Source organism: Vanellus vanellus, assembly GCF_965231255.1.
Source record: "Vanellus vanellus genome assembly, chromosome: 1".
Taxonomy (NCBI): domain Eukaryota; kingdom Metazoa; phylum Chordata; class Aves; order Charadriiformes; family Charadriidae; genus Vanellus; species Vanellus vanellus.
Window position 1 is genome coordinate 126,101,193 of NC_138905.1, and position 144,179 is coordinate 126,245,371.

The 144,179-nt window shown below is 38.9% G+C and overlaps 2 protein-coding genes across 2 annotated transcripts; one reads left to right on the top strand and one right to left on the bottom strand.

Annotated features, from left to right (window-relative positions):
* The first annotated feature begins 8,553 nt into the window (after window positions 1-8,553).
* On the top strand, window positions 8,554-13,241 carry RPL8 (ribosomal protein L8). The gene is made up of 6 exons (XM_082490886.1): window positions 8,554-8,607; window positions 8,884-9,027; window positions 10,809-10,950; window positions 11,388-11,606; window positions 12,632-12,747; window positions 13,042-13,241. The coding sequence occupies exons 2-6, from the start codon at window positions 8,890-8,892 to the stop codon at window positions 13,198-13,200; spliced, it is 774 nt and encodes a 257-aa protein (XP_082347012.1). The 5' UTR covers window positions 8,554-8,607; window positions 8,884-8,889; the 3' UTR covers window positions 13,201-13,241.
* A 10,959-nt stretch (window positions 13,242-24,200) lies between these two features.
* On the bottom strand, window positions 24,201-108,085 carry USP9X (ubiquitin specific peptidase 9 X-linked). The gene is made up of 44 exons (XM_082494525.1): window positions 107,986-108,085; window positions 105,965-106,110; window positions 105,585-105,664; window positions 99,477-99,589; window positions 98,491-98,709; window positions 96,724-96,839; window positions 96,222-96,473; window positions 96,005-96,143; window positions 94,262-94,414; window positions 90,259-90,363; window positions 88,540-88,746; window positions 87,462-87,598; window positions 82,111-82,244; window positions 77,399-77,486; window positions 75,448-75,790; window positions 73,955-74,050; window positions 72,126-72,337; window positions 70,179-70,419; window positions 69,829-69,978; window positions 69,601-69,721; window positions 69,003-69,133; window positions 68,460-68,738; window positions 65,710-65,835; window positions 58,919-59,044; window positions 55,355-55,521; window positions 49,593-49,701; window positions 48,856-49,002; window positions 48,589-48,735; window positions 47,664-47,886; window positions 45,123-45,343; window positions 44,536-44,726; window positions 43,924-44,097; window positions 41,967-42,108; window positions 41,040-41,790; window positions 40,391-40,514; window positions 38,867-39,092; window positions 37,649-37,778; window positions 34,245-34,430; window positions 32,341-32,561; window positions 31,187-31,275; window positions 28,436-28,592; window positions 27,786-27,998; window positions 27,253-27,348; window positions 24,201-25,784 (listed from the first exon to the last, which is right to left on the bottom strand). Exons 1-44 carry the CDS (start codon window positions 108,079-108,081, stop codon window positions 25,650-25,652), a joined length of 7,659 nt encoding a protein of 2,552 aa, XP_082350651.1. The 5' UTR covers window positions 108,082-108,085; the 3' UTR covers window positions 24,201-25,649.
* Between the last annotated feature and the right edge of the window lie 36,094 nt (window positions 108,086-144,179).

Consider the following 144,179-nt stretch of genomic DNA (forward strand, 5'->3'; position numbering starts at 1 on the left):
AGGAAAATACATGCCTACAGTACCTGAATCAAGATCTCAGTATACAATGTTACAGGCAGAGAGGCTGTACAAAATCTTTAGATATATAACCACTTGTGTGTGTTCCTGTGAGGAGGGAAATGACAGATTCGTTTTCCTGTGGAGGATTCATTAGTATTCTGTCCTTGGCAAGTCAGTATTTTTAGCTTAGTGAGCTCAAGATGTATTGTGGTTTAGGCCCCAGAAGTTACTAACTCTGGTTAATGAATGAAAAGAAAAAAAATGAGTGCATTAGTAACTGCAGACTGATTTTCCAAGATCTTTTACGAACTACCCTCCTTTGCTGTTTAGCATTAAGTGCCTGTTAACTCCTTTTCAGGAAGGTGGTGATTAAACTGGGTCAAATGGAAGTGATTAGGCTGGATTATCCCTGTCATGGAAAAATTCACCGGAAGATCTAAGAGGGAGGAAATCATCACACAGATCCCATCAAGTTCTGCTGGAAGGTATATGAATTTGCTTTTCTCCCTGCAAAAGAGCTTTGGCCCACCCAGGATCCTTCTAGATGCCTCAGACTCACTTTGAATTGAATTGTCTTCATCTTGGAAGTTCCTCTGGACTGGTTGCCTCAGCATCGTTCCCACTGGTGCGGCCTACTCCAGGTCTACATGTACTGGATTTTGGAAGTGTCCCTGAAGATACTGGAGTAAGCTGCCTGTCCTCAGGGGTCTTTAATGGAAGAACTTCTGTGTTCATTTCTGGTGCTAAAAATTACTAAGGAGCTGTTCAGTGGACAAGGAAGAATAATACCATGTTTGATGGGAAGGCAAACACTGAAAGGCCACCGAGAGGGCCCAAAGTGGAGAAAACAAATCTTGCGCTTGAGACTGAGCTGAGAACTGGGAGGGCACAGGGTGCTGTGGGTGTGCACAAGCACATCTGGAGCACCTGCAGTGCTTTGGATTTGCCCAAGCCCAGAGAGCAACCTCTCTCCCATAGGCTACGCAATGGGTCTGTCCGTAGCCCGTGCAGCAAGGCCAGATTCAGCAGCATGACCCTCAAACTGGCTGTGTGCTCGCAATGGGCTCCTGAGAACCCGGGTCAGGGGGAAGGGTCTGGGGAGCCAGATACTGTGCTTTAAATCAGCCCCATACAAGCATCTAAACCTACACAGGCAACCTATGCATGAGTTGCGCAGTGGTCCTGAGTTCTGGAGTTAAACTTGGAGGAGACACATAACCCTCTCTCTCAGCACAGCCCCAATTTAAGACCACCCTCCATTGTGTGATCCTGCTGCAGAGAAGCAAATATTTTGGAACTGTCACAATTACTAAGAAATAAGTAGCATTTTATTGTGGGGACTGGTACACAGACTTTCCCGTTGGCCAGCAGCCAAGGGGTTGCTTCCTCCGGGTGACATCTCTGAGTGCTCTCTGCAAGCTCAGCTCCGCTACTCTATTTTACTGAGATTTTCCGCAGACACCATGTCACCAACCCCTCTGTCACAACCCTTCACCTCTCATGCCGTCAGAGAACTGTCCTGGGGAAACAGGGCCAAGATGTGTGTGGGTGTACGAGCATGTGTATGTGCGTGCGACTGTGCACACAGCTGTGTTTATTTTGTGTTGCATATAGAAGAAAAGAGGATTATTTATCTTCTAATCATGATGTGTTCCCCAAGCAAAATATTTTCTGCTCTGATTTATTGCTCTCTTTAGGCCTGCCCTCAAGCATTGTTCTTATATTTGGACCTGGTCACATTTTTTCCATTTGGAAATGGAAATCTTAAATGCATATTTAATGAAAAAAACCCCAACAGTTACTTGGAGGGAGTTTCACTTCTCTGTTTCCCCATTTTATCATTGTTTCCTTTCTCCTGTCTTTCCTTTCACTCTTTCTCCTATTTTATCTCTGAAAAAGGAAGGAAAAACAGTACCTGGAGAAACAAACAGGACCAATATTTTTTCTCATTTTTGGTTAAGAAATTAGAAAAGTTCAAAAGGTTTTAACCAGGAAAAGTCCACATGAAAATTACCTGTCATTTTCTGATTAGCACTGTTGTACTGTTGATCAAAAGTATCCAGCCAACAAACCTGTGTAAATTAAAAATGCTTGTGGACTATAGGGAGCCTGCATTTCTTGGTAACTACAAAAGAAATGTGTTCTGTGTTCGTGGGTTTGGTGGTTTTTTTTTTCTTACTTCATAGTGCTTTACAAAGCTTATACAAGTGGCGTTAGAGCTTGGTTTTCTTTTTATCTCACAAATGTCAAAAAAGAGAGAAGAGCCTCAGCCTTCTTTTCCAAGAGGACTTCTCAGAGGACACATGAAATCAAATTAGTTTTGTAGGTTGCACTTAGAAGATACAGGACAATGCAGATCTTTAACAAATTGAGCTTTTCTTCCATGTGTTTCTCAGGAGTTTTGATGCAAACATTCTCAGAAGAGTTTTTACGCAGTCCAAACAAAAATTCTTTTAAAATCCTTTTTTTAAATCTTTCCCCTTTACTCCATTTTTAATTCCCCTCAATAGCTCAGGATTCCTTTCTGTTTTGAGGCATGAAATCCCTTCAGCTCTATTGCCTACATGGCAAAAAGAGCAAGAACAAAGCAAGAGATTATGAAAAAAAACCAACCAAGAAAATAATGACATTTTGTTTTTTAAAAAAGCTCATCCATCATCATGCCATAAGAAAACAAAAAATACCAAAACATACATTTTTTTCCTCTCTTATGGGTCACATCTATCAAGCAAGAGAAAATCCTGTGCTATTGTATTTGGTTTCCAAGCAGGATGCACAAACTGCCCTGGCTGTAGCCTCCAGGGATGTTGCCACCAAACAAATGCTGCCATTAAAGTGTTGGTAGGAGGTCCATTAGGAAATGCAAGGAGAAAAACAATTTATTGGGGGGTTGGGTAGGAAAAGCAACTAAGAACTAAATCTGGAAGTACAGCTGGGTGCGCTTAAATTAGAAACCTTTAGGAGGTCTCCCACACACCACTGTAGGATTGCAAGTTTGCTGAAGAGTTTTTTGAGCTGTGCATTGCTGCAGATAGGCTTCACCTCCTCCAGCTATCCTTTTCTTGCTAAGCTTCTCTATGGCTGTAAGCCTCTCTCAGTTAACTCCCCAACATCTCTCTGGGCAGTGTCTCACTGCTCTTCAGTCTTTCCTTCCAGTTATCTGAATTCCTCGATACAGTTTCAATCCTATAGCTCAGCTGCTCAAGAGGAAAGAAAATTAGCTCAGTGGATTTCTCTCCTTCTCCATCAGCTGCCCCTATTATTTATCTCATTAAGAAAAAAAACTTATCCAGATGTATAACTAAAACAACACATTTTTTCTTAGACATTTTCTTGCATCACTCTTCTCTGCGGGTAATTTTATTGTTGTTTTACAATACAGGTAGCATGTAATTTTCCCACATACAGTGTTGCTTGACCTTGAATCTGGTGGGCTGTCAATTTTTCACTGTTGCCAGCTGAAAATAATTTTTCAGAACACATGGTCACACTGCAAACTGAGAGGACTAGCACAGTATTTGAGCACTCCCTTGCAAGGACTTGTCCATGAAGGCTGTGTCCTGCAGAGACATGTATCTTAATGCATGTGTAATGCCTGTGTGTTAAGTACACATAACTTACGTGCATGTAAGCAACCAGATTGCATCACCAGGTAGGTGGGCAGTTTTTCCAGGATATTAGTTGAATATATAGCTAGAGGTAATGAAGGAAGAGAAGTAGCTCCTCTCTTACTTGACAATGCACAAAGCAAATATATTGCAGAATGGGAATCTCCAGAACACACAGTTACTGTGCAGACATTGAGGGTGCTGTACATTGGGAATTATTATTTACCATGTTTAGTGGGAGGAAAAGAATAACCATCAATTATTATTCCCCAATATCTTCCCCGTTAAGACTAAAATTAGTCTTGGTTTGAAACGAAAATAAAGCAGAACTCTTGTGCTCACTGTTCCAGAACAGGAGATCCTCAGAAACCAGGTGCTTTGGAGTAAAGGCCTCTAGAGGTCACCAGAACCTAATTAATAAGGCATTGCTAAACCTGTCTGTGAAGGGTAAACTGCTTTGTTTTGATTGGGACTTTCCACCTCTGCAGCTCTGGGTCTCCCCTCTCCAAGGAATCCAGACTGCCTCTAGATGGCAAATAATAGAAAATGCTACAAGCCCATACCCTCCTGGAGAGGCTTGGCTGTGCAGAAGTCAGCTCCCTTTTAAGTAAGAAAGCAGAGTTACCCAATTGACATTTTTTCCTCTGTGCACAGTTCCAATCTTACCTGTGTGCTTTTGTGATAAAACCTGCCTTGGCACAGCTGGAGTCTCTTGTGTCCCATGGGCGATGTCTCTGCCACACCTTTGTAAGCCCATGAATGCCGTGAGTGTTACCAAAGTGAGAGGGCTGCCAGTTCTTTCTTTTGTGCTGATGCATGAAAACAATAACTTAAAAGGGAGCACAAGCTGAGCATGCAGATTAGGTAATTGGCAAGGATTTTTCTATGTATTTGTTTGCCTCGCAAATTAGGATCCCCCAAAACAGGAAACCCTGTAAAGAGTAAGGTTTCCTTCCAGGTCACCCAGTGCTATAACTACAGGGAAGGTTTAGAGAAGAGCTGCAATTTAATTATGATTAAGTGGTTGTCAAGAGGCCAGAGACTTCATCTGTGTCATGCAAGAGCAGAAGGGAAAGCTCAAGTAATTTTCCTGGAGCTCCCTCCAAGGTTTAGGAATAAGACAGGATGGGGAGGAGAGAGCTGGGTACAGTTGAGGGAGAATATTTATTTCAAGACAGCAAACAGAATCTGGTCCTTTCAGGAGAAATTCCTCTGAAGAGAGCCAAGGTATTTATTTTGGGAGCAGTCACTGGAATGGAGGCCTGTGGTGCCTCAGCAGAGGCGTTTTTGTCTCCTCTGAAAAGCCAGAAGAGTTGAATACAGACGAGCAGCCTGTGTCTTGCTGAGGGTGGTATGGGGGGGCCGCTGGGATGGAATTCTCACAAAGTGCTCCTTCACTTTTAGATACAAGATGCTGCAGGCCCAGGATGTTTCCTCAGAGTCCCGGGAGTTTTTCTGGATGCACAGCAGGAGGTGAGGCTTTACCCCTTCACCAGTCTGTGCAGTAGTTCCTTTCCGTGGCCCTTTGCCTCAGTGGCAGCAGGTGACTTGCACCCCTTGTGCCCTGCTCTGGGAGCAGCAGCCTGAGGTAATAGGATCGCCCTGAGTGTGTTTGCTGGGGATTAGCAGGTATGTTATTTTTGCAGACTGGAACTGTGACGCTGCAGCCTGGCTGGAGTCCGAGTGTCGGTTCCTAATCCCATGCAAAGCCCCAGAGAGGTCAGCAAGCCTATGAACAGAGGCATGTGCCCACCTGAAGGAGGTCAGGATTATTTTCATTGTAGCACACCACTCCCAGAGAGGAAACGTTCATATGAATTCTATGGCCATCCTTTATTTTCTTCCCCTTCAAAAGATGCACAGATAGATTTAGGGGCTCCCCTTCTTCTCAGTTCCCTTATCAAGGTGGGGTCCTAGAGGAACCTTGCTGTTTCTTCCCCCTCTCCAAACAGCAATCTCTTCAAAATTTCCTCAGTGGCTGCCATCTGTCACAAGCAGAACACCACCCCTTTTGCTATTTACAGTGCAATTAACCTTTAGCAAAATAGCCTGAGACTGTCATGAAAGGATTAATTAAGGCAACACACCCTTGACTTGTTCCCACCATGCAAGTAGTGTGCTGCGTTTGCAGCAGCATACCCATGACTCTGCCAATACCCTTCCATACTCAGGGGGGTAGTTTTTATCCTTTCTGCATTATCCCAGCAAGTTTGCCAGCCCCAGGAAGATGTGTAAGGAAGGGCTCCAACAGACACTGTCCCGTGGACATAGCTATGGTGATATAAGACCTGGCCTTCCCCAGCAGTGTCGGTGTTTCCCCGCTGCTGAATGTTACTGCCCTGGTAGCAAGGATGTGGAGCCGTGTCTCAGCCACCTCCGCTGAGTGTTGTAGTTTAAGCAGCCAAAGAAAGAAGTTGCTGCCAAAATATCAGGCTGTGATGTGCAGCAGCTGTGCTTTTGGAAACATACGCTATTTTGCCTAGCACTGTTGGACTTCCATCCAGATTTCTACGCACATGTCTAGGAGGTATAAGACTTCCCAAGAGCCTTTGACCTCTGGCCCTTGTACAGTGGAGTTGATCTGTGCGGATGTGCAGGGTGTGCCCAGATTATCTGGAGATCCCGGTGCTTGCTGCCAGGCCTCAGAGAACCCTCAGGCACATGATCCAGTTTCCCCAGATCCAGCACAGCCTGAGTTCTGGTGGGAAAAGAGGCCTTGGCCAGGGAAATCCAGCGCACTGGCCCTGCCTCCACATGGCTGTAACTCCTGGCAGAAAGACAGGGTGGCTGGTAAAGGCAGTAACATCTCAAGCCAAAGCAGCTGTAGTCACCACAGTTGATGTCCTGAACGCAAAAATTCCAGGACTCAAAGCTGGACCAGACAACAGCTGCTGTGCAGCAATACTGTTGGTAGGCAGTGCCAGGCGATACCTATATTGGTGGGTGATGCTTTTGTTGTGCTATCAGTAACCCCATGTCTCATGTTGTGTCATCCAGCGTGGGCTTGTCCTGCTGTACTTCTGCCACTTCCTCCTCATGTAGCGAAATCCCCTGTGGATGGGTTCTGGGGAGACAATGTCAGGGAATGAGGGCTTAGAGAGGAGGGAAACAGCCTTGTTTCAAACCACGGCACCTCCTCTGTCTCCCAAAAGTTTAACAGAATAACGATCGTTGGTAGTGCTCAACACGTATTTCTTCAGCACCAAGATTTGAAAGGTATCACACATAGTTCCACTGGTCTTACAAACCCTGGACAGTATTTTTGATTGCAATCAGGTGTAAATACTTCCTTACATTTCTTCAGATCCATGAGAAAGCACAGTTAAACAAAATAGTTAACCTTATTGTGAGTTCACGCTGTGCTTGGCCAGCTCACGTAATACACTGCTGTTATTCCTTAACGATGCAAGAGTTTAGCTAATGTTTTCTCTTACAGCAGGAGAAATCAATTATGAAGTTACATTACCATTGATGCAGTTCTGTTATCTACTTTCATGTCTTCCCTGATTCCCAAACTCGGTCAAGGTTAGAAAACTTGGGAGACTTTAATGAAAGAGGAGTGACCAATGTAATTTGCTGGATATACAGGTGTTATTTGGAAATTCAGATAGTTCCTTAAGGCTCTGTTTCTCATCAGATTTAGTCAAAGTCTCTAGATATTTACAAATGGGTAATCAATGTAAACTAAAGTAAGTGGCAGTTTGTTGTAACAAGTTGAGCAGTAATATGTCACATGGGGCTCAGGCTGAGAAGCTGGCACACCAGCTGTTTGTCAGAGGGACAGTAACCTCCAGCAGATGGGCAGAGTGGACAACTGTCGGCGCTAATCTCTTTACCTGTGGTGGCTGAATCTGACAAGGTCCATGACTTGGAACCCTTAGTATTAGGATTTTTTGCCTGTAATGAGGGATGTGACTTCCATTTGTCCTGGGAAGACTGATTTGTCCTGAGAAAGCTTATCTATCAAGAAATGGTGGATGCTTTGGTTCTTCTCAGTTTAAGGCAAGAAGAACAACTGCACATATGGGCCTACGCTGATGAGCTTTCCCTCATTTCCAGTGAGTCGATGTGCAGACAAATAGTCCACCTCTAGTGAATTAGGTCATCAGCAGTGACCTCTTCAGGAAGAAGGGCCTCAGATGCTGAAAACCCAGTGGGCTGTTAAAGAAGTTAAGGCACTTCTCATTTCCCCTTCTAGGGTGTAGCACAAGTTGATTAGGAACACTAAGACGATTACCTCTACTTTGTGTTATCTCTCAATTATGCCTTAATTAATATTGATAAAAATCTGGCAGAGGCAGCTTAAAGCAGCTTTGGGGTTTTTTATCGTCAGTCGCTCCCTAGCCTGAAATCCGCAGCTCTTGAACTGCGCAGTACAGCAGTCTTAGAAGAAATATCATCAGTCATTGAGCCTCTTCCTGCAAACAGCACCTTCGCTCCGGCTAATTAAGAAAGGTTTTGGCATGGCAGTTGATTTGGGGAACGGCTCTCAGCTGGGGGAACTTAGCTGTTCAGGTGAGGCCTCCAGCCAAGGGCCCGTCAGCCCTCTCAATTTTCAAACCACAATCGCCTCGAGAAAAGCCCAAAGAAGCGGAGTAACAAACTTTCGAGCCCCTTGACAGCACCGCGGCGGCGCATCCTCTACAGACCATCAGAGCTGCGTCAAACGTCGTTACAAACCTACCCAGAAGCTGCCCCCGCCAGCCGGCCCGGGGCCGAGCAATGGCGCCCGGCTCCGTCCGGCTGGGCCCAGGGGGGAAACGAGGACGCCCCGGCCGAGAGGCCCCGCCAGCCCGGGACGGGCGGCGACCTCGACCTCCGCTACCGCCGCCGCCGCCTCCTCCTCCTTCCCCCCTACCGCGCGAGCTCAGTTGCCTGGCAGCGACGCGGCGTGACGTCACGGCGGCGCGACCGCCACCTAGCCCTCTCCGCGCCGGAAGGGCCTTGGCGCGGCGCTGACGTCGCCGCTTCCTTCTTTCCCAGCGAGACCGGAGCGGAGGTAGGAGTGTGGCTGTCGCGTTCCTCATCCGCCGCCATCCCCCCTCCTCGCCCGCCGCTGCCGCCCGCCCCGGCTCTGCCCCGCGTGGGGAGGCCGGGGGCCGCGGCCTGGTGTGGCCGGGGCTGGGGCCTGGGCCTGGGCCTGGGCCTGGTGCGGCCGGGCCGGGCCGGGCCGGGTCGGACCGGACGTTAACGGCTGCGGGGGCTGAGAGGAAGGGGGGAGGGATGCCCTGGCTGGCGGTGGCGCTAACGGCGGGTGTTGGGGCTCTATCCGCAGGGCGCCATGGGCCGAGTGATCCGAGGCCAGAGGAAGGGCGCGGGGTCCGTCTTCCGCGCCCACGTGAAGCACAGGAAGGGCCCGGCCAAGCTCCGCGCCGTCGATTTCGCCGAGAGGCACGGGTACATCAAGGGCATCGTCAAGGTAGGGGCGGACCGTGCGCGGCGGGGCTGCTGGGGCTCCGCGGCGGCAAAAGGGCCCTCAGCGGCCTTGTCCTGGAGTGGCGAGGGCCCTGAGGCACGCGTCCCTGGGCACCTCGCTTGTGTAAGGGGTCTGAGGTCCTGTCAGCTTCACCCACAGCTGTTTGGCTGTTCCTTGTTTAGGTTTCTCGCGTTTTGTTAAATAAGTCGTGTTCCTTAAGTAAGGCACGTTCCAGACTGAGAGAGTTGGGGTTGTTCAGCCTGGAGAAGAGAAGGCTTCAGGGAGACCTTACTGGGGCCTTCCAGTACTTAAAATGGGCCTACAGGAAAGATGGGGATAAACTTTTAGCAGGGCCTGTTGCGATAGGACAACGGGTAATGGCTTAAAACTGAAAGAAGGTAGACTTAGACTAGATATAAAGAACAAATTTTTTACAATGAGGGTGGTGAAACACTGGAACAGGTTCCCCAGAGAGGTGGTAGATGCCCCATCCCTGGAAACATTCAAGGTGAGGTTGGACAGGGCTCTGAGCAACCTGATCTAGTTGAAGATGTTCCTGCTCATTGCAGGGAGCTTGGAGTAGATGACCTTTAGAGGTCCATTCCAACCCAAACTATTCTATGATTCCCTGAAATGTTAAACTACTTTGAGTTTATGACAGCATTTAAATAAAAAAGCCAGCAGCGTGTAGGCCACAGTATGCTTTTCTGTTAGACTTTTGCTAATGTAGGGATATCAATGTGCTATTATATTGCCTAAAAACTCTCTGTACCTCATGAAACATGGGTGGGGAGAGCTGTCCTTATAGTTGATTGTATCTTAAAAAAAAAATAATTCAATTTTTATAAACACTAAGTAGCATCCATCATCTTTGTTGTCCTGAGTGGTGGGGGCAAGGCAGTACTCTTATTTGAGGGCTTAGTAGAATGTTTCAGGTGTGCTGCAGGTATTTTTTGGGTGTCAAGGACTTGGCACCTAGCTGGATGTCCTGAACATCTAGCTGTCTCTTCAGCCTTTTAGAGCAAGGTCATCTTGAGGCTGTAGAGAGAACTTTACGCTCAATAATTGAGTTTGATGATAAAGAGTAAGTAGGTAGCTTTGACTTAAACTTAAGTAATATTGGGGGTGGGGGTTGCCCAACAGGGTTGAAAACAGCAGAAAAAACATTAATACTGGCCACTAACAACATCTGAGTTTTTCTAGAAAACAGACACATCTTAAAGAGCTTTTATTACTTGGCTGTAGTCTAAATAGATGGTTGTGTATTGGAATGTCAGTGTACTTCAGGAACAGAATTGACATATTTTTTTCCAAGAGAAGTCTGTGCTTCCTGATTTAGGGGTTTATATAACTTCAGTGTACTTATTATCAGAAGGTTAGAAAAACTTCTATTCTAAGAAAACACTTGGAGAAATTGCTATTTGTGTCTAACGTTTTCTCTGCCCAAAGGTGATTGGGCAACTAGTGAAAGTGAATTTCTTAGTATGGAGAGATCTGGTATCTGCAGAATGTCAGGAGTAAAACAGTTCAGACACCATTAGTTTCAAGCAGCACACTTAACCAGAGTCATTATTTTGGGATACAGATAACATGAGGTTGTATTCTTACAAATGTGAATCTTCAACTCACTTGTGTCAGGAGAAATCAAGATCCCTCTGAGAAAAGGGGATCTTAGGAAGATATACCTCAATAGTAATCATCTCCGTTTTTTCTAGTTCTTTGATTTCTGCAGAACCCATGGCAAATGCTGTAACCTGTTCTAAAGCACATCTACGTTCCCACAGGATATCATCCATGATCCTGGCCGAGGCGCTCCCCTTGCCAAGATTGCCTTCCGTGACCCATACAGGTTTAAGAAAAGAACTGAGCTGTTCATTGCTGCCGAGGGTATTCATACTGGTCAGTTTGTTTACTGCGGCAAGAAAGGTAAGTTAAGATGGAAAGTGTGTTGCCTGGGCGGTTTCAGAACACTAAAGCAGATGTTGCCTGAATATGGGAAGTTTGGGATGTTTATGTGCAGGTGCAAGCCATCACAAAGCAGTAGCTTCCACTAGCTTCAAACAAATGTGGATTTCCTTCTTGGAGACTGCAGTCTCCTCACGCAGCCTGTTTTGATTAACAAGGCTAACCGCAGTTCTTGGTGAGCATTTGAATTGTTCTGTCTAGATCCCATTTTTGCCTGCCTTTCTGTTACACTGAACATGAAGCTTGTGCTTCAAATCAAACAATAAAAAGAGTCCCTGCCTGTTGCTACAAGTGTTTATGTGGTGCCATTCTGTGCACGGAGGTCCATGTTAGATAGAATTGTAATTCAAGTGCAGGAGCCGGAATGAAGCTGTTGATGCTCTGATTGCTCTTTGCAGCTCAGCTGAACATTGGCAATGTTCTGCCTGTTGGCACCATGCCCGAAGGCACCATCGTGTGCTGCCTCGAGGAGAAACCTGGTGACCGTGGAAAGCTGGCCCGTGCTTCTGGAAACTACGCCACCGTTATCTCTCATAACCCTGAAACAAAGAAAACCAGAGTGAAGCTGCCTTCTGGCTCCAAGAAAGTGATTTCTTCTGCAAACAGAGCTGTTGTGGGTAAGGAGTAACAACTATGAACTTGTCACTGAGTTCATATACTGCTAAGGAAGCTTTCAAACAGGGCCCCAGTTCCCAATATTTTCTAGAAAATAGCATAATTTACAGGTGGGAAACAGGATTATGCACAGGTACAGTCTGTGCACAGGTGTGTAACTTGTGTATTATACCTGCATTACTTTTGGTAATGGGAACTTAAACTGGGAGCTAGTTTGACCTAGTGGGAGGACAGAAAAGTAGATGCTAATTTGTTCCCAATCTATAACGGAATCACTTGGCTTGTAAAATCTGCAGTCCTTGGGGAAGAACTTCTGCAGAAAATGGCATTGATGATTTGATACAGCGACTGAGCCTATAGGGGTAGTGCTGGAGGTCCTTCACTGCTGTAGGTATCCTCAGTTGGGTGAAGTATTCTGGAAGGTCTGACAAAGAATGAAAATACCATTGTGAAGAAGCAGAGGTTTTACCAAGTTTGTTGTACGCTTGACTGACAGCTGAGATGGCTGCTGTACTACTCAGTCAGCAAGTGACATGTGCCTGCCTCTGCATAGAAGACACCAAAGTGAGTAATCTGTGGTCTGTTACTCTAGTAACATTGACTAAATAAATCATGAAACAACTAGGTATTAATCCTCAAAGGACTTGAAAGGCCCCTGAGCTCTTCCACTTCGTACTTTCTTTAGTTGAAAAACTATTGTTAACATTACCCAAGAAAGTTGAGCAATAAAACTGGTAATGCTTTAGACAGTGTTAAACTCAATCCTGTATGTATGGATTGAAAAGTGGTAATTGAAGTCTGCATCCGCTTGCAGGCCACTTAATGTGTGGCTGGTGGCTTGAGTCTAATCTCGCTGTTGGCTGGAAAGGAGTAGTTTGAATACACAGTTGGGATTGTTCGAGATTGGTCTTTAGAAGCTTATTCTTAGAACATTAATATTATTAGGAATTAGTCTTGTTCTTAAACACTTTATTTTGCACTCTTGTCTGTTAGGTTTGCATGTTACCATTCCTGCAATTTTTTTCAGGAATTGTTGCTGGTGGGGGTCGTATTGACAAGCCCATCCTGAAGGCTGGCCGTGCCTACCACAAATACAAGGCAAAGAGGAACTGCTGGCCGCGTGTCCGTGGTGTGGCCATGAATGTGAGTCTATTTTCAATTAGAGTTTTTACTTTCCTTTTTTTAAATTTTAGAAAGGATTTGTTTGATATGGGGAAGAGCCTGGCAAGAAAGCTTCACAGACTGTGTAATTGCACATTTACAGACTCTGTAATTGCACATTTAATTAAGGTAGTTAGCAGCACTTGATAGTTACTGCACTGTATGAAAAATGAAGCAGTTAAACTGATTTAAGGGAACAAAAAATTTATTGGCATTCAACATGATGACTCATTTCTGTTGTTAATTATATTGATGACTTGCTTTCCTTCTCCACAGCCTGTAGAACATCCCTTTGGTGGTGGTAACCATCAGCACATCGGCAAGCCTTCAACCATCAGGAGAGATGCTCCTGCTGGGCGCAAAGTCGGTCTCATCGCTGCCCGTCGTACGGGTAGGCTGCGTGGAACAAAGACTGTGCAGGAAAAGGAGAACTAAAGACCCAGTATGGAGTTTACAGAATAAATTTTTAAAACATAGTGCGTGTGAAATTTGAGTTATCTGTTCCTAAAGCGTGGCTAAAATCGGGATAACATTCACCTTCAGCAGGGGAAGTTGTGAGTGGAGATAAGGTTTTTCCCTCCCCACCTTTAAGAGCAGGAATTCTTCCAGCCAGCACTCCCAGTCTGTAAGCTGGTACTGCAGGCTGGAAAACCCCCCCTTAGTGTAATGCTCTTGTGCCCAGGTGTGATGTTAACACTGGCCTGGTTATGTGGTTGCTTAGGTCTGACAAAGCATTACAGACTGATCAGGTGATCCTGTGGTTACCTGATTTAACCTACGAATCTAGCTGAAATGGTTAAAGGGTGCTTGGTTTTCTAAGCTCATAGACTAACATAATGATTTTACCTGCTGTGTTTCTTTGGAGGAAAAGCTCCTTGAGTAGTAGAACTTACAGAGGAAGTGTTCAGCTACTGTTACTGTCAAGTTTGGGCCTCCTTTTTCAACCATCAACCTTCAAATCACAGATACTGCCCTCTGAGCACGAACTTCTGAGGTGCATGCAACCTGCCACCTTTACTTGTCGGTGTTTGGAAAGGGCAAACAGCTTCAATTCTCTCCTTTGCAGGCCCTTCAGCAGAGTGGGGTCCAGCTTTTTGTGAATGGAGAGTCCTAGGTCCTGTAATAACACAGGTAATAGCAGTAATGCTTCACGCTAGGAAGCTGTATTCTCATAATAACAGCTGTCCTGTGAAAAGCTGCCAACACATTTAATGTAAATATACAGGATGCAATGGTAAATGTCACCTTAAATTCACACAGGAGTATGAGGATTGCGAAGATTTGAGTCCATTCTCCAAACTGAGGAACAATTGCTCTTGTTGCAAATAACTATTATTAAAGTATGGTCTCTTCTTATAAAGCTTGCTACCAATTGGAGGCATATCTTTAATGATTGCATCCTACGGGCCTGAATGCGCACAACACATCCTAACAGCTACCATGGAAGGACTGCCTGGAAATGCAAGCCAGGGGTGTGAAAAATCCCAGCATATGTTCCAAACATTACCCCACAACTGAGTTAATCAGGGAGTTGAAGCCATTCAACCGAGGAACAATTAGGTATGTCCATTTAATTAGGTATGTCCATTTGTTCACAGGTGAAGGCTGTAGGTGCGTGAATAAGTAATGAATTGGTCCCTGGGGCAACGCACATTTCAGAGCAGCAGGAACTGGGACAAACTGGGCCAGAGGAGCTGATGAAGCCAGAGGCGGAGGCGGAATCTTGTGCAAGATGCTTGAAAAGATTGTGGGGAGCCCATGTTTATACGCAGAGCAGAATTTATGATTGCAAGCATCAGGCTGCAGGAACATCCCTGCCCTGGTAGAACCGCACCACGAGTAGGCTGAAGGTGGCACAAAGGCCACTGACACCCACGGGAGTCCTCAGCCTCCATGGCATTGCGCCAAGGCTCTTGGTGCACAATGGGGAGGTGCGAAAGGAGCAGCTGCTTAGGGAAACAACGGGTACCTATGGCCAGGCTGCCAAATGATCCGACGGGACAAAAAATATAGAAGAGCAATATCAGAACGTAATTCTTTCAGAGGGGACATGACTCCAGAGGCTTTAAGTCCAGTGATATGTAATTTGAATTAAAAAAGCCACAATGACATTAGCAAGTGACCACAAAATAAGCCTTCTCCAGGGGCAAAATGTTCCCCCCAGCACTAGCACTGTGGGTGCTAAAAATTTATGAAAAGAAATGGGAGGGAAGAGGGAATTAAAGCGAATGACTAAAAAATCGGAGGCTGTAAAGAAACCAACCTAAAATGAAGAATTTCAATTAACTGAAATATGTCTTCCAAACTGAAGGTCTGACTTAAGACAAAGCTGTAGAATAGAGGGTGAACTCCAGGAGATTACGTGATGGGGGATATTAAGAGGACTATCAACATGACAAGGAAAGAATAAAAAAAAATACCCATAAAAACACACTGTTGAATTACTAACAAGCTTACTTCAGCCTGGGAGGATCTGTGAAAGCACCGAATGGAAAATGAAAATGGGACTGAAGTTACCATCAGTTGCTGGCCTCTGCGTGGGCTGAATGGAGCGAAAGCCACCTGGGGCAGGCAGAAGGTTCAGCTGAACAGGGCAGCGGCTCCTTCTGAATTTACGCTGTAGAAATTGGAAATTAAGCAAGACAGGGACACTTCAAAGAAACAGGGCGTCTTCCTTTACCACCTCGGCTGGCAAGAACCTTGGTATAGGCTTACTGCTTTCAAACAATGAAAATGCCATGCAAACACAGCAGCAGCAGGTGGGACAGTATTCCCATGATTGATAAACTAAGACCACTTTGTGACCGGGATCTGATGTATGTTACCATGATCTATGGCCGGTCCTGGGATTCAGCGGTGAGAGATTTACTATACAGTGAAGTAAACTGATTGGAAATAGCCCCCCTTGTTTCCCGCCTTGGTTGCTGCCCCCTCCATCGCACAGCACACAGATGTCTGCTGCGCTCTGGTGTCACACAGCTCGGGTACCGCTTAAGCCATCAAGTGCCAATAGAAGAAATGAAAGCTCCCGCATCCCCCTTCTGCCGCCTTCTCGGCCCTCTGCACGAGGCACTGGTTCTCCCCCAGCAGCCAGCAGGGTGGTCCCTCCACCCCCGGCAATAAACCCCCCTTTCTGTTGAGAAGTTGTCGACCACAGACAGCAGGAATGAGGACTGTTAAGCTGGTGGTGAAGCAGATGGAGCTCTGAGCTCCTGGAGTTACTGAAGAAGCTTTAATACAAAAACGCTTTTGAATGCTAAGTTAGCAAAATAAATACAAAACATGTTCAACAGAAAATACATGGCAGCCTCGCATGCTCTTGTACTTCTCCTACCCCCATAAATCATCGTATGCTTTTATATTCACTCCTAGTAATTATATTTAAGAAGTATATCATATTCAGCAACCTCTTGCTCAAACCAGCTGTTCTTATCAGCATGACAGACTACACAGTTGATTTGCTTATATAGTTTATATCCAGGATACTTACTTCATGGATGAGTGTCTCAATTCCCAGCCCTAAAGCTGCAGAGAGGACATGAGCTACTATACATATAGTCAAACTTCAAAAACCACAGCCATGCTTATTATTAAAACAAATAAATAAATAAAAATAATAATGATGATGGTATAATCATCATCATCATCTCTGGTAAAGATTAGCACATTTACAAGAACATCAGAAGTCTTGAAGTGAAGCAAACTCTGTTTTAAAGAAAGATGTTGGGTGTTCACACAAGGATTTCAGTGGTTATTTCCAGTATAAGGCTTTGTTTGCTAAAAGAAAAAAAAAAGGAAAAAAAGATACATACCAGTGAAGCACTCAAAAGTCTTCTTTTAGAAGGGCTTCAAATTTCCACCTACAGAAAAAACCAAACAGCATTTTCTTTATACTTTCTTGAGGGTGTATTGAGAAACACCAAGTCCTACCTAACCATCACCATGTATCACAAGTTCTTTCATCGTAATGTAACACCTTCATTAACATTATTATCCCTTCCCAGTCTACTGCTCCGCCGACACCTCGGCAGCCCAAGGGCTGTTGCACAGACAGCACACAACTCTCACTTGCCCCGAGACCCACAGGGCAGAAGCGAGACTTCATCCAGGGATGGGCAAGGCTCACCTCACCAGTGCATTCCACACCACCACTTCCCAGTCCAACCGGGATGGCTGCAAACCGACTGCCCGCCTGCGATAAACCAGACAGGGGTGCGTTTCTGGAGGATCCACAACCTGCTACACACCAGTGCAGGGAGGGGGGAAACATAAAGGGAGGTGCACGGAAACTGTGTAAGGTAGAAGAAGGTCAGAGCAAATCCACCCGGAGAGGTTTTGCAAAAAGAGAGGGAGACAAGCTTCAGCGACAAAATTCTAATGCTGACTTTGTTATATTGGAGTTACCAGGTAAGTGAGTATCAAAACCAGGGGAAATGCTTTGGGGCATATTTTTCAGCTAATGTAAAAACCACAGGAGCCCAAATTCTAAAAGGTTTCCGGGAGTCAGGTGATCAATAAATCATTACATATTTCACAGTCTCCATAGAGGTTAAATTAAAAATTGGCTGGTTTTGTCCTGTGGCATTAATGAATTCTCAGAGAGAAAAGGGAGAACACCACATTTGTGGGAGTCGCTTTACAGTTTTGCTGTCTTCATCAAAAACTTTCTTCTCCCAGTTTATAGCAAACCCCCAACTGGCAGTGAACTATTGGGATACATCCAGAATTTATGTCAAGTTCTTATTTTTGCCAACATGTCAATGTTCAGAGAATCCACACACACATCCACTCAGATGGGTGACATCAACGGAACAGAGCTACAATAAACTCAGGTGTTACCTGCTTCCACGGATGTCTTGTTTAAATTGTTTTTTATTTAGCGTCAGTACTACAAATTCCCAGTAATTTGCCATTGCTTTGTATTTTCATTTACATGTCTTCAAAGCCAGTGCCAAGAGCAAACACAGTAAACCAGAGGTTTCCATTAGCCCTCCGTTACAGTCACTTCAAATCCATTTTCGGCGACGGCCCTTGCTCTGGCAGAGCAAAGCGACTGGGAAATTGGCAGTCAGGGAAACGGAGGGGTAACAGCAGCTATCCAGCAGCCTCCATCGACTTTTAACAACCAGGAATGTGAAAGGACACTCGTCCCTGGAATAACCACTCGATACGGAGGAGAGGAAAGGGCAATCAGTGGGCAGGAAGGTGGAGCGGCCCCCAGGAATGTCCCCCCAAGCAGCCAACTCTTCTCCAGCCACTACAGCACAGTCGAGTCAGTCCTTACGTGCTCATAGATTCAAAGGCAACAGCGAACCTGGCTACCTTCCCCGAGCTGAGGACACCCCAGCTTTTAGTTCCCTGTCTTCATCACCGCCAGTCTCTTCCACCAACAACTCTGTCATATTGTATTTTAATAAATTCAACACAAGAGTCCTCCACTAGCCCATTCTTCAGTTAAGTCCACATTTTATTTACGCTTTGCTGCTGGTACTTCAATCAGATTCATATATACATAATCTAAAACCTACATCAAAATCACGTTGACTGCTCCGAAGACCGAGAGAAATGACACGACTGAAGTTTTCATCCACAGCTATGTGGTAAAGTCTACATTCCCACAGCGGTTTTTTGGTTCAGGTTGCAGAAGCGTTCAGAAAGCCAACGCCACGTCTCTCCGACTCGGAGTGGGAGGGTTACACCGTTCTCTTTCAGCATTTCAGTTTTACACACAGCCACGGTAGCAACCGGTAACGTTCCTTCCTTCTGCTGATCTGCAGAATACAGGCTTTTCCCACCCTGACATTTCTCCCTTTCTAACCCCTCACCGCATCAACACAGCCAGAAAATGATACACCTCCCTGCGGCTGCGTTATTTGGACGGTATTAATTGCGAAAGGACTTTATGCTACTTCACGTGGGTAAGGAGGCAGCACAAGAGACTGAGCAGAAGTGTTTGTCAGTCCACGTGGTGCCCCCTGAAAAATGCCAAGTTCCTTCATCTGGATGCAAACACGCGCACCGACTCCTGGAGCCATCGCTTCCAATGACTCTGTGGGTCCCTGGGGGGAGGCAGGGGCTGCCCCGCGCCTGCCCAGCAGAGCCTCACCAGGGACTGCCTCACTGGAGGCAGGGACTGCCTCACTGCCTCATCACTGGACCGACCCAGAAGAAACCATCACGCTGCTAAAGCCACCGACCGGCATCTCAGCCCGCAGTGGCTTGGCAATGAATGCAAAGAGGTAGAAAGTATTAACAGAACAAGCTCACAAAGCCTCTCGCTCGGCCCACTCCGTCTTTATTTGGTCACAGGATTCAACTTGGTAGACAGATCTTAGAGGAGAAAAAAAATCCCAACCCTCCAAAACCTGCTTTATATGCTACGTAATCACTTTCTTGCTAGAAATCAATTCTTCAGTGCCTGGGGAAGCCTCTGGTTCAGGCAAATTCACGCCGGGAGGGCTCACACGCCGCTGCTGCCAGTGGCATATGTGAGCCCAGGCAAAGCACACTCAGCATTCCCAGCTCCTGAGGGATTTCACACAGCATGACCTCCCTCCCTTCAGCGAGATAAATTTCCAGTTCTATTTCACCTGTTCTTAATCACGCAGCAGGACAGGTAGATAGAATTTGTGAGTATCACCCAAGTCTTCACATTCCTAAGCTTTTGAATTTGCTTCCAGAAGACTTTCTAAGGACTCTAAAGCACCTACCAGATATTTAAATAGAAACAAGCATATTAAGAAGTGTCCAAGTTTTCAATATCAGCCTTCTTTTCCAAAGTATATTCCAGCAAGTCCTACCATTTTTATTCATTCACCGGTAGAAACTAACTGTTCAAGACAGAAAATGAAGCAAAAGAAAAAAAAAAAAAGAATCCAAAGAAACCCAAAGAAATAAGCCACAAGCTATTTGAATTCCAGACTGCCATCAGTGGCATGAAGCTTTTATACCCCACTGAAATTCTGAAATTTAAGAGATGATAAAGCCCACCTGGCCAAGGCTGTGGTTGCTGCTACTGCAGAGTAAAAGGCTCCGGTTGGGAGCACCAGGCAGCCTGGCAAACACGGTTCTTTTGTAGCAGCTAACAGCAGGTGTAGGTAGAAAAGGAGGTCAAAATAACCCCATCGTGGCGAGTGAAGGGAATTGATTCCAAGCAAGAACAAAAATATTAGCTAAAAAATGATCCTGGCAATCCAGAGTGAGGAACTTGGCAAGAAATGATGAACAGAAATTTAGAAGTGACGGACAGGAGCTGCACAGCACTTCAATACATAAAGCTACAAAAGAAAGCCAATACCTTTAAAAGCTGCATCCCCAGAGCTATCATTACAGAAAAGCAACATAACTGCTCGCTTAATGGCTCAGGTGAAACCACACTTGGAAAGCATTCATCCAGTCCTGGTCATCGTAGGAGAACAGAAAGAACACATCACGACACCGAAAAAGGAAACAGGGCTCAGAGAACTGGCTTATATAGGGAAAACAAACATTGGAAGATTTTGCCCTGGTAAGGACCAAAGGGGGACACACAACTGCAAATGCATCAGGAAGCTGCAACCTGTGCAGCTGGCAATGCTCAGGGCAATATACACCACGTTACTGGGATGGCAGTTGTAAAGTAAGAATAAAAACTAACACCATCAGACACTTTAAATAGAGTACAGACAGAGAGGGAGGGAATGATCTTATTTTCCTGCACCAGATGTTTTTCTATGGTTAGATTTGGGATGAATTCATAGAACCTGTTTACTTCCCCCACCCCTTTCATTATTCACACTTAGCTCATTGTTAAAAATGAGATGACATCTGCACGTTATTTTGACCACTGAAGACTCATACCGTCATTTCAGAATTGTGCTGATGTAGTTAAGGCGATAACAAATTCTTCTACAGAAACAGCCCGTAGGTCAGTTTTATTATCAAAAAGTGGCTTTAAGTAATTCTAAAGCTAAAAAATAGAGTTGGGTATTTAAAATCTGATGAAAAGCTAGCCCTTATTCAGGAGTGTTTTTTCTCCTTGGGAAACTGCTTCTCCTGTGCTTGTTTTGATTTCATTGTCTGCAAAGAAGTAAGTAAAGCAAGCAAGATAGCTGTCTTTTGTGCCATCTGCTGACCCAGCTGTGTTGATCCCTGCAACACATCAACTTCAACTCTTATGGTGCAGAAACCAACAGGACTCACACAAGTGCCGTCGAAATCCACGGATCCACCACAGCATGCATTGGAAAAATCAGACTACAGGATGAGGATCTAGGAATTTAAGTGCCGGAATCTATGCCAACACATTTCAGCAAACAGCCTAGCTGTGAACAGACACTACAGGGGCAGAACTGAACACTTCACTCTTGGAAAAAAGGACAGGAGAATGGCTATTTGACATTTTAACACAGTCCAAGAGAAATTTTTATACCTTAGAAATAAAAGGACATTTATAGTACGAACCTTAGGAAGTTACATAGTGTAAAAAGTGACAGTGCTCAGGTTGGGTTAAAGCCCTTCTAGTGCAGTACAGCTGTCTAGTCTGTAATACAGGGCACGCCTCAGCCTAAATGTACGTATTAACATGACAATCCCCAAAGACCAGTAGAAGGAAGGTACAACAAACACCCTGGAACAGTATGGAGGGCATATACAGGGAGTGTTGCTCGTGCTGCTGCTGCGCAGCTGTCTTCACTGCGCTAGTGTAGACCAAGTGTAGCTGCAAGCCAGAAGAAAACACACAGAGCTTTACAGAGCTGTTTGCTGTCATCTTCCTCGTGAGACCACTTGCAAGAGGAACAGAAATCATGCAGGGGGACGTAGCTGGGTTTCTTTCACCTTGTTTCCCACTTATTATGGTGCCACTGTGCAGCATGCAGTATTTACAAGACGGCTCCTACTTCTCCCCCAGAAAGCCTCTTTCGTCTTGCTCTAGACCGAAGGCAGATGTAGACTTTATTCCCCGTAACTCACGGCTGTGAGAAAAGTGGTATCATGAACATGATGGAGAGCACAGGAGGTGAGAAGACAGGGAGCCAAAATTGCCGTTGTCCTGATTACACTGTGCTGGAGCAGGGCCACGGACAGGAAACTCCCATGCCTGTCTTAAGGAATGTGAGGTCAGCGTCAGCATCTCACCCTCCCCAAAATTAAGGTGTGTGTCTTTCACCACAGGGGTGAACTTGCTTTCAATGTGGATTGGCAAGTGTGGACTACCAAGGTTTAACTAAGATATTTAAACACTTAATTGGTTACTCTGCAGATTTCTTAACATGCCACTTCTTCCTCTAATTTATATAGTTAGTCTTTAACTTACGCTTCAAGTTAAACTCATTGCATTGAAAGCCTCACTGCAATGCCCAGTAACGAAAACACATGCCAACAAAAACATTGAGCCATTTTGCCTTGACAGAATTTATCAGCCTCTTCATTTCTGGCAAAAGACTCGGAGGTAGACAAAATTTATTGAAACCAAAAATGAAGTAAATTGCTACAGCAGCCAATTTTTTCCCATTTAGCTTTGGCAGAATGGCTAATCTCATTCTCTCCTGGAACTTAAGAAATATATAGAAGTTTTGGAACCATAAGTGCTTTTTCATGATACATATGGTATAACACACAAGCTAGGCACAACAAAGTGGCTGAGAAGGCATAATAGCAATTACCGTAACACAATTTTCCCACATCGTCTAAAGTAAAGTTTCACTCTGAAAAAAAAAATGAAACGTCATTGTGGAATTTCATTTCTTTCTGGCTCCATTTCAGCAAGATACACTAGCTTTAAAAATAGAGAACTTAAATTTTTAGAGCTGGTAGTTAGCAGGGAATAACCTGAAAAATTCCATGTCAAGCAGAGTCCTTTTCTGCTTGTGCATCACCACAAAATCAGGTTCTGCATGGCAAATTTAGCTTTGCCTGAGCCCTGTGCAATCTCATTGTTGTCAATGGGATAACACAGGTGTAGGTGACCAACTCCGTGACCAAAACACTACATTTACTGATACACAAACAGTAACCGAATTCCTTTTATATATGGCTGTACTGATCTTTTAACACTAACAGTAGCAAGTGTTAAAAGGTTATTTTAGTCACTAAACAACCACAGTCCAAATGTACAAGAGGGAGAAATTCTGCTTAGGGTTATGGATTTCCCCCTAGGTCAAACTATACATTAACCACCATATAACATTGACCTACAAGTGTTCATTTTCTATGTATTTGATGTTACATTGTCAGGAACATGAGTAATTGCTTTACTATTTATTGGCTCATTTTATGGAAGACCAGAAGTTTCCCTAGTAACTGTTCTAAACGGAAAAGAGGACTGAAGTTAGTGATGGGGGAATTAAATCTTTAGGCACTTCGAGGACTACTATTTTAAAGTGTGCCATCAACAATGAGGTACTGTGTATCGCCTGAAAAGGACCACTGCCAAAACGCCGTGACAGTAACATGCATATGAAACTTTTTGCTTGTACAATATTTGTTAAGTACAATTCAAAATTGTTTTGCCCAGAGTGAAAACATTGCACCTTTTACTATAGCTATCTGTTTAAAAAGGAGCAGCTGCAACAAACAATACAGGCTATCCCTCTTCAAAGTCACAAAGATGCACAATATTCTCAATTTGCCGCTTGAAAAACAAGGGTTGCTGCAGTCACTCTCAATTCAGGACAGAGGTGTGTATGACTGAAGAGAGTCACAGGCTTAATGTGTCACAGGTTTGACGTGTCTCTACAATCATTGCACTATTAAAAGCAAACACATTTGGCAAGGCCAAACTATATTTTACCTATATAGTAAAAAATACATAATAATCACCTCTGAAAGAGCTTGTTTAACAATTACTGGTCCAAATAAATAGGAACTCAGGGTAAAACTTTTGAGTTAAAAACTCCAACAAGCACTCCCAAACATTAATGGGAACACTTTATCCAAATTTACTAAGTCCAGGTAAAATGGTATTACTAAAAAACTATGAAAAAATCTGAATTAACTTGAGCACTAGGGAAAACATGGAAGCATAAATGTGATCATCGCTACACAGCATATTCAAAAACCTTCTGTGCCCCTTCCTTGTTACACTAAATGCATAAGAATGCACTTGCGTCCGAATTTTCCTTTGTTCATTTCAAAACTACAGACCTTTAATTTGATAAGCAGCTTTGTCTCTATCAACTCATTTGTAAAAAACACCATCAAGCTTGTGCTCATTAAATATATATATGTATATATAAAAACATACAAAAAGTACAAGATAAATCACATTAAGAAACTTTTACAGTGTAATTGTCCTGATTATTTTATTCTTAAGGGCCAATTTTTTCTTGTGCACAGAATCTCAATGTGACTGTTGTTCCAGAATTCAGCATAGTGCCACTGCACAGAATTCACCTTTCTGTGCAGTCCAATAAAAAAAAAACACCCCAAAACAACACACACCACAGGACAAAACATTCTTCTTAAATCAAATTCTATTTGTGAATTCAGCAAAATAATTTCTATAAAATAAAACAGCAAAATATTTAAATAGTATAGGGTGGGCTGTATCTGTTTTGCAGGGGTATTTGGTTTTTAGACAGGTTCCAAAAAAATTACACACATTCAAGTTACCAATTTTCATTTAAATACAGTATTTACTGATGCGTTTCTTGAAGTCTTTAAACAAATGTTTATTCTGGAATAGAGATACCTCAGAATTGTATTTGACTAACCAGTAGTTTCTTTTATAATTAAACCCTGCTTCTAATGTTAAGATTTCCTGTATAATGGATAAAGAGCTACGACAATTCTCGCTTTCAAGTAGAACTGTGAACGAGCAGAAAACCAGCAAGTTAACTTGGTGCAGTGGCACTCACAAGTACTGTGTGATTTTGTTGACTTCCGCTTCACTGGGATGCAGTAGAAGGAAAGTGTTAGAAGTTTATCTAATAAGCTCTACCAAAGAAACAAAACAAGCACACCAAATACAGTCTATTATGCTCCAGGCATCCTGGCATAGCAAATTTTTGCATATTTGTTTTAAATCTTTTAAATTCCTATTACTGAAAACTAAGTGTTCTTTATCCCACCCAGAGACAGAACTGTCAAACATCAGATGTGAGGAACATATGTGAAACTGAAAACCACTTGTTTGTCACATTTTCCCTCCCCATTTTATAGTCTAGGTGTAAGAAGAAAAAGTTCTGAGCAATACAGTTGTCACATTGGGACAACTGCAGTCACGTTTCCCCCCCCCCCTCGTTGGCTACACTAACTTGGTGTGAAGCCATGCTAAATGTTACAGCATAACTATAGCTTCAAAGTGATTAACCTAATACCAGAATGAAAAAGGCAATGAAAAAAGATCTAGAAACAATGTTACATCACCAATTTTCCACATCAACCAAATAATTAAAAGGTTACCAGCCATTACGTTGCTCATAGTAAAATCGACTCCAGTGGCAAAGAATTAACATGAAACTATTTTTGTGGTTGACATGGATAGGCTTTTCGTAAAGGAGTTGATCCGACTGCCATGAGGCAGGCAACACTGGTTGCAGAGCGCAGCAGGTATATCAAGAAATTATTTTTTTGTTTTTGTAGATCTGTGAGTCTCATCAAGACAAAAAAATGTTTCTTGCTCAAGAATTAACAGTCAAACATTAATATACTATATACACCTTTGCCATTTACACATTAGCATCAGGCCATTTATTACAAAACACTATACACTTTCCACTGCAGGCGGGTTATATATTGACAGCAATTTTCTGCAGATAAGACAGTGAATAGACTCTCCACTCCATGTTGATTAGGAATAGTTTTTCTAGTTTTAAATATTAGCCAGACACAGAGAAAGGTTGGACTGTAAGGCCTGGGTGCACAGTCTTGATGGAGCAAGTTAATTGATTATGTGCATTTCACTAATCTTTTGTCTGAGGCGGGGAAACTTCTTCACTGCCTTCATAATTTTCTTGTGCTCGTTGGCCAGTTCGCTGAGGGTTGTTCATATGATGTGCTGCCGGGCCTGTATATGGCTGTCCATGCACATGGTTATTCTGTAATAAAGCATAAACATTTTAAAGGGACATTAAACTTGTGGACCATTTCCTAACCCGTTACTTGATTCACCCCTTTACATTCAGACTATTGAAAAGTATTGTCAAGAACGTTGAACTTCTTGCGTAGTAATATCTATGTGAACACACATCACAGCTTTTTCATTCCTCCGAATCACATCTTTCACTTACCTTTTTAATCTACACAGAAGGTAAACAAACTTTCAACTTGTAAAGATAAAAGGATTAATTAAAATAGTAATCTCAGCTTCTGAATAACAAACATTTACATGCAAAGCAGAAGCACCAAGAAAGAAAAAAAGGGAGACGAAAAGAGGCTGCCTATGTGCTGCGGACATTAAACTGTGCACATACTTTATCAACAGATTCAGCCAGCTTGAATTTCTTTCTGAAGAAATTGAAAAAAGCATACCTGTATTTATGCAGCATACTTCAATTTTTAAGAGGGAAAAATTTAATGTTACAGAACTGAACGAAATCTAGACCAGTAGTTTTCTCCAGATGCTCTGTCCCAATTTAAACTCATATACACATCTGGCAAATGAAAACATCTCATCTATCTACTGTTTTGCAGAGTTTAACCAACTGTGGAGAAACCAGGAATATGAAAATTGTGTGTGTTAGTGAGAAATGCCATCTCTTGCAAGAAAGTGAACACATCACACGGGTAATGGTGAGGTTACGGTATGTGTCTGAACTCAGGAGCTCAGAAAGGAGTGGGAAAATCTGCATGACTTACCAACTGCTCTGCTGAGAACATCAAGTAAGGAAAGCAAGATGGAGGGAAAATGGGTTTGGGCAGGAAAGGAAATTAAATTAGCAGATTTGGAATATATAAAATGAACTGGAACTAAAAATGGCAACTAAGTGGGGGATCTACTAATTTAGTCAATTCTGTAAAAAGCCTGGTTATGATTTCTTTCAGATCTGGGTTTCCACTAAAAGATATTAACAAAGCAGCCATTTAACATGAAAACAGATTTAGATTTTATATGTACTTAAGATTTAGAGATCAGTGTTCATAGCACAAATTATATTTAACAAAGCCATCTCTATTTTTCTGAGAGCTTTCCAATTACCCAAACTGAAATTCAGGCCTTGAGGCTTGATTTTGTATTTAAGAACAAGAAGGCACCTCACAAAATATTATCAATGTCAACAAATACAACGGAATCAAATTCAGTATGCACTAGACTGTGAGGACATCTGTCCCCCTGTTCTTTCTATGGATGATTAATCCCTGATCTGCTAAATTAACATTCTCACATGAAACTCTGATGGTGAAACTGTTCCTGGCAAAATGGAGGTATATTTTATCATTATTCTTCCAAGTGTGTAATTTGACTATAATATGCTTCTGGCTAAATGCCTATAATTTAAGTCACCATAAATGCTAAAGAAAGCTAACCTGGAGCTGTGAATAAATGGTTCAACTCTGAGCTTTTACCTGTTGATACTGGGAACCAGGTGAATGGGGATACAGTGGGGCATCTTCAGGTGGAGAAGACTCATGTTCATCTGGGGCATCAGGATCATCTGGTTCCTAAAGTTTGAAAAAATATTTAATTTACTTAGGTAAAACTTATTACGATTATTCTATCCAGAACCAATCTTACATGCAAGTGATTGTTTCAGACATGCTTGGAGAAAAATTCCACCCCACAGTGTCACTCATAAGATTGTATTGTACTACATAACAATTCCCACTACAAACATATTATTGGAAAAACAGACCCATTCATAATCTACTTTAAATGGTCAGTTTCAATTCTATACTGCCAATTCTAAGTAACAGATGTCTATAGAAACAGTAATAAAGTGGAAAATTGCACAAGAGTATGTAAACGAAGCAAACAAAACCAAGAATCCATATTTATAAAATGTGTTACCTCTATAATGACCAGAGGCTGTTGCTAAGGTTAATTATCTATAAAAGCACTTTACTCAAATTTTTTACCAGAAGTCAAATTAATTCTTTACCTCCTCTGGGCAGAGTTCACAAGCTTTTGCAAGAGTCATTCTAGCACTGTGTGATCGCTCTAGGAAGTAGCCATTTGATGTTTCATTGCTTTGTATTGGTGGAGACCAATTATTATAGGTGTATTGGGGATTGCCAGTGTATGGTCTACGCTCAAGCTCGTCTCCAAGCCATTCTACTGCCCAGGTCCATTTTCTCTTCAAATCTCCGTTGCTCTGCAGATAGAAAATTAACAACTCAGAATGATCTTCTCTATTCTTCAAAATAAAATATTTTCCCCTTCCTATGTATATCAGCTACCAGAGAACAGACCACAAACACATATACCGCTGTTTAAAAATTCCCTGAAATACCCTTATACCCTTTTGTGCCCAAAGAAAACTTCAAATTTGAAATGAAGTCTGTAGATTTGTAGCTGCATCACAGAATCATGAGTGCAAGTTTAACCAAATTGGTCTCAATCCCATATATATTGACCTTCTGATATAGGAAGGTTCAAATGAATTGTACTTGGAAGTCGTAATTTCATCAAGGCGATGAAAACTGAATGATGGTGGGGATTTTTGGTTTTGGGTTTTTTTTGGTATTTTGTTTGCCCCCTGCCCCCCCAGACTGGGAAAAAAGCAGCAAGAAACAGAATGAAAGGTATCACCTGAAGGATCTGGTAGGCTACAGGACAGTTGCTGAAGAGAGCTACCATGCACTTTATACACTGGTAAGCTCTTTTCTGATAATGATTCTTAGAGCGCTGAATGGTGTCAAATAGTCCATCCCTGTCATCCGGGATTCCCTTAAGTGCATTGTGAATCCTACAAAAAAACAACCAATTCAAAACTTCAAAAGTGTTAAGAGTTTTAGTATTTGAATTAAGGCTTCACTCACAATGTGATTATAAAGGGAATAGCTCATGTTCTGACTTCTGGTCTTAGTAAAGAGTTTTTTTTTAAATCAGAGAACTAATCTGACACATCACATACGTTACTTATAACTTTAGCACATACGGTAATATTTAAAGTCTCTGAATGATATATATTAACAACATGTATGATTAATTCTAATCACAGCAATCAACTTTAACTAGTTAATTTTTGTAACTTATCTTTTAAATCAACTGCATTTACAAAATAGACCTGTTAACCCAATAGGTCCTTACAGAATTGGAATAGTTATATCCTCAACAGAATGGCTGCTTCCATTATAGTTATGCTTCTCAAAGATACATTCTTTCAGATGCAGTTCCTCTGAAGGTGAATGAATGGTACATATTTGTACATGGGGATACGGGATTCGGGTATTCCCTGGAACTAAGCCCCATCTTCTGTGCCTTCTGCTCTCGAGCAAGGAATAGAGGAATTAATTGCCACCCTGAAACTGCAAGAACTGAGAATTCACGTACTTCTGGCTTTGAAAAAAGAGTCAAAGACAGGCTCAGATCCTACACGGACATCTCAAAGAGCTACACTCACTGTAGAAAAACCAAATGCCCTCTTTCCTCACAGCCCTGCCAACAGTCAGCAAATAGATTCCAGGGAGCCAGAAACCTATAGTCCATCTGTAAAGTGATGATGACCTTTACTTCAGCTGATTTAACTTAATGGTACTTGTAACATTATTATCCCATACTTGGCACTTTAACTTGTCAAATCAAGAAAAATTTACAAAAGCAGGTGTGATGCCAAAAAACAGCAGCAGCCATTTGACAGTAAAAGAACAAAAGGAGCACTGAGGGATGCACACTGCTTAAGATCAGATGACGTTTGTTTTCTAAGAGTTAGAACATATTACCATTTACTATGGACAGTTATGCTATTTGGCTTGGTTTTGTTGTTTTGGTTCTTTTTTTTTGGTTGGTTGTTGGTTTTTTTTTGTGTTTTTTTTTTGTGGTTTTTTTTTTTTTATTTTATTTTATTTTAAAGAGAAGACAAAGATCATTAAAATTCTACCATTATCACAGCAAAACCAAGAACAGGACAGAGACCAATACTTCAAGCTACTGCCAGAAGTGGTAGCAAGAAATCAGAGGATGACAGCAGTTGACCACTTAATACCCCTCTGCTGAAGCCTAACACAATTCCAATGAACACTGCTATTCCGAAGGCTGCAATCTTGAATATGAAGTGATGTACGTCTCCAAGTATAGTGAAAGCCATACTGTAACATTCAACCTCCTTTACACCCCATTATTTCAAATATAGTACTATCCCAAACAAGCACTTCCACGATTTATCACCTGTGTTCCCACCCTAAAATATATTATTTTACTTCACATCTACTAACTAAAGTATGCCCATCCTCCAGCATTCTGCGAACTTAAAGACATCCCATGGAAGTATTTGTTTATCAGGAAGAAAATATAAACAAACTATATTATATATGCATTACATATACATATATATACAAGACTGAAAAACCTATGTATAAAGGATATTCTCATTCCCTACCTAAGCTGTAATTCCTACAAAAAAAATGAAGAAATCCCTCCAACTCAGTCTTCATGTTTCAGAGTGTGGCAAGTCAGACCACCATCTCCTCTCAGAGTATCTTCTAAAGTAAGGATTTTATCAGTTGCCTATCCTAAGAGCACAATCTACTTCCACTGTTTTAAGTACATGAGTTCACTCCAACACCGTCACTGCCATATGGCAAGTGTGCTCTTACTCAAAGTATTTTAAATGTCATATGAGACATGGTTGCACATGATTTAGTAAATCTGATAGTACCCATATTCACTTATGAAACAGTGACAGGTAGTTCATTGATTATGTTTATTTTGTGTTACCTCACCTACCACTATATAAAACTTCTGAGGAACTGACTATTGTCTCAGTCAGTATTTGCAATAATTATATTTTTTTAATCTCAATTTTCAAAAGCCTTATTCTGCAGACATATGAAAATTAGGTCTGAAACTGGGTATTTCATATATTGAAGTTAAAATTCTATTGAAATGTGTCCACATAGAGAATAATTAGATCTGAAATATGCTTTTGTCCCAAGTTCACATTTTACCCATGTCTTGGTATCACTACTATGACTGATGTGCTTCTCAGTAATATTGGGCTATAACTGGACCCTCCTGAATGAGACCTTTCAAGAATCAATCTAAGCACCTCACAGTAAATATCGAGTTTAGCCTAAACGGCACATTCTCTTGCATGTGAAAAATCTTGGCTTTATAGGGCTAAATAGCAAATTTCTCAGTAATAAGGAAGGTCAAGGTGAAAAAATGTAATTTGTCTCAAAAACTGAGATAAAAGTAGAAAATCATTGCTTTATTTCTGTATTTTGATTTAATATATATTTAAAGCAAACTTCTTCAAAGGATTAGCAACAGAACCTCTGGGAAAACAAGCTGTACAAAACATAATAATCTTGAATTACAAAAAGACAGGTAAACACTAACCTGTGAGTTTGCCAAGAATCCTCAATTAATAGGATTTGCAGAAGCAGATCCAAGTAAGGTCGAAGCTCGTATGTATATGAATATGCAACCTTAAAAAGTAAAAATGCAGAGAACATAAGAAAGCATTCCTTGAAGCATGCAGATGATATGGTGCAATACAAGAACACAATTAATTTGAAGTGAAATTTAAAGGATATTTCAAGATACAATGAATACATTCTTTAAAAAAAATTGCTGATTGTGTCAGGCTTTTTTGGGGGTTGTGGTTTTGTTGGGTTTTGTTTGTTTGTTTTTTAAATATAGTAGGTTTTGTAAAGGACAATATGTTTCCTCAGGAGTTTCTAACACAATGGATCTGAAGCCCCTAGCATGAAATGCTGAAGATGCTACCTTAAAAAATACCTTTAGAAAAGCAAAATTATGAACAGTGTTTTTCACTGATATTGCTACTTTTAGACAGTACAGTCAAAGGTTATATTCAAAGGTTATTCTAAAATGTGAAATACATGGCTAGCAAAATATCAGTAAATCGATTTTTATTATGATTCTTTCAAGTGCCAAATAAAATGACGTAGAAGAATGTAATGTTTATGTGGAAAAAAAATGGGGGAATATAAAGATGAGCTAACAGAAGTCAGAAATTTCATTTGGAGTGGGAAACTGTGACTAACTATACAGAGGAAAGGAAAAACAGGACAGTCCCAAAGACTCTTTCCTGAATCTGAAGCCAAGTACATTCTACAGACTTGTAAAAAACCACCTTACAAACTTAATCAAAATAAATACAAGGGAGACCTTAGGAAATGATTCTAGCTTTCCATGTAATGTAAGAAGCTCTTTTGCATAATGACAGAAAAGCTGAAGGAAATGCTCCTACAATACATAAAGACCACCTCTGTCTACCTATTTTCCATCCTTAACATAGTGCTCCTAACTCATTAAAGGTAGATTGCTTTCCTAAACTCATAAAAGGACTTAGTACTCCAACACGATGTATAGACCTAAGACTGTAAATATTGACAGAGTATGCTACCTTAAGGAAAGTTTATTTATCAAGCACCTGTTCAGTATTTAATACAACATTCCTATATATAAATATAGAATCTTGCATTATACACATTTATATTGCCATCCTTCTCTGTTTTTATTTTTACCTGCCAAAGTAGTTCACTGAGGACAGTGGAAGAGAACTGAGGATTCTCCCAACAGCAGAAACGAAGCAGCTTGATAGTCTCTTCAGAGTTGCTGCAATCTTCAATAATTTTCTTCACATAACTAGTTCTCACAAACAAAATGTCTGCTACGTTCTGCTGAAGTGCCATTATAGGTTGAGATAAATTAGGATCACCGTAAGGGTTGGCAAGTGGTGGATTACCTAGAACAAACAGTTATTACAGATGAAAAGTTACTGAAATACCTTCATTGTAAACACCACAAAATATAAATTGGTGTAACTCATCAAAAAGTAATAGATAGAGAAGAAAACCCAACCCCTCCCTAACAGTTAATTTTCTTTGAATGCTACTATGTTACGAAATAACTAAGTTTTCTGATTGTGAAGCTTGACACTTGCTGCCTGAGAGAGCTACTTCTTCCTCTCAGCTAAGGTTATGCAGTGACAATCAAAGCTGAACAGCTGGAGACACGTTCATATGCAAGAAGAAGAGAAATTACTGAGAGTTTTCTCAGTGTAATCCTCTTTAACTGCTGAATTTATCTGCTTCACTGCTTGTGTAACACAACCCAAATCTATCATATTTTAGGACACAAGATCTATTTACTTCACTAGGCAATGGGAAAGGGTTCAGAGGAGTATCTGTCAGAAAAGTCCTGTCTGAATCTCTAGAGTGTAGAGAAAAGTAAGAGACTCTTGAAAGACAGAAATTAGTAAGCTTCATTTTGTGCAAGGAAAGACCGTTGATCTGCTCCTGGAGTTTCTAAATTTAGCAGTGTTTTTAGTTGTTGTTTGAAGATGTCCAGAAGACCAAGGGAAAACTTTTCTAGCGTAATATGATGAAGCAAAAAATAACTTTACTCCGCAAATAGTCATTATAATCAGTAGTCAGAGTAATGTACACAAAGTTATTTTTTTTAGTACATTATGAATACAGTGAATATACAATTATTTTTCATAGGTAGATTGTCTTTCAAGTGTCAGCCTCAAATAATGCTCTGGAAACAAAACCAAATCAAAATTGCTAAATGGTTTTGAAGCTTATTATAGCACAGTAAAATTTTCAGTTCATTAATCTTAGTATAGCATATTCTAGCCTACTGACTTTATGCCTAACACATCAAGCCGTAATGAGTTTGCCATTAAATAGCTTCTCTACAGATTCCTAATTAGGTTTTCTAAAATATGCTTAATAGAATGTGTACACATACAGCCTATAAAGTCCACGTAGCCCAATATTCTGTCACCATTTCTCAAAAATAACCGTAAGCTATTCAACTACTGGATATATTAATGATTTATACTGTGGTTGACCAACTTCTAGCTGATTCTTTATCTTTTATAAATTGAAGTGCTGGCTTCCGTTTGTCTTCTTGACTGCGAACAAGCGCCAAATCATTTTCAAGAGCTATCTACAACAATGCAAGACCTCTCTACTGATAAGCAGTATTAGATATTTCAGAGCCTGTTGTAGTGTTTTTCCTGTACAGATTACTTTTGTACTGGTAACATGAAAGTAATCTACTATTTTATTGCCTACTCAGAATCAAAAGATGTTTATGCAACTCTTTATAATGAGCTTAAACTATTTGAAATTTATTACTACTACTACATTTCTAATCAGTTATTTTCCTGTATCTTTAAGGAATAAGCCAAGAAACATAACATACAGAACAGGTTTCTGTCTTGTCCTTTTTAGTATGTTGGTACAGTAAATCAGTTTTGCTTATGACAAAGAGATTGTCTTTAAACAAAAGGAGTTGCTAAACATTGAAGGCAAACATTTTTCCAGCTAATCCAGTTTACACATATTAGCTAAATATGCACAAAAGACATTTACTGATATATTTAACTAAACAAAGCAAAACTTAAAATTCACTATACCATTGATAGAAGACTGCATCCGCGATGACACATTGCAGCAACGGATCAGTTGTGACACAACAGTGTATAGCTTCCCCAGTTCAGCATACTGGTACTTAATCGGAGGACCTGGACCTTCATCCAGAGCCACAAGCATGAAGGTTGCAGGAACATTTAGTTTCAGAAGTTGTGTCTTCTCTGCGACACCTTTATTGGGGCAGGTGTGGAAGAAACAAAAAAAACATCTTGTTTCTGGCACTGACAATACTGTTTTGTTTTGTTTTGTTTTTAAAGAAAAATAACTATTGATTACAAGACTCATAACTCTTTAGTTGCTGGGGTTTATTATAACCATCCTTTATGCTTTCTGAGGAAAAAAAAAATCAAATCAGTAAAGCTGCACAAGAAAATTATGTTCAGCTGAAAAATCACAATGAAGGAGAGTTGTAAATGACTACTTTTCTTAACAGTGCTCATTAGCACTTAAGTAACTGGCATCTGTGCTAATACCAAAGCTTCAGAGAGGTCTTTTGGACAAAGAATTGATCTTTTTATTGTTATGTCCTAGATACATCTATTACAAATTTAAGACATTCCCAACTGTGCCATACTATGCAGTAAGTGTAAATAAGAGTGACAAAATCAATTTAAGGAAAAAAAAAAAAAAAAAAAAAAGAGAAAACCTCCAAAACCAACCAACAACCCGACCAACCAAAAAGTCCAAACATACAGCTAGTTTCACTGCAAGAATACCTTGCACATATTACACAAGTACTTACCAGTAAATTCAATACATTCCTTCTGATCCTGTATTCTGTTTCTCAATTTGGTTAAAATTAATGATTTTTCACATATTTCCAAGTTTTCTCTTATTCTAAAATACAACTGGACCTTACCTACCATCCTTCTGATAAGAAGGAGGAATCCAGATAGCACCTTATTAGAGCTCTTTTATAGTACCTTTTTGATTATGTCAGTTTTGTAGTTACATCCTTTGTAGAAGTGATCTCTTGCTTGCTTTGCTTTGAACAATATATTATCTGACTTCTCAAAACGTCAGATAATTTAGTCTTTTTCACAGAACTTGGGGTGTTGCAGGAATGATGTATTGTTGCTTTTGCTGAATGAACACTCTACATCCATACAGAAGCCTTTAGTTAACAGTAGTAAGACAAGCACAACTGCTTAATATTTCCATGCTTATCTTTGTGGGGTAGATTGTGATAATGATCAGACCCAGGAATACAATTTAGTTACGCTTTCCTGTCTGGCTTCTGAGTGCTTTCCTAGTGAGGGGCTTCAACTGCATTGACTGACTACAAAAAGCTAGTAAAGAAGAAAAGATGTGTTAGAGCAGAACTGCATCTCTCTCCACTGTAATGACATTAAGTCCACTCTGGGGGTCATGACGGAACAGAGAATGCTTTGGTAGACAAAGTGTGTGAAAGCAACATACGTTATAAGTGAAATTAAATTAACACAATTGCCTAGATTAATATTACAGATAGGAAACCAAATTCCTTTCATGGCGGCAGACAATTTTAAAGAGCTTCCAGAACTCTGTGTGTGTGTGTCAATTCCATCTGGAAACTGAAATAAATCCATTTGGCTTGATACACTTGCTTAACACTTTAGCCACGAAGTAATCTAACAGAAACATTTGTAACTTGCCTGCATGAGCCAATAACCAGCAACAGCTGAGCTGCTCAGTATTAAGGGCACTTTGTAACATTTCCAAGGGAACTAGCTTCATAGTACTTCACATAAAAGGATAAAAATATCTTGTATAAGAATAAGAGGGAGAGAGTATTCTTCCACTATGAAAAAAATATCATATCTTGTTTAGAACTTGCCGTAGAGAAAGATGCTTTGTAAGGCTACCACATGTGAAAGACAAGCGGGCCCCAACAGAAGACCTGAATAACTGGGGAAAGTAAGAACATAGGGCTCTATGACAATTCACTAGATATGAACCTGTGACTACCCTCATCAACCTGAAAGTGGAAAAGCAACCCTTTATTCATTTGACTTGCATTTCATTACTCTTAATTGCTCTTCCTCAGGGCAAATATATAAAGCAGCATCAGATTAACCCACCTGAGAAACAGTTTATCCAATCAATCATTAATGGATTTTCAGCACACTGATAATGCTAAGAGAAAGCATGGTAATCAAAAGAAAGCATGTTCATCTCAACGTGAATAGGACTGATCTCAGTTTAACTGCAAAAATGATTTTTGTTTGGAATAGTTACTTTAGATACTATTAGAATTATTTTATTCTATTCTTAGTATACAGGCTAGTGACTTTCTATGCAAAGAATCTACATAATCCAGAATTTAATACAATGTTTTGTATACTTAAAATCTATACTTATTTCTATTTTCGTAATGCTGGATACAATTAAGATCCTGAAGAAAAATAATGATGCTGGAACCGCCACAGCCAATATATCATCACCACAAAACTGATAACAATCTCATCTCAGTTATATTACAGAATGTGTATAAGTCTTAAGTGTAGCACCTGCAAATACAGGTAGTCCTGCTAGTCTTGCATTCAAAGGTGCTAAAAAGAAGTAAAATTCATTTGCAGTCATGCTCAAGCTCTAATTTAATCTTTCATCAGAAAACGTAGTCTTTATGGAAAGAATCACTGTCTCAAGACTGGGAGAACTTTACTTAAGCCTTCTTATAGTGCAAAACCACTGGCTTTTCTTGCCTGTTCATCTTGGGGGAACTGCAATATCTGATAAATTTATAGTGGAATTCCCTGAATCTTGCATTCTTTTACCTCATATGATGTCTATGGTGAAATTATTCTGGCAAGCAATGATATCTGAGAACATATACAGACTGAGCTATTTCCTCAGCCTCCCAAAGAGCCTTTAAAGGGAAGACAGATACAGAATCAGTGTTTTGCATTCATTGTCATGAATTTCAAAGCTGAACCAAAGACATTAACATTGAAAGGGCACAGTTGGAACATAAAGACAAAGCATGACCATCTGTACTGATGTTTCCATAAGGGAGAATCATGCATCTGTCTCTTTTTTGACTTTTATCTTCCTCATGTCTTTAGGCTTAAACCAGTTGACAGTGCTTCTTGGGATTCATGACCTCTGTCCTGCAAAGGAGCCCGGAACGAAACATTATCTCTCCTGCTACATTTTCACCTCCACACCCTCTCAGAATGACACACGCTTATTGCTCCAAGCTTCTCATGTTCATCTTCCAAGGATGGCAGAAAGACTAAAGCCTCCAAACTGGAGGTACACGGATGTTCTAGAGAGCATTTATATGGCATTTAACGATAACAATCTGCCTGAGGATGAAAAACTGGATTCTCCTTGCTGTTACCTGTGTAACTGGTTCATTAATAAAAAACATTTTACTACAGTGTCATCAGTAAAAGTACATGCTTACCTAGATTGGCATACATCACAAACAGATTGAAATACTGCTGCAAGTGGCGCCCATGTTCAGATACTTCCCTTCTTAGAAGATTTAGTACCGCTCTCAGTAAGTGATCGCTTAAACTTAAGTTATCATAAGCCTATAAAAAAAGTTTTAATATTAGTGGTTGAAACTACCAAAACTTCATGTAGGTCATACCTTCTACTATGGCAGAAAACAGAATTAGTTAAAAGGATTCATGCAAGTTCCAAAATGCTAGCAGCTGGTTAATCTTCTGTATCTCACAGAAAATCAGAGAGACACATAGGGAATAAGACTCCCATCGCTAAATACTATAAAACTCCAAGAAATTATGCAAGTATAGAAGCTTTTAATTGAGCTTTTTCTCCAACAGCAGCTAGGCTCAGAAAAGCACATGCAGCTCCACTGTGAACTTCATAGACTAAGACAGACAACCAAATCATCTCTACAAGTGTATTTCAAATACCTCATGAAACAAAAAAACTATCAAAGCATATGTAGCTTTAACTTAATACAAATTATTTTGCTGGATACAGTAATGATAACATTCTGAGAAGGTGAGAAGGTAAGTGGAACTATACAAATAAGAAGTGCCCTACTGTAGACATTAAAAACATGACAAAGCAAAAGCTCAAAAAGGTTAGAGTGTATTAAAATTTAAAAGGTCAAACAAACAAACAAATCGTTCTGACAAGTATTGCTTTTTTTTGGTCAGTTCTATGTGTCTACTGTCACTGTCTACTTCTACACAAAGTTATAATTTTTGACAATTTCAGTGCTGCAGGATACAGGGGAAGAAAACCCAGGGAAATCCCGCATGGTATTTTTTGTTTGGTTTTGGTTCTTGTGGGTTTTTTTTGTTGTTGTTGCTTTTTTAATTGTAAATGAAAACCAAGGGTTCATTCCCTTACACATTATTATAAGCCACTACTTTAATTTTGCAGATTTCACACTTGCAACTCAATTCAAAATTCTCACTACTTAGTCTTCACAGACTTTTACAAATTAAGGGAAACCAAATCCCTCTGACAGCAACTCTCACACAAATTGGTCGCATTAACATGATGTATGTAGTGCAAAATGGACTGTACAGCTTTCCATCCGTGTCAACACGGATGCATCTACTCCGGAATTTACTTTACATTAAATGTTTATAATGAAGAAGTAAGAATAAGTTTCAAAAGCTTTTCATAGAAAATTAAATACCTGACTGGAAGGTCCAGGAGAGGCAAAAGGTGAAGGACATGGTCCATCTTGCAATGAAAAATGTGCAATAAATACTATAAGTTTTGCAAATGCACCCCTCACTTCAGCACTAGGGCATTCCAAAAGATACTCAGAGAAGCGGTTTGAAACATTAAAAAGGACATTGTGTGCAAACCAAAAGCGTACATTCTTGCTGTGACGAAGAAGGATGCATAATGCATCATACCTGAAACAGAAGAGGACACAATTGAGAGATTATGACCAAATGTAGACATTAATGAATTTTGGTAGACATATTCTTTTGCAGAATTTGAAGAAAATATGTGCTAAAGGTAATCCCTAATCATTTTTGCTCACAAAATGCTTAGTCAGGTAAGCTGTAGTTCCTATAATGATACTCTGTTAGTAGCAATCACAAATTAAAAAGATACTTCAACTAAAAAGTTAACATTTAACTGTAGCATTTTACTTCTATCACCCATAACGGCTAAGACAGGATTACGTCCCCTAACTCCCAAACTACTAGTCAATGCAGGTCCCTAAATTGGCAGCCATTATTCTCTCTGTATTGGAACTAGGGGAGAGGGCTAGCAGTGGAGAACGTGTGGGATGGACTTCATGAATTGCATATAACACAGGTAACCAAATATGTAACCTGTCAGGCATTTATGTTCTCATTTACAGATCTAAAAGACTACAAAACCCCAAAGAGTAAAATATCTGTGCCAGAGAGAGTCTTGCGTGACTGTCCTCCTTGCTGCAGCAATATCTGAACTCTTCTTAAAATAAGAGGAGCAACTTAGCTACTCTGAAAGTTGCTATTGGAGGAAAACTTGAGGTACGTATCTGCGAAGCATTACCCAACTACTTACTAGTAGCTGATAAACTACTGGTCACCAAGAACACTAGACTTTCTCTCCAGGTCTACCAGTAGTAACCCACACTCCTCTCCCCGACACAAAATAACATAGCTTAAAGACTAAAATGCTGTAGTGCTATGAATAAGACTGTACTGTGTTATACTACAGATTTGAATTACAGGTCTTGTAGCAACATATGTAAAGCACTCTGCTAACAGGCTCTAAAAGATTATCCACGTTTCAGAAACAGAATACAAATATAAGCTGCATAAATGGGTTGAAAAGAGCTTTGCTTAAAACTACTCAAACCATGAAGAAACCATCTTGAATTAAATTCAGGATATGTAACCTATTAGTTTTGTGCTAGTGATAGATTCTGCTCCTTTATTCTTTTTAAAAGACCGACAAAAAGTAGATTTAAGCTTTGCTTGAATACAAATTTTGAAGCTGTTCAGCTCAGCAGCTTATTTTAACATTCAGTTTCTTTCCAGTATTTTCTGTTCAAACTTTCCCCCCTTTTCACGTGCACCTTGACCATGTATTTGGGGGACAGTCAAAAATGGGATAGATCACTAACACCCTTAATTGTCGTATGTTTATAACTGGGATCTTTTAACAGACATCGAATTTCCAAAACTGTAATTGTTTTTAAAAGACAAGATACCAATCACTAGCAGGGCCACGGACTATTTTCTTTGTATGAAATCCTGTGGTGAAGAGAAATCTAGCAGCAAGCTGAATACTAATCATAGTTATTTCTTCTGCTTCAGGCAACAGATGATCTTGTCCTAAAGAAAAATCAAAATACTCACATGTAGACAAAGTAAAAGCAATTTACTTCTAATAATTTAACTGACTCCAGATTACTGTTTTGTCTGACATTGTGTTCCAATTTTAACGGGAAACTTGATCAAAACAGCCCCTAGCTTCTGTAATATATCATTTGAAAATGCAAGCTTTAAGACAGTAACAAGTACCTTGAGGCTAATGTATGTCTGGTTTCTAGAAATTCAGCATCTCGCCTTTGAGAACTGTCTTCAGCAGAGCAGTCCACAAACTTAAGTATTTTACCATGACTTAGTACACAAGCTGAATAATAGTTGATAGTTTATCAAAGTATTTTTTGCTAAATATTCTAAGCATGTTATCACCGATGAACAACTCAACAGATGTTCAACTGCAGAAATCCAGAAAGACTGAGTATTCAAAGCAGAATGCACAAAATTTTCACTGGCTAGACAAATTCTTGAAAACACAAATCAAAATTCTTCTTGCAAGAAATTAATCCATAATTACTGCACTAACATACTAACCTGGAGGAGGATTTAAGTAGACACTATTACAAGTAAGCAACTTCTTTATGAACTGGAAATATTCTAGGCTGTACTGCATACGATTATGCATAAACTGCACATTCTGCTTCCGTACACTTCGTTCAATGGCTGATGGCATTTTAATCTGATGGGGTTTAGTGGTGATTGCGAGTTCTGAAATATATTTTATCAGTTCATTGTCTTTGTCTATTGTGTCCATGCGTTCATAAAAAAGAATATAAGCGTTCCACCACCTCTTCTGGCGTCTGTAGGACATACGCTTCATCATATGATCAAACACTTCTCCCATGTATTCTCCACCAAAACACTGGTTTTTCATTTCTTCATCATCATCCATTTTACACTCTGTCACATCTCCATCATCAAATTTATACCACCGATTTTTCTCACCATCTCCACCATTCCTCTGGATAATATAAGAGTAATAGTGTCCACCACTGGCCTGGCCACTGTGTACAAGAACACCAACAAGCCTGTATTTCGTGCTCCCAGAGTGTTCATTTTCTGACTGTTCGTTTTGTATTATCTGATTTTCAGGATTTACATCATCTCCTTCCAATTTAGCTACGCCTGCCACTGTGTAAGGCTCCATGTCCAGCTCTCGTGGAAATTCAAAATAATCATTGAACTTGATTGCACATTCCCTTTCCCAGTCATAATCAAATCGTTTCAACTGGATTGCAAGAACTGGAGGCAACTTCTTAATCAACAAGCGTTTCACTGTATCAACCTAAAAAAGGACATGAACAGTTACCAGGTCTTAAGTTTTCATTCATATACTCTTACCAACAATCAAATTAGGTAATTAAAGAGTAACTTTTTTCCCCTGAACATGAACTAAGACTGAACTTAGCATGGCTACCACACCACAGTTGTACACAAATTTAATACGTAAGGAATCATTACCTTTTTGTTGCATTTTTCACAATGATATGCATTTGCACCTTCCAATAAATCTCCTTTGACGTACTGTTCCAAAGAATCAAGAAGGTTTTGGTGATTTCTTATATCTACATTCAGAGTTGTGAAGGATTCCTCACATTCGTACCTACCAATGAACAGACAGATGTAAGAGCAAGGTAGAAACGTGTTCAACTTTCATGTTTTACAGGTGCTACACAGCACCTTCCTGCAACAGTTTTATTCAGCATTTGATGTCAACTTCTGGCAAAAGGAGTTAAGCAGTAAAAAAAAAAAAGAACTGAACTCTTTACGAAGATCACAGGAATTACTTTTATGTTTCAAGTTCACTGGAAAGATCACAGAAGTTGAATCTTTTAGCACGTCATGTTTTTAAAGCAGCTAAAGTAGCATGACAGACTCTTGGCTAACTTAAGCTAGTAGAGAAGAACAGATAGCACAGTAGAGTACTTTCTCCATTGCTGAACTTTAGTGTCAGGAATTAGACTGATAAACACAAATATTGTCTTTAAATATGATACAACAGATCAAAACAGATTAAAAAAAAAGCTTTTTTATTTTTCTATCTGAAAAAAAACCTGAATAGCTGTCTTCATAAAATCACTCTGCATATTTATGACTGGCTTTGACTTACTGTGTTCTGCTATAACCTCCAAACAAATTCCTAGCAATGAACTAGCAATGCTTTAGAGACAACCAGTTAAGACATCTTGGAAACAATTTTTTTTTTTTTTTTTTTAAAGAGAAAGAAGCAATGAATGAATTTTAAAAAGTTGCATCTATTCCAACATAATCCTGCAGGGCTTGTTTCTCTGATATGCAATCAAGCATACACAGCGCTTTATAACAATGAATAAAATAATATTTAGAAACACTTCAACCAAAACAGTAATATTCATTCATCTATTAAGTAACTTACAAATTTAGAAAGGCTCTTAATCTGTCACACCCATATCCAACAGTTTAGTTTATCATCAATATATTTTTTCCTCCCTAAACTACAATCAGGGTAACATTTTCATTAAGAAGAACAATTATGAAAATCCAGCAGAGTTCCAATTCAGGATACTATATAATATCAGAAATGAATGGTAAATCATGTTGCTTCACATCTGAATCTTCCATTTAATTACCCATTGAATATAAAATAAAATCAGTGCTTTGATTTTATCTTGCAATATTTCAACTTACACCTGGTCATACATTTTAACCCATGAAACTTAAGATGTTCCACTCATAAATTCTTCTAATCCACACATGAGCTCAACTGAAGTTGAAAGATTACCACAATAAAATCAGTTTGTATCAGTGTTTTTTCCTGTGTTTTAATTGCTAATTGAAGAATAAGACTAAATGATCAACTTTCACAATAAGGAGACTTTGCAACGGTAATGAGCAGAGATCTATATAATTTAAGAATCACACACAATTCAAAAGAGGTAGTAAACAGTAAGTTAGTGATACGAAATTTAACACAGTAATAAAAAAGCCAACTGTTGAAAAAGAACAAATCCATCATTAGGCCATCTTGAATTCTAATGATCCACCTAAAAAGGATAGAGAAGAAAAAGTCTAGAAAAGTACTTTACAAAGCCTAGTTCTATTCTTTCGTTAAGCATTTGTCATTGATAACCATCATCAAGACAGCGGGCTATAGACTTAGTCTGATTTGGTATGGGTGTTTTTTTTATATATCCTGTATGAAGCTGAATTTCACATACAATCTGCTAAATAGAAGAAATAATAATCAAGTATTTCAAGGCACTTGAAGACAAACTAGTGTCAAAGCTGTAAAAAAACCCAAGGCAGCAAATTCTATTAGCTTTAAAAAAAAAAAAGCAAAACCACAACCACCACAAAACCCCCACTCTTTTTAGTTGCTTTTGTGCAGACACAAACACAGGTTGTTTTTCTGTAAGAAGGGAGAATCTTAAACACTTACCGATGTGGGCATCCTTGACAAATCTTCTGGTCAGCAAAGGACCCTCCTAAAACTTTACTTAACATTGCTGGATGACCCAAAGCTTTTAAAGCTTCATCTAAACTGTCCACCAAGGAATTAAAAAATTCTAAAGCATCATGTTGTTCACGTAGATTTACAGGTTCACCCCAAAGTCTGAAAACAAAAGCACATTCTTGTCAAATATTTTTTGTTTTGTTCTCCAACAATTTGTTTTCTAAAAAAATACTATTCAAGCTATTAATCTCTCCTTCTTAGCGGACAAACCAATTTATTGCTTTGTGATGTAGTATACAAACTGTTACTCTGTCCCTGACATTTGCTTACTAGTAAATAAAAACAAGCTTGTGTGTATAACTTCATACTTAGTTCAAAGTCTCAATATCAAGGTTAAGAACTGTTAGAATTCAAAATAACCATCTTACTGTAAATTTTGGTTTATTCTTCTACAGAATAGTAAAGAGGTAGGTTAACAGATACAATGCTACACAAGTTCTGCTAATTTACACTTAACATCACTATAATTTCTTCTACTATGGTTAGTTTTGCTACATTTCAGTGGTCCAGTGAATCAATACTAAATTTTCTATTTACCTAAATTGTTTCCAAAACCCTCTTGGTACATAGTACTGTAGCCTGGAAGCTGCTAAATGACCAAAAATTACTTGGAGATGCCTCAGAACTCCAATATTGTACTCTTTTCTATCTTCTGTTTTACTCAGTGCTGGTTTGTCTTCATACTGATGTGGATAACCAAACACATCATCTCGCGGGTCAACGTTGCTCTGAAAAGCAGAAGAAAATTTGTGCAATTAAGTTTGCTATGTAGCTGTCTCATAGCTAGATGTATCCCTTGTTCAATTTAACAACCTAAGGTGTTTCATATTCTCATCTGATGAAACATATAATGTCTCTGTATGCATTAAGGGAGTTCTAGTGGCAGAAGTGGTGTACGGTGCTTTCAAGTACAAATACATGAGGAAGAAGTGCGCAAACCTTGCTACTTGGATCTGCTGAACTGCCTCTCTGGCAGCAAGCCTATTCAAGCAAGAAATATTATGCTACTGTCCCCACTGCTAGCAGTGGAAAGCAAAACAATTAGTAACTTAAATTTGTTACAACCTTTTCATAAAAAGGAATCCTATTTTAAAGATAAGCAAGTTCTACATAATTAAATTTACCTCATTGTCCTGCTTTTCATCCCCAGACATATCATCATCTACATCACTGCCTGTGCCTTCAATTGCAAGAATCCCATTCCTGATGGCTGGAATCATGTACAGCTGCTGAATGACAGAATTCATGTAACAAGTGGCACCAGCATTTTTTAGTCCTACAAATCCCTTTGGTGGTCGAGGCCCAACAGGTGGTAGATATTCCCATTCTGTAAGCGCTTCGCAAGCTAAAAGATAATAGCATAATGTGATTAGGGAACTATTTTGTTATAGAAGAATTAGACCATCAATGCAGTGCAAAGGACAGTTGCATAAAATTAGTATTAGTGTGTGTCATACTGCAGTTTAATAAAACAAATGTTCCACCAGAAAACTTAATTGCTAAAATTAATGCAACTTCTATGAATGGTAGTTCTACCTGTAATCTTAACATTACACCATTTTCTTGTACTGCGTAACTAAAAAGATGGCCAGACAAAAATTCAGTCTATTTATGTATCAAACAGAAGTCTTCCCTCAATACCAGCAAGCCTCTTAGCTGAAGAATTCAGCTGAATATATGTAGTGTATATAACCAATTTATAAGCCTTTCACAAACTTAATCCTTTTAAAATTACAATATTTCATTTATGCTTCACTTTTCCTTGCCAGAATGGGAAACAGTTTCAGATAATGCTATCTATATGACTCGTGATAGATTTTTTTCTCCTGAGTCTTCTCCCTCAGACCTCTCACATGTCTTCAGAGCACATTTACAATCACACATTTCCTATGCTAACATGGTGTTCTGTTAACACAAAAAATTCTGATGTAAAAGTAAGAGAGCATGCATGTTTACAAGCAAGCTTTATGTGGTATATGAAACACACAGCATGCACAGTTCATACATGTGTTCTCTCTTCTGATGTACCATAGAGATCTGGCATTCTATCATGCTTATCAAATATCTGAGTAGAAGGAAATGCCAGAAAATCTTTCTAATTGTGAGGTGATAAGAAATACACTACTTCCCAATAGAAAAGGGTAAAGAAAAATCATGAGGCAAGGGGGAAACTATAAAGCTGCCTTTTTCATTTGTTCATTTCAAATGGAATCAAACAGGAAGAGACTGAAAAACTAACTCAAATGACTCACTGATACCACCAACTGGGCAAGTAGCACTGTCATTTTAAGAGACAGTGGACAATTCCCACTATGGGATACTATTTCTAGTTACTTATAATTTTGCTAAACTATACAAGTTTAAACATTCTGTTAAATCACAGAATGGTTTGGGTTTGAAGGGACCTCTAAAGACCATTTAAGTCCAACCCTCCCTGCCATGGGCAGGGACATTGGCAGGACACTAGGATCAGGTTGATCAAAGCCCTGTCCAACCCAGCCTTGAACACTTCCAACAATGGGGCATCCAGAACTTTTCTGGGCAACCCGTTCTAGTGTCTCACCAGCCTTATCATAAAGATTTTCTTCTTTATGTTCAATTTAAATTTACCCTCTTTCAATTTAAAACCGTTGCCCCTTGTCCTTGTCCAGGCCCTTGTAAAAAGTCCCTCTTCATCTTTCTTATAAGCCCCCTTTATGTATCAAAAGACCACAACCAGGTCTCCCCAGAGCCTTCTCTTCTCCAGGCTGAACAACCCCAACTCTCCCAGCCTTTATTCCTGTATCAGCTTGAGTTTGGTATGTGTCATCCCTCTCCCCCCCGCCATTTTCTTCCCCTGTTAATTCTACAGCCAAAATAATTTAGCTATCCCATTTGGGGCTGCAGAAAATATTCTCCTGTTTGTTTGTTTTTAATGAAGTCTTACATGCTTTTTATTGATAACAAAATCTGTGTTAAGTATGTGCCTTTTGCCATCCTTGTGAAAATTAGCCCAAGTTTCATTTGAGTATTGGCTTTTGAAACACTAACATTTGTAAGTTTTTATACATACAGCAATTTCTATAATCTTTCTTGTTCTTCAAGTGCAGAGCTGTGCTGAGACAAGGCCAAAACTGAGAGAACAAACATTTGAGAAAGGACTACGACAAGCAGAGAATGAGTATAGAGATAAAAAGGGAAACAGGACAGTGGACCTGTGTCTGTGTGCGAACAATAATGACAAACTAGGTGAGCAACCAAACAACTGGCACTGAAACTAAGCTGAAGATACCTTATGAGGTTCTGGGATTGGTTAGGCAGAGCCTGAAGCGATGAGACAAAAGTAGAAGATATAGACTGAATGAGGTTCCTGGGAGCTGGTATGGACAGAGGGGAATAGCCAGAGATCGGGGCAGGAAGGGTCAGACTGTGTAAGTGACTGGGGCTGGAACTTGGATGCAACTATGTAATGCAAGTCAGTACATTAACTGCATAAAGAACAAATAAAGGCTACACTAACAAACTTTTCTAAATTTCTGACAGCTTATTTTGCAACATTAAAAGCAGCCACAAACTAACCACAAACTAAAAACTCCAGCATCTAGTTCAGTTGATAATATAAACAAAACCTATACATAATATATACATAAAAAAGTAGAAAATAGATAATTAAAAATATTACATACTAGTGATTGCTGTACCTATGTAATACATTTCAGTCAAGGTGTCTACTATCTGTTTGAGATTTCGGACACATCCAACTGCTAGTGCAACTAGAAGCTCAAAGCCAGCATTAATAGTAGCTGGTGAACTACAGACGGGTATGGCCTGCTCAGCAGGCAATTCTCCATTTCTCATGTATTGTAGATAAACATTGGATGCCGGAAAGATGAAATCATCTATCAACTCCTGAAAAAAAAAAAAAAAAAAAAAAGGAGAAAATAAATCACCTGTTGCCATAGAAATGCACCCTATTTTGTAACAGAATAAGAGTTATACAAATGATCGTCTGAGACCCAGAGGTGTACTTAAAAACAAGAGTTAAAACTGAGACCAACACCATAATGAGCTTTTAAAATTTAGACTCTATCCTAAAGTGGTTCCCTGCAAAACCACCCCCCCACTGCAAGTTAAAAATAAATCTGTATTATTATTGATTGGTAAAAATTTTCTTTTGCCAAACCAGTATTATTTACAAAGCTCTTTATCAGTTAGCGCTGAAAGAACCAATATTGCTGCTGTATAATATCAGAGACACAAAGAAAACACATCTGATTAAAGAGACACTCAGATGTCATGCATTTGTTCAAACTTGCCATAAACACTAGTAGCACTAATTAAGAACATGTGGAGAAAAGATAATACAGGGGAAATGAGAGAAAGTAGTCCCGTACAGGACTGTCCTGTATCTAGCTCACCGTCCTTGTGTGATGTTTGCCAAGTCTTGGAATAACAGCTCACTAGGTCACAGCAACTCATACACGGTGGTTCCGAAGAATGAGAATGTTAAATACTTTATGAATGAAATGTGTAACTTTTTTTTAAAAAAATATTTTTATAGTTTAAAAAAAGAAGAAAAAAAACTCTGTAGGTGAAAAAACTTGAACTTACTTTAATGAGATTAGCACCTCCTTTTTCACAACCAATATGGTATTTCTTCTCAGGTGTCTGGAATGCTAACAACTCTTTTGTTACTCCAAGGTGACCCTCTAAGATAGTTTCTTCAACACCTGTTTCCCCTGTTCTTTTTACTTCATCCTGCCATTTAAGAAAAAGTTGGGATACTCTAAATAATATGCACTTCTGAGCTTAAAACTGCACTTTACAACAAAGCAGCAAAAAGCTGACTATCAGAAATAAGTTGATCCTCAAACTTACCCTAATCCTCTTAAGCCAGTCAATTTCATTATTGAGAAGAACTTCAGCATTAGGAACATTAATATTACTGTTGTAAGCATAGTTAAGAAGATGTCTTAAGAGAGTAAAGTAGTCTCCAGAATGCTTAGCTCTCTCTCTTGCAGTACTCTATGTAAACAAAAAAAAAAGATAAGTAATTCACACAGACTTCTACTTGCAGCACAACACTAACATATTTTCCCTAAAACTGGCAGTAAATATGAAAGAAAAGAAGTGTAACATAATTTCTAATCTTTTAGAAGTTTACAACTGTATTTAGCTGTTAATGAATGACCTGTGAACTGTTTGAGTAGCGATTGCTATACCTGAATAGGAAACAAACAGTGAAGCGATCAAATGTTCAAGAGAGCCACTAGCATGCAGAATTGAAAAGCCCTGGGAGGCCCAGTAAAAGAAGGCAATAACTGTAGGTATCTATCTAATCTGCTAATGATTTTTACTTGAAGGCGAGCATTAACTGAAGATGAAATGCATATATTAAATCTTATTGTTCATGTTCTTATCAGAAAACTCAAAAAAATCCCTTTCTCCCTCATCTATCTCAAATTGAAATCAACTGTGCTGCTTGCCTATAGGTCAAAAGTAAAGATTTTAGGGACTGTTGTTAATAGCAATTCGACTTTTCTTGTAGATATTTTGTCTCACTATTTTTTACAAAAATTCACATTGTACTGAAGCCTTTACCTCTCAAAACTTACCCCTAGAACAGTAAACAGCAGGGTAATGAAGAAAAGGAGAGGTCTCTGTCCCATGCAACACCTGGTAGCCATTAAAAAGAACTGCTCCTGTGCCATCTGACGAACAGTTCTGGAAATCATTTAATAGAAACATTATATAATCTCCCTATCCAAACAGGACATTAAAAAAAAAATTAAATTTGTGCTTATCTGCTCAATTCCATTTTCTAAAACTGCACATAGTGTAATAAATGGGAATATTTTAATTATTCACTAGCCATCATATTGTTTCTCCTTCTAGTGAAATTTTGGACACATGAATTACTATTACAAAACTTGTTCCACAATTCCAGTATTTAAAGGTAAAAGAAAAAGAAACTTATCAGCACCTAACCACTAAACCTTCACAACTGCCAGCAAATATTAGATAACACAACAAGCAATTTGCAACCCTGAATAAATTTTTCTGCTTTTTCTAATCAAGCACCAGTTGTGTCTGAAAGACAAAACATAACTACCCTAATAAAACTGCTCATATTTATCACTACAGCAGTTTGCGGAGCACCTATGAAGTGATCAAAATTTATCATTAGTAAGAAATGAAAAAAGATGACCTCCTGAAAATTCAAATGGCTAGAATTAAAGGTAAGTTTCCATCTAAGAACTTAATTTAACCACTGGAATAATGTGGGAATGGGTAAGCTTAAGGAAAAAAAAAATATTTAAGGCAAACCCTATTCTTTCAAGTTGTATGGTTAATTGTCTGAAGACTGTATCTTGTAAAAACTGTCAGAAACAACTCTGCTTGGGTGGGGAGAGAATACAAATGAATGCTGTGCTTTATGGAAGTATCTTGACACATAAGAAACTGAATTTTACAGTGTCTTCTTGCTGTGTCTGTCATTGTTTTCTGCCCATGAGGTTACTGTGGAAAGGACACTAAAGAATCCCCCTCTCCTTCAGAGTTATTTCATGCGGGATTAATTGTGCTTCAAAGAATGACCATGAGGTCACAGCAAAGATGCATGTACCTAAGCACCCTGTCTCTGGTATACACTTAGGAAAGTCCACAAGAAGAGGGAAGTACACAGTGACACTTCTCCAGAATGTTCTCTCAGCTTCTAACAATTTGTGGTTCAGGAAGACTACCATCAGCAGTATTTCATAGCCCTCTCTGGACAAATTCATGAAAGAACCCCTAAACCTATTCGAAACCGAAGGTTTACGCTGCTTAAAAGTAACGCTCAAGAAGTTCTTATACAAAGAAACACTGTTCTCTATTTATTCTCTCTTTGTTACTTCTGATTTTAAAGGTCTCTGTGGTATTCTCCTCCCACCATTTCTCTCTTCTCCAATACAAAGTGCCCCAAGCTATTCAGCTGTTCCTCAGATGGAAGCCATTTCAGAGCTTTGATCTCCCTTGTCACCCTTCTCTGATCCTTGCAAGCACTACTATATTGCTTTGAGTTTCAAAAGACCATGGGGTGGAGGGGGTCTGTTTTGTTCTTAATAATAATTGACATTTTATGGGATCTCATTGCTGCGCTGACATTTTCATAAATCTTCTCACAGAAATTTCTTTTAAGATTCAACCCTTCAACTGCTTGGGACACATCACATAGGCACTCCTCAGGTTCGTGCACTTATAGGCAGAATGAAACAGATAAAGGTGTATATACAAGTTATTTTCCAGAAATGAGAAATGTGACCAAGGAAACATACTCCACACTGTCTCTGAGGAGTATGGAGTATTTGAAGACAAGTATTGTGTTTTCGTGAGGCTGCAACAATCTAAGAGCTCTTAAGGAACCATGGGGGATGTGGCTGCCTAAATGCAGGCATCTGCTGCCATGTTAGACACCATGACAACAGCGTAGAGTTGGCAGATAGGACAAGAGTTGCATGACGAACTCACACTCACCCGGTGAAACAGCTGGAGGCCAAATGCCTCCATTAAGGCAGGTAATTTGAATCCCATCCTAGTGACAGCTCCATGATACAGATTTCTGCTCAGTTAACAGAAGTCAGCCTCTTCAATGGGTGTGCCATTGCTTTACACAGGCATTAAGACTTTTTATTTATTTGGGCCACATATGTATGACCACCACACACTTTGCAGCGATCAGTGGAATACTTCTGGGTTCCAGGATCATTTAGGACTAACTGTTCAGCTACCTACTGTTGACTAAGCCAGTCTTGTATTCAGGGGTCACCACTAGAAAATCAATTACCTTGGAGAGTAAGAACTGCTCTAGTATTTCGTATTGAACATTTTGCGTTCTGCTTCTCAATGTATAGGTAGCATGGTTATACTATGAGGAAATAGCACAAGTTCCATACAATCTCAGCCTCTGAAAGAAATAAACAAAACGCAACGACCCATCTGATCTTTTCCAGAATGATCATATTTGTGAGATCTGAACTTGATCATCTTCCTAGTGTTTTATGGTGCACCAAAAGCATTTTCTCAAATTGCTCTCTGATTGAGGACACGAGATTCCAGAACAATAACTGAAAATGGAAGGATATTCAGAATTCTATCTGGTATTTGCTAAACTATCTCTGCACCGCGAACGCTAATTTGTTTCTACATTAATTCAGAAGACAGAACTTTTTTATAGGTTAGTTCAACTTCACTGTCTTAATTTTCAAAGCAGTCTTCTGTTTCTACTCATGTTTATGCTATTCTAACCATCGTGTAATAACGAGTAGTTGCACTTTAAGTGAGATTTATCATATATATCAGAAATTTTACAAGCATAAGAGAAAAGAGCTCAATGGTTAGCTGCTTCTACTGACAGTATGAACCATTTTTCCATACAACAAATTCAGCTCATTTCCCATTCTGGTGGAGAAAGAAAGCAGAGTTAGGGAGCTGAGCAGCAGTCCACTTGGATAAGAGAAGCCCTTAAAAATTTAATCCCCTCTGACAAAAACACCTGAATAAACCCCATCCATTAATGCTACTCTAATTTTTAAAGGGTCAACAGCTAGCACACCTGGGGGATTAAGCCACTGCTGTTCAGACTTGGCCTGACATGCCAACAAAACATGTGGAAAGAGAAGCCCTGGCTTGGGGACACATCTAGTTTCTTCCAGTATTTTACGGAGAAAAGTACAACAGTCAACTATTCACTAGGCATAACAATATGAAATAGTTGGTATACAAATTCAGTTAGAGCTCAAATCAGCAAGAAGGGTAACCATTGGAAAAGACTGGCAGAACCATAACAGATATTCCCATCTGTAAATCAAGACCATAGATTTTGCTAAAAAGACCTTCTACCTCCAGTACAAAATGTGTTAGATAGAACCTGCACAATAAAATTCAGAGACTAAATTGTTTAAGACTTGCAGATTTAGAAGTTTTGAACCAATAGTTCACTTCCTTGATGAAATATGACCAGAACAGAAAAATCCTCACAAAGAACACCTGCAGTTTTCAAAGACTGGGAACGAGTCATTGACACTATTGTTTGTAAAAACAGAATATTGCTATCTTGCTAGTAACTATTTTAATATTTTACATTTTATTGGAAATGTAAAATAAAGCAGACTAATCATTTTTGGTAACCAATTAACAGTAAAATGTACTCATTCTATGGGGGTTTTTTATTTTTTTTTTTTTTTAAGTAAACATTGACACAGCTATTCTGTGATTTTTTGCAGCAGAAAAGGCATTATGAGCACAGTGTTTTTAGAGTGGGAAGGATCACAAAATAGATTCATAGTAACAAAAGAATACCCCAGTATTTTCTACCTTCAGTTATTCTTGATGATAAAATCCTTGCCTATTAACCCAAATAGGTGAAAGTGATAGCAAATAAGAAACTTTTAACCCTGACAACTGATAAATGGTGGCAGAGATGAAAACAAAAGAGAACTACCTAGCTGTGATGACAGCTTTCCGGCCCACGTAAAGTGACAAGAATCTCAGCTGGTGATATTCAAAGCTTAAAGAAAGGTTTTAAGACCATTTCATGAGAGAAATGACACATGAGAAGCAGCCCCAGAAGTTTTAATGTTGTAATACTGCCAATAAATAAGCACGGAGATCACAAAGATTTGGCACACTAGATCTGCTCACTGAATTTAATATGCAAAGAATTACTTATGTCTGCAAAGTGTTGATACCAAACACTAATCGAAATATAAACAAATGCTAGCGAACACTTGAGAAATGTCACTTAAATTCCAAGCACAATGCCAGAAAGTCAGATAACTACAGTGAAATTTATTATAAAAATTATCACCCATTACTTATAGTTGTACAACTAAAAAAGCCACAAATCTGATAAATCTTTGGACTCATATAAAAAAAAATAATCATAGGATGGGGCAGCACTAACACTTTCCCATGCTATTCATTACTCCAAATTTGACATGTGGCCAACATACACTTTTTGTCAAAATAGTAACTTGATATCAACTGTTGACAGTTTTAAAAATAAAATTTAGTGATTTCTTACTCATCAGCCTTGAAAGTTACCAAAAATAGTGAAAAACAGCTTGTTTCATTTAATGTGTAAAATTACAACATACATTTGTCATCATGTTTTGTTAAACTTATCTAACTTAAATGATAACAACACGCTTCAGTGAAGCTGAAAATTCAACATCCTTTACCACAGGTTGCAAATTAATAAAGCTTATGGGATTCTGGAAATAACACTTCAGTTTTACCAACGTGTGCAAATATTCATTGTAAAGAGATACTCTGATGATACTATTGATCCTTTTTTATGGTTAGTATTCCTGAACATGAAACCGAAAACATGGTGCTGAAATTCTGACCCCAGCCATCTCAGAGCACCACAATCTGACTCCTTTTAAAAGGTACTGAAAGGCTCAGACAACTTCACATTTCTGATCTCTGTCATTTCTTAAAGAAAGGTTAAAAATATTCATGGAACAACAGTAGAGGTATCTTAAAAAACTAGAATTAAATCTTTAGTAACAGTTCGAAGCTTTAAGTTCAATAACAACTTACAAAAACTTTCCACCTGGATGGCTTAAAAAAATACACACCCCAATACTTTCCATCACAATTTCACATGGGCTAAAAGTCACAAGACATGCATCATACAGATGCTGTATCGTGCAGATGCCATCTAAGCAGAACTGCAGGAATAGCCCGGAGATAACAAGAGATCCTTGAACTCTATGGCAGGACTGCAGGACAACAGAACCACATCGCTCTTGGCAGCTCCTGCTGGTTTTCCCTGTCCATCTGCCCTCCAACGGTGCTAAGGGTTCCACCAAGATGCTGCTACTGTACCAGGTGACAGCTCTACATAAACATGTGAGTCACATGAAGACTCACAAGCATACCACTCCAATGCAAAAAAAACTGAGGATTAAATCTCACCTTCCTCTCCTTGAACTGCTAGCACTGTATCTTGTCTTATCGGAAAAAGTATAGGGAAGCTCTTCTATACTTAAGTCACTTAAATATTCTTACGTAGCAAGTATTCACATAATTCCCAAAAAACATAAAGTACCTATTATTTTATTCTAAAGTTGTTCTAAAGCCATCAGTAGCACATTATCAGGCATCCATCTGGTTTGACAATATCCTCCTTATGAGTACAAAGATGGGACTGAAACAGTTACCACTTTAGGATAGGTATCCAAATTACAGAATTATATTGCTAAACAATTAATCGAGACAACTGCAGAAAAATCACTTAAATAAGAAGTCACTGCTCTGCATTTACGCTTTATATTAATTTTGAATTGTAAAATAAACAAAACAAAACAAAAACCACACCACCAAAACTTACTTGCTGTGACAGTGCAATAGCAAATCAATGATAAACGTCTGCCATGCCTTTTCTTTACTAAGAGCATCCAGTGCCGTTGGAATCAAAGCAAAACATAAGGTCATCACCTCCAACGCTTCACAGCAAACTTGTTCATCTTCCATGTCTGGTTCATTTCCTGCATTTGTCTGTGAAAATAAACAAGAAAGCACAAAGTGGGTCTAGGAAAAAACCTGGAGGAACCCAGCTGGCTCCAAGGTATATACACTAAATACAAACGCAAACCACAAATTTGTATACTAAGTGATTATCCGTGCCAAGTATTTTATTCACTTCACTCAGACGTGATTCAAAGCACTATGCAGGATGACCTGAACTTCCAGTACTGCGCTTCTCAAAGGAGGATTCCAAGCACAAACTTAAGGAGACAAAGTTAAATAGGAAGCTAGTGGGCAAAAGTTACATCAGTCAGTACTGCTGGATTTTTTTGTTGGTTTGCATTTGGGGTTTTTTTGCCCCCCTCCCCCCCCCCCCCCCTTTTTTTTTTTATTATTTTTAAATAAGATTCTTTTCTTCACTACTCAGAACCTGGAGTTTAAAGCCTTGGAAACAGTTACTATTTAAACAGAGAGAGGCTGTAGTGCTGTATGACTTGTCAAGAAGTCCAGTTTTAAAAAGCTTGGATACTCACAACTTATTTGACCAAATGCTTAATACTGCTAGAATTTTTTCACCACTTCACTATTTTTCATTAACACGAAACAGCTCAAACAAATTTCAATCATAGCTGCTGTGGTGACTTTTGAAATATGAAAGGATGATGTTTCTAATTGGTACACAGGTCACTCTTTCCATTAAACACCTGAATCAAGTGAGTTAATTTTGGTGCATTTTCCCAAAATAAATACTTTGAGGAAAAAAGCAAGCCCTCTCCTCCATTTAAGCCAGAATTATTAGCTGGAGGAAGTTCTGAAGAAACTGAATGTGAGTGGGTTTCAATTTTAATTCATCAGTAATCATGGCTGCAAGTTAGCAACATTAACCAGAGACATAGTATTTGTTTTATATATGGAAAGGTTATCAAGATTAAGTGGGCAGAAAGAAGGGATTATGATGCAGAAGAGATAACCAATTGTAAACAGCAGCAGAAGAGGACAAAGTATGTCTTAGTCTGGCAACAGACACCATTTTGTGCTTGCACAACAGCTACAAATCAGAGACAGTCACTACCGTTGCAGCAGGAGGATGTGGTAATTCTGACACATCTCAAGATATGAAAGTAAAAGCAGAATGGTTTCAACAAGCTCAGGACTGCACCTGCTCTGCACTGAAGCCCTGCTGAGAAAAGAAAGTTCTTCCTGCATGGGTGCAGGGATCTAGTAGAAAGGCAATGTGCGTATTATACTCAACAGAGTACTTCCCTATACTCAGGCACCAATAGCTGATGGGTCTGTACAAGCAGCATACTTGCAGTATTTCAGATGGGTAGAGGCTTTCTCTAAGCTAATAAGGAAATGGCGGTTTGACATCACTGAAAGTCACACACAGCCTTCAACCACTGAAGGACTCCCATACCAGAATTTTTTGAGGCAGGAGGCAGAAGAGATGCCATAAAAAATATGCCCTCAAAATAATTTATTTTGACGTTAAAGTTTAATTGAATTTATCAGGTAAGTTCAGAAGCTTCTTGAAGTGCTCAGAACATTCTTTCAGAAGTCATACTTGATAAGAGTACTCTGAAGTGCCTCTTAAAAAAACATTTACCATAGCTGCCTTTCATGTTTTTAGGAATCCTGACATGTTATTCCCGATCCCACAAAATCAGTCTGCTTTTGTTCTTAAACTAACATTTAATGATAAAACTCTACCCCACAGACTTAGCAAAATGCTCTTATGACCTATGAGTTAAAAGTTTAGTGGTCAACTGGGAAAATTGAAAGCACTTTCCTTAAAATACTTTTTTCTCTAAGCCAGTGTTTACCAGTCATCAATATGTTCAATCTTTATAAAACTGCCATAGGAGTTAACTCCTCTCATCTATAACCAAGCACAATTCTCCTAAATTAAGAACATGTCTTTTATTGCATCCTGCTCCTCTGTTTCTGCGATACTTTCCTCTCTTTTAATGGTTTTTTTTGTTGTTTGTTTGTTTGTTTGTTTGTTTTGTTTTTTTTTTTAAACAAAATGTACTTTATTTCCCCTTCTTATTATTTCTGCAATTTCTTCCTCTTTTTAGTTTCCCCATTTTCCCCTTCAATTTTTAGTTCCCTTTTGCTTAGGATAAACCAAATGCAGCTACCATTTATTACAAATGTCCATATAAATGTCAATAAAAATAAAAAAAAAAAACACAAAAAAACTTTGAAGGTTGATGGATAATGCACAGCTTAAACATCACTTATTTTAAAACTTCAATTGTTTGAAAAAAATCTTTACAGAAATTAACTGTAGATTTTTTACCCCAAAAATGTCAGAAAAAAAAAAAACATTTAGGTACCCTTTCCTTTAGGTGTATTTTCTCTAGTGTACTACTGCTCTTAAAACATCAAATGTATAGATATAAGAGCACATCTTCACGTGCCTGGACGGTCACGCCACTTAAATCACTTTTTACATGCAACTTATATCACCTCCCCCCTCAACCCAAACCAAGCCCAACCAAAAAACCCCAAACTTATTTCATGAAGTCATTCTCACAGCAATAGAAGCAGATGCCATTATACCACTACATAAGCTAAATGCAAAGGTATTGCATTTTGCTGACGTAAATATTCTTTCTCTAATTGATCATTTAAGCATAACAGCTACTACACCAAGAATAACACTTCCCTATATATTCCTTTACCTTTTACTCTCAGGCAAGTATTGATGAGTACTAAACTTGATTTTATAAGGCGAACAAGTGAGGATGATGAGAGAACGCAATTTTGTTTTTGAAAAAATCACCGTCAAAATACAGGTTACTATTTCCTATAACTGTAAGCAACATTTGTTAAACACAAGGTGTGTGATAAGACACTAATACATAACCCCCAACTCTAAACTATTTGCATAAACCACATGTGAAAACATGAAGATGGTCTACATACATATATCTACATAAAAGGAAAAAAGCCATATAGGATTAGCAGTTATTTTATTTTACCAGTGCTTCAGTGCTAATTTCAGATCAGTTAGCTTGTTTCTCATTCTAGACTGCACATAGGCTTTAAATCCACTTCTGTAGAATGGACCTTTTAAATTTGAAGACTAGAAAAATCAGCATTGCAAAGAAGTGCTTATTTCTTATTTATATACAGCATCTAACTGGGCTGAAAACATGTTACAGCAGCTTACAGAACTGGTGCATTTTTGAACTGCCACCAGATCCAAGTTACAATTAAATAGCTACTGAGAAAAGGAATTTGGAAGAGAAAATTAAACTATGGTATGACAACTGACATATCATACCGGACCCAGGAATACATCATCACCAAAATAACTACCTAAAAGCTCAACACACTGTAAGCGTTACCTGGTTGACACTATCTCTTTTGTAAACAAAGGAACAGCTATATAGAGAAGAAGTTGCTTAGGAATTCTTACCTTTTCGTAGATTTTACTGATTTCTTCATTCGAGCTGAAAACCAGCTGAACTGACCCACAACCTGATGCCCAAACAATTTTTTGTACTGCCCTAATAACACAGATATCAGGGATGTATTTTGAAGCCTGAAAAAGAGAGGAATAAACAAAGCAACATTAAAATGCAGTTGCAAATAACATTACAATAGATTCTAAAATTTTCACAAAATTTGAAAAAAATTTGAAATTTAAAAATTTAAAATTTAACAATTATTTTCTCCTTAAAATAGAGAAAACAAGATGTTGCATCTTGGAAAGTATTTGTACTTCACTTATGTAATACTTCCGTTTTTAACAGAAAGTAGCATGTATTTTAAATATATTACAGAATCTTAAATCGTCATGTTACAAGTACCAGGCATTACAAGAAAAGTGAATATTTTTGATAAATAACGAGCATCTCTGATTCTGAGTAAAATCTAGCAGAAACTACCAACTTCAATGCTAAAACATTCTTGTCTTGGGCATAAAAACCCAACAAACCACCAAGCATGCATCTGGAAGGCAGCTTCCCTCTTAAGTAACATAACAAGCTGAATTTATTTTAGGGTTTTTTCCTCCATGATATGTATGTATTGTGCTAACTGATAGCTAGACAAACTAACGCTTACCAAGTATGTGATTAATATAGAAAGGGATTGTTGTATATTCAAGTTATACAGGTTTTAAAGTTAATAAGAACATAGATTATGTATCTTATGAATGCAGACTCACTCTTCAGTATTTTCAGCATGGTCAGAGCTAACATCCAACAATTTCTACTGATACACAAACATTACGAAACATACTACAACTACCATTATTTATAACTGTATCAACTTGCAAAAAAAACCCCAAACCTATCTATATTAAAAGTAGAACTGTCCAAAAAATGGGCAATCTTTAAAAGCAGATAGCAGACAGTTCTCAAAAATTTCAAATCTTTTTTTTTCTAATGCTCAGGCTTAATAAAAAAGCAGACTCGAATAAGCTTAACTAATAAGCTAGCTGCATCAGGAAATCTGAACAATGTACATTCTCACTAGCGATATGGATATTAACAGTAGTTACAAGAAAAGTAATAGGTATTTCACCTTTGCCACAAGCAAAGCAACCTTTCAGTAACAGCATCACAAGAAAAATAACGCTTTCTTTTTTAATCTCATTGTAGTTTTAAAATCTATAAGTATTCCATTTTTTTTTAAAGGTGAAATATGTCTTTCCATGCTGTACTCTTCTGTCTGGCCTACGGAAACCATGCCAGATTTATTTTTTTTAAAATTGTGTAGTCAGTTGGAAAAGAGTCTTTGACCATCAAAACATTAAAAGAAAGAAAAAAAAAGTCTTTCAAAGGCAAACTACAAAACTACAAGTCATATGAAATACAGATCTACAGCAGTTTTCATAATTTCAGAAAACTACAGACAATACTTTAACAGCAATACTGTGTAGACTCTCGTAAAAGAGATTCAGATTTTGTTTGCTTTGACATGCCTGGTGAAAGAAAAAAAATTATTTATTTATTGTTAGAAGTCCTCCAAAAAGGACAAAGGCACAATTAAAAACCTTTCTTCATACCTCACCTCAAAAAGACATTTCTTCTGTAGAAGGAAGTTAATTAAATCAGAGTTCAAAAGACTGATTTTACACGTACAATCATCCATGGATGCAATACCACTACTAATGGAAGGCAGATAGTACAGTCTTGCAGTCTTATGCTTTCTTTAGACATCGCTCTTTGTTCAGAAGAAATCCTGTACTTTTCAACAGGCATCCAAGCCTCAGGCTGCAGGGAGTGCCACAGCCTTGCACAGCTAGCATGTGGTAGTGGTAATAACGGCTGTGTGAGGTGTGAGCAAGTTGATGATCTGCTGAGCCTGGTGGCAGAGCTCAGGGAGGGAGTTGAGCGACTAAGGAGTATCAGGGAGAGTGAGAAAGAAATCGACTGGTGGACCCAGGCCTTGAGCTCCTTGAAAGACAGACCAGGCCAGACATTGGAAATAAAAAAGATCACAGGGATATCATCTCCTTGCCCTGTAGGGCTGAAGGCACGGAAGGCAGTGGCCTACCTGAAAATGGTGAATGGAGGCAAGTCTCTGTTAGGGGCAGCAAGCGAACCCCCTATTTGCCCGCCTGCCCTCCCCATGTACCACTGTACAACAGGTATGAGGCCCTGGGCATGGTAGAACAGCCTAAGGACAATGAGGCTGACAGTTCAAATACATCAGAGGAGCCACCAGGACCAGAAAGGCCTACTCACCACATTAAGACCACCTCTACAAGGAAGAAAAGGAGATTTACAGTCGTGGGCGACTCAGCTCTGAGGGGGACAGAGGGCCCGATATGTAGGGCAGACCCCACTCTCAGGGAAGTCTGCTGCCCCCCTGGGGCACGGGTCAGGGACATCACAAAGAGACTCCCTGGCCTGGTTCAGCCCTCGGACTACTACCCACTGCTGCTGTTCCATGTGGGGGGTGACGAATGTGCAGATCAGAGTGCGAGGATGATTAAAAGAGGTATCAGGGTCTCGGGACAGTACAGGAACCTGGAGCACAAGTTATTTTTTTGTCCCTAATTCCAGTTGCAGGCAACGACATTGAAAGAAAGAGCTCAGTCTGTTAGTACGTGGCTCTGTGGCTGGTCTCACCGCCACAATTTTGGGTTTTTTGACAATGGAAGAGCCTATGTGGCACCAGGCCTGCTGGCAACAGACAGGGGTTGTTTCACTCAAAGGGGGAGAAGGGTTTTCGCCCAAAAATTAGCAGGGCTTCTTAACAGGGCTTTAAACTAAACTTGATGGGGGAAGGGGTTATTATTGGTTTTGCCTGTGACAAGCCAAGGGATGCTGTACCAAGCAAAGATGAAAAGGGTGCTAGTCAGGGCCTGCAGCCATTCGCTCCGAAATGTGCTGGCTACGCTGCAGCATGCTCAAAGCCTTACGTAGTCAAGCCAGGAGCTCCTGGACCAACATGAGCCAACGGAGAGGCACTGTTAATACACAGCATAGGAATGTCACCTGGAGAGCAGCGCAAAATAATTACAGCTGCTCCAGCCAAGTCAGCCTCAATGAAGACACAGCTGAAGTGCCTCTATGCAAATGCACAGAGCATGGGGAACAAACAGGAGGAGCTGGAGATGTCTGTATGCCTCGAAGGCTACGATCTCATTGGCATCATAGAAACATGGTGGGATGACTCCTATGACTGGAGTGTTGGCATGAAAGGCTACAGGCTCTTCAGGAGAGACAGGCAAGGGAAACGAGGAGGCCATGTTGCCTTATATGTCAAGGAGCAGCTGGAATGCATGGAGCTCAGCCTAGGGATGGATAAAGAGCCAACTGAGAGCCTATGGGTCAGGATTAAAGGGAAATCGGGAGCAGGGGATATTACAGTGCGGGTCTGCTACAGGCCACCCAACCAAGAAGACCAAGTGGACGAAGCCCTCTATAGACAGATAGGGGCGGCATCACGTTCACAGACCCTGGTCCTCATGGGCAACTTCAACCACCCCGACATCTGTTGGAAGGGTAACACAGCCAGGCATAGACAATCCAGGAGGTTCTTGGATTGCATTGAGGACAAATTCCTTCTCCAAGTGATTGAGGAGCCAACAAGGAGAGGAGCTATGCTGGACCTTGTTCTTACCAACAAGGAGGGGCTGGTAGACAGGGTCAAACTCAAGGGTAGCCTGGGCTGTAGTGACCATGAAATGGTTGAGTTCGAGATCCTCGAGGCAGCAAGGAAAGTGCACAGCAAACTGATCACCCTGGACTTTGGGAGAGCTGACTTTGGCCTCTTGAAGAATCTGCTTGGCATGGTGCCATGGGATGAAGTGCTGGAGAGAAGAAGGGCCCAAGATGGTTAATATTCAAGGATCACCTCTTCCAAGCTCAGGAGCGATGCATCCCTGCAAAGAGGAAGGCAGGCAGAAAAGCCAGGAGGCCTGCATGGATGAACAAGGAGCTCCTGGACACGATCAAAAGGAAAAAGGAGGCCTATAGGGAGTGGAAACAGGGGCGGGTAGCCTGGGAGGAATACAAAAGAATTGTTCGAGCAGCCAGGGATCAGGTTAGACAAGCTAAAGCCCAGATAGAACTAAATCTGGCCAGGGACATTAAGACAAAAAAAAAATAATAATCCTTCTTTAAGTATGTCAGCGAGAAAAGAAAGGCTAGGGAAGATGTGGGCCCTCTCCAGAAGGAAACGCAAGAACTGGTTACCTGGGACAGAGACAGAGCTGAGGTACTCAATGACATTTTTGCCTCAGTCTTCACTGGCAAGGACTGCAGCCGCACTGCCCATGACTCAGAATGCAAAGGTGAGGATTGGGAAAATGGAGAACCACCCACTGTAGGTGAAGATCAAGTACAAGACCACCTGAGGAATCTGAAGGCGCACAAGTCCATGGGACCTCATGAGATACATCTGCAGGTCCTGAGGGAATTAGCAGATGAAGTCGCTAAGCCACTAGCCATCATATTTGAGAAGTCGTGGTGGTCTGGCGAGGTTCCTGCCGACTGGAAAAGGGGAAATATAACCCCCGTTTTCAAAAAGGGAAATAAGGAAGACCCAGGGAACTACAAGCCAGTCAGTCTCACCTCTGTGCCTGGCAAGATCATGGAGCAGATCCTCCTGGAAACTCTGCTAAGGCACATAGAAAACAAGGAGGTGATTGGTGACAGCCACCATGGCTTCACCAAGGCCAAGTCATGCCTGACAAACTGGGTGGCCTTCTACGAAGGGGTTACAGTGGCAGTGGACAAGGGAAGACCAACCGATGTCATCTACCTGGACTTGTGCAAAGCGTTCAACACCGTCCCACACTATATCCTGGTCTCTAAATTGGAGAGAGATGGAGTCGACTAGTGAACCACTCAGTGGATACAGAACTGGCTGGATAGTCGCACTTGAAGAGTTGCAGTCAATGGCTTGATGATCAAGTGGAGAGCAGTGACGAGTGGCGTTCCTCAGGGGTCAATACTGGGACCTGTACTGCTCAACATCTTTGTCAGCGACATGGACAGTGGGGTTGAGTGCACCCTCAGCAAGTTGGCTAATGATACCAAGCTGTTTGGCGAGGTAGACGTGCTGGAGGGGAGGGATGCCATCCAGAGGGACCTGGACAGGCTGCAGAGGTGGGCCCAAGCCAACCTCATGCAGTTCAACAAGGCCAAGGGCAAGGTCCTATATCTGGGTCGGGGCAATCCCAAGCACAAATACAGGCTCGGCAGGGAATGGCTGGAGAGCAGCCCTGAGAAGGACTTGGGGGTGTCAGTGGATGAGAAACTCAACATAAGCCGACAATGTGCACTCGCAGCCCAGAAGACCAACCATATCCTGGGCTGCATCAAAAGAAGTGTGGCCAGCCAGTCAAGGGAGGTGATTCTGCCCCTCTACTCCACTCTCGTGAGACCCCACCTGCAGTACTGCATCCAGCTCTGGAGACCCCAACACAGGAAAGACATGGACCTGCTGGAGCATGTCCAGAGGAGGGCCACGAGGATGATCCGAAGGCTGGAGCACCTCTCCTATGAGGACAGGCTGAGAGAGTTGGGGCTGTTCAGCCTGGAGAAGAGAAGGCTCTGGAGGGATCTTATTGCAGCCTTCCAGTACCTAAAGGGGACCTACAGGAGAGCTGGGGAAGGACTTTTTACTAGGGCATGTAGCAATAGGACGAGGGGGAATGGCTTTAAACTGGAAGAGGGCAGGTTCAGATTAAACATTAGGAAGAAATTTTTCACTTTGAGGGTGGTAAGGCAATGGAACAGGTTGCCCAGAGAGGTTGTTGAGGCCCCATCCCTGGAGGTGTTTAAGGCCAGGCTGGACGCGGCCTTGGGCAACCGGGTCTAGTGGGAGGTGTCCCTGCCTATGGCAGGGGGGTTGGAACTCGATCTTCAAGGTCCCTTCCAACCGAAACCATTCTATGATTCTATGAAGATGGTAATACAAGACTACTTTCATTTAGATAGCTCAGAACGGTTTTGGAGATAGCTTTGCAGATATTCTATACAGTATAGAAAAACAATATTCACTGCTTTCACACTGAGGGATCCTGATTCACTGTGGTAGAGGAAGTTGCAGCAGTTCCGATTTTAGCTTCTGCTGAGTTCAGCAGAAGTCAATAATGTATTCACTAACACGATTCAAAATTTCAAATCCAAATGGGGTTTGGTCATACCATACAGTACATACAGATAAGACATTTGCAAAGCACATTGTTTAACCTTACTAAGCTCCACAACATCATTTTTCACTGGCATCATTATTGCATTTCAGTACATACATAAGCAACGATTTGAGACTTTTCTTTCAGCATTTAAAAATCATGCTCAGTATTTAAAAACTCCCTCCCATTTTCTGTGTTTCTTTTCAAGAAGAGAATGTTATCAGAAAACAAAACATAACAGACCAAAAAAAGAAGTATCACGAAAATGTTTTCAAAATACCTATTAACTTCTTTAAATCTATTACATCAAGTTTCTGAAGTTCTGACCTAAGCGTAACAATATTCACAATCCTTTAAAAAGCTTGAACAGAACCTGCATAGTTTCACTTAAGCCTCTTTATGCTATTAGACAACTAATTTTGTAATTGCATATGGAAACAATTAATTAAGCTGTTAACTAGTTGAAAATATTTAGGAACCACATGAACATTACCTAAAATGTTTCATAGTATTTTAGAAGGAAAATCCATCTTACAAAGCAATAAATTTAAGGATTAAAAAAACAAAACTACAGGGAAAAAAGGTGACATAGAAAGGAATTCACTAACCTCATCAGATATTTGCTGCGCAAGACGTATTGCTACATTTCTTAGCATGCATTCTGAAGTTGGATTAGGAATGTTTTGTAGAGCATTTTGTAGCACCACTGCCTGGTCATGCGTAGCCTGGTTTATCTGAAAGAAAGTATTTCTTATACTTATTTTTACATGGAAAAAAGAAAGCAAGAAGATACGAAAACACAAAGTTACTTGGAAAGGTTTGGTAGAAGTAGGTAAGATCTTGGAAAGAAAACTAACAGAAACTGCACACACCAAGAAAAACAAATCCCCTAGTTTTCAAATAGATACCATCACATCTGAAGACAACGTATGGTACAGTGGGTGATCAGAGTACAGGTAGTTAAGGAGAGTAGCACTTGCTCAAAACTACTTATGTTTGAGGGGTTGTTTATTATTTCAAGTAAACAGAACATTCAGAATCACTGTCTCCTTCCCTTTTCATTGGTGTAGGAAAGAAAGGGTTTGCTAAAACAATGGGAGTCCCTCTGGATTAGCTGTGTCCAGACAGAACATGGCTGCAATGTTCATTATAATTAAGTATACGTTAAACGTTTGAGTTAGAGCTCTATTGAAGAATTCTGTTCTGGATTATCTCTCCTGTTCTTTATCAGACTTTCACAACACAAACAGCAGCAAGACAAGTTTTTATCTTTTCTGTATTGTTTTGAGCATAGAGCCTCCTTGGGCTGACAGAGCTCCATAGTTTTGACAGTTCCAATCTGAAATGGTTGCTTCCTTCTCATAGATAAACTTGCTTGAAAAGACTCTGTGTGCTGTGGTTAGAAGTTAAAACTTCTTGTACAAAAGAGGTTCTTCATTTTCTAGTACCATTTCATCCAAAAAACCTGTTTCAAATGCTGCTCAAAAGACACATTGTGAAGTTGGTCTGTAACACCTGGTGCTGGTCATGCCCCTTTGCTTTGTCAGTTTCACTAAGACACTTGATTCAGGGAGCAAAATTACAGAACTCCCACTGAAGACTGTAATAGAGCTTACACAGTCAATTAGCTATCAGAAGTGGGCTGTAAAAGGATCAAACAGTATACAGGGGGGCAAACCAGGATCTATGTATCAGAATACTATGTTTAAAAACATTATTGATTCAACTTTCCATGAAAGCAGTGAAGAAAATCAAAATTTAAAAGGTCCTAGTGACAGCAGCAGACTGGTAACTGGAAGACTGCAGACGCATAGTCTTGGTTACCTCATTCTCTTCAGTACTGACAGAAAGCCAATACAGAAAGTTATGTCATGCTACTTATGCTTTAGATATGACAGATGAAAGGTATTTACAAGTCCCACCTCCATCCCAAAGTGTAAGCTTACTGGTGCTGCAGCGATAAAAAGTATCAAGACCAAAGTCCTTCAAACAAGACCACAATGACAGCAAGAATAACTATGTTTTTTCCAACAAATTAAAGTTAGATGTCTGCAGCACTAAACAGTGAACGTCAGTAGCCATGGACAAATGTTACTGCCTCTTAAGCGGTCAGCATAAATCTGTTTCAAACAGTACTTCAAGAGTCAACTGATGTTATCTGAGTTCCAAACTGCCTTTTGAATAATCTTCATTAGAAAATAGGGCAGTAAAATGTACTCATTTTAAATAGACAAAGGACGGGGTGGCAAACCTGTTTGCTGTAAGATGTTTCTATTCTATTCTAACATGAGACATGAAAAGGGATCTTCATCTGTTTGTAACTGTCAAGAGTTTTGATTTCCTTGAAAAAGAATGAGCCTGGTATCTTCCAACAGATGGACCTAACCAGAACAGATAAATATTTTTTGGACTTAAGGGGAACGTACTTCTCTGCTTCAGAGATGGACCTTAGTAAATATGCTGGAAGAAAGTGCTCTGAATTGGGGCCCTCTGTGTATTCTTGAGTATAGGTTGATAGATCAAGCAACTACTCAGGATGGAACTTCACAAAAGGAAAAAAAATAAATAGCTTGAATACCTGGAAGTAAATGCCCAACAAGTACAGCAACAAATTTTAATTTTTGGACTCTGTGCTGTATGCCTACTGTAAGAGGGCAGAAATAAAACCTTGACCCACGATATATTTGTCCAGATGTAGAAAAACTAACTAGCCATATAAAACATGCACAAAATCTACTACTATAGACACGTGAGATCACAGTTCAGAACACGTTACACTTCCCCTTTCCAATTATGATAAATCTTAGGGTGGGACACCTTTCAACTATCAACACTTGACATTGCATGCACCTAATTGTTCTCTGCAAGAATTTTCTACAAGTAATGGACAGAGTTAGGAATCCAGCAAGCCAAGGACTTATTTCTGTGTAGAAAAAGGGCTGACATGACTCAACGTTAGTTATGTTGTTTCATGCGCTAATCATAAATAGGAAGTAAAAGAAATTCAGAAGCACATCTTTCAATCTCAGCAGCTCAGAAAAATCAGAATTAACATTTACAGAATAGATATACTTGAAAATGGAAATTTATCTGTACTGACAATCATGCAAACCACTGAAAATCATGTATAAAGCAGGTGGATATCACACCTAACTTTTCTACATTCAGAAAGAAACAGGATTTGTTTAGTAAGTTGATCTTTTTTAGAATCGTCAGACAACACAATCTGAAAGTACCATGAGTTCTTGACATGCAACTCACTCAAAGAGACTGTCAATGGAAAGCAGACAGATGTTGCTGCAGGCAATATAAAAAAACAGACCACATTGCTATTTGCATTAAGGAAGATTTATATTACCGGTGAAATTGTACTTGTGCCTTCCACAACTGGTTGACATGCTTCTGCCACAGCTCGAACATGGCCATATCCAATTGCTGTTAGCAATAATTTGGCTATTTTTAAAGCATTAAGGTAGGCACCCCTTCGAGTTTCCATATCTGCATTTGGCAGGAAGTTATTTCTGGTCAGCATGCTCAATACAAGAGGCAAACCACCACTTTTTAAGAAGTTGTATTGGAAGTCACTGGCGTCTTCTCCCAGAGGTGCACTGGCAGGCATTAACAAGGCATAAACTACCTGTAGAACAAAATACAGAGTTAACTAACAGAAATCCACTAGCTTGAACATAGATGACTGAATATGAGGCTATGCTGGAATACTGCTTAAGGAATGCTTTGAAAGCATTGGCCATATACCAGTTTATTCCAGTAAATTGTTAAGTACTTTCAATTGTTAATTTCAAACCACAGAATTTGATCACGTGCTTCCACAATGCTACAGAAAAGATTGCCATAGATAGAGTCGAAGATTTTTAAAGAACAGGCTAAAAGCATTACAAACCTCTGTTAGATACAGCACTTGTGAGGCAGAAGGACCAAAGAATAGAGAATCAAGGGATGGACTAAGGCTGCTTTCCCCAAGCTTTGCATGATCTAAACAAATAGCTCTTAGTTTCTCAACTGTAGTGTTATCTGCAATAGAAACACAACTTAGAAACATTTTGTAACACAACTATTCCAGAACAAGCCAGTAGTATTTACAATTATAAATCTGAAAAGTTTTAAGCATATCAGAAAAGTTGCAAAAAATGTAACTGCTAGACAAGATCAGACTATGAATTGTTCTGCAATGATTATTTCTGTCAGTACAAAAGTGATCTATTAAAGTAGTGCTACAAAACACAACACTTCTCCCTATTTTCACTGCACTGCGGCACTGGACCCCAGAACCAACTGCAAACTATGCAACTTTATATGACAGACAAGAAATAACTATTTGGGAAACACATACAATCCTAATTAGGATAACAGTCATGCCTTACAGTATCAATAAATTACCAGAACGTAGAAAATACTCCCCTAGCATAATTTTTATATAGCAGGTGAGACATTATTGTACAGGATATTACAATATAAAACATGTTAAAATGAAGTTTTACCCGGTGGCATGAGCTTCATAAGAACACGTGCTCCATCTCTAAGAGGTGGCATATTTAGGCTACTGCCCAAGTCTGCAACTTGCCAAAGAAAAGAGATGTATCGAGGATGCAGTGACATGATCTTGAAGTAAGCAAATAAAAAACCCCATAAAAATCGTTAGTTAAAGACAAAGTATAGGGAAAAAATGCTTTCAAACTGTTAATTTCAGAATCTATGTATATGCTTACCACTCCAGGCAAACAGCTTTCAACTTCTGGATTCGGACCATCACTGTAGTGATTGCCATGGTTGCCTGGAGAACCAGTTGAAGAGTCTGAAGAACTATCTGGACTTGAGGGCATATTAGAATTTATCTGTGTAAGCTTAGCCGTAATTAGCTGAAAAACACGATCATAGTTTTAATACTATGCAAAAATGAAAATTCTTTACTAAACAAGCATCTGATATGGCATAATACAAGGAGGAGGAATGGAACTATTTCACAAGAAAAAGTGATCCCATGCATGGTATTTTTCAAGCATTTACAAAAGGGAAGCGACATCTGAATTGACATAAACAATCAACGTGCAACACTTACCGTTTTGTCTTTCAGATTCAACTGCCCAATTAATTTTCTATCATCCGCAGGGTCCACCAGCTCACCACCAATGAACAGTTCTACTTTTGTGTGCGCACTATTGGCTTTAATACGATTGAGAATACAACGCCGTACTTGGCCAATTGTGTCGTTTGTATGAGACCAAATATCCAAATCTTCTACCTGTCGGCCTTGGTTTGGAAAACGAACTACCAGTGTGATATGTTTACCACGGAAAGCTCTGAAAAAAAAAACCACAAACAAACCACAAAGTTATTTTTGCCCTCATCAAATAAATTATTTTTCCTGCTGTATTCTCTACTGCAGATATTTCAACGTCAAATCTTGACATATGGCAGTATACTCCAGCATAAGATTATTTTGTAAAGGTACCAGCAATTATGCAAACATAACATACACAAGAACTTCCAAGAAGCCACACTCTGCACAAGTGCATTAAACATACAGTCAACTTTAGAGTCAGGTTAGGAATACTGATAGAATTTGAAAAAATCTCTTTTCTCTTGCTTGTAATTTTCTGATCAAAATGCACAAATAAAGCTCAGATTGGCAACTACGTTTTGCTCTGTTAGCGAAACAACTCAGTTTTAAATATACCAAGATCAGAAAAAGCCATCAGGTCACCAAGTCTTAATACCTTCTGTTAAAAGCTGTTAAAAGTTTTATATTAAAATTCCAATTTTAAAAATCAAAATGCTTTTAAGAAATTCAAAGAGGTCAAAAAAGAAAGAATATTTTTACACCAGCAGTGATCACGCTTAGCGCAATGGCAGGGAACTCATTAGGAAAGATGTGCCCAGACAAACCCAACAAACTAGTCCCATGCAACAAAAGGCAAAAATTCCTCATAAAAGCTCCTTGCTAACAAGACCTGTGAAAAAGTTAGTCTAAACAAATAAGTACCCCATATAAAAAAGATGCGCCTGCAATCAACAAAAGAACTTAGTTAGGACTAATCAATCAATATATACAATAAAAATGCGGTAGGACCACTGCAAATTACTGACACATCATGAAGACACAGCAATCTTCAATTTTCTTGACAAAAAGGGCGCTTAAAATACAGGGACAACAAACCCCCACTGTGTCTAAAAATGTTAGCTACATCATAAATCCATAACAATCTCAGTGTACTCCTTATGTATTTTTGAGACTTTCTTCCCACAGACAGCAGCTACTAACACTGGAACATTTAAACAGTCTTCTTGTCGCGGTTTAGACCTCAAACCAGGACACTTCTGTTCTGCTTTCCTCTCTCAGGAAATAAAGTATTTTGTTTGGGAAAATATCTACACAACACTGGATTTAGGTGTTTCCTTTTTCTTTGTACCAAAGAGAGTTAAAGAAGGAGCAGCTAGGACTTGAGCTAAGTTTCTACTTAAGGACAAGTATAACAAGAGTGGAGGTATATGGAAAATAAATGTACTTCAAAGTGCTGTTCTCCCCCTTTTTATGAGGAAATTACACAGAACAAATCTCTTAGAGGTAATCCTAAATTTAATCTTGCAAAGATTAGCATTTCTATAAAGAGCTCTGGAAGATGAAGATATACATTAACAACAGTTTGTTGTATGACAGGATTACGAAAAACAAAGAAGGTTTGCCCATGTTAACTTAAAGAATGGTACTGCTTTTAAATAAAAAGAAATACATCCAAAACAATCTAGCCACAAGGTATGTTGTGCTAGTTACAGAACAAAATACCAGAAACAAGTTTATTCTAACATATGCCTTTATTTACCTGATCTATCTTTTTTTTTTTACTACAGATCAGAGTTTAGATGTATTAGCAGAGAAAATGGAATGTTGAAACACTATAAATACACACCCCAAACAGAAACCCTTTAAAATGTAAAAATCATAAAGATATTAGTAATATTTTAGTTAACAGAAATCAAAATCACAGTAGTGCATTTTCACACGTACCTTGACATAGGCAGAATAGTTCTCTCTTCATGGTAATCACTGTCACATTCATTTATGTACTCTCTTAAAACAGTCAACACTCTCACCATTCGTATCGCTTCTTGTCTTGCACAATTGATACTGTCTTTATCTCCATCCAACACACACAATGTATCATAGGAGGCTTTTAGACGATCAAAACAGGACTGAATGAAGTCTTCGTGAATCACTACCTAATTAAATTTAAAAATTGGTGCAATTACAAGAAATATTAAAAACCATCTTTTCAGCAGGATAATCCAATGGTAAATGTGAAAAACAAAAACAAAAACAAAGAAAACCCCCAACAAACAAACCCAACCAAAACCAAGTTACTCTATAGAGTTTTTTGATTCCACTTGAGAATAAACTCCCATGATATACAGCTCTAATTTACTGTGGGCTTCAATCTTGCCTATCATCAGTACCTGTAACTGTACAGCGCAAACTCACACTTAAATAGAAAAAGGGAAAGTTTGTACAGAGAACACTAAATCGACTTTCTCTTCTTCACTTCCTCAGACTATGTTAAAGAATCTCTAGCTGACAATCTAATACAGTGTAACTTACTTTACACTAAGAGTGAACACAGAACATTTACAGACCACCAGAACAACTATCCCTCCCTCCTCCCCAGTCACATAACCCAGTTCCAGATATGCTCTTTTAAAACTCAGAAATGGATTTTGAGATAGATTCAGTAGTAGCAGTTGTAGCAAATCTCTTCCTTCTGCCTGATATCTAACATCTCTGTGCTCCTGACCTACGTTGACATATAACCTATAGTATCACAGTAAAAAGTCTGCAGTGCCTCCAGGTAGCAGTCTGCAATAGAAGTATTAACAGTCACAGATATGGCAGCAAACCACAGTCCAGTAGCTAGTTTTCTTAGAGGCAGCTCAGGAGGAGACGAGTTACCAACGCACTGAAACAAAAGACTTGTGTGCATGTTCAGTAAATCCAACACCTCCTGGAAGCGTCAGCTCTAACCACGTGCAGATGGACAGATCTGAGCATTCTTAGTAAGCCCAGACCTATAGCAAGGAAGAAGCATACAGCCCATCTGCCACTACAGTAGGATATAGCTTGAATGGCTGTAAATGCACTACCTAGAGCAGCTGTGCTGTATCTAGCAGACTGGCAGCTCTGAAGACTATAGAAGTGTTTCTGAGGACAAGTATGAAAATTGGAGTTTTAAGAAATACAACTGGCAAGCTACCAACTGGAAACTGTCTGGAGGACAATATTCCCCCCCAAATTTGTGAAATCCCAACAGTTTGCTTCCTCTAACCTTTCAGAAGCTCATTATCTCTTCTCTCTGTCCACTGAAACGCAGCTCCCAGCAAATATTAACATAGGGAGAAAATATCTGATTTGCTAGAGCTCATCTTGACCATTATATGGAAACTCAGTGACCCTTTGTAAGGGACATGACACAAAAAAAGGTTAGATTAGCTTGTGACAACACTCAATGGACACATCCAGTGATCATACTAGCACAAAGAACCACAACTCTATGTTCAACGAAGGGCTTACCTAAGTATATGATATGAAATGTTTTCTGAGTATAAAGAGCAAATACAAATCTATTCCATATAAAAAAATTATCACAGTTCAGTCTGTAAATACCAGAAAACACTCTTAATTCTGCATCTGACCATAACCTGGTGGCTGGACTTGCGAGTATACTCTCCAAAACATTAAAACTAGTCTCTGTTTTCAAGTATAAAAATTTCAACAAATTGAATTTTATCAGTGTTTTTCTATCGTAGTATATTCCAGTTTTCTTGTTGCTTGATTTTTTTTTTTACCTGATTAACTTGTAACCTTGGGCCAAGATTAGTATAGATCTCTTTAAGAAGATCTATTGCTCTGTTTGCGATGTCATCATTTCCCTGAATCACAACCTAGCATAATAATAAAAAAAAAAGCATTAGAACGTCTTAAAAATTTCTGGTATAAAATGTAAAAACAAAACAACTACATAAGTATATTGACACAACAGTATGTCTAATTCTCTTATGAGGTGAAAGTGACTAAAATGCTTAGTTAAAAAATACAATCAATACAACTTACACTAAAGAGTGAAAATTAAGAATTAACTAGTTTAAAGGAGTTCAGAGTTAGCAGAAAAAGCCGATGTTTTATAAAGAGAATGAAAATAACATTTATATAATCATCTTCACATTACATTTCCATGTCCACTAGTTTCAGAGAATAAAACAACTATTTCTTCAAATGCTTGAATAATCTACATCACCAAAGATTTAAAAACAGAATTTTGAAGTATTTAAGTGGCTGGAGTGGGTGGAAGAGGGACAGACAAATGAGTTCTGTTTCTAACCTGATAATCTGTATTTTAATTACTAGCCACCAGGTGTGAAAGCAGCCCTTACAGACAACCCCTGCAGGATACTGAGCTGAAGCTTCATGAGTTCTGTCATGCTGCCAACGGCAAGGCAGATCCAAGTCAGTCTATTCCCACAACTAAAACATGCTAGTATTACGTGGGCATTTTGTACATAAACACTGTGTGCAAACTTATGTGTATAAAAACTGTGCTCTACTTTGGTTTTAATTATTATGACCATGATTAAAATACCTAACCCTTCAAAAAGCCACTAACAAAATTACTGAGACTGCTGCTTTATAGATGGCACGTGTTATAAAACACAGCCACGACAATCATGCCACAGCGTGCAACTGTGGGTTCTAACGCAGGTCTTGAAACTAGAAATACTCTGAAAAAATTAAATATCAAATTAGATACTGATGTTTTTCACCAATAGATTTGTCAAGCTTCAGAAAGCTACAATCTTTCTATTGAAAAGCTATAACCACGTTTAGGCAAAACATGTTGTGGATATAAGAGAAAGAATCAGACCAGTGATCACTTGGTCTAATCAAGAATCACTCCAGTTTACAGTACTAGAATGAGTGACATGAAATAGCTTATGAAGTGCACCAAAGTTCAGTTCTAATGTGCATGTGACAGAGACATAAACCTACAGATAATTCACCTGGAATGAGCCTTTCTTCTTCAACAGTATAGGCAAATTTTTTATCTCATGTGCGTACAAAAATATACTTGATGTTTCAAATAACTTCTCATTAAACATCAGTCTGCAAAGTTACCAGCTTGCATATTTGCTGGGAAAACAGCGAAGTGAATATCCATGCACTTAGTTTGGAAAAAGTAGCTTTTTGCAATTTCAGTCTGTAACTAATAAATTACATATTCCTAAAAATATGATGAGAAAGACTTAGCAGTTAACCTTTCAGACATTTCCTCCAATTAACTTACCCTCCAAAGGTAGTCTAATCCTATTAATTCCAGATCGTCCATCATATAGGCTCGTCTCTTTGCTACTAGCTTTCCTTCTCGACAGTTCACAGCTTTGAAGAAACGTTCAAAACATTTCATTCCATTTTCTGTTAATAGGGAAGGATCCAGCTGAAGCACATTATTTTCAAAGAAGTCCTTATTAATGTCAGGGTCTAAGTCTGGTTCATCCCCCATTAGTTTGGAATACCATTTAAAACAGGCTTCACGATCACAAAGATAAACCGCATTTTCAGCTAAACACTTCCATATTTGCTTCGCCTGAGGGGCACAGAGCCACAGCTGACCATCCTTCAATAAAAATCTTGAGCAAAACAAAGAGACAATTAACAGCACTGTCTAATAGACATCTGGAGTTACAATTCAGTAAAAAGTACAGGCAAAAAGGTGAATATGTATATTTTACATGTATATATCACAAGTATGACCCTGAAAATTCACATCATCAGTTCGCTCATAATTAGCCCCATGATTTCTCAGTAAGTCTGAATGAATCAAGACCTTAAAGTCCAAACAAAAAAGGAATAAAATTTGGTAAAAAATGTTTTACACAAAAATACCAAACACTGTTTACATATTATGAAGAAATAAACGCACATCTCCTAATGTAAACTAGTTTAAAAGTCAGGTCACAATGTAAGAGATTAAATTACTTCTGCAATCGTTCACTAAGTTTTAGCACTTACTTTAGGAAAACCACAAAATAAGGTATCAGTTCTGTGAAATACAGCCAGAAGCAGAAGTCAATGAACTGGAAATTTTTCCTTTTATTTAAATAAGTTTCTCATTTGTGTTAAATTATTATTAAAGAACTATTAAGAACTTCAATTCTGAAAGTTAACACTAAGAATGTTTCAGGTAGAACAAACAATAATCAAAGTTCTTCAGAATCATTTTTCTGATTGAAAATCTTATCTTTGTAAAAGAAATCAGGGACTAAGTTATGGCATCACTTTTCAGAAATTGCTACATTTGCTACATATTTTCAAAAATATTCTACTTTTGACAGACTTTATTAACTCCTTTACATTAACAACTGGTGAACTTAAAGGAAGTTACAATTTTTAACATACAAGAATGCTAAATTAAGACTGCTATCCATATGCTATTGTATAATTTCATTGAACAGTTGTTTAACACTTCAATTTAATTCATAAAAATTCTCAGTAAAATTTTAAAAAGCAAAAAAAATAATTCTCAGTTAGAACTTCAGAACTTTACAGTTTGACAGTTCATGTACTTTTACATGTATAAAAAAGGTTAAAATCGAGTAAGAAAAAGCTGAGAGAGACAGAGCCTAAAAAAGCATCAACATACTGCAGCTCTGTGATGAGCAGAGACCCTTTATTTTGTTATTTTACTCAAACAGCAGCTGGTCAACAGTAATCCAAATATTTTTTTATTCCAACATCTTTCTAAGGCTTAGACAACCTACCATCAGTGTCTGACATAAGTATATGTCAGTTTATGACCATAAATTTAAATCTAGTGTGGTACACCAAATAAGGACACATGGGCATATCCCTACAAGGAATATTTTAAATTTTCAGCTAAGTTACCCCAATACATATGTAACTGTATCTACATGCACGTTCTATTCAAGTCAGTAGGCTTCTGCACACAGACAGAAAAAGTCCATACAAATCTGAGTGCAGAAACAGAGCCTTGGATTGCAACGATCCCAATAAACATTATTTGAGTATTCCAATAGTAGCATTGGGGGATAAAAAAACCAAACCAAACCAAAACAACAAACCAAATCAAACCAAAAACATTTGCATGTATTTTTGTATTTGAGTTTTGAAAGAAGTTAACACAGCAACTTAAAACAAGAAAGCGATACTGAGGTGTTTTTTTTTTCCCTTTAAAGTATTCTTAGAGAAGTTAAACAAATCATTGAGTTAAAACTAACCGTAAGAAGTTAAGTCGCTCCTGTACTTCCTGCACATGACTGTATCTGCTTCCTGGTCTTACAGTTTGAGGATCATATTCACCATGCTCTGCAAATATAAAAAATTTGATTAGATAATACATTCAGAAAAGACATGCTGACTCTAAAAGACAGGACGTGTCTGAAGACTTCTTAGTCTGAACATAATTAAAATCACTCAAAGAGCAATAAATTTTCAGTACGGTGTACAAAAGTGATTTTCAGTAGCCTGCTACCAGTTAGTATTTCATCCTAAATTTAAATAGGTATAGGAGGTCTACAATCAAATCAACAAACACTTATGCACAGGTACAGGTGCTCATCATTCAGTATAATGAAAGTATTACAGAAGAACTAAGAACCTGCATTCTATTTATTTCAGGTAGCCAGTCTGAAGTCAGAAGTCAGTTAAAATAAAAGTATACCAAGCATATAATTAAGATTATTCAGTGTTTTTTCTAAGGATGCTTTAATTTTGTTACAGAGCCTCTTTTCCAAAATTTCAGTTTTCCATTTCTAGCATTTTTCCCCTCCAGAAGAATCACAACTCCAGTTCTTTAATACCTTTATAAGTACCTATGTATGTGACACCACTTAGATGAGGGAAGTATACAACAACTTTACTTACTGCAAGTTTCTAAGTACAAAAAACAAACTCCTGGAATACTGACAAGCTTGAAACAGAATTAGCTGAGTAATTTGAAAGTAAAGCAAGAAGTCAAATTTTTATCTGCATTTTATCAAATCTCAGCATAATATTTTGTTTGTTAAGAAACAACTGTTTGCTTCATAGGAACTTGGTTTTGTTTGGCTTTTTTTTTTTTTAAATTAAAGAGATACAATCTAGATCTGTACTTGCACTACCTTGATCTGTACTAGTAATATTTCATCATGGCGGATGTTCGTTATTAACTGTAAACTACTTAATGCTGTATTTCTTATTTGTAAAGGTATACAGATTGCATTTAACTAAGATGACCCAGCTGTGGGAGACAGCATCATGACAACATCCAGATTCATGGTAAAATATATTTTCAGAACTGAAAATCAGTATCTCCTATTATATCAAGGAGGGGGAAAAAAAACAAACCAAAAGAAGTCTTAACAGCTGTCACTAGTGTTTCAAAATTAAGAGAAAAATAATTGTCATAAATACTGCTATGTACAAGTGCAAAACTTACATTAGCTTAAAAATTAAATAAAAAATAATTAAAAAAAATTAAATTACGTTCACCAGAAACCCCTTAAAAATTTAAATTATAATCCTAATGAAGTGAGCATAAATGGACAATTAACAAAAGAAGAAATGTGAAAAAAATCTGAAGAAATAACACAAAGTAGCAGAACAAAAATTATTTAAGTATTAGAAGTAGAAAACCTGAAAAATACACTGTGGGTCTAGCAAAAGAAACAATTATGGTATATAAGCATACTGCAGAAAAATTAAAACTAATTACTGCAAGCGTTGGGTGGTTTGGGTGGGGTTTTTATTTGATTTAGGTTTTTGAGGGGGAGGTAGTAGTGGCGTTTATTCTAACTATGGGGACTATATGGGCTTTTTTTTTCTGAACAGCGATTAATTCAGAGACATAAGTGACAATAGTGTCAATGACAGAAGAATTCAAATATTAAAGGCCAGTGAGTTGCCTAAAGGCAGTATGTAAGTACTTCAGCATTCTGAAAAACTCTGAAATACAAAAAAAATCAGTGTCCTTAAATTTTCTCCATCTCAGTTTCTTTCTACTTTTTTTATATTTTATTTTCTACACTGTACATCCCACAGTAAGTCTGTGTGATCTCCTTAAAAATTCTTTCTACATACAGAAGCAGAAGAATGAACAGAGCAATTATAGATCAAAAAATACCTGGTTGAAAATTTAAGCATAATCAGTGATAAACACACATAGACGATCATATGGCACAATTTGTACAAATAATTACATTTCATTAACACTTTGGATTTTTTTTTATTGCTTCAGAAAAACAGAAGATAAAGAACTGGCTAGCAATCTTTTCAAATTTTCAAAAGATCTTTGATAAATAGGCAAAAAGATGAAACTGTGACCTCCTCCTTCAGGACTACACAATGCAATAGCAGCTGTCCCATCTCATGGAGGACTTTGCAGAGTTGGAGGAATGGGTGAGTTCAGTAGAAGAGAAAGTCACAGATCATGGAAAAAAATCTGAAACATAGATTAGGCTTTTCTTTAATCTTAAAAGGGCAATCATATGAAATTGAAATGACAGAAAATAATATGCATTAGTGAATATCAGAAGAATAGGAACACTGCTCTCCATCACAGAACACAACTATAGAAGCCTTCAAGGAAAATAAAAATAGGGCAAATTCAAAACTAATACAAAAAATAATCACAAATTACACAGTCATTGTGGCATTAACTGTCAAAAAGATCTGTGGGCCATTGTTTTTTTTTTTCCCATGGCATTTGTTTGACCTCTGCTGCTTGGATATTTGCCTTAAATTTTTTCCCTCTGTCTCATTCACCTTCTCCAGCTCAGCTTAATTCTACAACTATCCAGTTCTTCCTTGCTGTCCTCACAATCATAATTTTCTTTTTTCTTGCACTTATTCCCTTCCCTGCCTCCCCCCCAGCGCCATCTTTTCTCCTCCTCCAGGAAGGCATAGAAGGCAAACTTCACATTGCTCTCTGTTCTGCTCTATTTAGTATATAAAACTGAAACTGAAAGAGAAGTTGCACAGGAACTGTGTGTGCATTACAGTTTTAGTAGAGTATCTGGAACATGAGAAGATATTTTCTGGCTGCCCTTAATCAGGTAATAAAGCATCTAATACAAAAACCCACACTATTGTTCATCTGGTTTTGTACTCTGATGCAAACAAGTAGAAGTTCTGCAGCAGCTTTGTCTCAAGAAAGCATAATTTAATTGCTTTGTAATTAGATTCAATTTACACACTTTGCACACTTGTAATTACTATTGTGCTGAAGATGTTTATGTTACTGATTTACCGAGTCACTATAGTTGCATAGCGGCAGGGCAGTGCGATGTGTTTTTCGGCACAAAAAAATAATCACTCAAGACATCAGCCTAATTTTTCTGCCAAAGTCATCAACAATTTCATAGGTAAAGAATATTGTCAAAAATGACCTTTGACTTCAGTTTAAAAATAAATTAAATCAATGAATAATAGTTAATACTTTAATAGTATGGGTAGCCTATTTTTGGACAAAGATAACATGGCAGTAGAATGTAGTTGTTGATTATGTTTCCTTCATAACCCTGAGGCCAAAGTCCAGATTTCGTAGTTGGCCAAAGTCCAAGAGAAGAACAGAATCATAGAATCATAGACTCTAAGCTATCCATACAGTTAAGATGTGAAGTTCGTTATAAATGAAATTGCATTTTTGCATCACTTTAGCAAAGTTAAAGAGCACTCCAACAGCTTACAGAAGTTACATGAAATAATACCTTCCCAGAGAAGATTATGCCTAAGACAGTATGGCTTGAGAACAGAACAAAGCATTTAGTATTATTTTAACATTAATTAGTGCAGTGCTATCATTAATTAAGGAACTTAGGGTAAACCCCCTCATGTAGTCCTGAATAGAAAAATATAGCTGCAGTACACAGATTTAGATTAAATATCATTCTCATTGACCTATACCTGGCTGAAGCTATCATCTTCACATAGCGCTACTATTCAAACAAGTCTTCAAGGACATATTTTGGATATCTTTTATCAAGTACTGCAAAATTAAATGAATTCCAAAATTAAAGGTGTATAGGCAACTCTCCTAAGCACTGCAAGACACACACACACGCTTTACAATGTGCAAATATCCTGCCCTCTCTGAACAATCTACACTGAACTCTTGCATAACACACTGTCATTTTTGAGATGTAACCAAAAGGCTGGTAGGATGTTACGATGCCAGGGTAGAATGGTCCCTAGTTCCAGTCAGTAACATAGATGTGGGGGGATGTAAATCTCCTCTCACTTCTGTTGGCTTAATTCTATTTATAAAGTACTGTGGTCCAGTGTAACAAGGAGTTTCCTGGTCCATCATTCTCCTTCACATCCCTACTTCTACCTCAGTAGCTAGAAAGCTAGTCCAGAATAAGAGTGTAGACTCATCAGCAAAGGATTAAGTTTAGCCTGAAATACATAAATACTAACATGATGTGCTGCCAAAGCGTTGCTGATAAATGTAGCAGCAAGAAAGCAACTAAACAGAAATGGACTTGCATGGTAAAAAGAAACTTTATCCCTGTGGTCTAAAGTGCTTCTTCCTGACAAACTCCAAACGCTGGCTTCAAATAGAAGCGATTAAAAAACTCCTCGCAAAGGAGCTACAAAAATTCAGAAGTAGAATTGGGACAAAATTCAAGATTATTATAAGGACTTTCCGTAAAAATAACCACCCTAGCCTAAGTAGGACAAGATCATGTTTATCAATCCACAGACAAACAAGAGCTGCTACTTCACCATATTCCACTGTAAAACATACCACAGTTTCAATCATGAAAGAAAATATTTGTATTTTAAGCTTTTCTTGCCCAACCAGACACCACAAAGGCTATCAACCTCACAGATGTTCGAAAATGTAACAAATAAACTAAATAGTTATTTCATTATGAGTATTTGCTTTTAACTCCATTTTCAAGTGGGGTTTTCACACATTCTATGAGGCAATTTTTATTTTAAAACTTACCTTTAGCATACTGCCTCATGCTCTCCATATAGGCAGAGAGATTTTCCGCAACCAATGTAACTAGGGCATGATTGTGCTGAAGTTGATTGATTAAGTCATGTCGGTAAAACACGTGGGGACTTCGCTGTGTTTGACTGAAATTAAAATACAAGTGTTATAAGAAAAACAGAGAAGTCTTGCACATAACAGTTCAGAAATCCATTTAAGACACTCGTGTTTGATGCAAGTTCCAAATTTTCCTAAAAGTTCTCTAATGGAAAGCATATTAAGTCTCTGACAATATATTTCTTTTTTCTTCTGACATCCACAGTTAGTACCAGTTGTTACAAGCAGCTAATTAGTCAGGATTATACAGTTACAATATGTATGGAAAAATATCAAGCAACCTGAGCAGCTCAGTATGCCGCAGGGAAAGTATCTGCAGCAAGACAGGAATAGAAATATCTGCCCACAAACTGCATAGTAAAGATAGAGACCCTCAACTGTAGTATAACCACAATACACATAAACACAGTTTCTTCCACATCCATCTGATAATATTTTCTAAATTTAATATTAAAACTCTAAAAAAAACTAGGTCAATTTACAAAATGAAAGCTCACCATCTTAAAAGTATAGTGAAAGAAAGGCCAATAATCATGCCAACTCTTTTAATACTTAAAGAATCCTGCACAAATCTGCATTGTTTTTTTCTAACAATATCTATTTGAAAAAGTGTTGGTACAAACATAAAAAAGCATAGTTATGCAGAGCACATAGTCTAAGAAAAAACAGAAAACTTTAAGAAAAGAAATACCCTAAATAAATAAATTAGATTATAATTTCAGGCTATTATCAAGAACTGATCAAAAATGCTGCTCTCACGCAATACTAGACATATTTAGATTACAAAGGTAAACTGCAAGAGAAAACACAGCTTGGGTTCAAAACCCACATGCCATGAACACTATCAAATTCTAGAACTTGGGGACTAATCACCTCTTCAGAATAGTCTCAATTGCCTCAACTTCTGCACTGATCTTATCCGCATAAACAATGCAAACTTCCACTGCTCTTCTATATTAGAGGAAAGAAAAAGAAAACGGGGGTGGACAGAGGAAGAGAGGCGTTCCTCATTGCATTGCCATTCAGCTGATCCCATAGCCTGCCCCGAAGAAATAGAAATTTCAGAACTGTTCTTCTTTCCTTCAACACTAAAGAAAGCAGACCCCAGAATTAGCTGAATAGATCATAGGTAAAAACTCTAATCCTTCCCAGGAAACAGGGTCTCCACACAACATGACCTACAGACCTCTACAGTATTGCCACATCTTTAGAGAACAGTAGGGAAGGCAAGAATTCCCAGTTCCAGCATCAACTGATAATGATCTTGCAGCTGATAACCACATTTCACTGTACATGTAACAACAACAGATAAAATGATTCACTGGGAAAATGATCACTGTAAATCTGGGTTTGAAAGACAGAAGCCATCACCCTCCCAAAAATTTTGTTATCTGCAACCAACAGAATTTGTCCTGCTAAGCACTGAGGTCTTCAGAAGATTGAATTTCATAATATGCAAAGCCTTCCAAAACAGCTTGAAAGAGGCACTTAAAACACAAATCGTGTTTAAAAAAAAAAAAAAAAAAAAAGACCCAGATATTTGTTGCAGAGAAAACAAAACAGATGGAAGCATGAAGAAAACATACAGCACTTCATATACCCAGAAAGAACATTCCCCGTTCTCATGTTGAGAAACTTTCCAATTGCACTTCATTCCATCTCCACCAACCCTCCTTGCTCAGCATAAACCAGCAGCAAAACAAGCAAAAGACTGGATGTCTCTATTTTAGTGGTCACCCAAGATGATACCTCTAGATAGAGAGATGCATTTACAAAGGATAACAGTAAATAACATTGACTATTTGGAAAATACATACGATGAAACAACTAAAGGAACAAGTAGAAACAAGACAGGGTATTTTGCTGAATCAAGCTATTGGTGTGTATATTTATATACTCATAATATTATGCATTTGTATCAATCCTACAAAGTAGCACAAAAGGAAAGCATTATCAGCACAAGACTAAATAAGTCTTCTGCACTAGACATTTTTTCCTTTTCTCCTTTCTCAACCACATACACAAACAGTAAGTTTGGACAATAGATTGATCTTGGGTAGCAACTACTTCTAAAAGTTGAGTAATCGTAAGAACTAGAGTTATGAGCTATGAGTTGTTATATAGTATTTGTGAGCAACATGTAAGATGTTATTTTGATCATCTGCTAGAATGAAGTCAAAGGCAAGATGATTATCTTTAGGCACAGGAAAAAAAGCTGATGCAAGAAGACCTTCTAGTAAGCTTTCTAGAATTAAAGCAAACTCCACATGCAACTATAGAATTACTCAAGCATCTGAGGTTAGGCTGAATGATGATGCTGCCATTGGGACATATTCCTTTAGTAATAACTGCAATTTTTCATGCCCCTCAGTTAAGAGCAAAACTCATCTTTTCATTGTGTTTCTACTAAATGGATATCAAAAGCCAATGCATAAGAAGGAAGATAAGCATTTTGAAATGGGCACCAAAGTACTATGGAAATACTAAAAAGGTCATTTAATAGTTAGAAAGCATACTTACTTGCTAGAAAAATATTGGCAAAGTGACAAAGGCAAAATTCCGAACAACTTTATCTGCACATATAACTTGCCCAACATAGCACTACACACATAACTCAGCTTTTGAAGTTGAGAGTTCTTCTACTAAACGCTAAATACCATTAAAAGCAGACACTAAAGGTTCAAATAGCAATTACCAGACCCAGCAAATTCTACTATTTAGGCTAAAAAGTGACTTGAAGCCAGCATCATTGTTGCCTTTAAGCACTAACAAAACCCCTAAACTCTTACAGAAGGTCCTCTCAATGTTCAGTTAATTCTTCTGGGCAAGTAGGAGACCAGCCTTATGCTGCTTGGGCAGATACAGGTCAAACTTAAGTGCTTCAAATCGGTCTACAGGAGGCTCTACCTCCATAAGCCACCACAGAAAATTAAGATCATTAATTATCTGTACACTAAAGGTCAGTATGTTGAACAATAAAGTTGACTATTCCTTAACATTAGTAAGTATCCTTGCACCCGTAAGAATCCTTGCACCTAAATAAGAATTATTTTCTTATGCTGTTGCAATTCTGGTTAAGCTAAACTTCCTGAAACATGTAGCACTTCTTTGTCATCAGGGAGTTAAATTTTGCCAAAGCAACTATATAAACGATTTGTCACTTTGCTCAACTGCATGAATAACTAGCAACAATTAAATCCTGTTGCTCAAAAGAATCTCTACAGTGCTAATGGCATAAGATAATTTACACTTATTTTTGCCAAGAATCAGCAGCCTTAGTTGTTCTGGGGCAATATTTTAATTGCCAAATGCCAATCAACTGAACCACCCCAAAGGAGTAGTATATAGACTATGGGATTAATGCTGCACACAGAAAGCTCTGTGAAATGTTTTTGAGGCAGTTATTACAAACATTTGTTTTGATCTATTTTCAATCCGAATTCTAGAAGGATGCCAGAGATTAAAGTTTTAAGTCAGGTAAGGTAAGCTGATAGGAACAGGTATTAGATGTACACATTGCAGTTTCCAAACTGAGTTACCAGGAAACTCAGAGGACTGGAAAGTCACTGATTACTTCAAAATGATGTTTTCACTCACTAGGTTTCCCAGTCACCAGGGCAGTAATACTACCTGACTAAAAAAACTCCCTCAACAGTATCTTGCTAACTAAGGCTTCTCCACAGAAGAGGTTCTTATAAGACCCTTGATTAAAACCTTTAATTCAAAGTTTACTTTTCTGCTGTATGTGTTTTCAATTTCTGCATAAAAATGAAGTATTATCATATACTGCCAAAATGACTTCCCTGAAACCCGAGGAATGGAAGAGATGGTCTGACAAAAAAGAAAAAAAAAAAAAAAAAAAAAAAAGCACAAAAGAGATCGCACTGTACATACACCATAAGGGTAACCTAAATTTTCACAACCAAAAGTAGTTAGGTTCCTCCCAACACTAATTCAGAGCAGAAAACTAATCCATGCCCTGAATGACCTTCAATAATTACTTAAAGCAAAGCCTCTTTATTAAGGCATTATGCTAAAAAGCATCCAACTTGAACAAGTACCACAAATAACCAGGTAGCTACATTCACCTAGATCTTAGAGCATGTAAAAGGTTAAGGACTACAAGACACAGAAAACAGACTTATCTGCTAATAAGCAGGTAACTTTGTAACCTTATTGGAAATACCTCAACCAATCACTAATGTGAAACTGTAAAGGATTAAAATTCCATGAAAACTGAGAAAGATGTTGCAAACTAAACGCATAAAGAAACCTCCAAAAGCCAGGAATGTAATATTATCACAGCTCCTTGAAATGATATCAGTAAAGAGAGAGCGCTGTGTAAACTTAAAGGCTTATTTTCTTCAACTTGCCCTGCCTTGATCCTTCTTGTAAGCAGACTGCAATAGCAACATTGATTTGAATAGTTTACCTGCTTACAAGAATTAAAGCAATTATGCAACACTGATAAGCAAACAACATTTTTCTGGAGTTTGTAAAAATTCTGATGTGGATACCAAAAAATGTTAGGGGCACAGAATCTCGTATTTCATGCAGTGAAATATATCTATATATATTTCTGCAGTGAGAAGACATTTAAAATAATGAAAACAAACATGTATATTTTAACAAGTCCAAATGGACAATGGCTTTTCTTTTCTTTTTTTCTTCCTTTTAAAAACAAACACACACCCACCCCTCGCAACTCCCAAAAAAAACCACAATAAAACAAACCCAACACATTTCTAATCTCTTCCATTCAGGAGACGGAATCAGTAGGGTATTCTTCCCAGACAAAAAAAGTCACCTTTGACTTCAAGTAAATAAACTACATGACTTGTATAGATTTATCATCAAAGAATATGGATGGGTGGGTGGGGGTGTGCATACATACATATATGCACATAAAATACATTTATACTTTGTAAACTAATTCCATTGCTAGGCAGGGATGTCCATGGATAAAAGAAAAACAAATCCAGATTTTTCTCAAATCAGACTACTATTCTATAAATTAATAAAAGCATGTTTGAGGAAACAGTTAATGCTCTTACTGAACCTAGGTGCCTGAATTTTTAGAAGCACATACTTTATACACATAAAAACAAACTTAAGAACATCTTCAAATACGGGTTATGATTTCACCTAAGCTTTCCCTGCCTCTCATAAAAAAAAATTAGAAATTTGCCTCATTCCAATCCATTCAACTTTTAACTGGCAAAATTTTATCTGCATTCCATTCTTACCTCAAGTTTTGTGGCGCTTCACCAAACAAACTGCAAATTTCTCTAATTTGTTTCAGTGCAGGAATGACCCATTTGTCATTTGTGCGAAGCTCTTCTATAAAACGATCTATCCACTGGATCTTTTGTGTATCTCGATCCTTAAAGAACAAACATTTATAATCCAAATCAAGTATACTGCAGAAACTATCATCACTTCCTGACATTGTTTCCAAGATATAACAGAACATACAAAGCCACACAAATACTAGATCAACTGAGTTCTGAAGCATACAAGCATAAGAAGAGTCTGAGCAGCACTACATATTGGCAGAAGCAATCAGTGTCTTACAAATTCTCTGCCTTCAAGCACTCAACCATTCAGTACGTATTTAAGAAAACCTGTAACTAGACAGGATCATCAGTGTTTAAGTAATTTGCTCTTTTCCTTCTTTCATTTATTTCTACTCACTGGTACTCAGAGTAAACTGCTATAAAATATCAAGAAAGAATGAGAAACTGTTTCTTAACAACTAAGAAACAAAGCCTGCCAGCGGCTGTCAAGACAGAGAATTGATTAATTTTGAGCCACGATGAACTATTATTCTGGCAGACTTCCACAGAAGTTTCGGTGGGGAAGGAGACCATGTAGTAGTTTTCGCTGTCCTTTGCTAGGTCCTTTCTAATATTACAGAAGACATATAAGGACTTACTGTAAAAAAAAAACATCCAAACAAATTAGCATCATTGAGTTCAGAAAAAAAGCAGAGAGGAGGAGGGCTGCTTTTTCTTTCTCCCTGTTTCTATACAGTCATATGGCAAAGTATGGTTCTTTTCCAATTCCTCCAATGCGGGCATTACAGTACATCACCAATTGCAACAAGACAGGCAAACATATTTTACTCTCTCCAATTAAAGCACAAACTGTGTTATCTAAACTATGTCCCATAACATTTGAAAAATACATGGATGTTGGTAGAATAATACAAATCTATGATAAGGAACACTTCTGTTATATTACCAAATTCCTTGAATTTTTCAGGGGGGGTGGAAGGAAACTGTCAGTGGCTGATTTCACAATAGAATATACCAGGTCACTCACCTGTGAACAGCTGTAATCTAAGATTTTAATATGGGCACTAAGAGCCTGGTCCATGATATCAACTGGTACATCATCACTATGAGCCAAATTCCACAAAAGGTTCAGCACTTTGTGTGCCATCACACCATCCTTGTCATCCTCTGCAAGACGACGAATTAACTCAAGTAGTTTCTCACGCTGTTTCTTGCTTGCATTTGTCCAACTTGCCTAAGAAAAGATTTTGATATGAAAACCTTTTTTTTTTTTTTTAAATTCCACACATAACCTGCACCATTAACAAATGATGCAACAATAGTGATGCAACTATATAAACAACTTTCACATTATTTCACTGAAAATAAATAGCACATTCAGTCAATACGTAAGACACCAGAATAGCTCTTCTAGTGCTTACAACTGAAGTGTATTCACCTTCACAATAAAAAAAAAAAAAGGATCTTTATTTAAAGATCACAGATATGCTTTTAAAAGTTAGCATTAGCATTAACAAGTTCACCAACAGTCAAAATAGTGGACTCAGCTGTTTCTTGCATATGCTTTCTCAAAACTCCTGTGCTTATACTTAAAAAGACTTCTTAAATAACTTATAATCACTAAATGAGTACAATTTTAGTGTCACAGAGGCCTCTGAATCTGACTGAAACAAACATCCTCTGCATAAGTTAACCTTTTTCTGAGTAAGTTTCCAGCATAACATCACTTCATATAAATCTCTCAAGGTCAGACATGACTTGCAACAGTTTACATATATATAGAATTCCTGAGCATTTGGTTCAGTATCTAGATTACAGAATATTAGGCCCATGTTTACCAAACTAGGAGACCCCCCCATTAATGGGAGCACAAATTGCATGTAAGTAAAATTGTGACTATAAGGCATTTGTCCAAAACCAGAAAACTGAGTTTACAAAGCTGCATTTTCTAGTACAGCAGATCATCTCCTAGAAGTGAAACAGGAAAACACGCCGGATAGCACCACTACTGGATGCTCAAAATGTTAATGTTAGCATACACAAAAAGCCAGTGAATAACAAACTTTCAGAAACAATTTTTTTTTTTGAGATGTCAATCAAATAATATGTTTATAAACATTCACTATTATCTTCCTGAGACTGTTTCATTCTATATACATTTTAACCAGAGAAAAAATTATTACACGATAAAGAGGAAGTTGGAGGAGCGTGGAATGGAAGTCCTTGATCTCCTCTACTTAAAAGAATGAAAGTAGCAATGCCCGATAAACTTGATGAAACCTACTCTACGCTAGGAGAAAAACATTATTTACTAAACCACCAACACTTAATAATTTGGAATAAATGCAAAAAAGTATTTAAGATAAATAACTTATTTCATTTGAAAAATTCAATATTCCTAGGATTGCTAAATGTCACTCTAATACTACAGGCCTCAACAGATGTGTATTACCCAAAAGTGGTTAAACCAGAAAACAAAACTGTCAATGAAACTAGCATAACTAGTCTTTGCCTTAGACAAGAAGGAAATAAAAAATCTCACAAAAAATCCTTATTAAAGAATAGCACAATCTAGCATTTCTAATATTTAATATCACAGATTGTTGCTATACGCATTAAGAAGTCTTTTATCACAAGGAAACTGGCGATATCTAAAATAAGTAGAAAGTAGATGTTGAAAGAGTCACACATCTGTATTCAACTTCACAGCCCATTTTCTGAATACAGTCAAAACATGCATAGTTACCTTAAAACAATCAAACAGATGATCAAGCTGCTCAGGAGAGAAATCCCAAGCTAATTTTGCAAGGAGATCATGCACATTTTTTACAATGGCTTCATGTTTTCCTGCCTGTCAAGAAGACAAAAAGAATCCATCAACATTTGTAGCCATCCATATGAAGTCAAGCAGCAAGACATCCTACATAATTTTTACAAGATGACTGTTCGAGGTGGCCAGCAAGAAAAGCTGATGCTGTTGGAGCAGTGTGGCAAACCTAATACTTCATTGGGAAGTCACAATATTTAGATTTCCCTTGTATGTGTAAGCGTGCTCTGTGTGTGTGCACACAAGCATTTATTTAGAATATAAATACTGAAGTATCACAGTACTTTTTTTTTTTTTTTTTTAACAAAATCATGCTAGGATAGTAGACAATAAAGTCTAAAAGGGTATTTTAACTTAAAAAAAAAATCAGTATTTTAATTTAACGTAGGTTTAGGTTTTTGTGGTTGGGTTTTTTTGTTTGCTTGTTTTAAAGAAAGGACTTAAAATCTACTTCCTCAGTGTACTTCATTGAGGAGTTTTAAGCTGTCAAACACTTTTTACCATTTCCATATACTTTCTCAAGCTGAAGTACTTCCTTTGTGGTAGTGGATTCATGGACAACTAAAGCTTTCTGTTACAACCAACTTGTTGGCAGACAACATTTTAAAGTCCAGCAGCTTATAAACTTACGAAGTTTAACAATAAAACAAGTAAAGACAAGATGCTGAGTGATACTAGACACCGTTTTAAATGAGAGGTTGGTGCATATCACAATTTTGACATTTAAGAAGTAAGTATTTTAACTCTGGGCAAGAAAAGAATTTCCTTCCTATATACCCAGGCTGCAAAATGCATCTCGTACTTTAAATCTGCACTCGAAACCAACAATTTTTGACTATGTGAATCAATTGAGGAAATTTTTCTACAGTAAATCAGCTAAGTGTAGATTAAAAAATGCGAAACATACCTAGAAAACAAACTCTGATGTAATTAATCCTGTACAATACTGAAAATGCATGCATGAGCAGTTTTGAAATTCATTTCCTTCTAAAAGCTTGCATCAGTAGTCTACTTAAAAAAAAAGAGACTAACAGCTTTGTTACATGCTGTGCCATAAATTCTTTATAGTGTGCCATAATTTCTTCTTTAAAAAAAATTGAATTTAAGTAGTAACATTTGTTTTCATGTTGTGGGCCAGATTATAAAAGAGAGAATTACTAAACCACTTATTCTACTTGATTTTGCAAAACATCATACAACTTTTTTTCTCTGACCAGACTATTTCCTGGATAGAAAGAAAAACTGAGAGGATACAGGGCAGAAAGAGTATCTACAATAGAACAAATAAAAGGAGAAGTATGCATAGCTGATGGGGAAGCAGGACAAGAAGACAGAGTAAAGGGTATAACAATCTTGTCTTCCGAGGTTTTTTAACACATGTGGGGAAGCCCTTAAGAACAGAAAAGGCTGAGGAAGCAGTACAAGACAATAGGAGGAGGGTAAGGAACCCCGTTTATGAAATGTCAGCTTGCTGTGCTGAAACAGGGAAGCGCACATCAAATTCTAGTTAAATGCTCCAAAATGTAAGTAATGAGACTCCAACACTAGTCTCTGCAATTTTATTTCTTGTTCAGCTGCATCTTTACCTGCAACTCAACAGGCTGCAACTTAAAGCTGACCTTTAGAGACTTCCAACATTATTTCTTGAATCAAATATACTTCTCTTTTGTGAGAACTTTATTTTTAAGACATGAGAACGCTTCAATAAAACTTTAAACTTATTTTGCCTTCTAGAGGCAAAAGCAGCATGATTTTATTACTTTTCATAAAATACTTATTTTTATTCTAGTTGTACACTGAGATTCTCAGGGCACTTCTATACTGTCAACTGTAAATTCCTGCATACTCACCCTCTAAACTCAGGCAGCAACATAACGGCTCTAGCCTGAAAGCAAAACCACACCACTGCTGCACTGAGTCAGAGCTAAAATAGCCTGCCTGTTATATAAAGCTACACAGTAAATCAACGCCTTGCTACTGAATTTCATGCTCCAGCTGCTCTTAGAAGCAGTCATTTAATAAGAACTTCTAAAAACTACTAAACACTGGGAGTAGTGAAGTTGATAAAAATCATTCTGTATTAGCAGATTTTGGTATTCTTACCTTTTAGTTTATTTTAATTCCATGGCCACAGTGAAATTATCTATGTGAATAACACTTCCTGAATTCAACATTCACACAGAAGAAAATACAGGGCAGAACTGCAACAAGTGCACTGTGGCAACTACCTAATTGAAAGCCAGGTATTTGAAAGCATGGGAGATTTTTTTTTTTTTTTTTTTTTTTGCAAATGCTGGGGCAGACTATCCCTGTCTTTTAAGGGTTTCACCACTTGTTCAACTTTTCTGGAAGGGTAAAATGTTTGGCTTAAACTAGTTTATCCACATGTACCATTTCCAGGCACTATGAGTAATATAATTGCTTGCAAGACTATTTTCCTAATTTCAGGGGTTTTTTTGCTTATAAAAGGCGAGGTTCTAATATAGCGAATACAAGCCTACTAACAAGCAAATTAACTTCTCAATGTCTTTTTTTTTTCCCCCCACAGACTTCTTAACAAAGTCTGGAAAGGTCTACAGACCAAAAGCTGAAAACTAACAGTATGATCCAAGACATTAATTCAAGTAATCTTTGTATTACTTTGTTACATGATGAAATTTTCTAAACAGGACTTAGTGATAACAAGAAAATAGTGACTTTCTTGAGTTTCAGCCTGTGCAGGTCCTATCATGCAGGAATTGAAGTCCAGAGATGATGAAGTTAGTTGAAACACCAGAGATCTCAAGTCAATCCTCCACTACATCACCTGTAGTCCCAAGCCAAACTTAAGTCCCAAGTCCACTTATGCCAAACTGGTACATTTTCAGAAGAACGTGAACTAGGGATATAATACTACCCAATTCCTGAATTAGCCCTTGTTGTGGTATAACCCCAGCTGGGAACTAAGCACCACCCAGATGCTTGCTCACTCCCCACCCCACAGTGGGATGGGGGAGAGAATCAGAAGGGTAAAGGTGAGAAAACTTATGTGTTGAAATAAAGAGTGTAACAGGTAAATCTTTTGTTTTACCTACATAGCCCCATATAAGCTACTATGAAGAAATTTAACTCTATCCCTGTCAAAACCAGTACAGCCCTCTATCTTGGAAATCGGATTTAGCCTTTCTACACTTGAAAGTCTGGCCTAAAGGCTTACTTGTACAATTAAGTTAGTTTCACTACCAATTACTTATGAACAAGGATATATGTACACATGCTTGTTTCTATCCTAAAAGGACCTTTTGTTTTCTGTCTGCTCAATAGATTTAATGATGATTTTGCCTCTTCAGCTGCCCTTTATGTGTGCTAAACTCATGCAGCCCACAGTCAGGAAGCTCAGCTTCACCAATCATTTAAGTAAACAAGCCAATATTACAAGTTCTATAATTTTTCAAAAATAATCATTACAACACAAAGGAAAGAATTTGCTGTTAAACAACTTCTAGAACAGTCATTACGATAAACCTTATTAATAGCACTCTGCACAGGAAAACTTTATACATCTGTGGTGAACTCGAGATTAGCAATACAGATTTTTAATGCGTTTTAAAATATTAAGTCATAATGTATCACATTCTTCCATAATCTAGACTTTGCTCAATGTTGAGGGTTCCTTTATACTTAAAAAGGACAATCTTTGCACCGTGTTCTGAACCATTCCTTTAGACTTTACATACATGTGTAGTTGACCCCTTCTACTGAAGACATTTGAGAAGACAATTTTGAGATCCAGGACCCCAAAAGAGAACACTGTTTGATTTCAAAATTTTCTTTACTTTTGTCTAACACCAAGCATAAGAAGCACAAGTCGTCATCTTCTCAATACATGACACAGAACAAGATCCCTCCTGTGCAGTAGCAGACAAGCAGTTGAACTCTTTACCTGCGCAGCCCAAATGTTGTCAAGATCCTGCAAAGTGAGGGCTTTCTCCTTGATGACAAAACGAAGAATTTTCTCTAACTTCTCTACATATTGAGGTTGATGAAGACTATCTCTCAACACAATTGATAAAATATTATTCTGCTGGATCCATTCCTGAATATAAAAAGAAAGTAGTGCCATCTCAAATTAATTGAAGTGCTGTCACTCATATTTAAGCTAAAAAGAAAAATTTCAACCTGTTACAGATTAATGACTTTATGGACAGTATTCTAATTGGGAGAACTGACAAAGATGCAGCACAAGAGGAAGGTATTTATCTCTAACTTTCATTTTCTCTTTAAAAAGAAATCCACATTTTAAATAATCTAATATGCTAGTCACTCTGATATCTTAAGGGGAAATATTTTTTCTGGCTTATTAAAATCATGAACTCAGAACATAAAAATGTTCAAACAACTTCAAATATAAAAAGCCAATGGGAAGAATAGTTAACTCTTATACTCAAGGAACACGATTTTTCTCTTCCAATTCACAATCATTAACAACAAACCCATATCGTTTTAAGACACTTCTAGCTTTACTGATATACCTACAGCGTATCACATAAAATGGGCATAAGCGCGGACTGAAGTGTAAAAAGGCAAGATTATTTAAGTACTGCCACTTGTACAGTGTTTTTTTTTTTAAAATGCTTCTAATTGAATTAGAGGCAAATATTCAAGCCTTATTTAAGTAGATGAAAATTTTTTCAGTGGTGTCATTGACACAGAGTCTTGTATTTTTTGTTCATACTGAAGCAAAAGAGTATGCGTTTTCAGCACTGAAAAAGAAAACAAACATACACAGCATCACACCTCCCAACAGTGCCCTTGATTAAAGACTTACAATATTCAAGCTACTCCCAAGAAATACTTAGATCTCGAAGTTTTCATTAGAAACACAGGTCTTGTCTGAGATGCAAGACTATAGGAAGTATGTAAAAAAAAGAGACCTATTTCCTCCTGTTGCTTTAAGAAGTCAAGCTGCATCCATTCTTTTTTTGTCAGCAGTCCTTTTGCAGATTTTAAATGTCACAACAGGTTGCCAGTCACAAAGATGGGGCAAAACAGTGCAAAAATCGCTTAACACAATTAAATTCCACAAAGATGAAGAGAAAACTGTCCTTACTTTAACATTATAAATGCTCATTTTAATAGTTCCCTACATATCAAGCATGAGACAGTAGTCAAAGTATGTAAATATTACATAAAGAAATAAAATAAAAATGTGGCATCTAGAACTTTCTGTACGAAAGAATACAGCTTTTGAAATGTGAAAAGCAGAGCAGTCACTTAGAACTCTAATGACAAAAAGTTACTTGAAACACAAAAACTGGACCAAACCCTTATTTAAATGAACATTAAATTTTCAGGTACAGTGGTACTAAAGTTTCAAATCAATCACACCTGTTTTATCTCGGTTTGGTTTGTTTTTAAACACTATATAAACCCCATACTATTCATGGATACCTTTTTAAAGCCTGTTTTAGCAGCACTGAAAATAATTCTCAAACAAATACAGCAATTTTTCACAGAAAGACTACTACTGAAATGGCTTATTATCATGACGTGATACCTACTGTTTATAATACTAGATATAAAAATTAGCAGTGTGTGCAGGATCCATAATATATAGCTACCCCTACAGATAAAGTAGTAAGGAGGAAGGAAACCTATTCATCTAATTTTGATGAACAGAACTTACTGCCATTCTTTCAGCTGTAAGCCATTCCTCCTCTTCAGGATTACCATGCCGATGAGTATAATATGACACACTGGATATTACTTTGTTAACTTCATTTAGTGCATTCATTTTACCATTGAAAGAAGAAATTTGTAACAACCTGTAAGAGAAATTAAATGTAAGAAGCATGAAAAAAAAAAGTCAGAATTAGCAAATCATATTAGGAGTACCATCTTACCTAAGTATCATTTTTAACCTAAATATTTCTAAATTTTTTACAGTTTCTTCTTGTCCTGGAACTCTTGAAGCTAAGTTCTTTAGAGATTTGATTATCATTGACAGAGCATCATTTTTGGCTTCATTCTTTGCTTCTTTTTTCAGTTCATCATCTGTTAAATTTTCTAAAAATTGTGGAACCATTTCTATAATTGGAAGGAAATATTTCTTCACTGTGTGCAATGTTAGAAATTCGTAACATTGTCCAAATGGCCTAAAAAGAAAGAAAAAACGGATCAAAGTGCCATAATCAATATTTCTATAATATTAAGATAGTAAGGAGTAATCAATTAAAAATATTCAAGTCTATTTACAAGCACAAGAAATGCTGAAGGTAAACACACCTAGTTAAGAGATGGAGTGAGTGGAAGTGCTTCAAGAAAAGACAAAGCTTTGCGCTAATATAGTGTTTTAATTAGTCCAACTTTTCAAAATATGTAAATAATTATTTTTAAAAAACTTACTTGATGAGAGCTGCAATTATCTGAACATTCAGTGCTGATCCACTCATGAAGCGGTCATGCAAGATCTGAAATCCATTTAATGTGCCAAACTTGTTGATAAGATCTACCAGCCAACCCTGCAATATAATAAAGTTATTTTCCGATATTTACAGATTACCATCTAGAAATGCTTTCAAGTAGCTGTTAGTAACAAAATTTGCTTTTAGAAAAGTCCTTACACAATAAACTGTTAGAATGTAATAGAATTGACAGTGAACTTGCCTATATAGCTTAAATATTCTGTTTTGAGGAAATGTTTAGAAATAGGCAACACAATCTTTCCTGTTATGTAAAAACAGATGCTGTATATTAGTTATTCAAAGAATTTTATTTTATATTTTTTATCAAAAATATAGAAATATTTAATATAAAATATAAAAATATAAAAATATAGAAATATTTAATAAACAACCCCAGGGATCTGGGGTTGTTTAGCCTGGAGAAGAGGAGGCTGAGGGGAGACCTTATCACCCTCTACAACTACCTGAAAGGAGGTTTTAGAGAGATGGGAGCTGACCTCTTCTCCCTGGCGGCAAGTGATAGGACAAGAGGAAATGGGTTCAAGTTATGTCAGGGCAGGTTTAGATTAGATGTTAGGAAGCATTTTTTCACTGAAAGGGTTATTAAACATTGGAATAAGCTGCCCAGAGAGGTGGTGGATTCACCATCCCTGGAGGTGTTTAAGAAAAGGGTAGATGAGGTGCTTAGGGACATGGTTTAGGAGTGGTGGTGTTTTTATCAGGGTAGGTTAATGGTTGGACTTGATGATCTTAAAGGTCCCTTCCAACCTCACTGATTCTATGATTCTATGAAATACAAATGAATATACTTCAGCTTCATCTTTGGCTGCTAAGTTACTACAGAAAGCATGATGATTCTGGTATTTTTTCTAGCCCTGGATGCAACAATGCTGCATATAAAAGCAGTAAAAATGCAAAGTAACATTCTTCTAAACACAGTTAGCAATGCAGGGAAGTCCAAGGACACAGAGTTATTTATCTTTGGTTCTTACATATCCATAGCTAGCAGCTCTACTAAAAAGACAAAAAAAAAAAAGAAAGCAACAAAAATATAATTCGGTTAGCTCCTGAAGTTGTGCTCCAAATGGCATTGGTGTAATTGTGAAAAATTCAGACCCAAGAACCAGAACAGACTACTAATTTGCACTGTCAGTTAAAAACAAAAAATAATAATAATAAATAAAAAAATAATAAAAAACAACAAAACACTGTCCACCCCCCCAAACCAAACAACAACAAAAAAACACCAAACAAAAAAAAAAAACAACCAAGCCACACCAACACTAGCACCCTATGTACAAGTAGAAACATTTCTCCCATCATTGGGAACTACAAGGAAAGGGAAAGAAAATTCCTACTTTATGACATAATCTCCTCCTCAAAATATGTCACCTACAAACTCATGTTGAGTGAGAGGGTAAATCCATCAACTGGCAAATACAAGCAAGCCAATTAAAATAGTAGGAATGGCATTCCAATAGGGTTGTGCCAGCTTACCACAGAAACACATGACACAGTTTGATTGTGGACCAAAGAGTTAGAAGGGGAAATTTAACCAATCATGATTTAATGCCCGAGTCAAAAGCAGCAGAACATCCTAGTGATATAGAGAACAAAGGGCTTTCTTCCCCCCTCTAAAATCGCTTCTCTATGTAATTAGGTAACACTGCAAAAAATTAAAAATACAGGTCTGAAAATGCTCTCATACCTTTGGTGACCGCGGGTCAGGAGGACGGGCATAAAGTTCATCTTCAGCGAGCTGGACTCCTGCAGGAACTGTTTCTGAGGGACGAGTACCATTGTACAGATGGAATTTGCAGTGAGGATTTAAGGCCATGGCAAGAAGTTCAAGAAGGGGAAACCAATCTTGGGACAGCTTGGCCACACAGAGTTCCACTAGTCGATGAGTGTTGTTAATAATACATCTCTAGTAAGAAAAAAACCCAAACAAATAAGAATATGGCAGGTGACTGTATGATGAATATGTACTATAAACCCTGAAGCATTTCTACCTAGCATGCAGAGTTGCACAAGAGTTTGACAACCTCATATTCTAATTTGTACTTCCTCCAATAAAGGCTTTAAACTATCTGTTTTCAGCTAAAAATTAAATCTAGGAAAAAGACACAAGTATTTTTTGTTATTTGAGACATTCATGAATCACCACTGAACTACTAACTTTTCCTTCGTTCACACATTTCTCTCACAGACTTTAATGTGCTTCACCATTTCTAATTTGGCACGTGACTAGCTGTCCAACAGGTAGTTTTTATATTCAAACAGCTGCTACACACATTCAGAAGTTAGCAGGTTGCTAAAAGCTTTTAATAAAAAAGCAAACTTTCATGCACTAGCACGCGCATAAAAATAAGCAGGTCTCAACACCTGGCCAAAGACAGCCTGCCTAACAGGAGCTGCACTACTGAATGTACAAAGTTCAGTTCCTCCCCATATCATCTCTCATGTCTTATTTCCTTCCAAAAACACCAGAGGCAATAAGATGAAACAATGATAGAAGGAAGACTTTTTTCCCCCCTCCCAAGAGCCATGTATACAAGAGTTCTCCAATTCTCTGTTGAGATAAGTTTCAAAAATGAGATTCAGTCTCTGCAGTCTCCTCACAATCACAAAAAGGCAGTCTCCTTCCTCATTTAAATTACTGTGCTTTTCAGAAACACAAATTTAAAAACTCACGTGAATCTCAAACTTCCAGCCGCTCACTGCCTCATCTGTGAGGATTTTTGTGAAAGATATTGTCAACCCATCTCGAAAAAATCGCTGGCATGCTTCACTTTTGACATCAAGGCCTATTTTAAAATAGAAATGAAACAAGACAAACTATTAGATATACAATTTCATTAGTTGTTACATGAACTTCTAAATACTGAAAGTAGTGATTTGGACTTCAAAGGTTAGGTGTTCAAAGTTTCAGAATTATTTTAAAAGTTTGGATAAAGACAAACTTACATAAGCTTGAATGCACAACCACCTGACGGATTAATGTTCTAGTAAAGCCACCTCAAAAATTACACCCCTTTAGATAATTTTAAAATTATTTTAAAAACATGTGATAGAGTGGGCTTTTTCCATGCTTGTAATACTCAAAGATACAGTAGAAAAAATAACAATAAGTACAGTCTTTATCTTCCATTCTTCTGATATACATGCAGTTATGTTCTTCTCTTATTTGTAAATAAGTAAAACTCAGTCAGTGAAGAGAAGAAAGTGTGAGACCTGCTCAGCTTCCAAGACACAATCAATCTGCAAAAATAAATATGAATCCTTCTGTCTCTCACCCTTACTTGAATTACAGTTTCTTGTGATTCTGCTGCCAGGACCCAGCGCACCTAGACCCCATAACTGCGGTAAACTTGCAGCTGGCATATGTTAAGTTTAATTTTAAAGAACAGTCATCCATACTTCTCTTTTAGCTATTTTAAATCTCTGGAGTTATTTATAACCCAGTATTTCAAGAAATCTGTATTTCCCCTTCAAAAGTTCAGTTAGAAAATCTAAATAGTGCTAAAAGTCAGCAGAAAAATATATTAAACATGTATCAGTACACACTGGAAACAATGAAAGACATTGGACATGTTATAAAAAGAAAACTGTGACCTGCCTGCACTGTTCTTTACAGAGTAAGTTTAATTTTCAATCAGGGAATCTTAGCATTCAACAAGCCTACAGTGCCCTGATTCACAAAATTATTGCTGCCGCCCCCTCCCTCCCCCCCGAGATATCCTGACAGTCTGACAGTAACTTCCACTGGTTTGGGAAGGATTGATTTGGGCTATCAAATTCAAGCTCCTCATAGTCACAAACAACTGTACAACAGAGGTTCCTTTCAAAAGTGGTCACAGAACATCTGTCCTGCTTGTTAGAAAATACCACAAAGACTTTCCAGACATATGTAGCAGGGGTTGCTAGCCTGTACTCTTGCTCTCAAGCAACTCGAGTAAAGCAGGAATCTTTGGAGAGTTCCTGTCACCTCCTTGAAAACTACTCCAGTGTTCCCTCTTTTTATCACAACCAGAGGTACAAGATATACACTCTGTGGCCAAGTATAGAAAACTCCATGTTATCTTCCTATGTAACCTGCAGTCTGGATAGCTGACACTATCACTGCCTTACACTGCTAGTAAGTGCAAGGCAGTGCTTACACTGCTAGTGTAAGCCTTACACTGCTAGTAAGTGCAAAGACCAATGACAAAAGGCCATAAGCCACAGCAATCACAACATGACAAAAGAAGAGAAGAGAGATGGTCACTGCCTAAAACTTAGGCATTTACAGTAAACAAAGGACTTTGTTAAAGTAACTGCTCAAGGAGGTAAAGATGACAACTTCACCCTATACAAAACAGAGGACAGAGAAGGCATCCAATGTAGCCAACCTGACCCAGGGGGAATGTTCCTTTCCTAACCCAAATGCAACAGTGAACTTAATTTGTGAATACAAATTTAAAGCAGGCACTCAAGTGATTTTAATGCTCCTTAGAGCACCAGTATACTGCACTGAAGTATCTCTTAAACTTTCAAGTACTTCTTGGACCATCTCCCCCTACAATGGTAGGCCAGCTTCAGTCAGCAAGACATTTCAAACCAAGTTCAGGAATATCAAAACAGAGTATGTTTCAAAATACATTCTCCTTTCCATACTTCACTGAACTCAGAAGATGTAGAACCTTAGAAGATACTCATAGGACTCCTGGATCTACAATCACCTTCTACCTTCTCCCACAACGCTGCATACTGCTGCAACAACAAAGGACATTTAGGGAAGAAACCAAGGCTAGGTGTCTACAAGTACCAGATTATTATCAAAAGCAGAGTACAGGAGTCCTAGAAGACAGCAGGTTAGGAGAGGAAGCAAGAGTAACCCAACAACAGTGAGAAGAGAAACAGTCATCAAACTAGACAACTGGCAACTACTGCTTGAATCAGATTCCATACCACTAATTCTTAGGTAAGACCACAAGCAGCCATTTTTCTCCCTGCTGCCCAAATTCTGAGGGCAGAAAAGGATAAGGAAGAATACAAGAGGTAAGTAAGTGCATGCAGCCCTGAGCTAAGTATTTAGAGAAAAGTATTATTCAGTGAGAAAAAAGTAAATATGAAAAGAAAAGGTGATGTGCAACATACAGTATACGGGAGCTGCAATTAGGGGATTAGAGGAATAACAGAAGGCCATTTTATTTCTCTACCTGTGTTTAAAGGTGGTCAATTTGCCAGATAACCCATGCAGAGTGTATTAACCCTGCCACAAAAGCAGAAACACTCTGGGTCCACAAAATTTGTCAGTCCAGATGCAACTGTAGATGAACAACCAACCTCTGATGCATCTGAAGGGTAATCAACAGTATACGGTTGGACCACCAAGGCCCCAAGCTCCTCTTCTCCAAGACGCTGGATTACACAACTTTGTAGCTGCAATCCCAAAGCTGAGCTGGCTCCACACACTGGTGTGGCCCTGTGCCAGTGAAGCACCCCCAGACCTGGAGCCTCAGGAAGTGCAGCACAGAAACCTTTCAGCACCTTGGTAAGGGCTGGCTCAGACCCTGCAGAAATGACAGTGACCTGAAGCTAAGGAGCTCTAGGGGAACCCACACTTCCCCATGGGCACAGTGGTTACACATGGCTACACATGGGACAAACGGATTCTGGCAGACTTTCAATATCTCTTAATCATCAGGAATATGAGGGTCCTTCTGCACCAAGACACTGCACTAGCCCTGCTGTAGTTCATTGCACTGAATTGGTTCTAGCCCAAACACCTGGCTAAGAAACTTTGGAACATGACGGCACAAGCCTGAGGTCCTTGCTTTAGGCAGATGGCTAGAAATAACCATTTCAAGAAAATGCAGAAGATACAGCTTCAGTAAGGAACTCAAGGGTGGTCCCACAGAAATGGAGATGGATCATCCAGAGAGAGATGGTCTTCAGAGAAGATGCTGGAAACAACTCCCAGAACTGGGCTGCCTAGAATTTGGATGCACATTTCAGTTTAAATAAGCTACAAATTCTAAAAGTTGCTTTGCATCTTGCTTGTGTGTGTGTCACATTGGAAAGTTCTGGCATCGTGTTAAAAATTGAATGTAAACATTAGGAGCAGTAAAATCCACAGCAAAGGTGGAGCAGTGCAGAGTTGTTGAGTGGATTTTAAAAGAAAGAGTAGGGAAAATTCTAGCCTATAAAAAACAAAATCAAACCATTTTTTCCTCGCATTTAAATTTATAGCATCCAACTCACTCTGACATTTATTTCTGGAGCAAATCTTATTACTCAAAACACTGCATAAGTATTCCAGAATTATTGTGAAGATAAACATCAGGCTTGCTATTAAACACCATTTTTCAAATACTTTTTTTTCTATTAGCAAGTAACTCCAGACTATCATTTGATAGTCTCATGGCTTGCTTAATGAAGAATAATACATTGATGCCTACACATAAAAAGATAATCTTCCATAAATAAATGCATCTGCCAGGAATAATGCAAGTCATAGTCTAGACAGGATTCGTACTACTCTGTCAAATTTGCTCCTTGCACTTGAAGGTGGTAATGATGACATTTAATTCTTATGAGTACTTTCAATTCAGTTCAGTTATGTCCCTTTCAATTTCAGTTCCTGGAAAGATTTAAAGAGGACACAAATATCAGTCTTATTTTATAGACAGGGTCACAAAGACAGGAGTTACCCCAGAATGCCAATGGCCACTGGCAAAGTTACGAATAAAAGCTACTTAAGAACCCTAACCATTAGAAAATGATGCTTGATAAAAAAATTCTGTGGGCTCTTTTTTAGGTTTTGTTGCATCACAATCTAAATGAGTTGCAGATTGCAATATAAAATTTACGTAATTCAACAGCTGGTTATTTTTCAGTTTCTCCTTTCAGTTCTTCCCATTTGAAACAGAACTCAGATTAAGAAAAATGCCCACAGACAGGTAACAAGGTGTCTAGTTTAAATCTTACTGAGATAATGGAACACAGTTTTGATCTATTAAAAAATTGTACACAACAGAATCATTTATATTACTTCTCTATATATACACAGCTCTGTAACAGTGTCCGCCAAGTTTTGAGCTTACCAGTGTCAGTTACCCCAAGTGAGCACCCTATCATATTCCTTGAGCACTGACAGTTATTTAAAAAAGAACCACCTTAGCCATCATGTAACTTCAAGTAGCGAGGAAAAAAGTTCTAGGATGTAACTGTAAAGATAACACAGTTAAACAACTACTTCTAACAGCTTCCCTTGTTTCCTCCTTAGCCAATAATCCTTGTGTACGTACACAGATAGGAATCCATCTAGAGGGCAAGAGGAAGAATAATTAAATAGCGATGTAGAAGCCCTTTTCAGAATTGGACATCAACAACTTAATAAAAATCAAAGTGCATAAAGCATACCAACAGATTTCCATTGTTTTTCGCAACTTCAAGAGGAAAAAGACTTTTTGTTTGGGAACTTTCAACTAAGTCTGATGCTTTGGAGAAGTATGCTGATGTTAAGAGTAGCCAAAAATCTCATTCTGCTCTTATTACTTCATTGCATTGACAGTTTGGTTTTTTTTTTTTTTAAAAGATGACTTAACAGCTGGCAGTACATGCATCTCCCCTCTCACAAATCACAAACAGAGAACTTCTTTTTACTGCACTGTTCCAACAGCCCAGACACATAGATGGCTGCATTTTCTTTCCCTAAGTTGGCATTTCTTTTGCTCCTGAACAGATATGATCACTTGAAAATTCTACACTCACCTTAAGATTCCTGCCAGACCTAGCTACATGCAAAGAAGCCAATTCCAAGCACAACTATGGCTGATAAATCAGTGTTGGTAACATGTCATTATCCTATTTTGGATCACAAGGGTACACCCTAACTTTTGTTTCTCCAGAGACTGCGCCAAAGCCAAAAAGACTTACAGAAAACAATCAAGATAACCCAGAATATCATAACCACAATCAGCTTTTTATTCTTAAAACTGCCTAAGAATAACCTTTATTAACACAAAAATGAAGTCATCCTGGTCCAGCTACACAAAAGTAAGGAAAAGGTACTTTGTATGTCACTGTGTTTAAAACACAAATAGCTGGTAAGTGTAGATCTCCTAGAAAAATATTTTGATCTGACTTCTGGTATTACTCAAATACTGGGGCAACAAATACTGACCGAAACAGGAGACCAAAGCAAGTTCCCAGGAGAACAGAACTTTCCAGAACACATGACAAATTTGTCAATCTGACTAGTACAATTTAGCAAACACATACACAGTCCTGATATGGAACACTCCTACTTCCAAGCAAGCAATATGTTAGAATTATTAGCCTAAATCATGCTGTTCAAAATTCTAACTTTTCTTTTATATTCTCAAAAGTATGTATGTGCCAAATTTCAACAAAAATTATGGCAAGACATTTGGAAAGCTAGATTAGTAACTTATTTAAAAAAAAAAAAAAACAGAATTCTTTTGAGTTTTAGTATCTGTTATAAAGATGAAACCCTCTAGGTCTGATATCAAAGTGAATACAGGAACAGGTAGGACAGGAATGACAAGATTTTTTATTGCTGTGAGCTTATCCAACTTCCATACTCATGCTAAGGCACCTAATTTCTAACTACATTGATGGTTTTTTAAAAACTTCCTATCAACACAAGTTCTGCATACCACTCTGACACAATCTTCAGGACCAGGGGTGTAACAGAAATAATTAAGAATTTTCAAGCCTCTACCAAGGGTTCAAGAGAACAAGGGAAGACTTTACATGTTGGCCCAATAACCATTAATTGTCTTTTCAGCTTACCTTTTTTACTTAGGTCAATAGCAGCTTCTAGAAGAACTTCTAATTCCCCTTTCGGCAATACAGGAACAACCCATCGAGGCCTATATTCAAAAACAAAACAAACCCCCTGTATTTCAACTATGCTTCTTAAAAAGCAAGAATCCTTGCCCCTTTGTAATGCCTAAACCATGACAGGTAAGAACATACATTTTTAAAGGCCCTGGTGAGCACTCCATTAAAAAAAAAAAAATTCTGATTCAAGCCTCTTTCTTTTTACAACTCTAACCCAATAAAAAAGATATTTCAAGAAATCCAGTGAAACAAAGATGCAACAATCCCAATTCCACTATCAAGATAATCGCACAAATAATCTACACCCTCTGAAAAAGGTGTGAAAATACCTGTTGATCATGTCATCCAACTTCGCCAGGTCTGTGTGTGGAAATGCAGGCTCCTCATCTTCAAGCTGGGGTGGAGCATCTCGTTGGCCCTGCTCATCAGGCGGGGTAGCTGGGGAGTTCTCATTGGAAGAATCAGGCGAAGAAGTCTAAAATTGGCACGGAAAATACTTTAAATACTGCCTGTGCTTACATGCCACTTATTTTGGCATTTTTCCTTCATACTGTGTTTCAAAGAATCACTTGAATTAAGTACATGTCATCATAAAATATAATAAAATCATTTGATTTCAGATTTATTAACAAAAACTAGAGCATAAAATGTGCTATATGCTTTCTATCTTGACAGTTTAAAAATTAAGCTACTTTCCCAGTGAGGAAAGTGGATTTTTGTGTAACAGACTACTATTTTCAGCAGACCACCCATCTAGAAGGTGAAAATGAAGACTATAGGGATGCTCCAGTCTTTACAAATCTTCTGCAGGAAAGATGGCTATTTTAGGTAGAAAGACAAACTTCAGCAACAGCACAGAAGAAAACGATCATGAAAATGTTTTCTAAAGAAGTTTGCTAAAAATGAGTAACAGACTACTACAGCTGGCTACTAACCACCCTCCAGGAACATGATTAGTTAAGTCCATTTTGATGGGCCGAACTACAATGCATTTTGTAGATGCACACTTATTCATCTACAGAAATAGTATGAATTGACAATAATAAAGTTTCAAATCAGAACAGCAAGATTTAGGAGGACAAGGGAGGACCAAAACCTCAAGAACATTTTTCATATGTTGTACTGTGTCTGGCTGGCATGGAGTTAATGTTCCTCATAGCACCCTGTATGTTGATGAGTTTTGGATTTGTGACCAAACCAGTATTGATAACACACCAGTGTTTTGGCTGTTGCTAAACAGTGCTCGCAGATGCAAGACCTTGTGTTTCTCACTTTGCGCCCTAGCAGTAAGTAGGCTGGGGGTGCGCAAGAGGCTGGAAAGAGAGGGACACAGCTGGGACAGCTGACCTGAAGTGACCAAAGAGATACTCCACACCATAGAGCGTCACACTCAGCAATAAAATGGGGTAGGGGGCGGGAAGTTTTTTTCCAAGGTAGCTGTTGCTTGGGGACTAGCTGGTGGTGAGTGACTGCACTTGCATAACTTGTTTCCCCCTCTACCCCTTCACTTATTAAATTGTCTTTATCTCAGCCTATACAATTTCTCACTTTTCTCTTCCGATTCCGTCCCCCATCCCACTGAGGCGGAGGGAATGAGCGACGGGGTGGGGGCTTGTCTGGCAGCCAGGGTCAGCCCACCACACATGTTCCAAAGAACAATTAATTCTCAGGAAGTAACAACCATTAACCTTATGCTATTAAACAAATGTCATTTAATTCAGTATGAAGATGATAAAGTGTGGCTTTTCTTTTACATGGGTTTGGCTGCACTGTTTAAAAGCATCTTTTCTGCCATTTTTGCCCCAACAAAAAAAGAATCATCACATTATGAAGTAGTATTTGAAAGCAGGATAACTTGGTCCAACAAAAACACGCTAAGTTGTTCAGGAAGTCTAGTACAATGAACGGAGACCTAGATGAAGCTGGTCTTGAAGAGCTGATATCCGCTTGTAAGCTGTTTTATCCCAAAAGTGCTTTTGCAGAACTAAGCATAAATTGAATTCACAGAGAGTAGTTTCACCAATATGTGGCAGGTACGTCTACAATGTGGTTCTGAGGAAGCTTCTGATATTATTCCAAGGCAGTTTCTTATCCAAAAGAACTATGCTTGAAAGAACTACGCCACTGCCTGAAAAGGGAGCATCTTTTGCAATGCAGTTGTCCCTAACAGTATCTACTTTGACAACAGCAGTGCCTTCATCCCTCAAAATCTTTTTGTACTTCCAGACACACACAAAAAATATACCTAACAAGACATCTCTAGGAATATACAAACTCAAATAATTCAGAAACGCTATTTCTAAAGAACTAAGTGCTTTATTTTTAGACAACTTGATTGTTAATATCATACCTGATTCTGCTGGAGGGGAGGCTGGGACTGTCCATCAGGAGCCTGGCCCTGGCTATCATTCCCTCCTACCGGAGAGCCACGAGTCGTGGCTGTCATACTCGACACAGGGCAGATCTTTGCAATTTTGTCTGCTTATGTAGTTGTTGTGAGAGAAGAAATTATAGTCCACTTAGTAAAGTTGAAATACCAGCATATGCTCGCCTTAAAAAGCTCCAACTCAAGAACATGCCATCTTGCAGAGACCATTGCATAACCTGAAAAAAAAGACAATATGCTATATGGACACAAGCTTATAAAAGTAATTCATACCTGGAAAAGAACACTACATAAACAAATACACTGCTATAAAGAAACTTATATTAGACTTAGTATTTCTTTTCATTGAGTACAACTGACATTAGAAGAAGGAGTCATTTAAAATATTTAACGTGATTTTAACGCTCTCAGTAAAAATCACACTGATAATTACCTCTATACCACTGAGAAACTGACACACATCCAAAATGCAGCTGTGTGCTCCGATTCTATCATACTTGAATTGCTACAGCAAATTTTCAATTTGAATTCAAGGTGCTGATCGAGGCCTATGTAGAAATGACCTGGTTAAGAGCATGAACAGTTTTCCAACACTCTTCTCCTGACACTGTCCAACTGCAGATGTCTGAGATGGAGTTAGAGATTGCTTCTAACTTAGCTAAGATGAACAGAGACGCTGCAGCCAAACAACTTCTATTAGCACATCAGCATTTACCCAGGGCATTTGACCTGGCATTGAAGGACCTGGAGGTGTTGGTCAACAGCCAACTGAATATGAGACAGCAGGGTACCCAGGTGGCCAAGAAGGCCAATGGCATCTTGGCCTGTATCAGGAATAGTGTGACCAGCAGGACTAGGGAAGTGATTGTCCTCCTGTACTTGGCACTGGTGAGGTCCCACCTCAAATACTGTGTTCAGTTTTGGGCCCCTGCCTACAAGAAAGACAGTGAGGTGCTGAAGCGTGTCTAGAGAAGGGCAATGAAGCTGGGGTGAGGATTCTGGAGAACAAGTCTTATGAGGAGCAGCTGAGGGAACTGGGGTTGTTTAGCCTGGAGAAAAGGAGGTTCAGGAGAGACCTCACACTCTCTACAACTACCTGAAAGCAAGTTGTAGATGGGTGGAGGTCAACCTCTTCTCACTAGTAACAAGCAACAGGACAAGATGAAACGGCCACAAGTTACACCAGGGGAGGTTTAGACTGGATAGTAGGAAAAAGTTCTTCATGGAAAAGGTTATTAAGCATTGAACAGGCTGCCCAGGGAGGTGGTGGAGTCGCCAACCCTGGAGGTATTTAAAAGCTGTGTAGATGTGGTGCTGAGGGAGATGGTTTAGTGGTGGTTTTGGCAGCATTAGGTTGATGGTTAGGCTTGATGATCTTAAAGGTGCCTTCCAACCTAGACAATTCTATTCTATGACCTGTATTCCCTTCTTCCAGCACGTGCCTAAGAAAGCCTGAGCCCACTTGCCTTTCAGGCCCACTACAAAGCCCATCACATATCCACCAAGCATTTCAGTGGATTATACAAGAAAATTGTGACATCAGATTTATTTGTTGATCTTGTAATCATGATATACCAACAGTTAACTAATCACTATGTATTTCAGCTTCATTATGTATCATTTAAATACCGAAATAAAAAGTTGTATTAAGTTATACCAGCAGAGCACTGTGTAACCACAGAAGACAACGTGATTTTCCAGAGCAACTCAGACTTCCAAGCACCACATAAACCAACAACAGTACTCAATGTTCAAAAGCCAAGTAGGGTGGTAGAAGGAATTGTATGAGCTTTCAGTGAGATTCATTTCGCAGTGCTAAGTTTCTGATTCACTCAGCAAAAGCTTTGAGTTAAACAAGTTAGAGTGAAATTTCTGCTGTAACACTATGCATATTTTTAAGTGGTTTATTATGATGTCCCATCTCAATTTTATTGTCAATGCTGTTATCAGTCTCCAAGACACTCTACAATCTTTTCCTAAATGATGCAAATTTGCAAGCCCAGTTACATTTTGGCTGAATACGCTATTTCTCCCCTGCCCGGTCTCCAGTATTAACAGCACCAACAAATTTAGAGATCTCTAATATTGACACTAAAATAATGTTAACTTTTGAACAAAACCGTATTCTTTGAACACAGTCAATTGTAATCCATGCCCACACTTCAGAATTCATATTCATAGGGCTTAATAAGACTGCTAAGTCCAGAACAAAGGCATCACAAACTCAAATTTTCATTAGGAAGAAACTGATTTTTTTAAATGCAGTTTTTAAAACTAACCTATTTTAACTGGCATTCTTTTTTAAATGCCCTCCTCTGAGTATTTAATTGTTTTCTATTGTTGTTTAGAAAGATCATTAGGCAGAAAGTATTAGCAAGACTGCTCCCCACCATATACATAAAATATATATACAGATGCATATATACACACATGCACTGTGGTCTACTGTAGTTCAATGCAGTCAGTTCCCCTGCACTACCTGATTCAGGCTTCTAGGTACTTGCATAAATGAATGAAATCAAATGTCTGCCAACTCACATTCTACCTTTCAATAGCCCTAAGCCAACTCTACCACCACAATAAACCTTCCTTAATCACCACCATCCTTCCTAACAGGTCCGGTTCGTAATACAGCCTCACTAAAACTTGTGCTGGCACAAGGAGTGAGGTGGCAAAGAAGCAAGAAAAGGGTGAAAAAGCTCCTTCCAGCAGCTTAAACTGCAGAAAGATGTGACCACCGGCAGCTGTGGTTCCACAGCAACTTACATCAAGTGCAAGCTGCTTAAACCTCATCTCTTTCTTAGTCTAATGCTTTTGGCTGAGCTATAATGAAGTAAGACAGTTCAGAGTACTAAGGGAAACAACAACAAAAAGAAACCCCAAACTTACAAAGACTGTGATTATTTTTCAGTTTCTTTAATTACCTGAACCGGTGTACTGCAAGGCCCGAGAGTACTCACCCTAATGCCAGACAGGGAGCCAGGACAAAACTACTGCTCTCCTATTTAGACTGTCTTACACTAGTGTGGATTTACCCTCAGATTTTGCCTATGTGCTTAGTTGAAGGGTCTTGGCAAAGCATTCTTGTACATTCCTTTCTGCTCAAGTTGAGTGACACAATTTAACCAAGAGATACTAGAAAACTATTACTGAAATAACCAACTTAATTCAAAATCTTGTAAATTCATAGAGTAAAACAAAATCTGTGTAATGAAAACATACAGAATTTTGTAGACACTAGTAAATACAGAACATTTACATAAAGAATTAATGTATCTTTTTCTTCCTCTGATTTAGTGACTGTTGAGTGACTCTAATAACAATACTCTGTGTATATTACTTAAATTAGATTCCCAGAGAAGTGTATTTCAGGGCATCCAGCATGTTCACTTGGCTTGGCCATGAGCATAAGACAAGGCCAACTTCTGAAGCGAGTTCATCACTTCTCTCCCTGAATTGTGTGATGTCCTCTGAGATGCAAAAGTAACTTCAAGTTGAACTGCAGCTAACTAAAACCATCTCCAATAAATGGTCTGATTAATTCTTGTAGTATCTGCATATTCTAAATTGCAAGGATATCCTCGTTGAGGTATTTTCCTTCTAATTACAAAGTATACAAACATATTATTGAAAGCACAAATCATCAATTTTACGATTTTTAAACACTATTAGAAGAGTAATTTACCCATCCTGTTCTCAGCCACTGATTTAACCATATATGTTTTAAAAAGAGAAAACATCAAACTCCATGCCCAGAGAACATACTACTGCTTTAATCCTTCTAGACCTGATTAATCATGAAATGTCAAATTCCCATCATTTCTTTAATTCAGACCACTCAATTTTTTAGAGTTAAAACTCAGCAAGGCACATTTTGGTGCAGCCCAAGAATAGCCTTTACACCTATTTTAAATTAATTTATTTATAAATAAACATAAACTGATGCAGCAACACCTTGGTTTTGAGTATGCAAGCACCTGAACAGAAACAATTCAAACCACCTGTATCCAGCTGAATTCTAATGGAGACTATATTAGTTTTTATATATGTCTCATTTGTATGGTATTTGATTTTGGATTCAGCACACTAAGCCATGTTAAAAAAAAAAAAAAAAAATCACCTTTATCCAAAGCGTTGAACGGATGTTTTGATACAGTGTCACAATGGAGACAGATGCATATTAAATGAGAAACTAACTACTCCATTGTTAATCAAGCTATGTATGAGGCTAGGAAGACCGAGTCAAATGAATCCCACTGACAACTTCCTAACACAGCTGGTGAAGGAACCAACTAGGGGAAGTGCCCTAGTGGACCTACTGCTTGTTAACAGAGAAGGTCTTGTGGGGGATGTAAAGGTTGGAGGTCGCCTTGGGCAGAATGATCATGAAATGATAGAATTTTCAATTCTTGATCAAGTAAGGCAGGGAGCCAGCAGAACTGCCACCTTGGATTTCCGAAGGTCAGACTTTAGCCTGTTTAGGAGCATGGCCAAGAGTGTCCCTTGGGAGGCAGTTTTGAAGAGCAAAGGTGCCCAGGAAGGCTGGGCATACTTCAAGCAGGTGCTCTTAAAAGCGCAGGAGAAGGCCATCCCCTTGTCTCGAAAAACGAGTAGACGGGGAAGACGACCAGCTAAATAGAGAACTTTGGCTGGACCTCAGGAAAAAAAGGAAAGCTTACATTCTCTGGAAAAGGGGGTTGGCAACTTATGAGGACTATCAAGATATAACAAAGCTATGTAGGGGGGAAAATGAGAAGGGCCAAAGCTCAATCAGAACTCAGCTTGGCCACTGCAGTTAAAGACAATAAGAAGAGATTCTTTCAGTATATCAATAGAAAAAGGAAGACTAAGGAAAACGTAGGCCCATTGGTGAATGAGACGGGTGCCCTAGTGGTGGAAGACACAGAGAAGGCAGAGTTACTGAATGCCTTCTTTTCTTCGGTCTTCACTGCTAAAACTGTCCCTCACGAATCCCATACTCTGAAGGCAAAGGGGAAGGTCTGGAGAGAGGAAGATTTTCCTTCAGTTGAGGAGGACCGGGTCAGAGACCACTTGGCCAAGCTGGACATTCATAAGTCCATGGGCCCTGATGGCATGCATCCACGAGTGCTGAGAGAGCTGGCGGATGTTATTGCTAGACCACTCTCCATCGTCTTTGAAAGGTCATAGAGAACAGGAGAGGTGCCAGAGGACTGAAGGAAGGCTGACATCACTCCCATCTTCAAAAAAGGCAAGAAGGAGGACCCAGGGAACTTCAGACTGGTTAGTCTCACCTCTGTCCCTGGGAAGGTAATGGAGCGACTCATTCTGGATGTCATCTCCAAACACGTTGAGGAACAGGAAGTGATTGGAAGTGGTCAACATGGATTTACCAAGGGTAAATCGCGCTTGACCAATCTGATAGCTTTCTATGATGTTATAACTGGTTGGCTGGATGAGGGGAGAGTTGTAGATGTCATCTACCTTGACTTTAGCAAGGCTTTTGACACTGTCTCCTGTAACATCCTCATTAGGAAGCTGAGGAAGTATGGGCTAGGTGAGGCGACAGCGAGGTGGATTGAGAGTTGGCTGTGTGACAGAACTCAGAGGGTTGTGATCAGCGGCACAGAGTCTAGTTGGAGGCCTGTAACCAGTGGTGTCCCCCAGGGGCCAACACTCGGTCCAATTTTGTTTATTATATTCATTAATGACCTGGATGAGGGGACAGAGTGTATCCTCAGCAAGTTTGCTGATGATACCAAACTGGGTGGGGTGGCTGACACCCCAGAGGGCCGTGCTGCCATCCAGCGTGACCTGGACAGGCTGGAGAGCTGGGCAGAGAAGAACCTAATGAGGTTCAGCAAAAGCAAGTGCAAGGTCCTGCATCTGGGGAGGAAGAATGCTAGGCACCAGTACAGGTTAGGGGCAGACCTGCTGGGAAGTAGCTTGGAGGAGAAGGATCTGGGGGTAGTGGTAGACAGTAAATTATCCATGGCCCAGCAATCTGCCCTTGTTGCCAAAAAGGCCAAGGGAATCCTGGGCTGCATAGGGAAGAGTGTGACCAGTAGGTCGAAGGAGGTCGTTCTCCCCCTCTACTCTGCACTGGTGAGGCCACAACTGGAATATTGTGTCCAGTTTTGGGCTCCCCAGTTCAAGAGGGACAGGGAACTGCTGGAGCGAGTCCAGCGAAGGGCAACTAAGATGATTAAGGGCTTGGAGCATCTCCCTTATGAGGAAAGGCTGAGAGAGCTGGGACTCTTTAGCCTGGAGAAGAGAAGGCTGAGGGGAGACCTTATTAATGCTTACAAGTATCTAAAGGGTGGGTTGAAGGAGGATGGAGCCAGGCTCTTTTCAATGGTTCCCAGTGACAGGACGAGGGGCAATGGGCACAAGTTAGAACACAGGAAGTTCTGTTCAAATACACGGAAAAACTTCTTTATGGTGAGGGTGACAGAGCACTGGCACAGGCTGCCCAGGGAGGTTGTGGAGTCCCCTTCTCTGAAGATTTTCAAGGCCTGCCTGGATGCAGTCCTGAGTAACATGCTCTGGGCAATCCTGCTTTAGCAGGGGAGTTGGACTAGATCTCTAGAGGTCCCTTCCAACTCTGAAAATTCCGTGATTCTGTGACACTTGCTTTTGATTGCCAACTGAGCAAATTCCAATTTGCCATGCTTTTTCCATCTCCTTATGTCACCCTGATCCACCACCAAATTATACGTGAAAGTCAGCTTTTGCTTCCCCTGAGTCCTTGTCATTTTAGTAACACCAGAAAAAGACAACTATAGGTTTTTTTGACTCTGCATGCTCCCCATTTAGAAGACACCACCCTCTGCAAGTATCATTCCCACAGAGCACCAGCAGCCTGAAGAGGACAACAGACAAGCATTGCCCTCCGGGAGGGCCCTCTGCTTCCAGGCTCAAGCACTCAAGTGCAGCTGACACCTAAGCCTCACCTCAGCTTCCACAGCCAGCAACCTCACACCTGTGTGGCAGAATAGGTTAATTTTGTTTGGGGAAGAAAAGAAATCAAGTACCTTTTCAAAAGCCAGGAAAAACACATCAGACACAGGTTCCTGGGTAAGTGCTAGATAAGAAGCAAGTATATTTATATGTACATATTACTCTGTTACAGGATAGCATGTAACAGCAAATACAAAAGATGGTGTTTTCGCATATAATGACCAAGGAACATACATAATTTTCTAATACAGTTGACTTCTAGAACTGCTCTCATCCAAGTTTCTCAAAGTCACCTCAAGAGCAACTGGAATACCCCAATACATACAGCCTTTCTCCTAAATTAGCTACTTGTAATATAGAGTACCAGAAAAAAGCAAATGCAAGGTGACAGATGACAGTAACATACCTCAAAATACAATTTATTATTCATGTGCATTACCTAAGCCCTATCTAGGGACACAGAGTTATTTTTCCTTTAAATAAAAGGTTTCAGGCAGTATACAAACGAGGATACATGCCACAAAATCCATTCTGCAGTGCATATACCAGGATACTAGTTTACTTAACATGTAACAACAGGGCTTTCTAAAAATCATACAACTATGCTAATTAAAAATACATTTTTTTTTTTCTCCAGCGTTATTTACAGAATGACGTTCCTACCTTAACGGGATTCACAGAAGACGTGCTTTTTCATAAGTGCTGTACTGGAAAGAAGCTTAACTGCAGCAACACAAATTTTAGGTTGAAAGGTATCACAGATTTGTTTCACATAGGATTGTGGGAACTGCCTTCTTAAAATCCTAATAAATACTGACTCATCACAAGGGTTGTGACGTGATTCCAGTCTAAAAATTCTAGACTTAGGAATCTAACCTTCTACCCTTTTCCCTTATTTCAATCAAAACGCCTTCTTATCTAGAAACACCTCCCCCAAAATTGTAACACTGACCTAATTCAGTAGTTACAATCTATACACACCCCCACACATTTATCATTTTCTTTCTTCTCTGTGCCTTGTGTCTTTCAGGAAGGAGGAAATCATTTATATGAACAGAATAGAAAACTGGTGGTCCCAGCAATTTGCTCATTAACACTGACAGGCACTAAAATTGAAATGTATTCAATGATTAATGAAAAACTTGTCATTAAGCTACTATTCAGTACAGCAAGAAGTGTTTAACTTTCAATGTTTAAAAAATACTTGATACACAGCAATCAGAGAAAAGGTTATGTTAAATATTTTATATTACAAAGAATTAATTTAGAGTTTTTCTCCTAGTAGAGAAGTAAGCGTACATGGGACTTGGTCAACTGCATCAGGCTCCAACACATTATTTCAAAGCAGTAAATTTGTAAGTGATACAGTAAAAGACAGATTTTGAGTAACTGTAATTGCTATGAACTAAAGCTATTCTCACTGAAAAACAGGTTACTTCAAGTAATTTTTTTCATTGATCCTTCCACAACATACATCTGAAATTAAGACACTTGGCAGCACTTCTGGAACATTGGGAACATCCATGCAAATGTACAACTCTATTTGCCATCAATATAATATGACAAAATAAAGAGGGATGTCCAGAAACATACTTCAGTTCTTTCAGGATTTTTTTTTTCACTTCAAAGCTTAGCGTTAAGACTAAGTGTAGCTAAGCTACATCTGCTTAATGGTATGTGACTTCATATAAGATGCTCCTAAACCTACTGTTCACGTTAATTTAAGCAAGCAGTAAAAGCACAGAACATGAACTTCCAGAAGAAAGCACCACCGCTTGTTGTCAGGTCAGGGGCAAAGCAGAGGGACCTCAACTCTCAATCCCATAAATACGGTCTCAAAGGAGTCATCTAAATGCACTCAAATCTTCCAGTACCAGCTACACAGCATTCTATGCTGAACAGACTGTAGAGGAATGCTGCAGAAATGTTGGTTTTAAGCAGTGATGTTTCCTCCTCCTTGAGCAACAAAAACGAGTATTATCTGTGTTATAGACTTACAGGTGTGACAGCGTGATCCTATTGTTTTCAACCTGTATTTTAGAGTACTGGGGAACTTATGCAGAGGTCTGGCCGAAAATTTAAAGTTCTGAGGCTATTCAAAGATCGAAGCCTTAATTCAAATGAGATTTGGGGAAAAAAAGTTCAACAACCTCAAAGAAAGGAAAATGCTATATTGACACCCTGTGTTAAGAGAACTAAAATACTCATACATGTGTATCAAGAACAGGGAGGGAGAATTCAGTATTTCTTCCGTCACTATTAAAAAAAAAGAAAACAAAACAAACCCCAGACCAAACAACTAGACATAGAAGGCTTAATAATGAAAAGAGCAATATTTTTTTTTTAATATAGCTCTGTTACAGCAAAACCATGTGGATTATTTCATCTTTTGAAAAAAATTTCCAAAAAGAAAACTGGACAATGGTACTGGTTTCTCATGTAACCAGACTTCAGACATACTGATGAAGAGCAGAATCTGACTACATTTAACCATTTCAGGTGTAACACATAGCCTAAGCTTACGGTTCTCAGATTGTCTTTTCAGGTGATTAGAAGTAAAGTCTCTCCTTAGGCTTCTCCGGCTAAAACTGACCCCCTTCCATCAAAAGTTTTTCAGTCTCAATGTAAAATTCTCATTGAAATGCCAAGCTCAGAGTCCAAGAAATTCTAACCAAAGCAGACAATATTCAAGCTAAGGCTGAGAATCCAGTATTTGGCCCTGCACATCAAGGCAACAAAACTAACATATTCAAAATGTATTAACTTCTTGTTTCCACGTGAAATAACTTCCCAGAAGACTTAAAAAAAAAAAAAAGCACCAAGGAAATCCTTTACACCACTCAAAAGACTGCCTTACTTCAATGCAACAATTGATGAAGGTCAGGCCCTGAAAGGGAACTGGACAGCAGCAACAAGTATCTTTCTCTAAAAAACATTCACTCATCAATAATTCTTGATGCATTTAACACTTAGATAGTGTAGCACTGGTTACTTAAGGTATATGATGCTTTCTCCCAGGCAATGTAACAAGAGGACAGGTCTTCAGACCATACACTTAGTTCTGGCTACCAAACAGAAAAGTCAAATTCACTTCCTGTTCTTAAGGAGAAATGTTTTGCTCATGTGACAGTAAACAGAGTAGAATGCCAAAGATACAACACCAAGAATGCAAGCAGTCAATGCCTTACATACAAACGTTAAGACAATTAACCGTGCTCCCTTCTCTGAGCTGTGGCCTTGCTGCTGTGCTTTTCTGCAGGCATACGTTTCAGGCTGGCGTCATGGACAGAGCGCAGAGCAAGACTAGGCCTTTAACTCAGTATGACCATTCTTTCACTCTTGGGAGCTTTCAGTGGGAGTTACACTGGTTCCACTGGTATGAAACTGTACCCTCAGTGATATTCAATTTATCTGAATGACAAAAGGAGGAGAGACATGAAATTTACAGTCCCCACAATTTTATTATTGAAATTCTTGTTTTAAACATTTCCAAGTGATTAAGAAACTACATTCAAGGTGCTGATAAGTAGCTGGATAATGTGGTTTTTTATGCTGGGAGATGAGGATTTTAGTCATGACACTAAAACAAATCAGACTTTCCAAGAACAGAATGAAGTCAAGTGAATTAAAAAAACACTGATAAATATATGCACTACAACCTAAGAAAAGCAAACTTAGTAAGTCACTTCGATCTGGAAAATACTAACATATGTTTCAAATGCCTAAATGTTTTGAACTATGCCTTTCACGAATTACGCAGCCCTCTTCTTCACAATGAACATGCAAAGAAGTGGGCAAGACTTCCTTTCACCTTGTATTAAAAGAATGAGCTGCAATAGGAAAAAAACTCTAAAACAAAAAAATAATCAGATCTAAGAACTTCAGTATATAGATTTGTTTCAGATGGAGGTAGATTCAATCGCATGCTGCTAAGCAACTCAATGCTATATTTTTTTCCAATTATGCTACAGTTTATTTATTCAGGAGGCAGCCCTTTTGCAACCGCAAAAAAAAAGGTGTTCTTAGCAATATGGCCAATTGGAATTGAGTTGATATTGTGGATCCAACTGCAACCTTAGTCCTTTACAGGCAGCAGCAGAACACTATAAGCAAGGACAAATCATGGTTTAATGTTTACATTTAAATAATGTTCTAGATGAAAAGGATACACACATTTGCAGTTGATACTCTATCATCTATGGAGCAATTATTATTACATCATGTTTACTTATACTACTGCAAGAAAATAATATGTCTAAAGTTTGTACCAAAGACTGATTATATGCTCTTGGTTCCTTATTTCTGATTATTGATCTGTACTTCGGTCATGGCTATATCAAATACTTCAACCTGTTCATCCAATTCTGTAATGGATGTAATAGTTTCACCTCTCCAAGCTATACAGCAAAGCTCATTGTCCAGAACACTTTAAGAACACTGTTTGTTCCTTAAAGCATTAATCCAAAAGCTAATAATTGCAGTTATGCTATTAAGACTTTTTTAAAAAGATTTAATGTTACTTCCTTTTAAAAAGGGATAATTAACTTCTAATGTTAATTCATATTCAGCTTAACTGCTCTGCCTTTTTGCTCCAAAAAGCATTATTATTGGATGCTCAAAAGTCAATGGGAAAATCAAAATACAGTCTCAGTATTATCGGTAGCACAAAATTCAGGCTTAATTTCACTTAAGGAATGAATGCTTTTCTCAGCAAGATGCGAATTTTTACAGCAAAGCACTACGACATAGAGGAAGTTTAAAAATTTCTGAGCATTGAGGTATCCATGGCTTCCTACTAGTTGCTGAAACAAACTATAAAAGGAGAATGAAAAGCTGCGGGGATGTACAGAATGGCATACATTACAAGGTCTGAAAGAGACGACAGACCAGACACCTAAGTTTACACAGTAGTACTCATCTCCATGTTTTCTCTGCATGATGATGTGCACAATAGAGCCTACAATTCTTGCCAATTAATACTCTTCATATGAGCACACAGATATAAACTGTATTTCTCTACTAGCAGTGAAAGTTTCTTTTTTATTAGTTATAACAATATCTAGCAGTGGTTCAGAAAACAACTGGGCAGCGATAGCAACAGGTTCAGTTTCCTAGTGGAACGAGTCTTTAAAGCTGTTTCAGAAGAATACGTAGGTTTTTATAGTAATGCAGGTAGAAAACACCACCTCATTTTTCTTGCACTTAAAATTTAGTTTTGCATGAACATATTGCAATATACAAACAAAACAAAATGATATATCCCAAAATAATTTTTACTTCATGCAAGTCTCTTAATACATGGTCTCCAAATGTATTCTAATTGGTTATCCTTATCTTTTAGCTAATGTGTATATCCTAGTATACATGTGATTATCATTCATAATTAATACATTTAAAACTTCCAAGCAATCACCACATAAATCATTAAATGTTAAACTTCTCAGCCTCTTCTGCCATGATATTAAGTAGTATTTCTGCTCTGAATTAAAAAGCCGCATTAATGCCACAACAAAAAACTCAGTTTCCAATATTTATAACATAAGATATTAGAATAACTTATATTACATATTTTAAAACCAGAAAACCCAGATAAGCTGCACTTAGAGTTTTATTGTATGATCAAGAATCCAGAAAAATCTACTGATATAACTTCTAGTAGATCTTGAAATACAGGATATAGTCCAAAATAGCACAGAAAAGAAGGGGCTGGGGGGGGTGGGAGTGGGGAGAGGGGGGAATGGAGAGAAGAAATCAAGCTACCATCTCTGGACATAAACCCATGTAGTGCAAGTCAGAGCCACTGATGCAACTTCCTACACTGTAATAAATAAGATCAATATAATAATTTTCTTTATCATAAATATGAAAGGTGTTAGAGACTACCTGAATTTCTGTACTGCATTTTTACATGCTTGTCTGTTTAAATTTACAGTAAACAAAACAGGGTTTTTTTTTTTTTAAAAAAAAAAAAAAAACTCCACTGATTGAAACCTGAATTAACACCACAATTTTAACAAACAGGGACAACATTCCTAGCCAAACCCTTCACATATCAATTCCTAATCCCATACTATTCAATATTACCAGTAACAGACAAAACTATAAAATTACTAATAAATTTTGCATGTGGCAAACAAACTAACAGGATCATAAACAATGAGAACATGTCACAGAGTAATGTGGATCATCTAATAAATTTGGCACAATAAAATGTGCACTTAACATAGCCAAGGATCGGGTACCTCACCTAGAAAAAAAGGACATGAAAACTTTGTCTATATTGGGAAACAATATATGGGAAATAATCACTAGAAGCGTGATTATTCTAGAAAAACAACTGCATGCGAACACCACAATTGTATGTTTGTAGCAACAATAAATCTCAAGATTCTAGTCTTTTTAACAGAAGCATATCGTTTTGGTTGCAGAATTGATAAGAAACTTGTGAATTACAGCCTTTAACATCCAGAAAAAAAATAGTAGCAACAAAGACACCCTACCCTCCGCACCAATTAGCTGCCCCAGTGAGATGAGAATACAACATACTGAATCAAATACCTGAACCCATTAGAAGACTGGCCACAGAACAGAACACCAGAGACCATCCACTTCCAAGGCATCCTAGGTGTTCTGGCGTTTCTAACTGATGTTTATCTTATTCTGTTGCAGTAAGGGAATAAGGATGTCCTTTCAAGACTGCTATTTCTACTCTCTTCAATTTTTGGGCCTATCAAAAGAGAAAAAGAACTGAGAAGCCAGCAGGCAAGTACTACACGAACTGTATTTCTAACTGACTTCCCCCCCAAATCAATCATTGCCAATCAAACACATAAACAAAATTCAGAAAAAGCAGTGACCTGTCTTTTCCCTACAACTTTTGAGAAGAGCTACACAATTTTCTACATGTGACATAGTATTGCCCTTTTAGGTCTGAAGCCCAAAGTTATAAATATAGTAAGATAATATTTCATGCTAAGAGCTTTTAAGATGTAGACATCAAGAACAGAACCAATAAATCTAAAAGTGTGTTCTACAAATCTTTGTTTCATTTTGTGAGATGAATGTCATAAATACCACACTTTGCAGTAGCTTAAGCCTAGTTGATTTTGTTTGTTTGGACAGTACATTATTTCACAGCAAAGTATGTGGTGGATTGTTGAGTTTTTTTTTTTTATTTTGTTCAGATTTGCCATAAGATGTCTGTAATATTCACATTCTGGCTGACAAAAATACAAAAATGCTGATGCACCTACACAGGTTTTTCCTCCAAACTGCGAACTCCAGTTTCTTAACCACTTCAGAAGCTCCTTCAAATCCATGTTTAAGAAAGGATAATCCTTTCTTCTTTCATGATAAAATCCTTGGACTTTTAACTTCATAAAAGCTTTGGAGTTTGTATCTGATACTGTGAGGGTAGCAGTGAAACCATTGATGAATATCCAAAACTTTAGTTCTGCAACTTATGCAGGAAGTTTTTATTGTTATTTTAGGCTACATTAGAATCTATAATTTCTCTCTATACCAGGTCCTACACTTAACCAGAGAAGAACATGAGTCTTGTCAATTCCAAAAAGTGTCCACAAAATATCTCACCTCTTTTGGGGAGTTGGGCTCAAACCCTTAATGATTGCTAAGAAACTTTATCCTCTAGCTCTGGTGACCTTTGAAACTTCCTTGGAAGTTGTTTTTCTTTTGCTGCAAGGCTTACAAAGAAATCTCAGACTTTTTTAGCACAATTTTGTAGGCAGGACTGATGAAGCTAAAACTATGAAGTATCCACCTCCTCCTCCAATGAGTAGAGTATTTAAGAATATAATGTTTCAGTTGGAAGGGACCTACAATGATCATCTAGTCCAACTGCCTAAAGATTACAGATAATATTAACTGCACACAAAAATCTAAAAACTTTTTTAATAAGTTTAAATCAAAAGTGCTCATTTTGATCTGCTGTACTAGAGCAATTTAGTACTATTCACAAATTCAATTCTTCCTGGGGAACAGAGAAAAAAAAGAAGTAACACTTCAACATTCCATCTTTGGAAGATCCCACCAAACCATACAGATGTTCAAACCGTCATTTCTCATGTTTAGTGGCATCCCTAGCCTTGGTTTCCCACAGAGATACATAAAGACATTGTGATTGCTATTATTTCTGATGATTCTACCAGGCTACTACTGGTAGGTGCTGAATGGCTTTTGCTACCTTCATTCTTTCTCAAGTATTTGAAAGGACGCATAATGGCATCTTCCAGGTTCATTCCAGATGTGGCTTTAAAACATAGAATTATTTACAGTATACCACACTTAAGTCTTTGCGAAATTCAGCACTATAAATATTTGAAATGTTGTCTAAAGCCATTCAGCCAATGAATTATGGCTATCACTACAATGTTATTTCTAGGTTTTACTTGCATGCTATTCTTTGCTACATCATGCTTAGACACAGCAGCTGACATCCTATGGTAGCGTGCCGTACCCAATGCAACTACCACAATTATACTATAAGGCTTCTGTTAGGAAAGTGAAGTTTAAAGTTAAGCTGCAAAAATCAGGCTAGCCCCTTCTGACTCCCTTCATGTTTTCTGTGGACAATTTAAGGGCTTCTCTAAACTATGTTAAACATTACACTAAAGAAAATTACTCAAAGTCTATACTCCTAATATTCTGTGACATTATCAACATATTAAAGAAATTTTCCATCAAAGTATAAAATTAACACCATTTATTGTTTGGTTAACTGCAAATAATTAAAGCATGTTACAGCATCTAAACCAGGTATTATGTTGGAAGCATTTTACATTCTTGAATCATGACAAAGTTAACTTTGTAAAATATCTAGATATTTAGAAATGTTTTAAATTCAAATACTTGAAGTATTCCCATTATTGTACTAGCCTTAATTTCACTTTTTTTTTTTTAAACTGTGCTTTTCTTGCAATGTTCAACCAGAAAGCACAAACTAAGCACAGGAACTCAGACATTACCATCATCATCATCAAGCATAATTTAAAATGTCTCAAATACAGAAGAAAGTGATATCAGCATTAAAACTCATGTTTCAACAAGTTGCTTCATGACTGCTTAACAAATGCAACCAAACTTCCAATTAGTTTTCAATGTACCAACTGCCTAACTCAGCCTGGAGATTTTTGTACAGTTCTATGCCAGCCATCTCCAAGTAAACATTTTGCCATTTCCTGTTGCCTTACAACCATTGCAGTTTGAAGATACTTGCTCTGAAAAAATCAAGCTTGCATAAGCTCACTAGAGTTGTTATAACCCGACAGCTAATTTTTATGACTGTCTGCCTTAAACCTGCTCCGCTCCAACTAAGCTCTGCCTAAGCAGGCTGAATGCTCAAGAAATCACTGAAAACAATCTACTTGCTCCAGAGAACTTTTGTAACAACTCCCCTTAAAAATCCTGGCCTCTCTGCAGGGAAATACGAAGTGGCAACAGAACAGCAGTTTTGTCTTCTGTCTTAATGCTTCTTCTGCCAACACAACAAAGGCTGTAGTTTGACATAAATGCAAAAAGGTAAACACAGAGGAAGTTGGATAGGAACAAGTATGGAAGCTCCTAGAAAGTATGTTAAGAACCAGGCAGGGTTGGAAACAGAAGAGTTATTTCCACGACACACACTGTCCCAAAGAACCAAAAAGTGACTCCACTGTCCCAGAAACTTAGTATTCCTTTATGTAGAAAACCTATCAAAAAGCATGTCATAACCTTTATTGAGAAATGCAGGAGGTAACTATCAACTACTACCACATCCTAAGGACAGGTTTAAAAACTGTTGCAGCTATGTCTATAAACCAAAATGTCACTCAAAAAAACCCAACAATCCACCACACAAAAAAAAAACACCAAAACACACATTACTACTAAACTCCCTGCACTGAAAATGGTTAACTGCTAAATCCCATAAACGTCCTTGCTAAAGAGCACCTCTCTTTGGTCCACAAAATATATGATAAGGATACCAGTTTTCAGCTGAATCCACCAACAGGCCAAGAGAGACAAGAGGAATGTCGTAACTGTTCTTTTTAGGGACAGTGCTTAAACTAGCACAAAGTGTCAGCGACAGAACTCTCCAAGGCAGTTTTGCCACCGCCGTGCGTACGTGGATCTTTTCTGCTTCCATTGTGGGAACCTCAGTGAGAAACAGCAATCTTATTTCCCAGTAAGAGTATTATACCCTGGTAAATTTTCGGACAGAAGTTTCATTGTATTTCTGCATGTGGACAAGCCTTAGCTGAAGGTATAGCTTCACAGTCTGTTTGAAACGAGGTAAGTTTCCATTGTCAAAAGAAGAGAAAGAGGGTGATCCAGCTTGCTTTCATCCTAAGCACCTTCTCACCACTAGCATTAGCCTTTGTGTCACCACATAGTCAGCCAGATCAAGAAGCCAATCTGGCTGAAAGGTAACTGGGGGAAAGGAATGAAAATCATTTTCGTTTTCAGCTGCTTCACATGCCATAGGAACACTAACAATCGCACGAGAAACAGGCAGAGTATGTAACCATGGATAGAATCAACCCTTTTAGCGTCAGGGCAAATCTATCATGAAATACACCCTGAAAGAGGAGGGAAAAGGAAAGAAGCAGAATATGGATAATTATAGTTAGCACATACTTAGCTATGATAGAAACCAAGGTTCACATACATTAGAACAGAAATGAGTCTTAACAACAAAGTGTCATAAAGATCAAAATTTTTCTCAAGTATAGTGGACATCACAAGAAAATGCACACAGAAAAAGTGGTTTAGTACACAATAAATGCCAGGAATGTCAGTTCACAAACACAAGCACAAGTTCAGTCATGAGAGAAATATTAAGAAGTAGCCAGAGTAAATAACGCTAAGTGCAAGATGAAGGCAAAAAACTGTCTTTGTCCTGGAAATTATGATAAAGCCAGTGGAATACTTAACAGATCACAGTGAGTCAGGAAAATTAATTTAGCAATAACACTTTGAATAATCTGACCACAAGTACATAAAACAGTGACAAAGCTACAGCAGGTAATGCAAATGTGAAACACAGAAGCTGGCAAAAATTTTACTTCTGCTGATTTTGTCAAAGGCCAGAGTTATGAGATTGTAAACAAAACTGCACAATTCAAGTATTATCTGGAAATTCCGGTCAAAACCCCTGGAATTAGAGATGACAGAGTCTGAGTAACTGAGTACAACAGCTGTATCCACTGTGACAGTCAACATCTTACTATTTTTTAGCAAAAGAAATTTTCATATAACAAAATTTTGAGTCTGTGTGAGACACAGACAGGCAGAACACGCTCTCCAAATTTTTCAAAGGCTTAATTTGTCATTTTTCTCCTACATAATTTGGGATTTTCAGAGTAATCTGCTTTCCACTGTAATTTAATTTCCATCAAACTAAAGTTCATTTCCATCACACTAAGTCCCCTGAATAGACAGTAATCAACCGGGGCACCAGGAAGAAAAATTGTCCATATCTTATTTGTTGCAGAAGTTAAATGATGTTTCACAAGAAAAGAAACAGAACTGCAAAAGTCAAAGGGAAGTCTCTGGGTTATAAGGCAGGTATATAGAACACCCAAGAAGTTAATTGTCTGTGTCTTCTTCACATACGTTGCTGGAGAAATCACAGATTTTTCAGACTAACCTCTTCATCCTACTCTCATTTTTCTGGGTACTGAGATAAAGGCAAAACTGAGGAAAAGTGAAGCAGTACAACAGCAACTTAAGCCAACGTAAATTGTCTGTAACACCTGATCATCAAACAAAAATCCACTGAAAACTTATGACAGGAGGTACTTTTGAAGTTTACAGCCTCTGTGCCTCAATTCTTCATCAATAAAACAAAAGACAACACAAGCCTTTTAATTTACAGTGTGATGTGAGAAATAATATGTTAATGTTTGGGAAATATAGAGGCTGAAAGTGAAAAGCACCTATCCAGTTTATTAACAGAATAATAATTCTACTCAGTATGGGATTTCGATTGATGCAACACATGCATTTACAGAATTAATTCGAAAGATAAAATACTGAATGACAATCCAATTCAACACATCCTCCAAACTGAGTGAATCAAGGATCCAATGGAAAGAAGAGTTCATAACTGGGGGGGGGGAACCACTGGTTTAATGACAAGTTTAATTCTCATATTTGCCCATTTTCCACTTTTATGTAAATTTAGAGGAATCTTCTTAAACTACCCATGGCTCAAGTGAAAATATCCCCCTTAACTGGTAAAATGCTTGAATAGATCATTACTTGGTTTTCACCACACACAATTTTTAAGTAACTTCACCAAGCCATCTGATAATTCAACTGAAAAATGAATAATGGAAGCATTTTAAAAATCAAGCTTTTAAAATTCTGCTATGGAATGCACTCTGAAATAGTACAAACCTCAAGTCCTGATGAAATAATATGTACTCTAGCTGGGAAAAAAGTAATACTCATATCCAAATACAATTTATGTTTCAACTGGGGGGGAAGGGATGATCAAACTCTTCACTCGCACTTAACAAGTATCTGAGCAAGAAAAAGGTACCTCAAACATCAACCTCACACTTACAAATTCAGCAAAGCAAAGAAACAAACCAACTGATTATACACACCCTGTGACAAGTTATCACCTGTAAAGGAGATACTTCCTTCCCAGCAAATAAGTCTCTCTAAAGTATACACCTAACCTCACCAACTCTGATGAAACAAAACTTTAGTTATCCAGAAGCATTAGCTACCTAGAAGTATGAGAGAGAAAAAAAAAAGAAAAAAAAAAATCCAAAGGAAGACACCCACTAAACCAACTGGGCACCTGAATTCATTAAGTAACATTTCCAAGGAAAAACTGCATGAGAAAACAGAGAAAATGAATTAACTAGAAGATATCCAGGACGTAAAAGAAAAAAGGTAAATGCATAGACACTAATTTTATCAGATCAATATAATTTCACCACAGCATTTCTTTAAAGCAGACTAATAACATCACACCAAGGAGGCAACCAGAAGCAAACTACAAAAATTTAAACAAAAAATTCATCATTTCTTATTAAGAGAAAACAGCCTAAAAATCATGAGAAAGTATCTTAAGAGAAAACAAACATTTCCAGAGCTTATGAAAGAAGCAAAAAGGTTTTTATACCTACTGTACCAGTCTACAGAAATGTACCCCAAAAATAATGCCTTCATAATTCCTATAGATGGAAAAACCACTGCATCTCAACTGTTTAAATATAAACATGGTTGCTAATGCCCCTCCCTTCTTCTGGCACAGAAGTTCTAAGAAAAGAACTTAAATTCATCAAATACACTAGAGAAGCCGATTATGTTACCGCAATATGGAATAAAGAATTCTAGTGGACAATTGTCATTTAAAAGTTGTGACACACAATGATAAAACTCACATTTAAAGTACAGTTTTGCTGTTAGAATAATTGAAAGTAGAACTAAAGGGTTAGTCTTCACTGTAAGTGTGAACTACTACTATTTATCATATTTTCAGACCCATGAAGAACCACAGTGGCTCATCAACACTGAAAACCCCATAAACTGTATTTTAGGAGTAGTATAGTGTAAGCATGTACTTAAAAGCGTGAAGCAGCTCTCACAGGAGAGATTTTGATTCTCTGCTCTCAACTGTTAGTTACTTGCTGCTGGTCTAGATAATATATACAGCTTCTACAACATCTCAATCTTCCTGTGTGATGCTCTTATCTAAGCAAATATAAAGCATACAAACAAACAGCCCAAGTACAATTTCAATTTTAGAAAAACATGATCTTCTGAAGTACCAAGTGAGGCTCAATCAACACAGTGCATTTGAATCTCCAAATCAAACTCTCATTTTGGCCATTACTTGCCAGCAATAAAACTAAACTAACATCATGTTGGTTACTGACTACCCTCATCCCCCTGCCTCCAGGCACCACATCCAGAAGTTGCTACTGGTTCTAAATATTCATTCCATTATCAGGAAAGTGATATGAAGAAAAAGGAAAATTCATGACAGGATGCATTACCAAACTCTCCTTCACCTGGTCAAAAATCGTAGGATGGTGCAGGTAAGTGAAAAACTTCAGTCATACACCTGCTAACCAGAGGCTGAGACTGATCAAATGGGCTTTTTTTCCATGGCTGAAGACACATTAGCTTCTCGCAAGTTTTCACTACCCCTATGCTAACCTTCCTGCATCCATTGCCAATGATGAAAATGAAACTTTTCATTTCACTTCAAAGCTTTTCATTTATGAAAGGAAAAAAAAAAAAAATCAAACTGTTTTCCCAATACTAAAACATGGATGGAAAGGAATTAATGGGTGCTCAAATGCCATAAGGGGAATCCATGTTTCAAGTTACATATTCACTAGACACACTGCACCACAGCAATCTGGCTAAACCGCTACAAGAATAAGAACAGTAAGAATTTTCAGGCAATCTGGAGGTTATCTTCCTGTCTAATTACCAGAACCATCATGAAGAAACTCTGACACAGCAAGAGAGCTATAAAGCACCTGAGAAATCTGACATTACTACCTCACCTAGGGAAAAATGTCAGTACATCATCTTAAAAAATGTCTCATTGCATGTCTGCGTGTGCATGTGCATGTGTGTATATATACACGCACACAAAATTAGAAGCAGCAAGGAAAAGCACCTGGAATTTTAAGGTTCTACTGTGATTAATAAAGTACTATCTGGAAGACAGGTCAAGGCATATAGAAGGCTGTGCAAAACTGGAGCCTGAAACTGTAGAATAAGTCACTGGAGTTTTCGCCTTCAAGCTCCAGAGAGTTTATGTCACAATTTTTAAAAAATAATGGAAATCCTCACAGCTAAAGGATTCAGGAAAATGAATTAAAAGGAAACATCAGAAATCACCAATTAACATTTTATTTCTAAATTAGAAATATACAAACTCTAATATAAAATATAGTTTAAACTACAGTTTAAGCATTTTGTTTATAAAAATTTTGGTCTTTCACCAACCTATCCACCTACAAATTAAGCTAAGAAGATCCACCTTCCTTATTTAACCTTCAAATTCATGGACTTGTTCTGTTGAAACTTACTCAAAAACACACTGAAGTACTTCATTGCTAAGAGAGCAGAAAAATTAAACACCAAAAGATGCAAGGCTCATTTACTGAGATGCCAGTATATTTTGACAACAATGTTTGTTCTCATCCTATATTAGAAAAACAAGAGACACTTACTTCCCCTCAGTGTCAATTTTCATTTCTGGACAAGAAAACTGAAGTTCCATTCACAGTCAATACAGGCCCATTACCACTAACCCACATCACAGTGCTAGCAAGGACACTCCCCTCCAACCAAAAAAGCCTGTCTGGTAACAGAGGGATACTACCTGGCACAAATCACTACTGTTTTTTCTTTATTGAACACATTTCTAAACAATCTCCTTTTTCTTCTTTTACCATTTCAGAGCATTATAGCTAAGATCACCCGAATGCAAAACACCACCTTTTCCTCTTCCCACACCTACTCCCGCTGAAGCTAGACAAAAGATCAAGCAGCTATTAAGTGACTTAAGGATTGAAGCCTATGGAATTTATAACGTATGTTTTCATGTCATTCCATGTTGCCATTTAGCTGTTATAAAAAAAAAAAAAAAAAAAAGCATTCCTTGTCTTAGACAAAGGCTCTTCTAGGGACAATTTTCTATTACTTTAGTTTCTGGTATTCTACATGAAAGCTTAATGAAAAGTTAGCCCTGAAATTCCCTCAATGTACTTTAAAATTTGGAAAAAGGATTTCATCTGTGAGAGCTCTGTATCCCCAGATGCACAACTTTAAGGAATGATGCAATGTGGAATTCCCCTCCTATGAGTGAATTCATGGCTAAACGCTAAGTATGAAACAGTGTGATTTGCTAAAATGTCCATGCAAAGATCTACATGCATGAAAATCACATTTTTCTGTTGGCAGTTACACACGTAAAGAAAACTAAATCAGAAAACAGGGTTACATACTGCTTTTGTAAGCAGATCAAGGATACTACAAATAAGTTTCCCACGATAACATTCCTGATAGCTATCCATCACTTCTAAAGCATTCATGAAAAAAGTTGAAAATACTTGCATTCAAAACATTACTAGACTTTAAATCTACATCCCATGGATCTCTTTTGGAGGTGTACTAGCAAAAAGAAGTTAACCAAAAGCAAGTAATCACTCACAGTTAATACTAACTAATCCTTTAAGAAAACCATACATCATTAATGTTTCCTTTAGAAAGCAAGCCTGTGAACATAAACATATCAAAATAAGTTTTATTCCCAGCATTTTAATTTTTTTTTTGAAAACACATCAACAGCTGACAACCAAAAAGCTTTGATATCAAGCACACTGAATTCAACTCTCAAATAAAATGAGTAACTAATGGCTTCTTATAAAGTGAATCAAGTATTATAAAATTCAAAACAGAAAACACAAAAGGAACTGGCTGTGCTGTTAAGCTCCACTAAGAAAAAAAAAAGAAGCAAAAAGATTTTACATTTAGTCACAACTGGCTACTTTAAGACCTTACTTACTTTCATCCTCTCCTCTACTGCAAGGAAAACTATTAACAGCTCTCCTGTCACCTTACCAACACTCAATATTTTAAATGATTTTACTAAACCAGATCTACAGAAAGTGCTCAAAGCACACAATGGACTCAAGAGGACACCGCAATGTCTCAGAAATGCAGTAGTTGACGTTTTGAGGGTGCAAAGTCACGACAGAACAGCTTTCTGCCACTATCTATCTATTCAAGACTCTAAACAAGAAGATCGAAGTCAAAACATGGTTCTTTCATGAAGTGCAGAGGGAACCTCTGTTAACCCTATTCCCAAGTCACACTACAGCCTTAAATGTAACAGAGACAGCCAATAAAACATAACTGTTTTAAAAAGATATCTCAACTCATTACAAAACTGTAATTCATTATAACAGTGGAAGAACTTTAAGATCTTCCTGCATCAACAAGAGAACAAAAACCAGATTTAATAAAAGAAAAATGTCACTGCACTTTTCTAACACATGAATCCAAAGTAGCTCAAACTTCCCAAGTAGAAAAATTAGTGTCTCACTGCATGCAAGCACACCGTCATGAGAGACCTTCTTTCCATCCCTTGCCTCGGCTATGGCAAGACTGTGTCTTCTAACTACCGTTCTGCAATACAAAGGTATACCAAACTGCTCTTTCTAAACATAACCAAATGCTTCGGGAGACAGCTAAGCAATTGACGTTCACCACTACTGGATATTGCAGAACAAGAACCTCTTAAGAAAAATGGAGCAAAATAAAGATTGTGGTGAATGTTCTACACTGATGGTAAAGGGCAGGTATAGCAGTATAGCTTAATTTTTAATTCTTTTTTCATTAGGTTTGTGTCAGGGAGACAGCATGCATAACAAAGCTCACTCACAAAAAAAAAAAAAAAGTTGGGTATTTATATATCACAAACATCATGCATGATATAAGACAACACTCCAGCAACAGCACACAGCATTGCTAGCTTTGCAAAAGGCACGGTACTGCAACAAAAGACAGACATTATCAAGCTGTGTTCCCAAAACATACCCTCAAGTACAGCTTTAAATTTTGAATTCTGATTTTAAACAAGGCTGATATGGGTAACAGAACTGGATGCAGCTATACAGAGTTTCAAGAGGAGACATAACCACGTTTTAAGAAAAATTTAAGTTACCTGAACAAGGGAAACCATGTTCATATTAATACTAATGCTAACATCCAGGAAACAATTTTCTGAAGGAAACAAAAGCTTTCACACATACAGCTTTTCAAGTGAACAGAAAACCCAGCAAAGTTTCTTACATCTTCAGACAACCACTTCACACTGGTCTCTGCAAGTGTTGGACTTGTTTGATTAAATAATCTTCGTGATTACAAGAAAAAGAATTAAAATAAGTGTAATAGTTTTGGGGAGGGTCGCTTGTTTTAATAAATAAATAAATAAATCATGCTTTAAGTGAAAAACAACAAGGGACACCTATGATTCATTTAATTCACAAATGAGGCTATCCTGCTCAGGATGTTTTCAAAATATACCTACAGTTTTCAGATCTCTTAGGATTTAGAAAATAATATTTCTGCAAAAATAAATTTATATATACGCACACACTCTGAGAGTACTGCCTAACACAAACATGCTTGCCATTTAAATACCTGAAATAAGTTCTGAACTTATTTCTAAGCTGCATCAGGAAGGGCAGAAATATTTCCTATGGAACTTAATATATTTTCAAACCACACCTGACAGAAACATAACTTTAAAGCAATTTAGAAGTAGTTTGTTCAACTAATAAACAACTGAATTCCTACCTATTTTTACCCAAAGTTGTATTCATATTGGAAAGTCCTAAACTAATTTCAGTTTTAAATGTAAGATGTCTTGGAACAAAGGTACTACAGGTACCTTTACTTTCTTAAAAGTCTACTTAATTTCGTTGAATGGACACTAATCCATTGTTTTTGTTTATCCTGAGCATCACTTGTAAGGATTCCAGAATATTAATAAAACGCATAAACCAAAATGCGTGCATTTAGAACAGAGAGTAGTTGCACTGGTCTATTTATGAGTACAAAGGCACCACAATGTGGGAAATAAAGCGTTTATATAAGGGTGACAGTGTTCCACAGATACAGAAAGAGTAAACAGTTTTGCTAGCACTATCCTTATTGATTACCACCTCCAGATGTAGTCTTCCTATCAATTCAATGGGCAGAGTACCACCACAAGGGCAAATTCCAGCAACCTGGAAAGATTAAGACAGAGGCTACCCAAAAGAAATACCATTTAGAAAACCTACACGAAAGAAAAGTACAAAATACATCGGAGGGGGAGGAAGAAGTTACTATGATACAATCTCACCTTTACTTTTAGCTAGATTTCCCTCCCCTCCCAAAAAAAAACCATGCCCATACTTCAGTTTCTTCCACTGCAGCTTTATGATTATGTTTATGTTTGTCATTCAAAGCTATCATTAATCATCACCGTTGTCCAGGGTATTGCAGCAGAATAATCAATACGTGTATTTTACATGCTTCTCCAAAATTCTTGGTATTAGCTACTGCACTTTGTTGATTCAAAGAATATGACTTCAACTCAAGGAATCAAAATGATTATTAAAGAAATAAAAACAACAAACAAGCAAACAACCAAAAAAACCCCAACACCCGCATGCACGTCTTAGATTTTGCTGAAATAAACGTATTGCTTGATCAGGGACATTTATAATGGGGAGTCCTACCAATTTCTCAAAGTAAAACCTTAAAAGATCAAGAATAAAGTTAGCTGCCTACAGATTTCAGTCACCCCTAAATCTTTCTCACTAGAGAGACCACTTCAACTCCATAATCAATAAAGGTCAATCCTCCAAACACCCATCAATAGTCCCTTCCTAAACATAACAATTTTAATATTCATTAGTCAGGCATCTGACATGCCTGCCGAAAAACACAGGTTACCTAGTATGTCTGCCATAACAAGTGGTGCTACCAGTATACTTAACAATGCATATTAATATCTAAATTCAACAACTTTTTAAAAATACAGGTCCCAGTTCTGCAACTAGGTCAGCAAAAATGGGCCTTGCACTAGCTTTGAGCCTGTGACTTCATAGGGTCTTCTGCACTTATACAAATGCCCAGTGATATGAATACAACTGCAGAACTATGAATATAAATCAAGTTGTACAGACAACATGCAGACAGACATAACATGTCTACAGTAAGCCTAGGAGTCCCTAGAAAATTTATTAGAACAATTATTCTCTGAAATAATTTTTTTTTCCTATACGGTTGTGTGTCGTTGTACATCTTCAAAACACTTTACTGGAGTTCTGAGGGAGCAACCTGAAAACGAAATATGACATCTTAAGAACCACCTCAACAGTTTTGGATGCTTATATGAGAATAAAATCACCTAAGAACAAAAACAACAAAAAAATATTTTCAAAGGCTATTCTCTCTGTATACAAACAATGTGGCACAAAGTGAGACAGGACACGTTAATAGAGTGATTATCAACACACAAAAAAAAAAACCCTAACAACCCATCCAACTGGCAAAATCCTCGGTCTTCTTGAGGACAATGACAGAGAATCACCGTGGCCAAGCTGCATGCAGCTACCCCTGCCGCACACCTTGGGCAAGGGGGGGGGGGGGGGAGGGGGAGTTATATTGCCTAAAATAAATCGCAGCAGACAAGCCCCTTAAGACACAACTTCGAGGAGAAGCCGGAGGATGAACCAGAGGAAGACGACGCGAAAAGCCACGAACGCTTTTTGTGCATCGAAATCGGGCTGCTGGGAGCCGAGACTAGAGGAGTGGCCTACGTGTTAATAATGTTTACAGCAGGCGTGAACGAGCTGGTGCTTTTCATTGAGACAGTAGAAGCGCCTCGGCAGGGCCTTATTTCCAGGCGTCGCCCGGGCCTACACGGCTCCAATCACTCCACCTCAGTAATGGCGTTCGGTGCGAAGGGAAGCGAGAACCAGGGGAGGCAAAGCAGGGTGCAGCGCTGCGGGGAGCCACCGGGCTCTCCTCGTCCGGCGGCACCGGGAGCAGGGGGAAGGCACGACGGGACACGGCCCGGCGGGAGGAGCGGCCGGGCGGCCGGCAGAGACCCCCGAGGGGCGCGGGGCGGGGAGCGCTTCCACCCCCCGGCAGCCGGGGAGAGGATGAGGAGCCGTCAGCCATTTTCCCTTGCCCTCCAAAACACCAACGATGCAGGGCCACACGCCGGGGGCTGCGAGGGAGGCGCTGCCGCCACCCGTTATACCCACTCCCCCGCCTACCACCACCACCACCCCCCCCCCCCACCACCACCACCCCCGCCGCCCGCCCCGCGGGGCCCGGCTCGCCCCCTCCTCCCCGCCGCACCCCCGCCGTCCCGCACCCCGACGGGGGAGCCCCATCCCCAGGGAGCGCCTCCCTCTGCTCTGCTCCGCTTCGCTCCGCACGGCGGCGGCTGGCTGCGGCACAAACAGCTGCCCGCCTCGCCTCGCCACTTCCCGGCCTCGGCCTCCAGCCCTGGCCCCGGCCCCGCCCGGACACGGCGCTCCGCCACTCACCCCCGCACGGCTTCCCCTTGTCCCGCGGCTGCTGCTGCGACGGTCCGGTGCCCTCCTAGGTGCTGCCGAAGAAGCGCGGCCGGGGACTGCCTCATCCCAGGAAGCCAGCAGGGCAGAGTCTCATGCCAGGCCCCGCGATCCCGGGCGTGCAGCCGGCTCACTGAGGGGGCGGCTCCGCTTTCCCGGTTCCCGTGTCCGTCCGTGTCCCCCACCCCCCCTCCGGGCGGGCGCCGTGTACTGCGACGGGAAGAAGGAGGGCGAAGCTGCCGCCGCTGCCCGCGCTTCAGATCCCGGCCCTGGCAGCTCCGCTCTCTCCGGCGCCGGCGGCACCGCCGGGGCGTTTTTCCTGCGTCACCAGCTTCTGCCCGGCGGCCCTGGGCTTCGGCTCCGGCTGGGGCTTGGCCGGGGCCTGCGCGCTCCGCTCCGCCCCGTCCGGGGACCGGGCGCACGCGGGGGAGGGGGCACACACGCACCCCGCGCCTCTCGCCGGGGCCCGGGGCTGGGCTGGGCGGCAGCAGCGGGTGGGGGCAGGCGGTAGGCAGGCAGGCAGGAAGGTGGCAGCGGAGAGGCCGGCCGGGGCGGCGGGAGCGCTCTGCGCTGACGGCTCCGTGCGTGCGGGGGGAAGGGAGGGCGGGGGAGGCGGGGGGGGGGGGCTAGGCGAGACGCGGCGGCGGCGGCGCACCTCCGTCTGGCGGGGCCCTGGGCAAGATGGCGGCCGCGGCCCGGCCCGCGCCGCAGGCCCCGACCTAGCGCAGCGGCGGCGGCTCCGCCACCCGGACGGCGTGACGCGCTGCCCGCCCCCGTCCCCCCGGGCTGTCACTCACGCCGCGGCGGCGAGGCCCAGGCCGCGGGCCCGCCTGCCCCTGCCCCTGCCCCCACCCCTCTCTGTGTGTGTGTGTGTGTGTGTGTGTGTGTGTGTGTGTGTGTGTGTGCGCGGCCAGGGAGCGCGCGCGCGAGGAAGCCGGGGGGGGGGCAGGGGAAAGACGGAGGCGGCTCGTGTGCGCGCGCGCGGCCGTTTCACGTCGGTTGGGCTCGAGCGGGTTCCATTGTGACCCGCCGGGTGCACCGCACGGAGGGCCCGGATAATGACGTCAGCGCGGCCGCTGCCGTCTTGGCCCGGCCCGGCCTTCCCCGTTGCCGCCGCCGCACTGGGCCCCGTTGGGGTCGCTCCGCTGGCGCGTCCCTTCGGGCCTGTCGGCGGCGGCCTGTGAGCGGCGGCTGCTCCGCCCGCGGGTCGCCGTGCGGGGAGGGCGGGCGGGCGGGCGGACAAAGCCGGGGAGAGGGCGGCGCTGGCGGTTACGGTTGTGCCGAGGCAGTGCGGCCTGCCCGCTTATCGCCCGGGGCCGGGAACACTGCCGGGGCAGCAAGCGAGGGGGAGAGGCGGGGTGGTCCGGGGTGTGTGCGCGGCGGCGGCTGCGGGTTTCGCACCGGTCAGCTCGGCTACGGCCGGGCCTTGCCTCGGGCCGCGGCTCCCGCCAGGCCTCGGGCCAGCGGGCTGTGGGCAGGGCCGCGGAGCTGGCATAGGTGCGCGCAGGGGTGACTTCATTCCTCGCTGAAACGCCGCCTCCCTCGGAACGGACACCTGGTTGGGGGACACCAAGCACCAGGGTTTTAAAAAGCCAAATGGTTCTTTTGTTGCTCGTGTTTCTTCCTGTGATAGCTTTGCGGTTTTGCGCGGGACCGCTTTATAGAGCGTGAAGTCAATAGAATCACAGTCTGCGTAGAGGCTTTATATAGCAAGCGGGGAGACTTTAAAGCCTGGAAAAAATGGGAAAGCGTGCTTTGTGTAAGGGCAGAAATTTGACAGACGTGGGGAACTTGGTCTCGGAGAGTACCTGAAATGGTGCTTAATTTTATGTTACATGTGTTTGTGTTCCAAGGTCAAAGTCTCATTTTAACAGCATCATTAAAGAATTTCAGAGCAGGAAGTTAAAAATACAGTATCCAGCTGAAAACACAGGAGGAATTTAGGTCGAATAGGTTGGAATTTGCTCAAGAGGCTAGGGCTAACAGCCTTAACTCTTGTGCAAAATGTTTATCTTTTGGACCACGCAGTGACAAAGACTAAAATACCGGTTGCTCATTGCAGGAGCTGTGGGTGGGTGTTTTTCTGTAAAAAGCTAGAGCTCAAAAACAAGTGGTGATACCTACTGTTACTTCCTATCTTAACAAAGTTAGAGTTAGTCCTTTTTTTTGCTAATCACTAAGTTGTATTATTTGGGATGGAAATCTGAAGTATGTCTCTGTGTTAACCACTCTGTAAATAAAACAAAGGATGCAGCTGCTTCATCACTGTACAAATGCAATGGTTTGTTTACTGAAAGAATAGTTTTACAAGCATTTTCTTCAACAACAATAAAAACAAGCCATAACCGTGGTGAAAATCTGTGAAAGTGTAAGCCTGTTCATGTTTGGGTTAGAAATAGGTGTGATCATAGAGAGAGCAGCCCTTTTATCTCAGTGATGTTATTGTGGCCACCTTTCTCGGGTTTTGTCCCTTATTAATTACTTAGGGCTTTCCCTCCTATTTCCAACTTATCCAGTTTGTTCTCCTGGGAAAGCACTTAAAATTACTGCACCTGTAATGCATTTAACTTTCCTTGCCTGTTGCAGCGCTTTCCTTCGAGCTCTTCACTGTTTGTGATGACTTAGAGAGGCACAAGGGCACCTCGATTGTTTTGACACTTATCCTTGAACTGCTGTGTTTATTGATAGTCTTTTTTTTTATTGTTAAGTAGACCCCTGTTTTAATGACGGGCCAAATATTGTGTTTCTTCTAACAAGTATGGCTTTTTTGGCAGAGCCAAACAGTGACACATCAGTGGATTTTTACAATGTGGGCAATTGTCCACCAAGAAATTGACTGTCAGTTCACATAAAAGTCAACAACAAAAAAAAAAGATAGGAACAATACTTGTGGAAACAATACTGGTACAACTTTTAGCAAGTATTCCCTCTTGTGAAGAAGGGTTCCTTCAGCCAAGAGGAAGAGTAGAAGCTCTGATTAATTTAATTGAAACCTTAGGTTTGGAAGAAACTGAGAACTGATTCCTCTTCGGCTTTCTGGTGGTATTTTTCTGATTTTACATTCTACTTTATGTACAGTTTGCAGAAGCGTAATAAGATATAAAAGGAATTTTTCACTTGTATGGGGAAAAAAATACATCATGTTTATTCTTACTTTTATATTTGACTTCCTTCCTGTTTTAAAAGTATATTCTGAAGCGCTTTGACAGACCAGCAGTTGCTTGTAGCTGTGCTAATCAAAGGTCACGATAGGCTGAAGCTATTTATGGCACCAAATAAAAGAAGATATTGGGACGGCAATGGCACTTTGTGGTTACTGAACAAGCAAACTGCACACCAGACTTCTGACTGGGGAATTCTTCCTCTTCTCCCAAACAAAAATCTATGCCAGTCCCTCCTTGCTCGGGCTTCCAGAGTTCTCTGGGGTCATTGCTGTGGCTCATCTTGCACGATGCCTTTGGAAAAGATTGTTGCTTTTCCCCCCCCTTCCCATTACTACAGATAATTGCTACCAGTTTATCTTTGTGCAGCAACTATGGAAACAAAAGGATGTGAGTGCAATTAAATTATGAATTAAAGAGTATCCATGGTATGAAGACAGAAGTCAGTAGGCACTCGCAAAACTCAGTAATTGTTCCAAAACAAGTGGCCACGCAGAGAACCATGATGGAATAATTTATTCCTCAGTAGTCCTTCTGGTTAATTCCCCTCTGTACAGAACCATTGGTATGATTAGAAATCCTTTTGTCACATTTTTATTTCAGTGCGAAAATGTGGGGAGTGTAAGCGTTTCCCTGCAGGCTTCCCAGCTCGCGCTCTGCAGTCGGCCTATCAAACAAAAAGTGAAACCAGTCGCAAACTAGCTGGTTATGTTGTTCGTTGACTAACCCAAAACAAAGAACGATAGATTTTGGTGGGGAAACGATTCAGAACTTAGAAAATCTCTATGTGAATAGATGCATTTATCCCCGATTCTTAAACTCTGATTGATGCCGCACTGCTCTGTAGATGAAATGAAACTTGGAACATTGCCGATGCACAGTAATGCTGTGGAGCTTTGCAACTGGGTAGCATAAAAGAGTAATAACAGAAGAGAGAAAGCAGAATTTTACCACAGACCCATGAAAGATCATTTTTTTTCCTTCCGGTTTGGGCCCTCAGACAGTGTATTACGTAGTATCGACCAACTCTCAGAAAACAAAATAGGCAGTGTAGCAGATAAGGAAAGTTTCTTCTAAAAAGAAAATAAAATACTGCTTGAAATTCAAACAGGCTACTGCCTGGACATTAAGATTTGTTGTAAGGGATCACGTCAAGGACCAATCTTGCAACATTTTCAGTATTTTTGGGCCCAATCCAGTAAATCACTTAAGCACATGAGTAGTGCTCTTGGTTTACGTCATTTTTCGTTGACTTATTTAAGCCTGCGTGTGAGTGCCAGTAAGGAAAAGAGTACTTTGCACTTGCCCGAGTCTTTGGTTTATGCAGCGTATATTTTGGATGGTATTTTGGCGATAATGATGTGTGGATATATGTCATTTTGTGCAACGTCGGATGGTAGGATGTCATCCCTTTCAGAAAAGAACTGTTTTTCACAATTGTCATTTCTAATGTAAAGCGCAATTATATCGTAGCGGTCACAGAACGTTACATAGGTGGTTAAATGATGTTTCATACTGGGAATAATAACAAGTCCCGAGTACAACGTACAAGTGGTGGACAGTGTCTGATACTCTCACACTCGTGCTTGGCACACGTGTTGTCATGTACCGTTGGTTGGGTAAGGCATGAAGAAAACAAAAGGCTATTCCAGAGATGTGCAGAGATGTTTCCCATGAGAAATGGGTTTCATCAGGGCACCCCAGGGATCAGCTTTTCCCCAGGGGCTGGGAGCACTGGCGGGCTTGCCAAGCTGTGCGAGCAGACCCTGGCAGCTCCGGTCCATCCCACCACTCCAGCCGGGAGCAGCTGGGGCCACCGGGGGCATCCCCAGCCCCAGGCACCAGCACATCTCTGCTTGGGTGGGCTGGAATGGGGTCCTGGGCGAGGGTGCGGGGAGGCCCCCAGGGAGGCTGCCAAGGGGCCCTGTTAGTGCCCTGATACATCTATATTTCCTGGCTGACATGGCCGGTGATTAGTGTATCTGATGGGAAAATGCCAAGCAGCTCGGTGAGAACTTTGCCCTCTGTATCCCTTAAATTGATAAGCAAAACCCAATAAAGTTATTCCAATAGCAAATAAATAAGATGAGTTTAAAGTGTTTAGCATATAATTACTATATCTAGACAGCATCTATTTAGGCTTTTCTGTTTGGAACAAAGCCAGGATCCAAATGCGGTAAACTTAAAAAATTAGCTATTGTGTATGTATTCCAAAACTCAAATGTAATCTCTCCCTTCCATACTAATAAAGTCGGGGGGTGAAGGTGTCACCCTGAAGTATCAGCCAGTATTTTTTGTACATATAAATTAACATTCAAAATTAAGAAAAGAAATTCCCATAGTAGTAGTGTATCAAGAAATTGCGAACACTGTTCTGGAGTGATGCTATAGCTCTGTTCTGTTACTAATAAAGGTAGAGTATGGACATTTTATTTTGATTTCTCTTGAGATGGCTGCTTTAATTACCATTCCTCACATCAACAGAAGACTTCTTTTCATAGTCATAACTTTCCATCTTTCCACTTTTGATTTCTGGTTGTATGAGATGTTAACAGTGACGTTGGAGGGAGTAGAAGACTCATAGAAGCAATTAAACCCAATTTATGCTTCATACTTACAGGTACAAAAGAATGCATGCTTGTGTAGAAATCATAGAAATTTGACAAAAAAAGATTTTATAGGGACCTGTAATCTCTTGTGTTGAAGAAAGAACGGTGTCTGCTTAGGAAAATTTCTTATGATAAGAAAAATACAGTGTGACATTTTCCTGTTCTTTATTTAGTTCTTCAAATAAGGGTTAAATGAACAGTATAAACAGAAAAAACTTATGTGTCTACCAAATGCTTAGAAGATATCACAGAGACCGGTTGTCTTCTATTTACAGGCCCAAAAGTGTATCTCATCCATCTTTTGGAGAGGGGGCAATTGAGAATACTTTCTTTTTCTTGTCTAGTTGGTTCCTAGCCGAACTGTCCTCAGATAAACCATGTGGTGTCCATGTGAAAAGCATCCATCTCATAGGCTTTGGACAGAGTTCAACAAATTGATTTGACAACCATATGGTCCTCTTCATCCACATGAACCTTGAAGAAGTCTGACTTCCTTCCAGCCTTAGTAGTAGAGTGAGGGAAGAAGGGAACTGTTCTTAAAACTTGTCAATGTTATATCTAAGTACGCTAGATGAGAACCTTGTCAAAAAACTGCAGGAAATTTTGTAGATTTACAAACTACTGCCATTTTCTCAGGTTTTCTGAATGCGTCTGGGCACACAGAGTGTTTGTCATTGCACCAGTATAAACCTGAAGGAGGCTGTTGTTCACAAAATTATATCCGTTGCATATTATGTGATGGTCATTTTCACTTACATAGGGTTTCTAAACACAAGAGTTGCTATGTGCACAGTAGAACTAAAGCAGCTTGTTTTCCTGTGGCTGAGCATCTTGTTCCCTTCCAACCCTGATCTCCCTCCAACCCTGAATTACATCCCTCACGTGTTAAAGGGCCTGTTTTATGTTAAATATGCTGGACTAGTCTGGAGCTTAATTAGCTAATAGCAAGCAGGAGGTATAATAACTAAATTGTACTTGCCTTTCCAACAGTGGGCACTTCTTTGGCGTTGCTTCCTCCTCATGCTAACAGTCTTCCTAAAATTTGTAGGAATTAACGTCTCTTTGGAAGCCCTTATCCCTCGTTCAAAGTTCATTGAAATTGGCTGAAAAGCTCAAGGGGAACCGATAGGCAGAAGGACAGCTAGACAACAGGATCACGTGAAACCAGGATCACAAACCATTACAAGTTTCAAAACAGGGTAGTCTGATGGGAGAAAGGCTACTACGCAGTTTTGGAATGGAAAAAAAAAGGCAGAGGTGTGAACGGAGAGAAAGAAACAGCAGAAAAATATTATTTAAGAGTAAAGCACAAAATTTGAAACAAACGCAATTCAAACCAAAGCACAGATCCATTTCAGATTATGTATCAGTAGTTTCATCCAAGCTTTACAAAATAGCTTGTCAGAAAAGCTTAAATCTAAAAGCATGTACAGGAAAGGAGTTTGTAACTTTGTAAAACCATTTTTCTTTTTCTTTCTTGGGGTCGAAGAATTTTATTTTTTTTTTAGGCTAAAGAGGGTTTTAACAGTGCAGCCTGAAGAGTAGTAGAATTTTGGAACCTTTAGTTACATGTTTGTCACTCCACTCTTCTTTTTTGCCAGAAGTTTTTCTTGTCTATCTGTATTTTATTGCCAGGTACCTGCAAAAATAATTCCCATTGTCAGAAAACTTCTCTAAAAAATTCATTATTTGTCTTTTCATGAAACAGTATAGTAAGCAAATGACACTTTACATTGGTGATTTGTAAAGACTGGATTTTGGTAGCTGCAATTGTATTGCTATTCTATTATCTCACTGTGACGAGTCACTTGAGAACATAATACGTTTTAACTTTATGCCATATTGTATTTTATGTAGCCCTATAGCCTTTCTAAGAGATTACATACATTTAAATTATGCTTGATAAATATGAAGTAACTCGTAATAGGACTTTTGTAGTAGTAGTGTTATTTTAGCTGGGAGGTTACTAGTAGTAATAATGTTTGAGCAATAGCACTGTCTTTGTAGCCAGAATGGTATAAGGCACTAAGCAAGCCAGAACTTGTGAGGAGAGGTAATATCTTTTATTAGATCTGAAAACAGGCTTGTATGCATCAAAGCTCATCTGTTTTTACTAGACATATCTGTTGGTCTACTGAAACAATATATAAGTAGATCCTTTTATCATCCAGAGGCAATCTGCTTTTTCTCAGCACACTAATTCTTTTCCATTTATTTTTTATCCTATTATTTTGGGAAGGTAAATATAATTCAAGATCTAAATATGTGGAAATATGGGACAAAAGCTTATGTTTAAGCTGGAAACAAAAGTTTATTTCTGTGTTTTG

Excerpts from the sequence above, each read along its gene's own strand:
- RPL8 (XM_082490886.1), top strand. The coding sequence starts at position 8,890 with ATGGGCCGAGTGATCCGAGGCCAGAGGAAGGGCGCGGGGTCCGTCTTC. Across the intron at positions 9,028-10,808 it reads ACATCAAGGGCATCGTCAAG|GATATCATCCATGATCCTGG; the intron begins GTAGGGGCGGAC and ends ACGTTCCCACAG. Across the intron at positions 11,607-12,631 it reads TGCAAACAGAGCTGTTGTGG|GAATTGTTGCTGGTGGGGGT; the intron begins GTAAGGAGTAAC and ends AATTTTTTTCAG.
- USP9X (XM_082494525.1), bottom strand. The coding sequence starts at position 108,081 with ATGACAGCCACGACTCGTGGCTCTCCGGTAGGAGGGAATGATAGCCAG. Across the intron at positions 96,474-96,723 it reads ATAATTGCAGCTCTCATCAA|GCCATTTGGACAATGTTACG; the intron begins GTAAGTTTTTTA and ends CTTTCTTTTTAG. Across the intron at positions 34,431-37,648 it reads TGTGATGTATGCCAATCTAG|GTGTCGCAGAGAAGACACAA; the intron begins GTAAGCATGTAC and ends GCCCCAATAAAG.